General features: G+C 40.3%; 5 protein-coding genes across 10 annotated transcripts; 2 read left to right on the forward strand and 3 right to left on the reverse strand.

Annotated features, from left to right (window-relative positions):
- Positions 1-551: 551 nt before the first annotated feature.
- asph (aspartate beta-hydroxylase) lies at positions 552-27,251 on the reverse strand. 4 transcript variants are annotated; one of them, XM_061083730.1, is made up of 12 exons: positions 27,070-27,251; positions 19,942-20,097; positions 18,507-18,551; positions 17,567-17,635; positions 8,057-8,146; positions 7,397-7,477; positions 7,166-7,245; positions 6,796-6,987; positions 4,920-5,634; positions 4,097-4,141; positions 3,908-3,952; positions 552-3,115 (listed from the first exon to the last, which is right to left on the reverse strand). In XM_061083730.1, exons 1-12 carry the CDS (start codon positions 27,113-27,115, stop codon positions 3,108-3,110), a joined length of 1,572 nt encoding a protein of 523 aa, XP_060939713.1. In that variant the 5' UTR covers positions 27,116-27,251; the 3' UTR covers positions 552-3,107. The 4 variants fall into 4 exon arrangements, with proteins under 4 accessions (XP_060939713.1, XP_060939712.1, XP_060939714.1 ...); XM_061083729.1 differs by having other exon boundaries at positions 3,908-3,955; positions 27,070-27,250; XM_061083731.1 differs by lacking the exon at positions 18,507-18,551 and having other exon boundaries at positions 3,908-3,955; positions 27,070-27,250.
- A 5,873-nt stretch (positions 27,252-33,124) lies between these two features.
- ttpa (tocopherol (alpha) transfer protein) lies at positions 33,125-45,087 on the reverse strand. Its single transcript, XM_061084430.1, has 5 exons — positions 44,807-45,087; positions 42,235-42,388; positions 36,317-36,510; positions 35,837-35,947; positions 33,125-34,667 (listed from the first exon to the last, which is right to left on the reverse strand). The coding sequence occupies exons 1-5, from the start codon at positions 44,984-44,986 to the stop codon at positions 34,440-34,442; spliced, it is 867 nt and encodes a 288-aa protein (XP_060940413.1). The 5' UTR covers positions 44,987-45,087; the 3' UTR covers positions 33,125-34,439.
- Positions 45,088-50,503: 5,416 nt separating this feature from the next.
- On the forward strand, positions 50,504-58,500 carry LOC133018119 (quinone oxidoreductase-like). Of its 2 annotated transcripts, none has more exons than XM_061084432.1 (8): positions 50,504-50,695; positions 51,407-51,559; positions 51,711-51,874; positions 52,649-52,700; positions 52,770-52,919; positions 54,387-54,488; positions 57,717-57,812; positions 57,974-58,276. In XM_061084432.1, exons 1-8 carry the CDS (start codon positions 50,588-50,590, stop codon positions 58,037-58,039), a joined length of 891 nt encoding a protein of 296 aa, XP_060940415.1. In that variant the 5' UTR covers positions 50,504-50,587; the 3' UTR covers positions 58,040-58,276. The 2 variants fall into 2 exon arrangements, with proteins under 2 accessions (XP_060940415.1, XP_060940414.1); XM_061084431.1 differs by having other exon boundaries at positions 50,506-50,695; positions 58,196-58,500.
- Positions 58,501-63,211: 4,711 nt separating this feature from the next.
- On the forward strand, positions 63,212-69,446 carry LOC133017928 (quinone oxidoreductase-like). 2 transcript variants are annotated; one of them, XM_061084183.1, is made up of 8 exons: positions 63,212-63,412; positions 64,524-64,676; positions 64,951-65,114; positions 65,858-65,909; positions 66,002-66,151; positions 66,443-66,544; positions 68,648-68,743; positions 69,141-69,446. In XM_061084183.1, the coding sequence occupies exons 1-8, from the start codon at positions 63,305-63,307 to the stop codon at positions 69,300-69,302; spliced, it is 987 nt and encodes a 328-aa protein (XP_060940166.1). In that variant the 5' UTR covers positions 63,212-63,304; the 3' UTR covers positions 69,303-69,446. The 2 variants fall into 2 exon arrangements, with proteins under 2 accessions (XP_060940166.1, XP_060940167.1); XM_061084184.1 differs by lacking the exons at positions 63,212-63,412; positions 64,524-64,676 and adding an exon at positions 64,699-64,782.
- A 12,218-nt stretch (positions 69,447-81,664) lies between these two features.
- tox (thymocyte selection-associated high mobility group box) lies at positions 81,665-131,274 on the reverse strand. Its single transcript, XM_061084350.1, has 10 exons — positions 130,727-131,274; positions 113,832-113,897; positions 109,086-109,196; positions 101,915-102,199; positions 94,834-95,079; positions 92,075-92,308; positions 91,111-91,191; positions 89,817-90,341; positions 84,119-84,279; positions 81,665-82,948 (listed from the first exon to the last, which is right to left on the reverse strand). The coding sequence occupies exons 1-10, from the start codon at positions 130,829-130,831 to the stop codon at positions 82,912-82,914; spliced, it is 1,851 nt and encodes a 616-aa protein (XP_060940333.1). The 5' UTR covers positions 130,832-131,274; the 3' UTR covers positions 81,665-82,911.
- Between the last annotated feature and the right edge of the window lie 960 nt (positions 131,275-132,234).

A 132,234-nucleotide genomic window follows, 5' to 3' on the forward strand; every position in this document is an offset into this window, starting at 1 on the left:
TGTTTGCCACTCCACTCTCAACCTTTGCAAAGAGCAAATTACAAGGCAAGACCTTTAATATGAAAGGATGTACGTGTGATAGACAAGCATTTAAATGGTTGCGTAATTGCTGAATGTGCACTGTAAAGCATTGTTGGTAGTTAAGAGAAAATGATGAATACCATCACTTTTCAATTTAAACATTATCAGGAGATTGGAGTATGCAAGTCTGTCATTCCCATTATAATATCAAATGTTGCAAACCTGACTGAGGGCTATGGGATTTGTATGTGTATCCTCAGTGATGGCAAGTATTAAGCTAGAAGGCAGTTGTATGTAGAATTATGACTAGATATTAGTGAAAACCATGACTTTAATAAGAAATGATCTTCACAGTTAACCCTCTTTCCAACCCCTGCTAGCTTTGGTTGTGTGATTGCAGTTTCTATGTTCGAACTAAAATTACATCATTAGCGTTTTACCTCAATGAAACCAGTAAAGCTGACCTTAAGGAATAAAACTGGACTTCCTGTCTGCAGAATACTGTACAAGTGAAAAGGCTGGAGTCATAGTTGTGTTGTCCCAAACCTTTTATTTCAGCTCGCATAACAGATCATTTACAGAAAACCGTAATACTTCAAAACTCCATGAACAGCCCATCATTGTCAGTACATCACAATAATTTAATCACCATGGTCATCGTCTACAGGACAGTATCAGATCCACACACTGAAGGTCACGATCTATGGACAAAACTTTGAGAGAGATGGAGCCGTTTTTATAAACCAGACAGTAATATTTCCCCACAACACCCCTGAGCTCACTAAACCCAGACACTGTATGCTGGAAACAAAGCATTGCAGCCCATTGCAGCATGTACATGACCAAAGATTAGGAATGACACACTTTCACCGGGGAGCTGCAGTGTGGCCTCTCTGCTGTTTGACTTTTATTGCTTTTCCTTGTGAACAAGAATAACATTTTTGAGTTGAAGTAGTACTGCCCCTTAGACCTGCCTGACAAACAGCTTATGGCTTTGTAAAAAAAAGCTTTTAAAGCATTTTCGGAAAATTAAGTTCTTTATTTCTCCAAGTTCTTTTTAAAAATGTTCCTTTTAAAAATCTAGAAGCTCTCTTGGTAAAGATTGCAATCTTCAATGTTAAAAAGATTTGACAATTCACATTGACTTACAAAGTGGTAGGAAGTAGAAAAGACCAGCTAGTGTTACAGACAAACGGGACAAATCATCCTACAGAAACAGCTACTGCTCACCACTAGGGTGCGCTACATCCCTAAAAACAGCCTGCTAGTTACAGTATGTGAGGACTACACACACACCATGGGACAAAAAGTGAGGAATGTTTTTCTAAAGTTGCTCTCCTCCCACTGTAATTTTATGTTGCAATAATTCCTACAATGTCAGCTCTACAAAGAGTTCACTGTCAGTATCCAAAGGAAAATGTGCTGCACAAGGTGCTGCAGCCACTGTCCCAACACCACCTCAGTCACAGTAATTCATCCTATCCAGAGCAAGGTGATGCACACTTAGAACAGGGGCTAAAAGAACGATAGCCAAAACATCATATCGCCTTCACTCCAAAATATAGACAGAGAAAGATCTCATTTGGCTATTTTGTTCTGTGATTTTATGGAATAATTCATAAAATGATGTTTTGGGCTCTGATCTTTTCGGCCTGCATCAATGTTCTAAAAAGCTCGTACAGACAAACTGATGTTTCAGAGGAAAAGGAAACAGTAAATAAGTTTCCCTCAAACCAACAAACCAGTCAAGTTACATTGAGGAGAAAAAATAAGGATGTTGGTTCAATTTACTGGCATCAGTTGGTTAGTAATGACTGCTCGTCCACAGGAACATGGCTCCTGATCCATTTAACCCTTTATGAGCCAGAAAGAACTTTTTACACTGAAGCTACGATTACAGAAATGGATTCTGTCTCACACAGGGTTAAGCGCTTCAGCCCAACTATCCATGTTGCTGGTGTGTTCTGAGAAAGAATCTTGACACCACCACGTGACGGTTTCGCACCACCAACAGTGGCCTACGTTACATCACAGTTCAAACTCAAAGAGCTGAAGTAACATGTTGCAACTTCAGTTGAAACCTGTTTGATAGCCTGGTTAGATGCTCTTAGTATTCATGTCTGAAATATGAAAAAAAAGATTATACAGACCACACATACACACTGGTACATGTTATTAGGAGACAAACTGAAGGAGAAAAAAAAATCTTCAAAACGACATCATGACACTTGATTCTCACAGAAAAGATAGATTAGCAAGAGATTTGTCAACACACTCATGAGTAAAACATACACAGACATTCACGTACACACTCTCTCCAAGTTCACATGCTAGCATATGGCTCATCCTGGAATCGACACATACTGAGTGGTAAATAAACTTGATGGGTGAGGAGGGGTGAGGAGGCTGAAGAGGGAAGGCAGGTGACAGACTGTACGACAGCTTTGCATAGAATCTACAACAGAGGCCAAAGAAAACTGCTGAGTGGAGCTGAGCTGCTTCATTCTGAATTTCCACAGCTACAGAGGGGGAGCTAAGCAAACTTCCTGATTAAGTGAAAAAGATTGGTCTTCAGTTATGGCCTCATTTTGCTTGGAAATTGTATTAAAATACAAAACGCCAATCTCACAGAGAAATTTTAAAGTACAGTTCAAGATACTATGCTGTCACAGCTCAAGACTCTGGTAGACCTGCTGCAAGGAGAGCACAAAGATGTCACATTGCCTAGACATTTGGCCACTCACACACACGCACGCACACTAAACCACCCTGCACAAAACTGGAAATGGGTGCTCAACTGAAAAAAAGATAGTGAAAAAAAACTAAGAAGGAAAAAAAACAAGAATGGTCAAAACAGGACTACCAGATTAGTGAACAGTTTCAGCCATCATGTCACACTAAAAGGGAATTTTGTGAAAACCGAGGGGGAAAAGATGGGTGGGAGGGTTGAGGGGTGGGGTGTTGTCAAAACGACTCATTCGTTCCCCGGAGGTGGAAAAATGCACCATTGTTCTGAGCGCACTCAGATGGTGCTGATGCAACGTCAGTGGGTCCCTGCTCCGTCACCACGACGACCGCTGCAGCCTCTACGTTTCTATGGAAGCACAAACATGATGATGTTAACCTTCACACTAGTTTTGTGATTACTTTGCGTTAGATGGTAATTATATTGTTCCAGTAAATATTTCCCATTTCATAGCTTGTATATGTGTGAAACGGTGTTAGACTCGGTGACATACACTGAATTAATAATTCATGGTAGATCACAGATTTTTTGTTAAGGGTTATTTTTTTTATAGTGCTGTGTGTAATTCATACAATTCTGTTTACAGTGCTTTTTTTTTAATACTACTGACACAGCTGTAGCAGGAGAAGGGGGATTCTTCCTCCACACAGCTGGCATCCTCCTGTAAACAACTACTCTGGCCTCATGTCATTCCTTATGTAATAGGAGAAGTCTCACATGGTTCCACTGCTAAGCTAAGATAAGAGAAGGAACAGATCTCGCCCAGTTATTCAAATATACTGTACATCCAAACCACACCTGGAGCATGGCTGGTTACATTCTGGGCTTCAGAGCAGCTAACATTTAGTAAGGCCTCACCAGACAAAACACTACCTGCCACTGCAGCATCTGTGTGATCATCCTTTAAGATGTAGTAGGTGACAGAGCACAAATCTTTAATGACATCACAGCTCCCGACAGGGCTTCATTGTTATTTTCCCTAAATTCCATTTTCCCCAATCCCCAAGTCAAAGTGTTTCAGTCTCTCTGAACTATTTATGTAAAATGTGGAAAAGACTTAAACAATGTGAACCGATGATAAGGTCATAAACTGTATAAACATTACTAATGAGCATCATGCTAGTGGAAGACAATGTTTACCTGTGGGCTCATCCAGAATCTGTTCCTCTGTCTCGAAAAACTCAGCTGCTGCAAAGACAAATATATATTGTAAATTATAATCATATGAAATCCAAAATAATAATGTTTCCTCATAAAGCATTTACCTCAAACAAATACATCACACCTCTCTCCCCAACTTGCTGTGTGTGTGTGTGTGCATGTACCTACCTTCTTCTTTTGTCTCCTCTACCTCTTGGGCTACTTCTTCTGTCTCTGTAAAACAAATACACCAAAAATCATACCTGGATCATCAGCTCCAGTTCTCTATGCTAACAGCTCAGCAGATGTCATATTAAATAATAGTACACTTCAGTTTCAGAATCAGAATTCAGAATCAGAATTCTTTTAATTGCCAAGTATATTTGTACATACAGGAAATTGCCTTGGTGTAGTTGATAGCAGAGTCTATATCTCATAATAAAGCTACTGGACCTAAAGTGGGTACTTATTTTCATGGTCTCTTGAAATAAGTGAACTTTATTCCTTCTGATGGTTCAGTAGTCAGTGCTGAGTCACTACTTGCTCATAAAGCTACTTTATGCTTCAGATAGTAATGGAAATCTGTTAGTAAGAACCTCAGATACTTGTTGACCAATGAATGGTTTCTTCTCAACTCTTTAATCCAAATTAAAAAAAAACTGTCTCTGACAGACACCATCTTTGAAAAATAGGTTTCATGGAATATATTTGTATTTTGACTTTTTAGGTCGTCCCATCTGCTAACATGGAGGTAATGTATACTGCACCACCAGGAGATGATCCAATTTTGTTTGCTTCACTTTTGGGAGCCCTCAGGTAGTATACAGTCATGGTGTCCACATTAAAAAGGCCAAGACACTTTTTTACACACATGCAGTGTAACAATTTGCAGTGTTTCCCTCTTGTTCTCAACTAATATGAGTGAATATACATCCCAAAATTGTTGAACTATTCATATAAGAGTGATACAGTATTTGATCAAAGTCAAAATACACCTCCCTTTCCTTCTTACCTGGGACTGTTTGCTCCTCCACTTCTTCTGGAGTATCCTCTGGGGCTGCTGCCTCCTCTGCAACCTCCTCCACTGCTTCTTCTGGAGCTTCCTCCTCTTCCACAGGCTCCTCAACAGCTTCTTCTGAAGGAGAGGCCTCCTCCACAGGCTCCTCTGAATGTGCTACTTCCTCCTCTGAAGGTGCTTCTTCCTCCTCTGGTTCCTCTGAAGGTGCTTCTTCCTCCACCACAGGCTCCTCTGACAGTGCTGCCTCCTCTTCTACTGCTACCTCTTCTACTGCTACCTCTTCAACAGCTTCCTCAGCAGCCTCTTCTTCTTCCAATACCTCCTCAACAGTTTCTTCTGAAGGAGCTACCTCTTCTTCAAATTGCTCCTCAGCAGCCTCCTCTGCCTCGGCCTCCTCTTCTACTTCCTCAGCAGCCTCCTCTGCCTCGGCCTCCTCTTCTACTGCCTCGGCCTCCTCTTCTACTGCCTCGGCCTCCTCTTCTACTGCCTCGGCCTCCTCTTCTACTGCCTCCACCTCTACAGCCTCCACCTCTACAGCCTCGGCCTCCATGGTTTCCTCCTCTACAGCCTCTGCTTCAGGTTCGTCCACAGCCTCCTCAACAGCCTGCTCTGTAGCCATTTCCTCTACTGGCTCCTCAGCTGCAGGCTCTTCTGCCATCATCTCCTCTTCAACCTCTTCAGCTACTGACTCCTCCTCAGCTGGAGCAGCCTGAAATAGGCAATATCATCAGAAAAAGGTTATTAAGATATGGACATATTGGATTAAATCACACACACACAACCCATCCTTTTGAAGGGTCAGGAAGAACATGTGTTTTTTACTCTTAAGATCAGGAAAATACAAATGATTCATTGTGTAAGGCCTCCTTTCTGGCATCTTCCCTGCTAATGAGCCACTCCTCTGACTGGCAGTCACACTGGAGTACAGTCAAGTTACAGTTGATTGATATCTGCTCACAGACAGCCTCGAGAAATACAGCACAGACTGTTTACAGGGGATGTTATTTGTAATCTGCTAACTTAGAAAAAGTGTTCTTAAATATCTAGGAACTATAGTCTGCAGAAACACATGATCTGAAGGCTCCTGCAGTGTTCTGTGGGCCTGAAACAAGTTAGGTGTTAGCAACAGAATCATAAAACAGCACACAAACAAGAATTTACTGTATGTGCAAAACAGTACTTCTGATGTTGAAGTTGTGAAATATTGTTTTTATCTGTGAGCCACTTTTCGATTTTCATTGCATTATTAATAATATACCACATTTTATTAATTGCAAAACAGCCAAAAATGTTCTAAGTGAATAAACATGTGAGCAGTTCACAGAATAGCCTGCTCTGGGTGCCCCCCCCCTCCCCCACAGTTTTTGACAAAGCTGTGTTGTAAGTAGCTTGTAAATGATCAGAGAACTGCAGCAGTAAAGAGAAAAACATGCAGGTTTACAACTTTATAGAACCACTGCAACTAAATTCATGTGATTATCAGTTTGTGTGAACAGCGACAGAGACCAGCAGATGAACACACACTCCTGCAGACAGGTGAGAAGTGTTTCACTGCTTACTTGGTGGTGTAGATACTCTTATCTGTTAACATGGGCATCAACATTTTCAAATTTCATTTAAAGTTAAATAAATATATAGTTTCCAAGTCGATGACAAAATGATTGTGATTACAATATTGCCCAAGATAATCGTGATTATGATTTCTGCAAAAATCCAGCAGCCATGGCTTCTAGGACAAGAACTGACTGGAAATATAGACCCATATGCTCAGTATTCACGTTTGATGCTGCAGAGAAGATGACACTTCTCTAGAAATCTGTGAATGGAACAGTATGCAATTATGATGCAACAATAACAAAAGGTCATATACCTCCTCTGTGGCCTCCTCGACTGGGGCCTCCTCTGCAGGGGCCTCTTCTGCAGGGGCCTCTTCTGCAGGGGCCTCTTCTGCAGGGGCCTCTTCTGCAGGGGCCTCTTCTGCAGGGGCCTCTTCTGCAGGGGCCTCCTCCTCTACAACAGGAGCCTCCTCCTCCTCCAGCACCTCTGGATCCTCCTCAATCACCTGGAAAGAAATACACCAGACATATTTCAGGGACAGCTTCACATTTATATTTGTGTAGTTGTAAAGTTAATGATCCTAGTGACAAAAAGAAAATCAACCTTCAGCGGGAATATGTTTGAAAGCATTCAATAGTGTTGGCATCTGAAGCTTTTCTAATATTAACCGGGCCTGTACAAACCTCAGGAATCTCCACAGGCTCTGGTTCAGGTTCTGGTTCAGGCTCCTCCTCAGGTTCTGCTTCAGGTTCTGGTTCAGGCTCTGGAAGCAGAGAGTTGTACAGATTGTACTCCACATAATCTTGAATTGCTTGCTGCCTCCATCCCACCTATACTTCTGTACTGTACCAAGTACACACATTTTTGTGTCCATCTAGGAATTTTCAATGATTAAGGCATTCCCACTCAGTTACCTGATGGTGGAGCAGAAGTGTCCTCTGCTACAGCAGCTTCAATTATCTCCTCCACGAGAACAGGGTCGGGCTCAACGACAGCTGAGGGGAGAGAAGACGACAAGGGAAACATTAGCATTTTTTACATTGAGAGGCACATCTGTGTTATATGGTCTACAAGCAAAGATGATGATTCACTTAGAGTCGAATAAGCCAAAACGTGTAATTTATTGATTTTATTTAGATATTTGAAATCTCAAATTAAAAAAACATAACTATTAAAAACTAGTCCTGGCTAACTAATGACACTATTAACTGCCAAATTACATTAAGGTATTACAAGAACCAATACAGTAAGTCGATATAAACATTCTGAATATTCTTACAGTATCATGTCATAAGTGCTGCATATGAACTTCTTTCACAACTGATGAGTGCAGCAGAAATAGTTTTCACAACTTTATCCGTGCATTGACAATTGTCAGCACTAACAGAACCTCTGAATGACAGCTCAGTGTGGGCTGCTGGTGTCTGCCTGGTTACAGCCGTATTCCCATCAGCTGATGAAGATCTGTCACCTGACTACACCTGCGCTCCCCCTGCCCTCATTATCTACTACCACCATGTTCCTGAGACGGCACTGGAGAGGAAGTATTTGTATAATGAACGTGTGTTTGTTACCCTCTGGTGTCGCTTCGACTTCAGGAGTCTCCACTGGGGCAGCAGCGTGTTCGCTTCGGGAAGTGATGACAACAGCTTTCTCTTTCAGTCCTACATGAGATGATGCACATGTTGGCAAGGAAGTAGTACAGACAGAATATAATTAACATACTGTATGTGTGGGTCCATCATGTGAATATTCAGTGATTGTGGTGTTAATTATACATCTGATTTGTGGCTGTTGCAGAAGAAACTGAACAAAAATTGTAGGTGGTATTGTTGCACAATGGTGTGAGTATCTGTTGTAAAATGACTTGTGCAGGACCTTGTGACAGCTTTGTGTAATATCACAGAACATCATTCACATAAAACATTACTTTTAACAGACCATGTGTAAGAGAGGCATTGGTTTTCTTTTGCAGACTGAAATTTACATCATTAACATAGTATAGTTTGTTGTATATTATGAAGGGAAATCATTTGTGTAACATTTATACACAGGGAACATTTTGTGAACTGTCATTTAACAGTGTACTGAAAAGTTATCCGTGTTATCCCAGGACAGGGAACTATTCTGAAGAGCAGGTCTAGACTGGATGTCAGTCTGAAAACAGAAAATGTATTAGCGTGATCTCCATTACTGAACCTCGAAACACTGCGACTAATGACTTATCACTTTATGTGTCAAGAACAAAAAACACGAGAAAGAATGGATCCAGACACTTTATTGGCAAGACAAAAACTTTAGGGTGGAACACAAATCTCCGTAAATTAAGAAAAAAAACTCACATTGTAATGTTCTCTAATGATTTCAATCTATTCAAATCCAACCATGATTACAGATACTTAAGTGTCTCATACTTGATATCAATACCATTTTGGACCCCTGTAGTTTGAGTCCCACCCCCCCCCCACCACCCCAATCTTCCCTTATGCTCTTAGAAAATGGAAGCCAACGAATTGCCTACAGCACAGCTTTGTTTCTGAACATTGACTAGGCTAGGCTACGCTCATTACAGCTGTTCTCAAATATGGACTTGAAACGATGTCTAGAGAATTGGGTATGGACACAACTGGAGACTGTGTTAGACGTGTTCTCAACCACTGGACAAGCTCTGGTTTAGAGAGCACTGGATAAAGCAGCCAGAAGAAATTGCATTGTCAGCACATCTTTTCTCCAGACACTGTCCTTCTTTGTTCACAGTCATTTTACAGACTTCGTCCCAGAGAGCCCATGACTCTTTTCAGGTAGCATGGACAGCAAAGGTGGCTAGCAAAATCCAGAAGATGGACGGAAGCAATTATGACACATAATATATTAAGTTGGCCGAGCTGGAAAGAGAGCAAGCATGCTACGGTCTTGTTGTTGGGGAGGCCACATAACTTGTACTGCAAAACTAAACTGTTTGCTTTGTTGCATTTGACTGCAAATTTATTTCTTTCCATATTCTAAAATCATATTCAACATGTGAAATATCTTATTCATGCACCATGATGGTCATAGTGGTGATTAATGTGGACCAGCTGACAACCACTGATCTATACATCGACCAAATGAGGGAGGTATCATAGAAATAATACAAGATATTGGTAAAGTACCAAAACAATGATTTTGAAGCATCACTGTGACCAATACAACAATGACAAGGCAAAGATTCTTCTTTACCGTCATTGGTTAAAAAAATAGGCCAACCTTTAAAAATGTTAGTTGTCTAAACATGAGTGGATGTACAAACATTTTGTAAAGAATTACTAAGTTTATTTCAGAATTGAAGTAGAACAAGGGACAAGTATATATGAATCTGACAAGATTTGATTCTGAAGAGACAATGAGTGAATAATACTGGTTTCCTATGGGATCAATAAAGACCATAACCTCTGTTATCACTTCTTGCCTGCACCGTCTTTAGTTTGCTTCCTTTTTTCTTTGCCAGATTTCCTCCCTCTACCCTTCTCCCCCTGTGCTTTCCTTCCTTCCCTCTCTTCATTCTCTACCCCGTTCTTTGACTTCTCTCCCTCCTTCTTGTCCTTGACCTCCTCTGTCTTTATCTCATCCTGTTGTATTGCCTTTTCCTTTCTTAGTTTCTCCAGAGAATTCTCCAGCTCTTCTTTCTCCATCTTCTCCTCCTCCTCCTTCAGCCTGGCAGAGACTCTTTCCTTCACCCTGGCTGTCATTTCCTTCCTACCCAGATCCATCTTCTCCTCCTCCTCCTCTTTGGCCAGGAGCTGTCTGACTTCAGCCAGGGCCAGCTTGGCGAGCTTCTTGGCCTCCACACGTTCGTGGATGATTGCCAGCTGCTGCTTTAGAGCATCCCGCAGCTTCCGGCCCACATCCTTTATTGGAGGGGTCTCTGGGATGAATGATCAATGACAGTATTTGGTGTTTCACCACTCAAATTATTTGTTATGGGATGAAGACCATGCTTAAATGTTACTGGACATCTACACACACCAGACGGGCATGTCCATGTCTAGGAATCAATTAGGACCCAGCAAGACCAGGTCCATTTTTATTATTATCAAGACAGTGTTGACGCTGTACACACCACCAGGATGTTACACTCGTTTGAGAAACAGGTATAAATTATGTTCCATTATGGTTAACACCATGAGCTAAATATGTCAAGCACAGGCAAAGAATGAGGCCAAAAATCTTTACAAATAACCAAGATTCATTTAATAAAATGGATCCAGAATATTAGTTTAATAAACACTCACTAAAACGAGATTATGGATTATGAATAGCTGACACTTTGTCCACTAGACCACACTGTAGCACAGCTTCATGCATGTGGCTGCCTGATAATACCTGTCTTAGCTCCTCTTCTGTCTGTGTCACCTGGTTTTTCATCTGACATTACACAAGATCAATTTCAGTTAAATCACTGGAACACTTTTCATCCAATACCAGTGTTAATGTTAGACACACCATGGGTCAATCTGTGTTATTCAACAGCAACTGACGTTTTGTATGAGATACAGTGTTGCTGAAAAAAAACCTAACAGTTACTTTACTAGGCATCAACAAGAGATGAAATTCTGCTTGGCTGAATCTAAATTGAACCTTTTTACAGTCAACAATGTCACTAGAGGAGCTAGTAAACCGAGAAGACCCTAGCACTGCCTGACCTGAATGGACTATATGATATATTCTCAAAATAGGGTTTATATGAAAGTTTCATAATTTTAAATGTTATTGTGACCAAGTAATATGTATATTGGCATAGGTCAAGGCAAAGCCAAGGTGTTTAATGCACCATCTGAGTGAATGGATTATCGGTTTCAATAACAACCTAATCTGATCTAAAACAAGTGAGGCCATTAAAATAAAAAAAGTAATAAACTGGTTCTCTGTTTGCTCATGTCAGCAAAAAAGGGGATTTGATTGAGCATAGATTTTTTGATTTAAAAGTCCAGTTACTGCTACACTGAGAAACACATAAAAGCTGCACATAAAAAGGCTGCACATGAGGCGAAAGGTTGTAATTTACTCAATTTAGAGAATTACACAGTAATAAATATTTGTGCTTCAACAGCAGCATGTATATTCATTCTCTTTACAAGTTAAAGCAGGAGTTATGTCACACAAAGCAGGGCTGGCCTGTTTCAAATCAGGTATCCTCTGTGAAATAGCTATTGGGTTGACACACAAACACACACCCTCTGTCACGTATTCAGGGGAATACATCTGGTGCTTGTTCCAATCTTCAGGCAGCAATTATTAGATTTGAACGTGATGAATCAAACACACCTCTCAGCATTATCTGTCTCAGCCCACTGCTACCAATTCACCACACCCTTCTATTGCAGCACACTCCTCTAAACTGACACACAACACACATAAACTGGAATGACGACAATTCTATCAGAGCACACCCATAAACCTGAACCTTGAACTTTACATCTCATGGCTGAGAACTACTGTCAGTGTATGATATTTGTATTTGTTCAGGTATGTTAATATTCATAATTTGCTAAGCAGACAGATGGTAAAAGATAAACAATATGAAGCTCAATTCATGAATGGAAAATAACTTGAAGGATAGGAAACAATCCTACAAAGCTTGTTTGCCACCTGATACTGATGTCATAACCCAATATATCCCAATACATTAAATTGAATCTGCATCCACATGTGTAAGCTGGTTAATGTCAAGAGAAGACAGGGCTCAACTTTCACTCCTACAACTGTGGTTTTATTGTGTAAAGTGGGCAGATTTATCCAACATGGTGGAGCTAAAATGAACGAAAACACTCAAATAGTGCCTATGACCACATGCTGTACACAGACCTGAGTACTACCTGAATGACCGAGCCAGAAACTGACCTCATGTGATCATGCAAAGCACAATTTGTTTTGAGACGTGTACCCAGCTGAACTACTGAGTATCCAAGAGACAAATTGTATCACTCGTCCGAGGAACTGTACACGGCAGTAAACAAGCAAAATCTATGTTTTTAGACATAGCTTTTTTGACATGGAGGATAGACATCAGAAAGACGTTGGCCAGATTTATAATTCTTAGGAGTATGACTTCACTTACAGATGTTTAGATGATGTGGCTGAGATCCGGTCACAATGCAAACAAGTCCATCTCCAGATTTGGTCTAGATGTTCCAATTACAATGGATTTTGGATATGCATTTAACACTTTTTTCCTAATCCAGATACTAACTATGTTACTACCAGATAAAAATAAGATCCAAGACTAAAAGCCTTTTACTTGATAGTTTGAAGTAAAAAAATAGTTAAAATTCATGCACATAAAAGGCTGAACATGACGCGAAAGGTTGTACTGAATTAACAGAATTACACAGTAATAATTCTATTTTTAGTTTTTCTTTTTTAACTAAATAGTTAAAATTCATTCTCTCAGTCCAGAGCAAATGTTGTCAGGATCAGCTTTATGGCATGCAGCAGTAGGAAAAGACTGCAGGAAAAGTCTTAAAAGAGACAATTTAGCAGCTGTGCAAATCACCTGCAAACATGTTTGTACAGAAAATAATGTATTTATAGAATCTTAAAAAAGGTTTAAGAGATGACTTATAAAAGTGTTCCTGAGTATCATGTCCACTTCACAGCAGAGGAACCGACATCTATAAAAACTCCTTCAACAGGATTTTACTTTCACAAAACTCTGCTGGAACAATTAAGCAAGTTTTTCTAGTGTAACAATACTTGGGGATTACAGTTGGTGAAACCTGGGATAGGTAGTGCCTACAGCAATAAACAAGACTGGAGATATCTATACCCAAAGCTACTGGCTGGGTTCATTTGCAACACCTGCAAAGGTATGAAAATAAAACCCTTTTCCAGAGCGAGTAGCTTAGCCTGTGGGATGCTGAGGCATTTAAGTTGAAAACTGCATGGGGGCGGAATTGTGCTGCTGCAGTAGGCCTGACGCTATTGATTGTGGAGTCCGACTATAATGATCTTCTGCCCCTGTTTTTCATCATCTTTTGCTCCTCTTCTTCGGATTCCGCTCTCATCATCGTCCTCCTCATCCTCGTCATTGGCTTCCAGAGCTTCCCCTGAGGCACTAAGTTCCTCCTCATCCGTGGGCTCCAGGGGATTTATCAGACCGTACAGGAAAGTGAAGAAACTGTTTAACCAATCAGAGCCGCCCTCTTCCACTTCTTCTAACCAATCCAGAACCTTGGATGTACCCTGACCATCGCCCTCACTGGTCAAGCCTATGCAAACAAGAGCGGGATTGGGGCATGGGTGGATGGAGGAGAAGTTCGGGAGCACGGTGTGGGAAAAGAAATGGAGGAACAAGGACAGCGTAAGGAATAAACTAATAAAAAGGTCAAAGGAAAGAGAAGTGGAAAAACATGGAGCAAAATAATGCAAAATGGAACAATATTAAGGGCAGAGGAGAAAAGAGAGGGAGGGAAAGAAACAAGGAGAAGGTAAGAGAAGTTTAAGCGTAGGTTAGGCAGCAAGGGATCTACTTAGTCTCTATTTAAAACCTGTTGGCGTTGGGCTGTCTACTCATGACCAACAAAATTAAAAAGAAGACAGTGATGACCCTGCACCATGTCACAGCAAATCAGCTTCGACCTGAACTCTCTGCACTGACTCAGTTCAAACTGAGAATTCAGTTCAACCTGCTCATCATGTGTAGACAGCCTTAAATCACAGAACAGGAATTACACAGACTAAAGAGGAGATGCTGCAGAAGAGTTTTCCATCAAATGTAAATGTCCCACTTGGTGTTTGCATGAGGGGAGCTGGAAACCGCATAATATGCACAAGAATCATTAGATTTGCAGCCATTACCACAAATGGAGATTAATCAGGTTGCTAATGTGGTCACTGTCGATGTAAATTGACATTTAATATGGGAATTAAAATATTGAATTAAAACCTTACACTGCATTCCTTTTTTTTCATCTCCAGATAGTACTACACTAGAACAGCTACTTTGAAAAGATAGCTGTTACTCTGATATTTAATCTGAAAATGTGATTGATGCCCAGTAAACATTGAGATAGATACAGAGGGATCAATTACTAGAGGGAATGACTGAACATAAAACGGGTCAAACAAACTTGTAGGTAGTGATAGGATAGTTTCAAATGTACATCATGTTTAGAATGTAAGAATTGCAGTAATCAATATTGTAACTACAACAATGTGGATGCGGAATATGGAGGATGCTCTCCCATCAACGTGGGAGGTGGAGAATGCAGCAGTTTGCCAGCAGACACAAGACTCACTGAGCTAGATCCGCTGATAAAAAGGTGCTTTGCTACATACACTGGATGCTGCAGATCCTCCGTACTTTCTCCGTAGGAGGTGCATGTGTGAACGCAAGTGTTTTTGACGGTCCACAGTTTCTAAGTACTTTATTGGCTTGTTCTGTAATGAACGCGTCTGCGCAGAGAAACTCCTGCTGCATTGGGCATGTGTGAAAGGCAAACTGGGTAAACTCCGTAGCAAATTCTCCGGATTTACCCTGAGGTCCTGTCTGAAAATGGCCACAGAGTGCTCAGTTAAAGGTCAAAATATTCGCACTGTAATGAACGAGACAAATACTTTCTTCTTTCTACTTTTTCCTATAGAAGAGCTTCTATGGGTCTAAACAAAGAGCAAAGACACAGAGCTACCCAGAGGAGACAAAAAAGGAGAAAAAAAAAGGATAAATCGTAAAGAATACGCATGGGATCATTCACTGCAGTGCCAAAGCTTAACCATAAGGTTGCTGCTTAAGATAATTTGGGTAAATGAATGTTAAGTGAGGGAGGTCACAGAGACGTGGAAAAACAGAACCACTTGACAGATTGGGGAGCCTGGAGTCTGATCAAACTTACTGAGCATACAACAGAGTGAGAAACCATCATGTACCTGAGGACTTCAGGGCAGAAAGTGTTACGCGAAGTTTGCTCAGTGTAAGGACATATCATTCAATAGCCTTAAGGCTGCTCACTGCTTAATATCTTAAACACTGCAAAAGTTGGGACATATTTAACTTTGAACTCTACTGCCTGTAAGAGTTTAAAGCCAGATGAAGTTCCACTGCTTTAATGGACTCCAACTATAACAAATTTAAAAATGTTCCGGTTCTCTGAGGTGGGACACACATCATCTCGTTGAGCCTGTTATTAAACAGACTCTTCTGTTTGAGTTTGGCAATTTGATTACAGCTGTGGTCCAACATGTCAAAACTAGTGTCATGAATTGCCAAAGTTACATTAACATGATTAAAAAGAAAAAAAGAAGCAGAAGCTGGCCCTGTATAAAACCATGCAACATGCAGCAGACTTCACAGGGACAAAAAGATAACAGGGTGCTGGAAAATTTTTATCCAGATCCCAAATATCTAAAAAATGTACCACTACAACGTGATCTGGTAAAAAAGGCTTGTCGATTCAACTTTTAAATTGCCTCATTATTCCCATTACTTGGGTTTAATTTTGATTTGGTTGTTTACACCAACGTCGAGGGGTAAGGCTGGCGCATGCTTCTGCAACGGGGTCTGCGGCTTTTCACGCAGTTGTGACGCAGGACTCGTTTTCATTCATGGTTTTCCAAGCGTGGATCGTGTTGCAAAGCAATTCCCCGCCAGAACACTAGGCGGGGTAATGATTTTTGTCGAAGTCGGCTCTTTTTCGTGCCTGACACGAAGAAGAGACGTTTATTTACATCGCCACGGCGGCTCCTCAGAGCCTTATTCTGGCTGACAAATCCACCAGTCAGTGACGGGTTATACCAGTGGTCATAGTTTCAGATGTTTTCTGCCAAGTTCTCTTCTATTTGGTCCATATTCGTTCTTCTAAATCTTCCCGGGTTTCCGCCGGTTCCGGGCACTAAACCGGAAATGCGGCTCCGAAAAGGATGTAGTTAGCAGACCAATTACAGCCTTGCCAGCAACGTGAGGCTTGCGGAGCTTTGCCGTCTAATCAGAAAAATTGGGCGACGCATGTAAGCACGTAAGAAGGGATACGTAAGCACTTAAGGGGCCCGGAAGGGCTCTTAAGGCCGGCGCATGCTTCTGCGTTTTCACGGGCCCGAAGACGCAGGAGCCCTTCCGGGCCCCTCACGCCCCTTCGTACGTTGGCCAATTTTTCTAACTAGACGGCAAAGCCCCGCAAGCGTCACCCGGCCGCAAGGGCTGTGATTGGTCTGCTGACTACATAATTTCCGGAGTCGCATTTCCGGTTCATGCCCGGAAACCACGGAAGATTTAGAAGAACGAATATGGACCAAATAGAAGAGCACTTGGCAGAAGAGATCCGAAACTATGACCACTAGTATAACCCGTCACTAACCGGCGGATTTTTCCGCCAGAAAAAGGCTCTGAGGAGCCGCCGTGGCGATGTATATAAATCGCTCTTCTTCGTGCCACACGAAGAAGAGCCGACTTCAACAAAAAACATTACTCCGCCTGTGTTCTGGCGAGGAATTGCATGGCAACCCGTGCAACAGTTGGAAAACCATGAATGAGAACGAGTCCTGCGTTACAGCTGCGTGCCTGCGGGCCCCTGACAACGCAGAAGCATGCTCCGCCCTTAAGTTATAGTTCTTACAAAGACAGAGGACCTACTGTACTTTCTTAACCTGGAGCCTATTGGCTCAAGAGTTTAAGGTATGAGAATAATAAAAAGCTTTTTAAGGTGGAGAAATTCAAAGAGATGCATTTAGTTATTTAAAATTACAAAACTGTTAAGAAAGCTCACCAAACCTCCAAGAGGTACTTCAGTCCACTAAGTGTTATGGAGGAGTTATGCTTTTTTTATGTGGTTATCATTGATTGTATTGTCTCTATGGAAACTGTATTATTATCAGTCATGCAAAAGAAACCCAAATGCCATTTCATGATTTCAAACATAAATTACACATCAGTGGTCTGCAGAAACTGTCAGACTCAGAATAAATATTTTCCAACTGTATCACGAAAGAGAAAGTAATAATCGATAAAAAAATTTAAACGTTTGTCAGTAGAGAAGAAAATATGTTCCATCTTTTTACTTTCTGCAGGACACTGATAGTGTTATTGGCTGTAGATTAGAGATAAATTAACTTGCCTAAAAGAACTTTAGCGTCTTCGACATCAAAATCACCATCGCCATCTGTATCGTATGCCACCAGTTTACCTACAGCATTGACAAACACAGTGGTCTTAAGGTTTATCCTCACAGGAATCATGACAACACATTATTGTACATTTGCATGCATCATTAAAGTACACACAAAAAGATGGACCTCACATCCCAATTCTATGTCCTTATCTAAATTGTAAAAAATTATGTTCCTCATGATTATCGTTCCTGTTCAATCTTTTCCAGATAAAACTCAATACTTGCTCTGCTTAATTGAGGATACCGGCTTCAGTATCCTCAATTAGTCAAATAAAATCTAGCAAACAATAGAAGCCAATTTTATTTAGTTCTGCATTAAGTATATTGCATACAATGGTTTTCAGCCAGAAATGTGGTCATATCCTTTAAAAGGGAAATACCAAGCTCGAGAGACTGTCTTTTTATCATCCATCACTATTGGAAGGAGTTAAGTGGCGATATTGATTTCACCAACTTAATCCGCTAACAGCTTGGTTAATTTTTTTTTATGTGGGAGAACATGGGGGACAGTAAGAGTAGATGGATGAAAGTGAAATAGAAGGGGCCAGCAATAAATAAGGAGCAATTCAACACAGTAGCGTGATTATTCTGATTTTGTAAAAACTTGGAGGTTTGTCCAATAATAGGACGGAGGAAGGCCAGAAACAAGTCTGAGATGTTAAACTATAGCTGCTCCGGGGAATAGGCCTTACTATTACTGCAGTCGATTTTTCAGACATTGCATTTTAGCAGCTAACGGGGATGATGATGGTCTCTGGCCAAAGTTAGCCTGACAAATGGATAATTTAATCTATTAGACTATTACTCTTAGAAGAGTAAAGTGAGTTAGGGAACTATCTTGACAGCACAACTATAAAAGACATGACAACAATCATGTGATTTTTACCTTGCAAGGCCTCTGACAGGTTAATTTGTAAGCCTTTAGCCTTGTCTGCATGCAAAACACAAAACATATACATTGGAATAACGGCAAGATTACAGAACAGATTTGTAATTCATAGATTAAGAGCAGATAAAGAAGAGAACATTCAACATTAATAATTAGGAATGCAGATTAGTGGCAGACAATACAGGGTGAACAAACATGACACAGACATGCACCTAATAGGACAATTCAGTGAAGCAGATCAGTTAATGGGTAGATTACGTGGTCCACGTGCAACGGACCACTGAGACAGCACTGACAAATGTATGTTGAACAATGCATGGCACTTGTGATATTAGACATCTTAATGTCACAAAAAAAAGTGCATTTTCTAAACGTGACAAAGGTGATATAGACTACTTATAAACTTTATATGCTCAACTATATAAAAGTATGATATAACCTGGATGCTGAACGGCACAAGATTGGCGATATTCAAATTGATTGAGATTTGTTTACCTTTTTAAGATTTAACTGAAGCAGTTATCTAGAAATGTTTTCACTCCCTTTTCAAGTTTATTTTGTTTAAAGCAAGTGTTGGTGCATCAACACATCGTACGGAAGGTGGCTGCGCACTGTCAAAGCATGGACTCACCTGAGAAAAAAATAAAAAATTGCCCACGAGCATTTAGCATGTGTCCCCAATAGATGAAGCGCGGCCTGGACCTGACCAAAATGCTGTTCTATACAGACCCAGAACTATTAGTTTGATTTGGGCCCCTTCTATTTTAACCTGCGCAACCCTTGCATAGTTACGGTAGTCATGGCAGCACATGCTAGACTTTATTTCTCTCACTGAACAAGAGAAAGTGGCAACAAACTTTAAAGCTGTTTAGTTGTTGAGATTGTTTATATATGTAATGTAGTTATATATCATTTTTGTTGTGGAATAATGTCTTAAAGTGCATACTTTTTATTATGTCGTATTTGTATTCAAGAGAAGATGATTAAATTATATCACGGACCAAAGCTTTTTTAATTTTATTTTTGAAAAATGTATTATTATATTAATCAAGTCATAAAGACCTATCGTAAGATTAATTGAAAATAATAATCGTTAGGTGCAGCCTTAGTTGATGAGAACAGAAGGACAGTGGATGGAAGCAGACATCAGGTTAGTAATGAATGCTGAAGGTCTGACTAAAATGCTCTGACAATGGTAAAAATCATGGTTTGACTGGTTCATATTCAGGGTTGGGGTTTACTTAAGGAACAGATGACAGTAGTAGCTGAGGAAGGGTAATGTGGGAGAACGTTGAAATGATGACAAAACCCACAAAAGTTGTTTCCATACATTTTCAGCAAGGTGTATGAGATGAAAAACACTGTAGAAAGCAAGTGCACAATAATCTGCTTTTTAAAGCCAAAACAGATGCGTGTTGCACAGTGAACTCACCAAGGACTCCCTGATAGTCAACCAGGTCAAAGTAGACCACGGCTACAGAAGTCCAGACACCGAGCAGGGCCAGGACGATGAACCAGGTGAAGAAGCTGCCGCTGGATCCAGAGTCGGCCTTCTTCCCATTCTTACTGCCAGCTGGATTTTTCCCATCTGCAACGTTACAACAGTATATGGTGTCAGATTCATATATTTGGATTTGACACTGAGAATTCCTTTTTACTCTAATATCAAATCATTAAGTCATGTTGAGAAGCAGGAAGATTGTATTACCACTTTAAGTATTTGCAAAGACTGTTTCATCCAAGCTTAGTATTAAAAACAGCGATACCAATCATACGGTCTTGATTAAGAAGTTGTCTTTTAGTTTAACCACGCTATTTAAGTTAGCAGAATGGGGAGGGAGGTCAGCCAGTATAGAGAAAAGTAATAACAAGAACTGATAGATTCCACCTTGTAAATTACAGTAGATGTAGCTTGATGAACAATTAGTATGGTTTTCCATTAAGTGCCAGAATCATCTGAATACAACTTTGGCAGGTGAACTTTATCTGCTCATATCCCTGATCACTCCCACACCGTCACTTGGTCAGATTTAACCTTAGATTTAACCTTTTAACCTTAGACCCAGCCAAACCTTCTAAACATGACTTTAAGGAAGGAGTCATAGAAGAGAGTAGGGTGGGCAGAAAGTTCGGAAAGAAGAAAACCATCTGAAAGAATCTGCGCGTCATTGGTTTCCTCAGAACTTGACCTGGGGAAAAGAGCCATGCGATGGAAATGGAAAAATAAACCACATCCCAGAAGCTATTCCGGGGGTGTCGACGATATCCAACAATGCATGATGGGAGAAAATAGTGGGAGGGAGAATGAACAGGTGTTGTAGGTCAAATCTCACACAGACACACACTCAAAGAGCATAGTTCAAAGTACTTACATAGATGATATACATTTCAAATAGTTTGCACTGATAAATATAGTGTTAACTTTGAACACAAGGTTTTTCTATCACTGTATCAAATCCTGAGCTTCATAATGAGTTTGAGCCATTTTGGGGAGATAAAGACTAAGTTCAGTTTACAATTAAACTAACATATACTTAAGTCTGTTAAATTCTCTAAATTTGATGAATCCACATCATCTGACATAGAAGACAGCAAAGGACATTAATATCCGTTTTGTTTCTATGTTTCTCAGACAGTTCAATGTTTGTGTCTAGATTAGCACAAATTCTTTAGCCAGGGGGAGACTGCCAGTTGCATTAACCCCGTTCGGGATCTACATGTGGCAATGACAAAGTCAAACAGACTAGGACCTTCTATGTTATAAGTACTTAAATATTCCATCAAAAATACTATAGTGATGCAAAAATCTATTTGTGTTGTTTAGTACGTGTTAATGCTCAACAGCCACTGACCAACTGGGCGAAAAACAAAAAAACAGATCACACAAGTTTAAATCTGATTCAGCACACAGTTCCCTAACACATAACCCAACAATCCCCATACATCCCCAGATGATTTGTCCATGTCAGCTCACTGGTTAGTAGTCCTTGACCGCACACCTTCCTCACCTTGCATTTCCCCAGCAATGACAGTGGGGATCGCTGTGATAACAGGAGTGGCGGCAGACTCAACCAGGGTTACTGGATCACCCATCCCTGCCGACTGGCAGCCGGGTTCACTTACTAATCAAACAGGTTTACTGGCCACAGAGACAGCATGCAGTCCCAGCTCAGAATGAAGAGCAGCTATGTCTACTATCCTCAAGTCCTCTTTGTCTGACTCTGTCCCGCCCCTCTACCTATTATGACTGCCTTCCTACTCTTACTCAACTGTAAGTCATCCTTGCTTGCTGTCCCTTTTGTCTGTAAGCCTAATATAGCTCTGGGGGTCAAGAACAGCTATATATAGTATGTTGGCCCAGCTGGCACTGACACAGACAGAGCGAAGAAAACAGGCATCAACATCACTGACAGTAGTTGTGACTTTACACAACTACTGTCTTTCCAACACCTGATCTGGAGTATTATTTTCAATATTCTCTGCAGCATTTAGAGACCAACCAAGCATATAACTATAAGCACCTGGCCAGGTGTGACAAACAGCCCTGAAGGCAAACTTCTACAATGTGCACTTATACTCAGTGCAGCAGTCTTTGTGACCAACTGCCTTTTAAAAGTTCCATTCTTCTTTTTTTTTACATTTCTCATAACCACCTGACAAATAACCATGCCATCAATACTCACTTCTTCACATTCTTACCAGCACTTTCCATGTTTGACTCTGAACAAAAGACTGGTTGTTGAGAATGTTGAAGTACAGTCACACAGAAATGTCTTTTATTTATACTAACAACCAACATAAGTCGCAGGTTATGATGTTTATATGTGTATGGTTAGCATGACCATCAATTGCATAAGTGGAATAACAGAAGTGCTGAAATGAAGATAAATAAGTGGTTAATTGGCTTAAACTTAAATCAGCCAACAACCAAATTATAGGTATTTTTAATCAAGAAAATAGGCTAGTCAATTTTTGACAATTCCCTGCTGCTTATTTCAGTTCTGTATCAGGGTTAATAATCTTTCGCAAAGATAAAATCAACTTAAAAGAATTGTTTGTATTTTATGCAATGCAAGCCCTCCATAGCCTCATAGTTCAGCTACATCAGTCATTTAAATGAAAGTTCTTGTGGCCTAAGGCTGTGACAGCCACACAAAGCTTCTCTCACTAAACGCAGCAGAGTTTTGGGGGAAGCGACTGAACATTCCTGTGATCTACAGGTGATATGCACAGCTTACACAAACATGCTATAAAATAGTTTCAATTTAAAGAGAAAAGTAAAAGCAAAAGATTCCTTCCTCTAACACACCAACTCTGTCATTCTTAAACCGTGGTTTTAAGAAAGTAAATGTTACACAGACTAGGGCACTCGGGGATTGTAAATGTCAATATGATTACATGAGTCACATTCAAACTAAATCCTAGTTTAATTTGAATCAGTCAACGGGGGGGGGGGGGGGGGTTTCAAAGTTCTGTCTACTTCTTGGCAAACAAACAGCTCACAAACATGATAGTAAAAGTTCCAGTGTCTACAATGTCTATTGTATCATCATGAAGCGGTTTGGTTCCTGAATTTACAGCACCTTAATCCATCTCATGATGATGTCTGTCACACTAAAGACCAGTAAACGCAAACAAAGCAGAGGTATTTTAGCCCTAAACTAAGCCACAGGGCCGATCCTACACTTACAGGCAGTGCCTGTATGCCGACATTTGACTCAGCAGGAAATTCAGGTTTGTCCATTGGGGTTAATGTTAATTGCATTTGAAATATTTACCATGAATAGGATTGAGAATAGGGTGATCGTAGAAGACTGCTCTTGTTCTTCTCCCAACACATAAAAACTGTGCTAGATTAAAAGCAATTGACACATAAATGCATTAAACTATATTAACTCAAAGGGGACCATTATCATTTGTTTTGGAGGATCAACTATCAAGAGAGCTCCACCCAAAAGGACCAAAACACATCAGTGGTCAAAAATAGAATAAAACTGTTGAGTTACTCTGAGAAACCCTGAAAAGGGTTAGGGTTAGGCCCTAACCCTTGAATTCCGCAGTCTAAGTTGAATACGTCTCACATACGAACTAACAAAGAGTTAAAACTAGCTACATGCACACACAAACAAAACCCATTGCAGAACCTTAAAGACCAAACAATACCATACCAAGTTGTTCTTTTGCATACTCCATGCTCAGAGGACAACAGCAGCTGGCTCACACAGGAGGTATATGCAGGCCACACCGTTTCTCTCTCTCTGCTCAGTGTCTTCTGTGACACTGCCAACACAGTGCTCCTCTCTTATGTAAGGGCTGAAGTGTACCGCCTTCAAACCTACTCCTCCTGAGGCATTTTAACATGCGTTTGTGGCTGAAAGATCACTTTAAGAGCCAACGACATACACTGCTGAAGTGTAGCACTTTACTGGCAGGGGACCTTTCTTACTGGTGGCACCGGGATCTGTGATGGTGCAGATTAAATGCCATCACTGGAGATTGTTATCCACACACAACAAGTGAGAAATCTCAAAAAAGCATGTGCATTAACCCAAGCCGTTTGTTGAGCTAGCGTCAAGCTAACATGATTATAATCACAGGCTAACTGCACACAAACAGTTCAAACACAGCACAGCAGTATATATACGTATATGCATGCTCTGGGGAAATTCCATTCCACAATTCATGGAATTGTGGAATTACAGCAGTGCTGCCGTGCGCTCTTTATTTCAAGCTACCTGAATTATTGCTGTCGACCCGTACAGGGTATTTAAACTTGCAACACCAGGAAAAAACTTGGAACATTGTGATTTCATGCAAGGTTAAATGGCAATGTTTCATCTAAAGGATTTAGTTTGCTGATGAACACAATGCAAATACAGAGGGCACAACGCAGCATCACACATCAGTCCCACTAAAACAGGCAAGGCTGTTACCCTTCTATCTCTGCATACTGCAGCGACTGGCCGCCCTGTGGGGGGTAGATAAAACGACACATGATGTAGAATGGTAGAAAAAACACATGGAAGTTAAGACAATCTTCAAAAAAACATATGAAGCCAATATTAAAATTGGCTTTAAATAACCCAAATACAGCAACAATATGAAAGTGATCAACACATCTCATGTTCATCTCATACTCAGAGATGAATGATTCAGATCAACCATATGACCAGCTAGAGATGAAATGGTGTGAAAATTGTATTGTGATTATAGTGACCAAAATTATTACATCTATCAACATCAATGTGGTATTGTTAAAACCATGTTTTAGATTGACATAATATATATTTCCAATAAAAAATTATGATAGTATTTTCATAAATTATCGAAGTTCAACAACTCGTTACCTTAAGTGCAATCGCCATGTTTTTATCTCACACAACAAATGCTAAGCTTGTTGTCGACTTTGGTTGATCCTGGCCTCCCCAAAATAAAACAAATAATAAAATCAAAAGATGGTGTCAACAAGCGATTATTCTACTCTTTAGACTGCATGCCTGTGAAACACTGGGTATACAACTCAGTGTGTAGCACTTTACTGTCAGGCCTAAAATCAATATTTGATAAACCACCACGAGTGTTTGATCATGTGGTGTAACTCAAATAAATACAGAGAAGGTGCAGAGACTCGGGGTAACCACCCATAGTAGCTCAGTCTGCCTTTTGAGAATGCAAATGGCAACAAGTCAGAACCTGACATTTCCTTGAGTCATTAGCTGAAACATAAATTAACATTTTTATACACACATCTTTCAAAGCTGCACTCAGTTATGATCTCCTGTGCTCAAACAACTTGGCTGTCTTTTCAGATAGAACAGCCCTGGAAAAGTTTCTGTGGTCTCCCATTCAAGTGTTTGCTGTGTTTTCATCTGACAATGTCATTGATAATAAGAAGTCTTCGATGACTTGTGAAAACACATTTAACAATTTTTTATAGTTTTTCTATCCTGTGATTGTTAAAAAGGGTTTCAGCGGACTACAGCAATGAAAATTGTGTTATGCTTCCTTGTAAATATAGAGGTCAAATATGGACTGAATGCGTAGTTTTCATTTAAAGAATATAATTTCAAGGAGGTCAAATAAATGTAATAGCAGTTATCTCCAGCTGGAACCTAATCATCCTTCAAAGCCAGTCTTCCTTACCAGATCCACTGTACTGGGTTTCATTGTAATCACCAGTGTGGACTGTTGCACCATACATTCATCCATAGGGGCTGTGGTGGGCGGGGTCATGAGAAAACCGGAAAAAACCGGAACATTTTGTTCCCTACACTTTTCGAAGCCAGTAACTGCCCTTTGATCCCCTACAACATGGGACACTATAGACTCCACACAGATAAAGACACGGTCGCTGGAATATACTAGACACGTCATGTTCTAACGCTGAGCTTCTGCAGAAAGACAGTTTATGCAACATTTTAAAGTATTTAATATCCTCCTATGGAGACTTTGCAGCTCTATGTAGTCTGGTTATGGTATTAAGTAATTTCCCAGTCCCAGACTGTTCCGTGAACGTGCTGTGCGGACGGGAGAGGACAAGGTGTTCTCTAAAGTTTCAGGACACACGCCTCCTCCCAGAGTTTCTCTCCACATACACACACGTGTGCTAGCACTCATCGAGCCGCACTACAGCGTGGGGTGAAAGTTAATCAGATACGTCCCGTAAACGAATAACTTTACATTTTAAGTAAATGTTACTTAATGCAGATAGTGCTCAATGCTTATCACCAGCAGCTTGAGACTGATTTATGGGGGGGGGGGGTGTTTTGTGAGCCAAGTGGAGAAGGGTCGCGCGTTGGGGGTTTGCCACGTCATGCCATCTTTACACGACAATAGAGTCGGTGGGCTCCAGTGTGTGTGTGCGTAGTCTGGGTACAGACTGAGACCCCGGGGTCCACGTCTAAACCCCACCCACTGCCTCTCGTACTGACACGTGAACATTTGGTGGATGAACCGGGGGGCGGGGTGCCCACATGCACAAAGCTGGAGGAGCAGGCCTGCTGCTGATCCCTGCAGCCGGGCCTGCACACACGGCTCCGGGGAAAGATTTACAGCCGCACGAAAGGAGACTACGCGTTATATCTAGCGTGCCATCCAGTGTTCCAGCGTAATCCCGGGAGCCGCCATGGTCCACAGGCCGGGCTCCAGCTGCTGGCTCCATGGGCCGGTGGAGCACCAGCACAATTACCATCGAGCATCGATACAAACAGCGAGATATAACGCGACGTGCGTGACCATATATACCTGCATTATAGGAGCACAGAGCTGACGACAGTGTGTGCGTGAGAGACCGTCAGAGAGCTGCAGTGTTGACGTGTTAGCACAATGTCCCAGGCTGTGCTACAGCAAAAGTGTACAAGTGCTCCACGAACCAGCTGAGGAGCAAACTCACGAACACACTGGCAAATAGCTGCCCGCATTTCGACAACGTTTTCTGAAGTTACATTAAGCTAGCTGTCCCGGAGCAGGGCCCACGATGAAACAACAGCTTGACAAACGATTAACTTTGAAAGGCCGGACAGTGAAAGCTGCAGCGTGAGGGAGGGAGGCAGCTACGCACCTTTGAGTTTCATGGCGCCTTTGGGTCCTTTCCTTTCTTTTGCCATGACGGAGCTCTGGAAGTTAAGGAGCAGGGAAGCAGGAGCAGTCGAAGGCTGAGTTTCTGTGGATGAAAAGGAATCTCAATTTTTCCTCCTGCCTCATAAAACTCAAGAGAATGGAAACCACGTCCCCTTTCTTATCGACGTGTCTTTTGGCCAATAGCAGGCATGCGCCACCGACGAGGCGGGGCAGAGAAGCACATATGACCAATGACATTCGAGAGGCGTCGGGCTTATTGAACTGTGTGGATAGTCTTCTCTCTGGTCTCCGCCCCCCTCGCGCCTCTGGAACGTGGCAAGATGGTAGAGCCGCGAGGTTTCCCTCCCCCCAGCGCCACTCATCCTTATTATTTCAACATGGTACAACCACGGGTAAAAGAGATAAGACAGTAGACTATATAGTATGCATGACCTTATGTAGGGTTGTAAGTCATTTTTATTTTATTTTGAAACGTTGTTGTGGGAAATGAATGAGACCAGCCCAATTATAACATATGCACTTTCCCATACTCATGCAGAGGTCCACTCACAAACGGGTTCAGTCTTCAGTATTTTGCGTTTGTGAATGTGGCCAGAGACCTTCAACACATGGGATTAAGACCCGTCTTTTTGTAATGATAAGCCTGTGGCCAAAATATACATGCAATTGGCTTCAATAATCTCCAATTAGGTGATTTGCTAATCAGATTCATAATTTCTCCCTATATTACTGCTTATGTTTGCAGAGATGAGGCACAGGCATTTTTCTTTTACGGAGACATAAGAAAAAAATTTCTTTGATCACATATGATCAGTGTCTGTCAGTGTTAACTAGCTCCAGACGACAGTGAGGTGTTAGCTGGGCTTCAGTTGATTTGAAACGGAACCCCCATTTGAGTAGCTCAATGGATTTTCCATTACTTGTCTTGTTCAGTCACAAAAATGATTCCTGAACGTATCCAACCAAAGCTAATACCCAAATGCATGTATTTCTAACCTTGTACACTACTATTTGATGGGAACAGCCTGTAACAGTCGTGCATCCCCACTCCGGACCATTGGTTGGTATGAGTTAACACCACATTGTCTGGGTGGATTTCTAAACAGATCATGTTTATCCTGTTGTAAGAATGGTGACTATCCAGGTCACAGTACTCACATCTTTTAGCATTTTATAAAAATGTGTGTGTTGAAGGCCCTGCCCTCCTGTAACCACTGCAACACTATCCACACAGTCTCATGCAGAGAACCTACCATTTGGTCTCCTCCCAATTGTTGAGTTCATAGAGTAACTCGGGGGAGGGGGACCATTTGAGTACAGTTGTTCTCACCTACTGTGTATGTTGACCCAATCATTGCGTATAGCAAAAGCTTGGGTGTGAGCAGTGATCTAATCACCTGAATAGAATGGAATTTGCATGATGAATGTGTGTTTGCTGGGTTTGTGTGTGCCCCCCCCCCCCCCGCTCTTTTCTTTGTTTTGAAGCTGGGAGGGAAAAAAGGGTGTTTTCACATACCCCTGTGTACCAATCAGCATTTAACACCTGAATTACTTGTATCATAATCTGATAACAGTTGTTGGGTTGTTTGGTGGCTTTCTGTGAGTTTGTTAAAATGACAAATCACGACTAAAGGTACAGTATTTTAGTTTATCAAGTCTTGAATATCAGTGTTATAGAAATATATATTTTTCCATTCGTTTCAACCATCTTCGAAGTTGAAATTAATGAAAAATCTTCACAGTAAAGGTGGCTGTGGTATGTTTAGCAAATGCAAATTAACAATACATATAATGGTGAAGAAAACAGGTTGGACAATTGGCTCAGTGTTTCCAACATAATTGGCTACTTGTGGAGAGGAGAATAGCAGGGGCCACAGTTGTTTCCATACAGATTTTGATTTTTCCACTGCAAATAAATACAGATATTCTGAGTGAACACTTTGACGGATGATTTTGTCATGAGTTAGACAGAGCCGTTCACCGCCATCAAAATACCAGACAAACATTTTCTTTTGGAAGAATGTTGTTTATCTCTCACTGGCAAAGTTCAGGGGCTAAAGGAGGCTCATGATGAAACAGCACTTTGAATTACATCCTTATCATGATGGGGGTGTTAATGCACATCAGTCTGACTCAGAGTCTCAGTCTTCAGTTGGCACTCAAAGCAAGACGAGCTAACACGAGGGCCCTATGAGTGATGATATAATACCTAAGATATTCACACAACCTGTACAGTACACTATCTGCTGGGTTAAAGATAAGGCCTGGGTACAGTGTCTGGAGAGCAAAGGGCAGAGTGACAACTTTCCACAGTGATATGGAGGGTGAGGGGGAAATGTTTCTGGGTTTATGTCTTATGGGGATAAGTAAATGCTCTGAATTACAATAACAGGGATACACCCCCTGTCACACCCCCTGTTAAATAAGTGTGCTTGTGGGCCATTGTATTTATCAAATGGAGATTTATGGCTATGTGTTTTCATCTGTGCAAAGCGTTGAGTGAAAGTAACTGATACATTTTAGTTTGTTTTATCAGTGAGAAAATATTTGGGATGTGATCTGCACATGTGTACTCCGGGTTAGATTTCTGATGTGCTGACTTTGCAGCCAAGACTGAGTCACGTCATTCACTTTTTTCCGGCAGCTCTCTATTGTCCTCTGCTGGCAGAGCTTCTCTTTCATAATTACCTGTTCTCTTACCCAATTAATCCTCAGACTGTAGTTTCAGCAGCAGCTCCAGTACCAGGGTAACTATATCCTCTGGCTTTTCTCTGGTCAACAGAGGGGGGGAAATACCATCTATATATTGCACTTTGTATGATACAGTGATGGCATTAGTTCAGTACTTTACATTATATGTAAAATTGACCAGTTAAGATCTCTGCTTTCAGCTTTACTGTAATGAATGCAGCTATACTGACAGAGAGGGTGCGGCCAGCAGGGAGATGGATGTGGACAGCTTCTCATAGTGGGCCTCAAACACCTGCTGCCTTCACGTACAGAACCCTGCCTTCATCTGGACGCTGTGGGAAAATGATAGCAAACAACAGCCTAAGGGCACCTGATGTCGTTCTCAGTCTTGTCACTGGGGACAAACCTGGAACAGACAGTTCAACAAGGTGTAAATGTTCTCGCAAATGTGATTACACTGTATTAAACAAGTTAAGCTAAAAATGTCAAAGCCGATAAAAATTATTTTTGGAGATACACTTTGACGTTATTCAACTTAGAACTTATTTGTTCTGTTAACTGCAAGTAACATTATTTTACATGACCGTAACAAATTTCACTTAGCAACTTACAAATTAGTTAAACCTGTATGCTGTACCTGCTTGGAATCTTCAGTTCATACATGACCATATGGTTTATTCATGCTTTTTATGGTCAAGCTGCATGTTTATACCTTATTGTGCAGTTTCAGCTGCACTGTTACAGAAACATAGGGCCTCATTCAGGGTCATGTTAATTCTCCAAATCTACAGCAGATGGTGTTAAAGTGCATGTGTTGCTCTCACATGTTCCATCTGCAGTGAGGATCATGTGAAATTTCTTATTCTATGGCGAATGATTAACAGCTCAAAAAGCAGCACATTGAAACAGACACTCGGTGCTTGAATCATGTGTCAGTATATCTTATAATTAATTTCTGGGACCCTTGCATTAAAATCCATGAATATGGTAAGCCCACATCATGTCTTGCTTATGTTTGAAGGTCTCTCTGAACCTGCTATCACATACTGAATAAAGATGAACTGCTTTGAAATGATTCCTGATCTACGCCTTTAAAAGCTACAAAAGACTATGGGAGATAAGGTAAGGAATACTTTATGTACCGATAGGGAAACTTGCCTTGGGCTCCAGGCCAATGCGTCATAGAACAAGTATCAGAATACACATACATACAAATACATAGAACCTACATGTATCACAATACACATAGTCACACACACATACACAAGTACATGCAACCTAACTGTATCACCCTACACATGCATCCTACATTCAGAAGTGTGTAGTAAACACGCTAACATTCACCTGCTGGGTGTAAACCAGTGGTAGGCAGTGGTGTTATTGATAAGACACACACTTATAAATACTTAGGTGTGCACCCTGACCACAAACTGGACTGGTGTGGTAATACAAATGCCCTCTACCGAAGGGGGCAGAGCAGGCTCTTCTTCCTAAGGAGGCTGAGGTCATTTGATGTCTGTACTGAGTCAGTGTTGGCAAGTGTCCTGTTTGACACGGCTGTCTGGTGGGGAGGGAAAACAACAGACAGGGAAACCAAGGAGCTGGACAGACTGATAAGAACGGCTCGGACCAGGGATTGTGGGGGAGAAATACACAAAGAATAAAGTGCAAGTCAGAGGAGCAGCCACAACATACGGCTCATCTTGCTGCAGTGTTTTTTTTAGGGCTTTTATCATTGCAACCTTCTTAGTATTGATTTATTTGATAAATTATCATCTTTGCCTCATTTGTGTGCCTCTGTGTGAGCTATGGGATGTTTGACCTTTTTTACCATTGGGAAATCTATCTATCTATCAATCTATCCATCCATAAAATGTACCATGTCTGGTTTTGAGTGAACAGTGTGTGTGTGTGTGTGCATCACTTGTGTGTTTCTTAAAGAGGAACAGCTTTGGAAATAATTCAGGAAACTGTTGATCAACCTGTAGATTTCATCAAGTCAGTTTGCCTCACAACAGACAACTGTTGACAAATCAAACATCTTAAATAACTTAAATGTACACAACAACCAAAACACACAGGCTATTGACAATGTGAAATGTATATAAAAACACACAAGACTGCTATCCCAAATTCACACTGGAATGGTATATATTATATATATATTATATATGATATATTATATCTTTAACTTCATGCATGTGAAGATCACGTGCTTCAGGTCCAAAGGTCATATCGGGATATTTCCTGAGATTGTGAATAATCAGTGAATAAGTTTGCACAGGTCAGTATAGTGAGTAAAATAAAAAATGGACCATATAAAAATATATATATTCAGCACGAAGGAAGATGTGTTTCTACAGCTGACACCTGATGGAGTCAAATTGGGTTTGCATTAGTGCATGTGTCATTATTTTTTTAATTCATAGTATTGTTAAAGGAACCCTCTGTAAGTAAGACATTACCAGTCTTTATCAGTGACGTCACACTGCACACAAACTATAACTTCCTTTTGTGGCAGTTACAACAGGGTGTCCACAGAGTTGACCAATAAACCAAGTGACAACAGCCAAAGGCTCGAAGGCTCAAGTGCATGGCCTGCAATACGGCCTGCAATACAGCACAATTAAAGAGATATTTAGCTGTTTATAAGAGATCTGTCATCATGTGAACAGAAAAAGGCTTGTACTGTGCATTTCTCTTCAGTTAAAAGTGAAATGTTCTTCCATTGTGGATTTTTGCCAGGAGGAGGAGGGGTTCTGCAGTGTTGTGGAGTAGATAATGTTTAATAGACTGAGGAAGCCAATGGACATGTTTACCGACCTGCTGACACTGATCAAAGGTCTGTACAGACTTCAACGGGTCAGAAAAGTAAACTAAAAAGTGCATTAGCTTTTTTCATATTGATTACTTCATATTATATTTTACTCATCTAAGTAGCAATATAAAAATATAAAAAGAAAATGGTGTGAGCATTACTAGAAAAACAGTAAAAGTCCTATGTAGCCAAAATGGGTGATGTCAGAGTTCCATTATTAATATAATTTTTGAGGAGAAATATATAGGATGTATTTGAATGTTGTAGCTAGCTGCAGTAAAGCCAATTCCTTCATTTGTAAATTGCTGTTGTTAATAAAGCGGAATAAAACATTGTCATTCCCATGAAAAAAGGTTAAGTAGGAGTAAAAATAAAATGACAAGTACAAGTAACAATTTACATAAAATATATATCAAATTATGACTGAAGTGATATTTGAAATTTAAACTCTTAATATATTAACCTATTTTAGTTCATTGTTTTGGCAGGCCACTGTTTTCAGGAAACAAATGCTTGCAGCTTTACATCTGATACACACAGGGACATTTTTATTAAAAAAATAGTAAAATACCTAATTTCAAGAATACAAATATATAAAATGGAAAAGAACAGCACCACCTTGTTAATGACAATAAGGCACAAACACATGTGTATTTACTAAGTTAAACTATCTCGTGGCATTATAAAGTAATGTACAACAACTCTGAAACGCTTTGTAGTTTCTTCCCCATCCACAACCGACATAAACTTAGCATAGGCTGAAAGTAGCAAGCGAACATTAACTGTGAGGGCTGCTAAAGTAACTTGGGTTTAATTGTTTGCTAGAACAATGCGCATATTTGATTTAGACACTGAAGCAAACACCAAACCATAGGAACTGTTAAGAATCGTAACAATTTATGCTAACAATCGATGGAGAGGTATCAACCAACGCATTTCTGTCCTTATGGGTCTTATTCAATTTTCTAAACCTCAATTTTCTGATCTCAGTAAGGCCTGGGCAAATACCTGAGTAGACACCAATTAGAGGCTGCATGCTTTGATTTTCATTTTTATGATGTCATCGCACACACATCTCACAGAAAGTATTTTTAAACTAAAAAAATGCATAACAGTATTTAGATACAAAATATGATTCAATTTTCATCAAACCTATCACATACAAATTACAAAATACTATTTTGTATTTCAAATACGTATTTTAAATACCTGTATCATAAATACTGCCCATAATTGTGTACAATGAATAAAGATACCTACAATCACCTACTCCTAATGAATATATTACTGATAAAATTCTTCAATTACAGAATTGTTTCATAAAAAGGCCAGAATATCATGTCATAAATGACTAAAAAACGTACTTAAAAAAATAAGCAATGTTTGAATTGTTAAATAGTACATCCACACAGTAACATCTAGCAACACTCATGTACGGTTGGAGAATCTTTTTGGATGGCTGCCACACACATCATGTGTTTGTTTGGAGCATTGGCTACGCATGTGTTTAGAAATTATTGCTATGCATGTCCAAAATAGAGTATGTACAATAACAGTGGGTGTAGTATGGTGGAACGTTTTGATGACAAGATAAAAGACCAAAACTATATCCCAATTCAGGGGCTGAATCCTTCAGAGGATTCAATCTATGACGATGTCAACCCCTTTTCGGTTTGGCCCTTGTAGACTGCGAAGGATTTAAATTCCATCTGATCGACATCTTTCCAGCTCTCTAAACAGAGCAAACAAATTACATAGTTTGTACTTGAGACTTAAGCACCTCAAAAATGTCTTCCAGTGGTCTTCCAACAACCATGGTCGAGAGGACTTAACTCCAAAGGTCATCCCTCTGACAATTGTTCATTCAAGTCTTCTTGATTCATGGCGATATCAGCTGTTGGATGGGCGGCAATCTGCTGCAGGAGCTCCTCTGATTGAAGCAGATGATTGGTCCAGTCTCGACACACCTCCTCTATTTCAGGCCCCTCCCCTCCGTATTCTGGAGGTAGGACGGCCGGTGAGAAGAAGTCACTTAAACTGTCTTGGAAATTGGCACCATGCATATGGATCTAGAGAGAGACGTTAGTTGGCTTTAAGACATTTTTACTGTATATGTATGTTAAATGGAGTCTAAGGTCAGAGTCTGAGGCTACATCCCTACTACTACATTTTTGTTTGAGAATGCATAATCTCTGCTTCAGATACGCGTTGTCGAGCCGAGAAGTTTGAAAACGCTGCTGGCCACAAAAACTGAACAGCTTGCTGATTGGTTCATTTCAGGCACAGCATAGCCTTCCCTAATTTATCAGGCTACAAAAAAATTACCCTGTCCAGGAAGGTAATGTTAGGATTTCAAATGTTTAACTGTAGTCTGTGCTGACAGAATTCTAAACAAATAAAGATAGAAGCATTTCAAATTATATTTGTACTCTTAACAATAAATTTATGAGTAGTTTTAGCTAGATATTATGCCTTGTACAAATTATTTAATAATAACCTTTTCCTTCCTAATGTTTAATCTACAAATTAGAAATGTGTGTGTGTCACAACGATGGTCTGATAAGTTCTGGAGGTCGGACAGAGTGACTTTGTTGACTTCATTTTGTGACATTGTTTAGTTTCGAGGATCCGAATGTTTACACAGTCAGATTTGTTTTGATATAGCTGAAACATAATATTCTTCGCTTTGCTGGACAACAGTTTTGCCCGTCATGGCATCTGCTGAGTCAAGGCCTTTCATGAAGTAAACCGGTTGCCGAGCAACTATAGAGTCATTGGGAGTGACTCCCTGTCTACTTCCGTATTCCAAAAGCCAGGAGGATGGATTACGCCTTCGCACTTCCGAGGAGGGAGGAACGAAGATCTACTGTTATAAAATGGACAGACGCCGGATGTTCGGGGCGCTCTAATACGACTAACGTACTGGAAGCCCATTGCTTTGCTGATCCATAACCTGTTCATTGCCTCCTAAATAAATACTAGATTGATCAAACCGAGTTCGGCTCCTCTTCTCTTAAAGGATAAACGAACACGCCTTAACAGTAACAACCAAAGTATTAGTCTCAGCTACCAGTGTAGAACACAACAATGCTAATCAAATACAAGACAGGGGATTAAAACTGTTACTGAGCCAAAAGACTTGCATGGACAGAGATTGTTTTAGAGTGAAAACACCTTTTTTGTAGTGGTATGGATATAGCCTGAGAAAAGAAACAGATATTAGAATAATAGGGCTAACCCTTTGTTTGATCTTATCTGGCAGGAAGGGACGAATAATGGCAAAGACCGTCCAAAAGAACATTGGCTCATTGACCAGATGAATTCCTCTGACTTTCAATGGAAACGATTCCTGATGACAAACAACCCCCACCCCCACACACACATACAAACAAAGATGTAAAAACAATGTTAAGCAATCTGACAACTTGATCAAATCAGTCAATCAGTTAAATTGTAAAACAACATGAAATGATGAATAATGTTTTTTCAGATTAATCACACAAGACAATGAAAGACAATAACTCAAACTGCCTGATGATCTTAAGCAGACATATTAAGTTAAGCAAATTGGCCAATCAATTTATCATTGAAATATCCTGTGGTGCAACATATCAAAATGTAATTGTCCAAGGGCTGAAGATCTTCAATTTAGTCCTTTAATTGGTCAAAGACACATGTGACGCAAAGTATTAAAGCAGGTGAGGAGTTAGAGGCCTACCGATAGGACAGAGGATATCTTTTTGGCGATGGAAGGGTTAATCTGCATGGCATGGCCTAAACACCACCCCTGTAGGTCAAATATAACCTTCAGACCCCGCCTCTGCGTCTGTGTCTCCATGCAGATGATCTCTGATGTCATCAGGCTGACCTGGAACACCTGGAAGGCCGACCAGTCTTTGGGGTTCCACTGCCCTGCAGACAGACAGACAGACAGGCATACAGAGACAGAGAAGCAGACGGACAGACGGAACAAGATTATTTGTGAAATTACTCTAGCTTATCATACTGTAGCTTTAAGCTGTTAGCTAAAGACAGAGTCTCACAACTGTCATTGTCCACAGCACCTACACAAGATATATAGGATTTGTGGGGTAAAACAATCATCTTGGTATGTTTGCATATTGCTAATCAGCACTACACAGAATGCTTCTGAGGATGGGGGTGATGCCATTAGTTTTAATTAATTAATTAAATTTTGATCTAATGATGGTGTTAAATGGTAAATTGTCTTTATTTATACAGTACTTATCTGGTCTTGATGATGAGAAAAAGCACTTTACAGGACAGTTTTTGTCATTCACCTATTCCCATAACATTCATACAGTGCAAATACTGTATGTGCAGCACTTTCTTTATCACACACGCCGGCCAAGCCATCACAGGGCAATTTAGGGTTCAGTGTCTTACCCGGGATCGGACCGACGACCCTATGGTTTGTGGACAACCGGCTTTACCTTCTAGCCACAGCTGCCCTTAATGGCCTTAGGTGTGAGGTCAGAAGACAAAACATTTGATCATTTCTCCTGGATGTCTATGAAATTCATGTCAATCCAGAAGCATTTTGGACTCTACCCCCTCCCGAGGGAAATACTCTTCAGCTGCTTAATCCTCCATCATGCTCACCAGCTCCTTGCTAACTATGTTGTGTGCTGTTTGGAACTGAGCAGCTAACAGAATTAATCAGCAAGCTTTTTCACCTTTCCTAAAAATGAGATTGATGAGTGCTAAGGTCTGGGGATATGAAAGTAAAATAATGACCAATTACATATCCACTTAGTAGTTTGAGCCATTGCAAATATACAAAAATACTAAGTAAATTTTTCACAGTACACAAATGGAGATTTGGTGGGAAACTTGAATTGAAACAAAACTGTGTGTGTTTTGCATTAGATAATACAGTTGAGTTGTTTTGTATTTAAAAACTGACTGAAACTGAATGAGGTGAGTGGCACAGACACGTGAGGCCTTGACGAATACGATTCTGAGGGATGGCCTGAACAAATTGATAAACTTGAAATCAGTTCCTATTCAACTTTCAAGGAGAGAAGGGAGATGCAGCATGTGGGGAGGGGGGGGGGTAATATTAAATACAGAGTTCAGCTAAGAGAAAGCTATTTAGAAGAGAGCTGCAGACTGGGACTGTTAAATTGAAAACTGTAATGAATTGGGCAACAAAACACATGAATCACGCCCATAGATGCACAGTTTTGAGTGTGATGGTGAATTTAAAATGTGGGTGTGACTCACTTGTATCTGTCACTGTAGTATGGAATTGCATTGATGTGATAGTTAACATTGCATACAGTACACAAATGAACTAGAATTGCCACAATGCTTTGTATGTCTCCATCGACCTGTGCAGTTTCTGTGTACATATTTCTACATACTTTGTTGTACCATTGTACCACACTGATTCTTGAGACATTGGACATAAGGTTTCAAAGTTGTGTCCCCACTTTTTTTTGAAACCGTCAGACATTCAAAAAAATATACTAAAATCGTGCAATATTAGGGGCAGCAGTCACTCTGAAGGAAGTTTATAGTTTTAGAAGATTTCAAATCTTAATGTAAATATTTCCTGTGTCACAACCATGATATCTCAACACCGTCTTCCAGTTTCAGAGGACATTGTTTAGAAGTAGGTTCTGTTAGTATCTAGCATCAAGCTGAAAGAAAATGGCTTCTACATGAACTCCATTTGATTTGTGGGGCTTAAACACACATAATGTTGAAGGCACATTGACACATGTAATCTGTCTCACGGAAATCTTTATAATTTAAAAATATACACATATTGAAAGTAGTTTTCTTCTGTCATTCCTGGTGAAAGTTTGTTTTTGTTATACCTTTGCTAAGTATAATGAGAGTGAAAATGTATTTGGTGTCTGATGGTGTTGATGACACAAAATAAGTGATGGCAAGGCAAAAAGCAAAAAAGCAAAAAGTTGGGAGGTTGTATCAAAGCATAGCTCAGTAGCCTTGTATACAGTTTAATCTGTCTGAGCATAAGGTTTTATTTTTTTCAATATTGGATCCTGTTTTGTCAAGAATCCGTGACCAGATGTCATGAAATTCCCCCCAAGCAATGTTGATATATCACATTCACAGGGACGTGAGGTGCATCTTTGAGTCCAAGTGAAAGTTTGTGCCAAATTTGAAGACATTCCCTTAAGCTGACCTTAAAATATCATGTTCAAGAATAACAGAAACATGCCTTGACCTTTGGCTACCGAATTGAAAACCAAGTTCAAATGAATGCTTGTGCCAAATGTGAAAGAATTCCCTCAAGGCATTGCGCAGATATCACATTTAAAAGGCAAAACTCCTTGAGTCTAAGTAAAGGGTTGTGCCACATGTAATGATTTCCCTTTTGGCATTGATGAAATATTTTGTTCAAAACAACACAAGGCCATGTGACCTTGATCGTTGACTATGATTGCACCAAGACTGCTAGTTATACAATGTGCCTTCTCACATATTCTACTATTTTTTAAAATTATTTTAACATTAAAATTGTCAGTGCTGCTCCCTTCATCTCTATCACACATTTTCTTATGTGTAAGGCAAGGCAGGTTTATTGGTATTGCACATTTCAACAACAAGCAATTTAAAGGGCTTTACATAAAATATAAAAAGGCTTCATGTGAAATTGTAAAAGCAACACAGGACACTCTCAAACCTGGAGTGATATGATCCACTCTCTTGGTGTTAGTGAGGACTAGAGCAACATGATTTTCAATTGGCTGCAGCTTTCTAATGTTTTTTTTTTAGAGAGACCTGTAAACACAGCTTCACTCTGGTCAAGTCAGCTGAAGATAAATGCATGGCCAAGTTCTTCAATATTCTGCTAATACATACAGTAAGTCATATAATCCATGATATGTTCTTAAGGTGGTTATACGATGACTCTGTAATTGTATTAACATGGCTGTTAAAGTTAAGGTCTAAGTCAATGACTACACCAAGATCTCTGGCTTGGTTTGTGGTTTTTAACTTCACAGATTCAAGCTGACTTTGATTTGTGGGCCTGTGCCAGATAGTCCTACCCAGTTTTTCAGTCGGTCTAGACTGGGGTCCACTGGGATGAATGCAGCACTGAGATCCAGTAATACTGAGACTGAGACAATGTTCATATCTGTGTTTATGCGGTTGTCATTTAAGACCTTGACAATAGCAGTCTCAGTGCTGTGGTGTGATCGAAGACCTGACAGGACAATTATTTACCTTGCACTTTGATATGGAGGCACTGACTGCTTGTCTAATTTTCTGCATTTTGTCAATGAACAAGGAGGCAAAATCATTGCAGGTTCTGGTGGATAGAAGTTCAGAAGTAACTGACACAGGAGGGTTTGTTAGCCGGTCAACGGTAGCAAACAAGGCACCAGCATTATAATTGTTTTTGGTGATGATGTCAGAGAAGAAAGCCTACCTTGCGTTTCTAAGTTTATGATGATAAATGTGAAGTTTCATAGATTTCATAATGAGCATGGAGGCCACCAATGTTCATCTCTCTTTTTTCTCTTCTGAGCAACGTGGCAATTCTCCATTGAGATCTATTCTTACCAGAAATGACCTTCATATTTTTAGGAGCAATCGCACAAATAACTTTTTTTATTTTAGAAGTGATCTACAAGGCACAGTATCATTGTCACAGAGTAGGGACACCATATTAATCTGAGTCATCCACAAACTAAGTGACATGTCTGCCTTCATTCTGGCTCTGACATTTGTAAGTGTATAATTCCTCAAATAGGAACCCTGTGAAGGTCTTGTGGTTTTTCTCTGCATGTTACCGCATATGTGCAGAGTTGCAAAGGGAACTGCCTCTGTGTTTGTCACTACATGCACCATAAAGGCCGGCGCATGCTTCTGCGTTTTCACGGGAACGGAGACGCAAGAGCCCTTCCGGGCCCCTCATGGCCCTTCCTACGTCCTTACGTGCGTCGGCCAATTTTTCTAACTAGACGGCAAAGCCCCGCAAGCGTCACCCGGCCGCGAGGGCTGTGATTGGTCTGCTGACTACATCATTTCCGGAGTCGCATTTCCGGTTCATGCCCGGAAACCACGGAAGATTTAGAAGAACGAATATGGACCAGATAGAAGAGCACTTGGCAGAAGAGATCCGACACTATGTCCACTAGTATAACCCGTCACTAACCGGCGGATTTTTCCGCCAGAAAAAGGCTCTGAGGAGCCGCCGTGGCGATGTAAATAAATCGCTCTTCTTCGTGCAACACACGAAGAAGAGCCGACTTCGACAAAAAACATTACTGCGCCTAGTGTTCTGGCGGGGAATTGCATGGCAACACGCGCAACGGTTGGAGAACCATGAATGACAACGAGTCCTGCGTTACAGCTGCGTGCCTGCGGGCCCCTGACGACGCAGAAGCATGCGCCGGCCTTAAGACATGACTACATGGAGAAGTTATTTTTACTCCTTTAGTTTACACCATTTGGTTTTATGGTTTTGTTGCTTCCACCAATCCCTCCCCTGTGACATACAAATGCTAAACTACACCATTTAAAAACAGCTGAATACATCTTTCATGTAATACCTTATTTTGAGATAACTTGTTATTAAATGATACATTCAACCAAATTGAATGGTTCATTATAGTAACCTGCACAGCAAGCAAATCAAATTTGATAGATTGATTGATTTCTGGGCTGCATTTTTTCAGCAATGATGTTTGTACTTGTGTTTGACAGACATGGGATTTTCAACATAACTTTACAACACAAATGTCTTAACTATATTTCCAGATCAGTGGTTATTTTCGTGTCCAGTGCTCATATTGTATGAATTGCAATTGCACCCATCTGAGCAGCCAGGGATGTTTTGGTCTTAAGGTAAGGTGTGGTCAGGTGCATTGTTGGTGCAGTGCTATCTTGAAGCAGCAGAAAGCGTTGACGCAACAAACACCTGGTCTTAGTTCAGTGCTGCATGTATTCCAGAAGTATATGATTCATCATATCGCAGAAACACTCTGCTTGTACAAATTAACTGACAGCGCTTCCTCTTCATGTTACACCCAAAACAAGTGACTCACAGAGGCACTAAACTCAACCTCTTTGGACCATGCTCTAGTGGAGACGCTTTTTACTGACGTTGAACTGACAAGATTTGAACTTCACCTAAACAAACTTGTACCATCTTCTTCAACCCTTGAGCTTATTACCTTTTTCCCATCTAAGAAAAAAAAGTGCTGCTAATAGATGTACTGTATGAGTGTGTGTTTTAATGGGTAAATTGCAAACTGTACTATAAAGTGCTTTGAGTGGTCATCAAGACTAGAAAAGTACTTTAAAAATACAAACCGTTTACCATTTATTTGTGTAAATAAATCCTCCAACTGCTGTTGCTTCAAATCAAAAGAATTTAACAGAAAAAACACAGGGATTATTTTATTGTGAAGCAGCCACAATAAACATAATGTATTTGTCATATTGCAAATATTTTTGAAAACCAGGACAGACATTTAACAGATTAAAAATGTAAATGATTCTTTCATTTCTGTCTCATGTTACGAAGATATTTAATGTGTTGTTATACCTAAGTATTTAGCTAAAAAAAAACAAAGTTAAAAAGACAAATTTGCTCGATACAGTAATAGCATAACTGCTTTGTGTACTGACCGATCCTATAGATGAGCACCCTGCTGCCTGCATGGTCCCGCTGTGGAAGGACGGCGTGATATGATGTGCTGAGGAGGCCCAGCACAGAGGAGGGAGACAGACAGCCGCTGATCTCAGGACTCTCCCTCCGCCACCGCTGATAGTTCAGTAACAGCTGCACAGGACACATGCAATGTACAGGGACATGAGGGAAACCACAGGAGTCTACTGTGCCTACATGACCTGTGACTGCAACTGAAGCAGTGCCTTAAAGAAGACATGTGCTGTGTGCTTCTGAGACAAACCCTCAGAGGAAATGTCCCTGCCACTGAGGAACCCAGGGAAAGAAAACTACCAGCTCAAAGGGATAGTTCACCCAAAACAAGAATTTTCATTTTGGGGTGAACTATTCCTTCAAAATGTTCAGTTGGAATGAAGGCAAAGGGAAAGAGCTGTTTGTTTCACTCTGTGTATGTTTACTACAGCCACAGAGCTTTGACCCACATGGCTGAGCTCCAGCTGCTTTCAAATGCAGACGAGCGCCTCACCCTCTCTGCTGAGCTCCCAACTGAACACTCTGCATGGAGCACCGCTTTAACAAAACTGTTTACACACAGCACTTTAGGAATATGTTCAGACTGTAAATACACCCCTGGATCACTGGTTTTTTTTAGAGACATATTTGTTTTCCACAGTCACACTTCTTTTACCAGAGAATAGTTACTCACCTGCTGGCTGCCTGCTAATTCAAGTACTGGACTGTGTGTCTCAGCTGTGCACTTTTGCACAAATAAACACACCATTTGTTTTTAGAGTAGCTGATAGTCAATGAGAGTACACAGAGGCAATAAACAACTTACAATTGAGTTATTGTTTGCATGTATGACTGTTGTGTGTTGGATGACTGGTGAGGAATGGGTTGAAAGAAAAATGCTCAGAGTTAGGGGTTCGACAAAATATTAATACGGCAATATATCCTCGCTCTGACTCATGAGATGTTATTATCGATATGCAGGTGCAATATATCTATATTATGAAGTTATATTTATATACCATTTGGTCTTTAGCTAGTTTATGGCCATTTTACAATGGAATGATGCACATGTAGACATTGACAAGTCACAGTGTGTTTGACTAAAGTGGTAAGATAAGACTTTAAGCACTTTTTGTAAATTTCTTTATCTCTGTGTCTGTGAAACTGACCAAATTGAAGTGAATAAATACACAAATCCTGTACTTCACCTCTTTAAGGGCGTTAACTTGTGCCTAGCTACCCTCACAAAATAGTCACGTGACACATATAGGTCAAAGACGATTTTACAGATATAATCTTTACATCACTAAGAGCAAACATTTTCAGTGAAAATTATTTTTTTCTAAATTTTCAAACATAAAAAGCTACCACTGATAAACGAATGCATTGCAACTGTAAGGGCAGTCCACCTCAGTCAAATTATAGAGGAAACTGTTTGCCATCATTTGCACCATCATTTAGTCATTTACAGAAGATAAGCAGCGCCCTGGATTCTGAACTCACCACAGCACCAAAGTTGTTCTCATTTAGGTTGTCAGTGACTTGAGGATCCATACTGATGCCAAGCAGGCTACAATACTGGTTGATAGTTCAGTGTTCAACACTGTAGACTTCATTTAACAGGGTTGAGAGCTGGGTACGTCTGTGTGACTCAGGGTTTCAGATCAAATCAACGTGATGATGTCATGGTTATACTTGATATGATGTACTGAGTCTCTCCTGTTCAGTCCTCACATGCTTCAGCAAACAGACGGCCACTCCACATTTCACTGTTATAACTAAAACATCAGCACTTTAAATCCACTGCTCTACTGCCTGAAGGACATGAATCTCTGGATGTTACAAAACTTCCAGCAACTCAACAAAGAAAATACCACGGCGCTAAAGCCGGTGCATCTGATGTAAAGGCTCACAGGCAGCTTTGTGCATATATGGAGTCCCAGTCTCTTATCTAACAGCTGACCAAGTCAAGATCTGGGAGATATCGTTGTTGCTGACCTAAACCTCTGTCTAATAACATCACCAACTTAGCATTCTATCACCTTAGAAATATTTCCATCTTAGACATTTCTGTTTTATTTTCACATTGAGTCACAGTGAACTTTGCATGCACAGAACTTTTAACCAGTTCTGTGCATGTATGAATGTGTTTGAGTGTTCATGGGCTCTCTCTTTTTATTTATGTTATCATCTCTACTCTAAGGTTCAGTCATTCTGTAAAGCAGTATGGATGTTACACAGACACACGCACACACACACATTACTAATATTTGAGATTTACAGTATTTGAGACATTGTGTGAAGTGTAAACTGTCCAGCCTGCAGAAGATGAGTTGTCATGTGTGTCTTGGGGTTATTACATTAAAATGTGAGCACATAACTGCTGCTCTGTGATTGATCATCCACACAGCACACACACAGTGGACTGTGGTCCGCTTCCCTGAACAGTGAACAACAGCCCAAACTGTCATCAAGTTACACTCAAGTTCTTGTTTAACGTCTCAGACTCTCTACGGTCACATAGTGTTCTTTCTCCTGAGGAAGATGAAGATGTGGTACCTTCAGACAGCGCTCCACGTCGAAGTCTCTGGCCCGCAGGAACTTGAGGAGGAAGCCGCGGGAGAAGCTCCTGACGGCGGACAGCTCGCTGCTCTGCAGGGCTCTCTGCCTCAGGCCGCTCACATGCGGGTCCAGCTGCTCCGAGGCGTCCGGGAGATCACTGAGCTGAGGCCCGTTCATGTCGCTACCTGGTCCGGTCACATTTCACTGCTGCCGATGGGCAGCTGCTGGATGACGAGGGGTGCGGGGGCTGCAACTGGAGAGTGGGTGTGTGTGTGTTTCTGTGAGAGAGAGAAAGAGAGAGGGAGGGAGAGAGAGAGAGAGAGAGAGATAGAGAGAGAGAGAGAGAGAGAGAGAGAGAGAGAGAGAGAGAGAGACGTCTCTCAATCAAGTAGGTTACCATGAAAGTACTCACTCAAATACACTGAACTTAAGTACAAATGTGTGTAACCTGTTCTTCACTGGAGTATTGAGTATAATGTGTCTATCAGGAGGATGCACATGTTGTTTTCCTAACGGTTTCTCCCAGCAGCTGTACAGATGTGAAGCTGTGATCCAATGACCCACTGAGCCCCCAGGAGAGCAGTCACTTGACCAATCACAATGGTTTCTCTCCCCCACAAACATTTCCTGTAGACGAATACAAATGTCAGATATACAAACAAATCTAACGTCTATGACAAATGGATGCATAACAATATTAATTTATTTTGTACAATGTTAGTACTTTGGTTCACTAACACTGCTCTCATGCTCCAAATATTTTCAGTGAAAAAGCTCCAATAAACCCACACTCTACTTCCTGTTTACTTCCCGGTCTGGCTGCTGATGAAGCACTGAAGGTTATGGGTTCCTTAACAGAGTGAGGAGTTTCATTATGGGAATCGCCTCTGTGACCAACTAGGGAAGCTCCGATGACACCGCGTCCGTCATTGACAGACAGGTCGACCATATTACCACTGTTGGCCAGACCCTCATTGATCTTTCTGAGCCGGTTTCTTTCCGTGTCCATGCAAGGAGGGATGTGATGGTGAAACACTTCACTCACATTTATGTGAGTTTGAGCCAGCCACTGAAAATCTCTCATCATCAGAAGCCCCAGGTGTACAACAGACATCACTGATGCCATCAGGCCGAGCAGGCGCAGGCATAATCTGACGAAGGCGGCTTTTCCCAGTAGAAAGAGGGAGAGACATTGTGTGAGACGCGCTGACTTCCCCTCCGTAGCGTGACGTGATATGAGAGCGAGTTTATTTTGGGGCCCAGATATTATGTGCATTGTAGGGTTGCACTCGGCTCTTTGCCCAGTTCATGCTGAACCCGAGAACCCTGAGATGATTGATCACCAAAGCGGAGTCCCTGACTGCCTGTTTGTAGGAGTGAGAGTGTAACGGATGTGGACTTGGAGAAGGACAAGTGACTCAGGGGTTGATTTCCAACTCTTTTATTATTGTAGAAAACATTGATTTGCTGTGCTTATTATTTCTTTCTTTGCTGTACCTCCGTTCTTAAGCCCTCAGCAATGTAAAACAACCCTGATGGGGGAAGGGGTCGACAGGAAGTATAAGCTTTCGGGGGAACAGAAAAGGTGTCGCACAGCAAGGTCATTTCCGCAGGTAGTGTGTATAAAGTAAAATAACTAGTAAAATTCACAAATAATATTAAATTATAACTCTGACACAAGAGCATATCAGTTAGTCGTCTATGTTTGAAAATGTTCTGATCCCTTTGTTCATCAACAGAGAAATAGCTGCCTCCACACACTTACTGAACACCCTCATTGTCACATGGTCTTAAAAACTTGGAAAAACTCTCAACACTAAATCCACTGTGTGAAAACTTATAATTATATATATATATATTGTATAAAACAGTCAAGGTGCCGTTATTCATCATGACTGTAGTGAGACAGTTCATGTAGAAGCTCACATCTGTTTTGACGTCTCTTCTGCAGATTAAAACACAGTGTTAGAAAATATTTTACACAATAAGTATCAATGTTATCTTAAACATGCTAACTCATGTTACTCCTCTGTGGTGTAATAAACGGTGGTGGATCATGATCGTGTTGGCAGCTGATGTTGGACCCTGATGGCGGTAGTGGATCTCGACGATGGAATGTGGATTATGGTGGCATCTGATCGTGTTGACAGCTGATGGTGGATACTCAGACTTCTTGATACTCACATACTCTGCCCTTACTGACACTAATTCCTCAATTCATTTACTTTCCATTATGTTACAAATTGTTTATTCTAATCAATGCTGTAAATACTCTTATTTTACTGATGTTATTTGTTACACGTGGCATCTATTGCACCTCTGTCCGTACTGGGAGAGGGATCCCTCACATGTGGTCAACACTGTCAACACCATAATAACGTAACAACAATTTTATATGTTTACAATTTATATATGTTGTATTTGAAGCCAGACCTAGCTCAGTCATATTCACAACTTTTTTCGTAGAAGTAATTTTAAAGGTTTCAGCTGTGTGCTTTATTTTATTTGAATTAAAACAACATAACTTTAACTTGCCTCATAAAGGGAATAATTAAAACAATTTTATACATATAATTATGCATTTTACAAATAAATTAGTTTTATTGAAAGCAGTAAGCCAAGAGCTAAGAATCAGCATCAGAGGAAAGTCATGAGAAGGAGAGAACATGAAGGTTCAAGCCCTTTGGCAGGGTGATGAGAAGCAATGAGTGGTGCTCGCTGGTTATCTTATCAGAGACACTTCCTTCTGTTTGTTTGCAGTCTGATTATTTTTTACTTTCCCTGAATTTCTTCCCTGTCTTCACCATGAAATAATATAATATAAAATAGGTTAATTGGCATTTGGCTGAGAAAATTATTGAATAAAGAAAGAAATTTGAAAACAAGGATAAACACTGACTAAAATGAAAAGTGACTGACATGATCATGGACCGATAAATAACCCCAAATTATAGATGTAGGATATCCTCACTGTAAGTTAGGCATAATAGATGAATTCACAATGGTCTCAATCAAGTACATGGAATATTGATCATAACTTACATGTTTGGATTGTTGATCAGGTATGATGATGAAGTATGATGACTTTGGGTTTTAAAAGCTACTAGCAGTCAGTGTAGGTCACACTCTTATAATCGGAGACCAAACGCAGCCATTTCAGGTCTAACTCTTATAAGGCTTGGATCCTAATCAACAAGCTCTAGTATGTTTACTTCAGTCAGTAGCAGATTGCCCAATATACCCAACTCGTGTTATTATTGTGACTTGAGACTGTCATGTCTTGTGTGGAAATTAATTTAAACCGTATTTTTTTCAGTGAAGATGTAAGTTGATGATATAACTGAAAAAAATTAATAGGAATCTGAATAAAGAATTTATATATCTTATAAACATACACTGCTCAAAAAAATTAAAGGAAAACTTTGAAAACACATCAGATCTCATTGTGAAAAAAAATTATGTTGGATATTTATACTGATATGGACAGTTTAATGTCTTAGGAACAAAAGGATGCCCCATCTTTGATGGAAATAAAAGTTTTCAGCCTACAGAGGGCTCAATTTTATAGACACCCCGAAAATCATAGTGAAAAAGTGATGTGGCAGGCTTGTCCATTTTGCCAAAATTCAATTTCTGCAACTCAAAATGCTTCTCAATATCTTGTGTGGCCCCCACGTGCTAGTATGCATGCTTGACAACGTCGCGGCATGCTCCTAATGAGACAACGGATGGTGTCTTGTGGGATGTCCTCCCAGATCTGTCTAAGGGCATTAGTGAGCTCCTGTAAAGTCTGACTAGCAACCTGGCGGCGTCTGATGGACCGAAACATAATGTCCCAGAGGTGTTCTATCGGGTTTAGGTCAGGTGATCGTGAGGGCCATTCAATTGCATAAATTTCTTCATCCTCCAGGTACTGCCTGCATACCCTTGCCACATGAGGCCGGGCATTATCGTGCATCAGGAGAAACTCAGGACTTACTGCACCAGCGTAGGGTCTGACCATGGGTTCAAGGATTTCATCCCGATACCTAATAGCAGTAAGACTGCCGTTCTCTAGCCTGTAGAGGTCTGTGCGTCCCTCCATGGATATGCCTCCCCAGACCATCACTGACCCACCACCAAACCGGTCATGCTGAACGATGTTGCAGGCAGCAGAGCGTTCTCCTTGGCTTCTCCAGACCCTTTCACGTCTATCACAGGTGCTCAGGGTGAACCTGCTCTCATCTGTGAAAAGCACAGGGTGACTTCTGTAGGGTTAAGAAATCGCCTCATGCTCCCAGTAGAGATAATGACTCTAGCTAAAGCCAACACTAATGGAAAACCAGTCGAAGTGATCAAGAGGGAAAAATTTGAAATGGCCTCCATATGCAAAACCACTCCTATTTTGGGGGTCGTCTCATTGTTGCCCCTCTAGTGCACCTGTTGTTAATTCCATTAACACCAATGCAGCTGAAACTGATTAACAACCCCCTCTGCTACTTAACTGACCAGATAATTATCAAAAAAGTGCAATTGAATTCATGCCATACCCTGATAAAAAAGTGTTCCTTTAATTTTTTTGAGCAGTGTATTAACAGGAAAGGCGATTGACTGTCATAACCAAGATTTGCCTCAACTCTTCTCTATCACATCTGCGCAGTAAACAAAAAGTTGATCAAGTCAACTTATGGTTCACAATATTATAGTCAAATCGAAATACACATATAAATACAACATTTTATATTTAGAACTAAATACACATCATCATCGGGTTACAATACCAAAATGAAATTAAAATTATTATTAAAAAAGCAATAAAAGATTTAAAAATATATGATCAGGCCTGTCCTACAGCATGTCTTTATATTCTATTATAAATAAAGTTGTTTTATATATTTATTTAGCTCTGTATTAACAAATATAAATAAAGTTTATTAATTAATGTATCTATTTATTTAGAGTGTAAGAGTGTCTGGGTCCATGTGTGTCTCTGCCACAGTAGAGGTCCTCACATGTATGTTTACAAGACATCTCAATCCACTCAGTATTTAGGTGTTTAAATTAATTTCTATATACACTGTACATTCGTTTGCAGTATTTTCTATAGAGTATGAGGGGGAGAAAGAAGTAACGAAGAACAAATACTTCGCTACTGTACTTAATTAGATTTTTCAGAGGATTGATTACTTTCAATTCAGCAAGACTAGACTGCATGTGTCCATTGATTTGTCTTCTTCTCAGTACCAGCCCTGTGCAGGTTGGTAACAAAAGAGGAAAACTATCCTAGTTTGTGTGCCTACAACTTTTTTCGTTTTACTAAGTTATCAACAGGGTCAACGTGTATCGTTGAAGTTAAAATTCCTACTTTTTTACTCAAGTACATTTCGGAGCCTGTAGTAAAGGAGTTGAATCAGTACTTCTACTATTAGTACTATTTTTTTCCACTAGTATCTGTACAATAACTTTAAATCTACAGAGCCATATAGACGCAGTGAAAAGGAATAAATACCTAATTGTGTGTTTAGGAAGCAAATGAATCCAAAATAAACACTCGACAAGCTCACACATGAAGACGTGCAGAGCCAGGACCGGTGATGGTGGCCTGGAAACCACTGGACAGAAGTAAGTGGCAGCTTGACTTACTCCAGTCCAGACGGTGGCGCTAACGCACTTCTAACCGACATGTTTAAGACCGCGGAAGGAGTGAGTGTTCACGGGTCCACTCCTATGGTCCACTCGCGAAGAGTTCACCAGTGCGACCAGAGACTGTGTGTTAGGTCCCGCTTGTTGGTGTGAGACATGTCGGGCAGCAGAGTGATGAGAGCCATCAGAGTGAGTGAGTTTGGAGGCCCGTCAGTTCTCAGCCTGTGTTCCCAGGTGACCGTCCCAAAGCCCGGACCCAGACAGGTGAGACTAATGATTGATTCATTGCTTTTATTGGTTCTTTAAGAAGAAATGTCAAATATTCACAGGTACCAGCTCCTCATGTGAACTTCTGCTTCAGGGTAGTTTAAATATTTTTCTTGGATAACAAACACTTTCCAGTCAGTACATTATTAAAGACAAAAGTTATCAGATGTATTGATAATGAGCGTTTTTATTTGTTGTGTTTGTAAGTTTCAGCCTCGCAGGTCTCATATGGTGGAACAACACAACCTTGTTAAAGTTTTACTGTGTTCATCACGTGACAACCACAGCAGCTTTATAAAGAACAACAAACATGTTTAATATTAAGAGTTTGAAACAGTTTAGGTGTTAAAAAAACGACAGGATGATGAGTCAACCTGGCTGATAGTGTCCTTTAGTGGCACACATTTCTAACCACGTATTTAGTATGAACCTTTGAACTGTTGATCCAGCCTTGTCTCTATGACTAAACGTCATAATGCATGAATACAGTCATTATATTAGCCAATACAATAGTTAATAACTAATAAGACAACACAGTGTGTTATGAATAGGACAGTAGTAGTATTTTTTTCTGTTGTGCTTGGCCTTGGTTTTCTTGGATGTCTTATATGTCCATAAAAACCTCAGCATGTTTATTTGTCTGTTTTGAAATAGAACATGTTGATTTCGAACTGTTGGGCCTCTGGCTCTTCCGTGTCTCCTCTGTAGGTGTTGATCCGTGTCCAGGCCTGTGGCGTGAACCCTGTGGAAACTTACATCCGTGCTGGGACTTTCAGCATGAAACCCACCCTGCCGTACACACCGGGCACCGATGTAGCTGGAGTGGTGGAAACAGCTGGTGAAGGAGTAGTTGCATTTAAGGTCTGAATGAAAAACACTGCACATTAAAACAGAATTATTGGTGGATACAGTTGAAATGAATGAGATATCGTTTAGTAAAAACGACAAGTCCATTTAAAGCATGTATGTAAGTTCATATTCAATTGCGTGTGCGACTGCGTGTGTGTTGCAGGCAGGAGATCGGGTCTTCACCACAGCCACAGTGTCTGGAGCTTATGCAGAGTTCACTGTAGCAGCTGACGACTGTGTCCACAAACTGCCTGATGCTTTAGATTTCACACAGGGAGCAGCCATAGGGATTCCTTACTTCACTGCCTACAGAGCTCTGATTCACAAGTAAGACCATGTCACTATTAGAGGCTGCAGCTGCATCGTGGTGGTGAACGAACAGATGCATATGAGGCTTCACAGGCCAAGAGCCTTTTTTTTCCCAATTTTCAATATATCCCTCTGTACATTGCACAACAATAAGATTGTTATGCAAATTGTTGTTTATATGCTCACAAAAGACATTTAGCTGTTGGTAAAAAATGTCCCAAATACGCTCAGAGTATAAAGAAAATAAAGTTCGTCACAGGCTCACACACACATCCCAGTGTCATTGAAGTGTTGCTGGTGTATCTTCATATTATATCATTGTCAATCCCAGTGTCAGGCTAAATACATGCTTAAATGATATGAGAGCAGTTTGATTGCACAGAACATTTTCTGTATTAACTTTAAACTTCTTTCCTCCACGAACACCATCAGGACAATTCATGAATAAAGATTAAAGCAGTGACAGTTACATTTGGTACCCATAGATGTAATCATGGTAATATTAACAGCTGCAATGAACCTTGTTGTAATGGCAATAAAAAAATAGAGCTTCAGGAATAAAATAACCAAGAGAATAGTACTTTATCCTATTTAAATATTTGAACATCTTGTTTTTAATCTATTTCCATTCCTCTTAAAAGTAATGGAAATGTTTCCTTGTCTTGGGACTGATGTTAGTGGGGAAGTCAGCATGAATTAAAAAAAGAGCAGAGCACATTGATCTGTTCAGGTTTTTTATACAGAAAATACAGAGTGATGTTTATTGATATGAAAGAATGTGTTGTGTTACAGAGCCCATTCAAAGGCTGGAGAGACTGTCCTCATCCATGGAGCCAGTGGAGGGGTGAGAGTTTTTTTCTATTATACAGTTAAAATTATTTCTACATGCTAATTCTCGCGTTCATGTGTGTAGGTGGGTGTGGCTGCGTGTCAGTTGTCCCGTGCTCTGGGTCTCAGGGTGTTGGGAACAGCAGGGACACCAGAGGGAATGAAGCTGGTCCTCAACAATGGAGCTCACATGGCCTTTAATCACAGAGAACAGGGCTACACAGATAAAATCATGGTAAAAGCACAAGTACACAAACACCAGGAAGAAAACTCCTTTTAAACGATGAAGCATTTGAGTCACTGTTGCCTGAATATCTTCAGCTCACAGCATCACGTGTAGTTTTCTCCATTCACATTTCCAGACAGGTTCTTTTTAAGTGATGTTTGGATTGAATATCTCAGTGGCAGTGAACATGCCATGTGTCAGGATACTGTAGAATGATGACTCTGATTGGCAGTGTTGGGGAGTAACGGAATACATGTAACGGCGTTACGTATTTAGAATACAAATTATGAGTAACTGTATTCCGTTACAGTTACAAATTAAATAGATGGTATTCAGAATACAGTTACATTGTTGAAATCAGTGGATTACATGACGGTACTTCTCTGTTTCACGAGTTTAATCACTGTCTCGTAAATCCACCGGAGGCAAAGCCCCCAGGAAGCAGCTGGAGACCAGGGCTGCCGTAAGAGCGCCCGGCCCCCGGCGGCGTGAAGAAGCCTCACCGCTACCCGCTCGGGACCGTTACAGGCCCCGGGACCTTGGCTCTGAGAGAGTTCCGTCGCTACCAGAAATCTACGGAGCTGCTGATCCGCAAGCTGCCCTCCCAGCGCCTGGTGAGAGAAGACCGACCTGCGCTCCCAGAGCTCCGCTGTCATGGCTCTGCAGGAGACCAGCGAGGCACGCAGGGTTCACACCGGACGCTGAAGCGACGCTAAAATAATATCACCCGTTGACCCAGTAGTATAAAAGCATATGGTCACTTGTTGCTCCAACATTAACTGCAACAGCGTCCCAATTTAATGTCATCCATCTTCAAGAACTTCTCCGCTGTTTGCTCCGTTCAATGTCGGGTGTCGAGGGTAAATTACGTATTCTCCGCCCCCCCCCCCCCCTCTCTTTATTTAAAACTCCAGGACAACAGAAGGGGAATACAAACTATGGGATGCATGCTTTATCATTTATATCATATAAAATATGTCATCAATATCGTTTAAAATCCTTTTTCAGTGTGTTTCCTGGAGCGATATGCTCGCGTCAAGCGCAAAAAATAGACCCGACGCCGAAACGATCGCTGCACGGCGCGAGGCAGCCTTGGCGCAGGGGGGGGTTCAGCCTCCGGTGAGACCCGCACAGAGGTGGGAGTGGATGGGAGCCGGACATCCAGCGGGCCCGCAGCATCGGTGGAGAGAGAGTTTAAACTGCTGCTGCTCCACTGATTATAACAACGCCAATCATACACTTAAAAAATGCAATACAAACCGGAAGTATTCCAAGTATTCAGAATACGTTACTCAGATTAGTTAATGTAATGGAATACGTTACAGATTACATTTTTGTGCATGTATTCTGTATTCTGTAACGGAATACGTTTTGAAAGTATCCTTCCCAACACTGCTGATTGGTCAGTTGTTATGATGGTGAATTAACCTGGTGAGAAGTGAATCAGCTTCATAACACTGAAACCCCTTGTTCCAGGAAGCCACAGACGGCAGGGGCGTAGATGTGATAGTGGAGATGCTGTCAAATGTCAACCTGAGCAAAGACCTGGAGATGTTGGCCTACGGAGGACGTGTCACGGTCAGTAGCTGTACAATCTGTAGTTCTACCACAGCCAACATCTGGTTCAGTTCCTTCTCAACTTAATAAAAGGTACCACCAGACATCACACAAGGGTTTAGGGTCCAAAGATTTAACCCACCTGTCTTCATCTATCAGATCCACAAATTATATTTTCAGGAATATTCAGGAATTGATCATCACACAAAATGCTCTGCAGTTACTTTTTCTAAAATGTCAGTTAACGTGAATGAGGAGGCATTGGTTTAGGTAAAATATTGCAATAATAAAGGGATTGTGGTGGGAATTCATCACTAGCTTTACGGTAGTTATAACAACAATAAACTGTATTTAAACCACATTTTTCTAAAAAACTTAAAATGTACAAGCAGAAATTTGAGGTGAAAGGGACAAGTCCTTAATTATTAGCTCTACCTCTCAGACTCATCTCTCACTGACATGGTAAACATATCTTTTGGTTTAGCACGACTTTCCAAGGAAGTCATTATCTCCATCTCCAATGCTAGTCTGGTTTTTGATGGACCAGGTCCTAAAAGTAGGGGTCAAGGTTAGATGTCTGGTTCTCATCTTTAGGGAGGATTTCTGTGAAGATGACGATGTGCTGTAAACTGTATGTACAGTAACATGTTGGCTAGCCTGTTAAGCAGCACCGGCTCACGGGCGGGCCGGTGCTGCCGATAAGCCTCAAACATTGTTATTTTCAGAACTGCCTCGTACCGCTAGATACTGATGCAACATATCATTAGAAAGCTAAGATTCTTCCGATTCAACTGATGTAAACCATTTCAAGATCCGATCAACACAGCCGGTACAATTAACGTCTCAGTCAAGTCACTAACACAAAAAAAACAATCACAAAGTCGACGTCACTCACCTAAGAAGCATCAGATTAATCCACAGATCGATAACATTCCAACGAAAACAGTCTTGGTACATTGCCATAGGTCCAGACGATCCAATCCAGTAAGATAATCAGTCCAAAACACACTATTACATCAAAGAATAGCCACAGTCAGCTGTTGCGTAATCTCAGCGCAGCCAGCATCAAGATGTAAACAACATGAAAGATGTTTATTTGTATACATTTTAAACCATATGACCGGTTTTGCCTCCTTTATATAAAAGTATGATTTTGAGTGTAAAAGAAGCCTTTTTAGCCAAGGTGGTTACCATAATTCCAAATGGCCTTTGTGGAAAACGCCTAGACATGCCCTTAGGAAAAAATCTGTGAAATATTCATTTTCTGTGGTATTGTTATCAAATTTGAACCACGGCTAGTCAAGGCTTCATGCTAGGGTCCCAGTGTGTTTTCCAGCTCGTAAGTCCCAGCTAGAGTCTTCTGCAGGCATCTGTTTAACAAAAATTATTCAGGCGGAAATAAAAACCTTCTACTTCACTGTGTTCCAACTGCTATTACTCAATGTCAGTAGCACTTAGACTGATTCTGACTGTTGGGGGGGAAAGTTACCTTTCAAAGAGACCAAGCTCATGCATGTACTCCAAATGGTTCAAGAACAGCTTTCAATTTACTTTCGGTACTCCTCAGACAGGCATTTTAGGTGAATCTCACCCGCTGCTTAAGAGGCTAGCATGTTGCCTGTGTACAGATGATGTTAGGATAACACTTTTTTCTGAGCTTAGTGTGTTCTCCACTTAACACGGCACACTTGAGGTGCAGCTGCAACAGAAATAAAGCTTCAGGTGGCAAACAGTGATGCATTCAGAATTTTGCTGAAACGTCCAAGATGGAATAGTACAAGCCACATGCTTTATGTCTACATTTGTGAATCAATTAACTGACTCTAAAAAGTTGATTATAAGGGCCTTAATTGAGACTACACTACTTATCTCGTTTTATGAAATGCTTGAACAAATGTCTTTGTTTAATCTCTGTGGATTTTTAAAGTGTGATGATTGTATTTCTATATTTTTGTCTTATTTTGTCATTTTTGATATGGACCTATGACTCTGAAATATAGCTAAACAAATAAATCCACATGTAAATCATAGAAGAGATTCTCTTTATAAATGCAGAACTTGCTGGGGTACATTGTAATCAGTAACTGCTAATGGATAATTCATTATTTGTGAATAGTGCCAAAATACTTGCAGTTAACTCACTAATCCCATGGCACCAGTATACTTCCTGTTTACATCACCCAGACTTTGAATAACCCTGGTTGACATCAATGTTGACTTGTCTGTCACTTATCAAGATGACGCAGATTCCACTGAGGAGAAGTGACCAAGTGAACAACAAATTCACCACTAATACTCAAATACACATCAGCATCACTCTCATAGACAGTAAATACAAATGTATGTAGACTGAAGGTACAGAAACTGAAGCCAATTATTAATTTCCTATAGTAATCTATGAGAAAACAACTCTACTAAACATTTTCCAAAGGAGTTTATGGTCTCAATCTCTAGTTTCATGTCTTCTTCAACACAGCATGATCCTCATTTTATAAATGATGGTCCCATTTAGAGTAATAGACAACAATGCACAGTATGCATTGGGGCCTGCATACAGTATGATTGATAGCTAATTCCATCCAATGGGTGCTAGGTTGCAGTTGTAGGTGGGTATGCAGTGTCTCAAACTCTTAATCAGGCTCCACCCCACTCCTCCCATTATGCTTACTTTTAAGCTGTGTCTCAATTTGGGAGCTGCATTCTTCTGAGGCTGCATTTGAAGATCGATTGCTTCACAGCAGACTGTCCCAATTTGAAAGCTCTTCCAAATATGGACGGCACATGCTTTTTTCCAACTCCAACCAGCATATCCCATGATTCATTGTGCTTCTGTGACAAACTGAGGTAATGTCGGCAGCAAGCGAGGCGAAACTGCAGAACAATCTATTTTAAAATGTTGGTACTCAACCGAACACCTAATGGTACAAATGTTTAAAAAAGCTCATCTTTTCAATGTGTACATGAACCAAATAGCTTTTTCAGCAGCTCTGTTGCTAGGCAACAGCTGTAAGGGCGGGACAAGCTGTTGATGCAATATCAGGACAGACCGTTTTAGTTCCTAAAACCAAACCTATTCTTGACTCCTTGTAACACACAATGTCTTTTTCTGTTTATTTAGCCAGCTAATGACCTGATTTTGGTAGAAATTTGGTAGAGTTTGGTAGAAGCATCACAGTAGTATCACAGCTGGGTCAATTGCTTGCACACTCCTTCATCTCTCTCACCTTTGCTCTCCTCTTCCTCCGTTAGGTTATTGGCTCCAGGGGCCCCATAGAGATCAACCCAAGTGACACCATGGCTAAAGAAAGCAGCATCATTGGAGTGGTTCTTTTCTTTGCTACACCGGTACGAAAATCTCACTTGATGGTTTGATTAGGTCTGATTTGTTTCATTGGATTCTGTTATGGTTTTTTTTAAGGCTTCACTTACTATGTGTGAGATTTATGGCAGATGTTTTATCCATGAGCCAACACAATTAAGTGTAATGCTGTTTACTCTTTGGACAGGTTACTTCTACCTTCTTACCCCAGCAAATCGGAAAATTCTGTTGTCTCCTCACGAGTCTTGGCTGAAGCAAGAATTTGACCACAATCACATAATAACATAACCACAAATAATGGATAGCAAACAGCTTTTTACATGGAGGCAAGAAAAGCTGATCCTGCTACAATGCTCTGTTTTTTACTACATATCTCTTCCCTCGCTCCTCCTCCCTCTTCTGTTCTCAGGAAGAGATGAAAGAGTGTGCAGCGCTTCTCTACGCAGGAATGGAAGCTGGTTGGCTGCGTCCAGTCGTCGGTTCCCAGTATCCACTCGACAAAGCTGCCCAGGCCCACCATGACATCATCGAGTCCCCTGGGGCAGCTGGGAAGATAGTCTTAACCATGTGATGCCATGACGATACCACAGATCAAAGGTCATTACCTAGGGTTCGGGCTGTTGATAAAGTAGAGACTACAACAGCAACTAAATATGAATAAAAAGAACTATCTGTATTTTTTCACAAATTTTAATAAATCATGCTCACAAGTGATGATGTGACAGTCGCTGTTGTATTCCTTCCATGGTAACATTAGTGCCATTTGCTGCAGTGGGTACGAATGGTGAAAAGTGGTGCTCATAGTTATCAACCTAGGAAATTATCATGTTGATCTGCGGCTGGATGCCTTTGGCTTTACAGAGTTTTATAGTGAGTTCCAGCTCATTATTTAGCTCATCTGGTCGACAGCTTCACTGTCACCACTTATACATTTTATTTCACCAGAATCTCACCAGTGCGGTGCCAGTTGAGAACTGATCGTTACATAGTCCACTCTCCTTATCAGTGTGGACTATTCCAATGAACCAATTTGCTGTTTGCGGACCGCAAAACCTCAAAGGAACCAATGATTAACCGTAATCATTAAATAATAAACATGTTTTTCTACTGTACAGCTTCTAATTTGATCATCAGTCACTGAAATATTTTCAAGTTAATACAAGCCTGTGAGATGTGAAATGAGAGTAAGGAATTAGACAGCTGCTATCAAATTTTGAGAATTATTGACAAAAACATGAATACCCTTTTTCCATTAACAAGTCTAATATTGTCCACAGTTGCTCACGCAGTCATTAAGGGGCCAACATCCCAAAGACACTTGAGAAAATGGGAGCTTTGTATATGTACAATATCCTTACCTTACATGCAAATGAATGAAAAACCATTTCCCAATTAAATACCAAATAAAAATACTTAAATTTTTGTGACAGTTCCATCATAACTATTGATATTAAGCGGAAATAATTCGATCAAAAGAGCTACATTCAAGGAAAGTGGAAAGTGAGTCAGAGCTGACATCTGTTCCTCTCAGGTGACAGTCGGCTCTACTGAGCATGCCCCATACACAGCCAGGTCACCTTAGCTCAGGGGTGGGCAAACTTTTTGACTCGCGGGCCACAATGGGTTTCAAAATTTGACAGACGGGCCGGGCCAGGAACAGATGGATGGAGTGTTTTTGTGAACTAATATAAAAGACATGGAAAAATCATTACATGAAAGGATTTGGCCTTTTCCAAGTAGCAAAGCACTTATTTGCAAGGCCATTTAACAAAAAGCCGCCTTCAGAAAAAGACTTGCTAGCCTTTGCTATTTCGAATACCCCCCCAAAAATATGCCTTGGTATATGACTTTAATTGCAGTTTGTCTGTGAAAAAAATGTTGCTGAGTCTGTAAATTAGTCGCCAACCTCTGAGCTGCAGCCACACGTTCTTGCGTTGACTGCTTGCCAGCGTAGTTAGCATGCTTCGTAGCAAAGTGACGGCTGATGTTGTACTCCATGAAATCGGCATTTCAGGCATACAGCCTTCGATTGGACATCAGTTAAAAAGTATTTTGTTGTCGACTCCGTGTTAAACACTCACACTCATTGTCCACTTTTCGTTTCCTTGATCCTCTCATTTTACAGAAGGGCTCACAGGGCAAAGGGAAAAAGTGAAGGGAGATCAGGTGCCCTTTCGAGCCCTATACACCACACTCCCGGGCAAATTTAATTTAGCTGATGCTTTTATCCAAAGCGACTTACAATAAGTGCATTCAACCCCGAGGGTTCAAACCCAGAACAACAAGAATCAAGTAGGTACTATTTCTTCAAAAATAAAGCAAAACTACAAAGTTCTATAAGTACGTGCCATTAAGTACGTGTACGTATACGGCCCGCGGGCCGTACTTTGCCCATGTCTGCCTTAGCTACACACACTCATATACACAGTAGCTGCTACACCACTGTAGCAACCAGTCAGTGATGAAGCAGTGAGTTTAAATCCCCTGACAACAGACATCCAACAGAGCTACAGTTCATTCATATGGATTAATATGGGAGTGGAGTGTACCATGTCCTCAGGAGGGGTAGTTGCTTGGGTTCCAATCAACAGGTAAGCAGTTTATAGGGTTTTTATATGGTATTGGACTCAGCCATTATTTGTTTATTTTAGGAGGATGTGTTTGATTGACAAAAATTAGGCAACTGGTATAAGAAAATATGACATTTAAAAAACAATCTGTCACAAGTTTAGTTATCCCTGGTATAGGTAGACATACTAAGAGAGAAGTTGTTACTCAGATATGGTTACCATGGAAACCATGGCTGCGTAGGTGCGCATACTGGGCGGCTGTCGGCGGTTCGATCCCCAGTCTGAACCATCTGCATGCCGAAGTGTCCTTGGGCAAGATGCTGAACCCTCAATAGCCCCCCATAGAATAACAAAGTGCTGCAAGTAGATGCACTGTATGAATGTGTGTGTGAATGGGTGAATGTGTAACTGTACTGTAAAGCGCTTTGAGTGGTCATCATCAGACTAGAAAAGCGCTATATAAATACAAATCCATTTACCAAATCCATTTACTTCTAGGAGGCATAGCAACGTTTGTCTTTGCATTGAATGCACTGTTCCGAATGAGCATGACTTCTCCTACTGAAATAATTGAATTTTCTCCACGCAAGCTAGTATGGAGGGAGAAGATATTCTGTCTACAGCTAACTTTTCTTTTTCCACTAAAGTCTTTTATGGATTATTCAAAACAAACCTACAATAAAAGGAGAACATATCTAACAAAAAATCCAACAGGGAAAAAAATACAAATGTAGAGAGTGTTTACGTTGAACATTTTACCGTTTCTAGTGTAATTCGCCCTTAATCAGTTTTTCATCCAATCATTTTTATAGATACAAGTGTTGTGACAGAGCTGATGTCTCTTAACCTTAACATTTGTTCCCTATTTTCTGGTAAATGCATCTTCTGTCTCTCTTGAACAATAAGTCATAATTTCAATCACATATATTTCCTGTACTCTATCTAACCATTGTCCATGTCTGGGTTTGTTCCTATCAAGCCAGTATCAAGCTTCTTGCGGTGGCCTGTCTTCCAGCTGTGAGTAGAATTTTGACCAGATACTTTTCTTCCTCCAGAACCATCACTATCATTTATAGGCAGCTAGTGAACAGTGTGTTTATCAGAGCTTTTTGTCTGGGAGAGATGATAATCTGTCATAGTCTGTCATGGGAAACTTCTGCAGTTGCTCATGTTCACTAATCAGCCACGCTAATCTGTTAATAATATGAAACCTTGCTGTTGTTTGGTAACTCATAATATTTCATCAGAGGGGAGGGCACACTAAAGAGAAGTCTATCAGGGGAAGAGCTTGAGCAGACACAGCCGCGTCATGGCTGTCATCCATCAGTGTTCTCTTTGGATGACCTAAGTCTCCTCTGATGATACCACACACACATATATATTCTCTCTCTTCACTTAATTCATTTTAATGTTTTAAGGTCCCAGTAGATGACGATGGTGATAATGATGAAGCTCTGCTTGGTAACAGCCCTATGGAAGAAATGCTACCTTATCACCATGTTACCTGTACTCTGACACAATATCACCTGTTAGTATAATACTTTTCATTATCAGTATAATTGAATCATTGAAATTTGTTCCAATGCAGTTATTGCAAGTCGATTGTCACACTGACTATTAATAAAGTAATAAAGTCTTCAGCCCACCAACCTTAGGTGTTTTGCGGATGTTGCTGCTGTCAGTTATCAGAGCCCTGCATGTGTCCCATCATGCTTTGCTTCCGCCGTGGTCACAGACTGGCTCATAGGTAACACACATTCTGTGTGTGCACAGTCCATAACTATAAGATTTAATTCAATTCAATTTTATTTGTATAGTGAAGACCTTAAAAATGAAATGATGTGTTTACATAAATACAAATGCACATGCATACACACACAGGCACAAATGTGTTCGCAGGTGGAGGAAAACCTGTGATGACACAGGTATAATAACTCAACAGTTGTTGATGAGATAGTACTGAGCAGTAAAACAGCCTTTGAGAAGTAGTTATTTTCCGTTATACCATCTTATGTCACCAGTTTATTTCAACATTCTTACATTTGCGTCATAATTGCAAAATAAATTAAAACGAGATCTCATCCCTGCTGCCTCTCAGAGCCTCATAACAATCATAGGATGGGATGTGATCAGGGTTACAACTGCAGCTGGCCACCTGTGACTCCTCCAACCAGGACATGGCAGTGTTATGTCACTACCGTACACTCAAGACCAGCCATCACTGCAGTTATCTGCTTTATTGGTTAGAATGATTCACAACAGAAAGAAAGTAGGTTTAGCTGTGTCACTTCACAAAGTCATGTGTCTTTTCTGAAAGTTATTGAGTCAGTCTGTATCATGGTTTAGAAAAAGCATTAGATGCAGAGATGATATGACTGGTTAAAATGTCATAGCATTTTAAAAAGAGGAAAACTATCCTATTTTGTGTGCCTACAACTTTTTTCGTTTTGCTCATTTATCAACAGGGTCATCGTGTATCGTTGAAGTTAACATTTTTACTTTTGTACTCAAGTACATTTCAGAGCCTGTAGTAGAGGAGTTGAATCAGTCCTTCTACTACTAGTAGCCTACTATTACTTGTATTTTTTTAACACTAGTATCTGCACAATAACTTTAAATCTACAGAGCCATATAGACGCAGTGAAAAGGAATACATATCTAATTGTGTGTTTAGGAAGCAAATGAATCCAAAATGAAAACTCGACAAACTCACACATGAAGACGTGCAGAGCCAGGACCGGTGATGGTGGCCTGGAAACCACTGGACAGAAGTAAGTGACAGCTTGACTTACTCCAGTCCAGACGGTGGCGCTAACGCACTTCTAACCGACATGTTTAAGACCGCGGAAGGAGTGAGTGTTCACGGGTCCACTCCTATGGTCCACTCGCGAAGAGTTCACCAGTGCGACCAGAGACTGTGTGTAAGTTTCCGCTTGTTGGTGTGAGACATGTCGGGAAGCAGAGTGATGAGAGCCATCAGAGTGAGTGAGTTTGGAGGCCCGTCAGTTCTCAGCCTGTGTTCCCAGGTGACCGTCCCAAAGCCCGGACCCAGACAGGTGAGACTCCCAGCTGATCCCAGCTGATCACCAGGTCCAGTCAGTACACACTCCTGCAGTCACATCACGACACCAGTCCAGTGAAGCTGCTGAAGGCCAAGTCATTGTGTCAGTAGCACCTTTTAAACAATAGAGTGTGTCTCTTGTCTTTACAGTTGCATCACCTGACTTTACTGTTAAGTTTGGTCTCTATTTGCCTGGTGGGAATAATGTCAGCTCACAGCGGCACACAGGTTCAACTCCAGCCCTGCTCATGGGAATGGCTGCATGGCCGGACTTTACTCCCGAGGGGCCCCTCTGGACCCACAGCACATGTGTCCGTTTAGTTAGTTCCACAGGCGCTGTGAAACCAGTATGTGTGTTGTAGCTGGAATTGCTGATTAATAAACAAGTCAACTAGCAGAAAATAGCAAATGCTATTAATGATTGATTCATTGCTTTTATTGGTTCTTTAAGAAGAAATGTCAAATATTCACTGGTACCAGCTCCTCATGTGAACTTCTGCTTCAGGGTAGATTTAACAATTTTCTTGGATAAACACTTTCCAGTCAGTATATTATTAAAGACAAAAGTTATCAGATGTATTGATAATGAGCGTTTTTATTTGTTGTGTTTGTAAGTTTCAGCCTCGCAGTTCTCATATGGTGGAACAACACAACCTTGTTAAAGTTTTACTGTGTTCATCACGTGACAATCACAGCAACTTGATAAAGAACAACAAACATGTTAAATATAAAGAGTTTGAAACAGTTTAGGTGTTAAAACGACAGGATGATGAGTCAACATGGCTGATAGTGTCCTTTAGTGGCACACATTTCTAACCATGTATGTAATATGAACCTTTGAACTGTTGATCCAGCCTTGTCTCTATGAATAAACGTCATAATGCATTAATACAGTCATTATATTAGCCAATAAAATAGTAAATAACTAATAAGACAACACAGTGTGTTATGAATAGGACAGTAGTAAATAAAACTTATTCTAATTGAAAGGATAAGCTGTGCTGTTACAGTTGAGATTTGACACTTTTTAGGACTGTTTTGAAATAGAACATGTTGATTTTTAACTGTCTGGCCTCTGGCTCTTCCATGATGTGTCTCCTCTGTAGGTGTTGATCCGTGTCCAGGCCTGTGGCGTGAACCCTGTGGAAACTTACATCCGTGCTGGGACTTACAGTAAGAAACCCACCCTGCCGTACACACCGGGCAACGATGTAGCTGGAGTGGTGGAAACAGCTGGTGAAGGAGTCGTTGCATTTAAGGTCTGAAAGAAAAAAACTGCACATCAAAACAGAATTATTGGTGGATACAGTTGAAATGAATGAGATATCGTATAGTAAAAACGACAAGTCCATTTAAAGCATGTATGTAAGTACATATTCAATTGCACCTTATCCATTTTGCTGGTTTTAAGCACTAGATACCAATACAAAAACACGTATTGGAAAATAAAAACGTATTTGAAAAGTATTTGTGTGTGTGTGCGTGTGTGTGTGTGTGCGTGTGTGTGTGCGTGTGTGTGTGTGTGTGTTGCAGGCAGGAGATCGGGTCTTCACCACAGCCACAGTGTCTGGAGCTTATGCAGAGTTCACTGTAGCAGCTGACGACTGTGTCCACAAACTGCCTGATGCTTTAGATTTCACACAGGGAGCAGCCATAGGGATTCCTTACTTCACTGCCTACAGAGCTCTGATTCACAAGTAAGACCATGTCACTATTTCCAATTTTGTTTACATATTCATATATTTTCACTATATCCCTCTGTACATTGCACAACAATTATATTGTTATGCAAATTGTTGATTATATGCTCACAAAATACATTTAGCTGTTGGTAAAAACTGTCCCAAATATGCTCAGAGTATAAAGAAAGTAAAAGTCATCACAGGCTCACACACACATCCCAGTGTCATTGAAGTGTTGCTGGTGTATCTTAATATTATATCATTGTCAATCCCAGTGTCAGGCTAAATGGATGCTTAACTGATATTAGAGAGCAGTTTGATTGCACAGAACATTTTCTGTATTAACTTTAAACTTCTTTCCTCCACGAACACCATCAGGACAATTCATGAATAAAGATTAAAGCAGTGACAGTTACATTTGGTACCCATAGATGTAATCATGGTAATATTAACAGCTGCAATGAACCTTGTTGTAATGGCAATAAAAAAATAGAGCTTCAGGAATAAAATAACCAAGAGAATAGTACTTTATCCTATTTAAATATTTGAACATCTTATTTTATTTTTTATTTATTCCATTCCTCTTGAAAGTAATGGAAATGTTGCCTTGTCTTGGGACTGATGTTAGTGGGGAAGTCAGCATGAATTAAAAAAGAGCAGAGCACATTGATCTGTTCAGGTTTTTTAAACCGAAAATACAGAGTGATGTTTATTGATATGACAGAATGTGTTTTATTCTGCTATGTGTTGTGTTACAGAGCCCATTCAAAGGCTGGAGAGACTGTCCTCATCCATGGAGCCAGTGGAGGGGTGAGAGTTTTTTTCTATTTTACTGTTAAAATAATTTCTACATCCTAATTCTCTCTCTTTGTGCGTGCGTGTGTGTGCGTTCATGTGTGTAGGTGGGTGTGGCCGCGTGTCAGTTGTCCCGTGCTCTGGGTCTCAGGGTGTTGGGAACAGCAGGGACACCAGAGGGAATGAAGCTGGTCCTCAACAATGGAGCTCACATGGCCTTTAATCACAGAGAACAGGGCTACACAGATAAAATCATGGTAAAAGCACAAGTACACAAACACCAGGAAGAAAACTCCTTTTACACGATGAAGCATTTGAGTCATTGTTTCCTGAATATCTTCAGCTCACAGCATCACGTGTTGTTTTTTCCCTTCACATTTCCAGGTTCTTTTTAAGTGATGTTTGGATTGAATAGCTCTGGTAGTGATCATGCCATGTGTCAGGATCCTGTAGATAGAATGATGACTGTGATTGGTCAGTTGTTATGATAGTGAATTAACCTGGTGAGAAGTGAATCAGCTTCATAACACTGAAACCCCTTGTTCCAGGAAGCCACAGACGGCAGGGGCGTAGATGTGATAGTGGAGATGCTGTCAAATGTCAACCTGAGCAGAGACCTGGAGATGTTGGCCTACGGAGGACGTGTCACGGTCAGTAGCTGTACAATCTGTAGTTCTACCACAGCCAACATCTGGTTCAGTTCTTTCTCAACTTAATAAAAGGTACCACCAGACATCACACAAGGGTTTAGAGTCCAAAGATTTAACCCACCTGTCTTCATCTATCAGATCCACAAACTATATTTTCAGAAATATTCAGGAATTGATCATCACACAAAATGCTCTGCAGTTACTTTTTCTCAAATGTCAGTTAACGTGAATGAGGAGGCAGTGGTTTAGGTAAAATATTGCAATAATCAAGGGATTGTGGTGGGAATTCATCACTAGCTTTAATAATTACACCAATAAACTGTTTTTAAACCACATTATTCTGAAAAACTCAGAATGGACAAGCAGAAATTTGAGGTGAAAGGGACAAATCCTTAATTATTAGCTCTACCTCTCAGACTCATCTCTCACTGACATGGTAAACATATCTTTTGGTTTAGCAAGACTTTCCAAGGAAGTCATTATCTCCATCTCCAATGCTTGTCTGTTTTTTGATGGACCAGGTCCTAAAAGTAGTGGACAAGGTAAGATGTCTGGTTCACATCATTAGGGAGGATTTCTGTGAAGATGACGATGTGCTGTAAACTGTATGTACAGTAACATGTTGGCTAGCATGTTGCCTGTGTACAGATGATGTTAGGATAACACTTTTTTCTGAGCTTAGTGTGTTCTCCACTTAACACGGCACACTTGAGGTGCAGCTGTTGTCATGCAACAGTAATAAAGCTTCAGGCGGCCAACAGAACTGGACTGAAATGTCCAAGATGGAATAGTACAAGCCACATGCTTTATGTCTACATTTGTGCATCAATTAACTGACTCTAAAAAGTTGATTATAAGGGCCTTAATTGAGACTACACTACTTATCTCGTTTTATGAAACGCTGGAACAAATGTCTTTGTTTAATCTCTGTGGATTTTTAAAGTGTGATGATTGTATTTCTATATTTTTGTCTAGTATTTTTTCATTTTTGATATGGACCTATGACTCTGAAATATAGCTAAACAAATAAATCCACATGTAAATCATAGAAGAGATTCTCTTTATAAATGCAGAACTTGCTGGGGTACATTGTAATCAGTAACTGCTAATGGATAATTCATTATTTGTGAATAGTGCCAAAAGACCTGCAGTTAACTCACTAATCCCATGGCACCAGTATACTTCCTGTTTACATCACCCAGACTTTGAATAACCCTGGTTGACATCAATGTTGACTTGTCTGTCACTTATCAAGATGACGCAGATTCCACTGAGGAGAAGTGACCAAGTGAACAACAAATTCACCACTAATACTCAAATACACATCAGCATCACTCTCATAGACAGTAAATACAAATGTATGTAGACTGAAGGTACAGAAACTGAAGCCAATTATTAATTTTTTATAATAATCTATGAGAAAACAACTCTACTAAACATTTTCCAAAGGAGTTTATGATCTCAATCTCTAGTTTCATGTCTTCTTCAACACAGCATGATCCTCATTTTATAAATGATGGTCCCATTTAGAGTAAAAGACAACAATGCACAGTATGCATTGGGCCCTGCATACAGTATGATTGATAGCTAATTCCATCCAATGGGTGCTAGGTTGCAGTTGTAGGTGGGTAAGCAGTGTCTCAAACTCTTAATCAGGCTCCACCCCACTCCTCCCATTATGCTTACTTTTAAGCTGTGTCTCAATTTAGGAGCTGCATTCTTCTGAGGCTGCATTTGAAGATCGATTGCTTCACAGCAGACTGTCCCAATTTGAAAGCTCTTCCAAATATGGACGACAAATGCTTTTTTCCAACTCCAACCAGCATATCCCATGATTCATTGTGCTTGTGACAGCTGCGTAGACCGGGTCCTCCGAAGGTTGTGGCCCCTGAATTGAGACACAGCTTTAGTCATAGGTTTGGTTTTTAGTTCCCACAACCAAACCTATTCTTGACTCCTTGTAACACACAATGTCTTTTTCTTTTTATTTAGCCAGCTAATGACCTGATGTTTGGTAGAAGCATCACAGTAGTATCACAGCTGGGTCAATTGCTTGCACACTCTTTCATCTCTCTCACCTTTGCTCTCCTCTTCATCCCTTAGGTTGTTGGCTCCAGGGGCCCCATAGAGATCAACCCCAGAGACACCATGGCTAAAGAAAGCAGCATCATTGGAGTGGTTCTTTTCTTTGCTACACCGGTACGAAAATGACACTTGATGGTTTGATTAGGTCTGATCTGTTTCATTTGATTCTGTTATGGGTTTTTTTAAGGCTTCACATACTGAATGTGTCTGAGATTAATGGCAGATGTTCTATCCATGAGCCAACACAATTAAGTGTAATGCTGTTTACACTTTGGACAGGTTACTTCTACCTTCTTACCCCAGCAAATCGGAAAATTCTGTTGTCCTCTAACGCGTCTTGCCTGAAGCAAGAATTTGACCACAATCACATTATAACATAACCACAAATAATGGATAGCAAACAGCTTTTTACATGGCGGCAAGAAAAGCTGATCCTGCTACAATGCTCTGTTTTTTCAAAACATTTTCTTCATATCTCTTCCCTCGCTCCTCCTCCCTCTTCTGTTCTCAGGAGGAGATGAAAGAGTGTGTAGCGCTTCTCTACGCAGGAATGGAAGCTGGTTGGCTGCGTCCAGTTGTCGGTTCCCAGTATCCACTCGACAAAGCTGCCCAGGCCCACCATGACATCATCGAGTCCCCTGGGGCAGCTGGGAAGATAGTCTTAACCATGTGATGCCATGACGATACCACAGGTCAAAGGTCATTACCTAGGGTTCGGGCTGTTGATAAAGTAGAGACTACAACAGCAACTAAATATGAATAAAAAGAACTATCTGTATTTTTTCACAAATTTTAATAAATGATGATGTGACAGTCACTGTTGTATTCCTTCCATGGTAACATTAGTGTGCATTTGCTGCAGTGGGTACGAATGGTGAAAAGTGGTGCTCATAGTTATCAACCTAGGAAATTATCATGTTGATCTGCGGCTGGATGCCTTTGGCTTTACAGAGTTTTATAATGAGTTCCAGCTCATTATTTAGCTCATCTGGTCGACAGCTTCACTGTCACCACTCATACATTTTTTTTTCACCAGAATCTCACCAGTGCGGTGCCAGTTGAGAACTGATCGTTACATAGTCCACTCTCCTTATCAGTGTGGAATAATCTAATGAACCAATTTGCTGTTTGCAGACCGCAAAACCTCAAAGGAACCAATGTTTTACCATGATTAACAGTAATCATTAAATAATAAACATGTTTTTCTACTGTACAGCTTCTAATTTGATCATCAGTCGCCAAAATCTTTTCAAGCTGACTCATACAAGCCTGTGAGATGTGAAATGAGAGGAAGGAAATAGACCGCTGCTATAAAATGTTGAGAATTATTGACAAAAACATGACTACCCTTGTCCCATTACCAAGTCTAATATTGTCCACAGTTGCTCACGCAGTCATTTAGGGGCCAACATCCCAAAGACACTTGAGAAGATGGGAGCTATGTATAAGTACAATATCCTCACCTTACAAGCAAATTAATGAAAAACCTTTTCCCAATTAAATACCTAATAAAAATACTCAAATTTTTGTGACAGTTTCATCAAAACTATTGATATTAAGCTGAAATAATTAGAACAAAAGAGCTAAATTCAAGGTTAATTTGTGGAAAGTGAGTCAGAGCTGACATCTGTTCCTCTCAGGTGACAGTCGGCTCTACTGAGCATGCTCCATACACAGCCAGGTCACCTTAGCTACACACACTCGTATACACAGTAGCTGCTACACCACTGTAGCAACCAGTCAGTGATGAAGCAGTGAGTTTAAATCCCCTGACAACAGACATCCAACAGAGCTACAGTTCATTCATATGGATTAATATGGGAGTGGAGTGTACCATGTCCTCAGGAGGGGTGGTTGTTTGGGTTCCGATCAACAGGTAAGCAGTTTATAGGGTTTTTATATGGTATTGGACTCAGCCATTATTTGTTTATTTTAGGAGGATGTGTTTGATTGACTAAAATTAGGCAACTGATATAAGAAAATCTATGACATTTAAAAAACAATCTGTCACAAGTTTAGTTATCCCTGGTATAGGTAGACATACTAAGAGAGAAGTTGTATCTCAGCTACTGTTACCGTAGAAACCATGGCTGCGTATGTGCATACTTCTGGGAGGCAGAGCAACATTTGTCTTTGCATTGAATGCACTGTTCCGAATGAGCATGACTGATAATAGAGTTAAAGTTAATGTTGATCAGCTGTATTGTTATCTCCTGCTGAAATAATTGAATTTTCTCATCGCAAGCTAGTATGGAGGGAGAAGATATTCTGTCTACAGCTAACTTTCCTTTTTCCACTAAAGTCTTTGTTGATTTTATGGATTATTCAAAACAAACCTACAATAAAAGGAAAACAAATCTAACAAAAAATCCAACAGGGAAAAAAATACAAATGTAGAGAGTGTTTACGTTTCTAGTGTAATTCGCCCTTAATCAGTTTTGTCTGGGAGAGATGATAATGATTTTATGTTGAGGGTTGATGAGAACATTGAGATTCAACCGTATACTCACGGATTGATAACTGAATGGGCAGACGAGGCAAGGCATCTGGTTATCACTTGCAATAGAAACAAAAACACACAGTACAATGAAAAGATGCACAAAGAACACTGACACTATTATTATTATTATTGAATATTTATATTAAATCAAATAAAGTGTGATGTTTTGGTTAGTGGTGCTATCTGTACTAGGTTGACACAAAATACACCCTAACCCTAACCCTAACCCTAACCCTAACCCTAACCCTAACCCTAACACCCTAACCCTAACCCTAACCCTAACCCTACTAACCCTAACCCTAACCCTAACCCTAACCCTAACCCTTTGAGGTGGAACTGCAAACTGTCATAGTCTGTCATGGGAAACTTCTGCAGTTGCTCATGTTCAGTAATCAGCCACGCTAATCTGTTAATAATATAAAACCTTGCTGTTGATTGGTAACTCGTATTTCATCAGAGGGGAGGGCACACTACAGAGAAGTCTATCAGGGGAAGAGCTTGAGCAGACACAGCAGCGTCATGGCTGTCATCCATCAGTGTCCACTTTGGATGACCTAAGTTTCCTCTGATGATACCACACACACATATATATTCTCTCTCTTCACTTAATTCATTTAACTTGTTTTAAGGTCCCAGTAGATGACGATGGTGATAATGATGAAGCTCTGCTTGGTAACAGCCCTATGGAAGAGATGCTACCTTATCACCATGTTACCTGTACTCTACACACAATATCACCTGTAAGTATAATACTTTTCATTATCAGTATAATTGAGTCATTGAAATTTGTTCCAATGCAGTTATTGCAAGTCGATTGTCACACTGACTATTAATAAAGTAATAAAGTCTTCAGCCCACCAACCTTAGGTGTTTTGCGGATGTTGCTGCTGTCAGTAATCAGAGCCCTGCATGTGTCCCATCATGCTTTGCTTCTGCTGTGGTCACAGACTGGCTCATAGGTAACACACATTCTGTGTGTGCACAGTCCATAACTATAAGATTTAATTCAATTCAATTTTATTTGTATAGTGAAGACCTTAAAAATGAAATGATGTGTTTACATAAATACAAATGCACATGCATACACACACAGGCACAAATGTGTTCGCAGGTGGAGGAAAACCTGTGATGACACAGGTATAATAACTCAACAGTTGTTGATGAGATAGTACTGAGCAGTAAGACAGCCTTTGAAAAGTAGTGATTTTCCGTTATACCATCTTATGTCACCAGTTTATTTCAACATTCTTACATTTGCGTCATAATTGCAAAATAAATTAAAACGAGATCTCATCCCTGCTGCCTCTCAGAGCCTCATAACAATCATAGGATGGGATGTGATCAGGGTTACAACTGCAGCTGGCCACCTGTGACTCCTCCAACCAGGACATGGCAGTGTTATGTCACTACCGTACACTCAAGACCAGCCATCACTGCAGTTATCTGCTTTATTGGTTAGAATGATTCACAACAGAATGAAAGTAGGTTTAGCTGTCTCACTTCACAAAGTCATATGTCTTTTCTGAAAGTTATTCAGTCTGTCTCATGATTTACAAAAAGCATTAGATGCAGAGATGCTATGACAATGGTTAAAATGACCATAATGAGTTTCAAAAGCTTGTTATCTACTTGTATAAATTATGTATACATTTTGTAAAAGATTAACCATAATCATTATTCTTTATAAGTATAGTTCATTAATATACAGAACTATGCATTGACACCAGAACCACAGTTTGTTTCATCTTACATTTTGTTATATTAGTTGCATTAAGATTAGCTATGCCACCTTTACTTTATGTCACATTTTTCAAAAATTTAAATGACGGCCTGTTTACGTCAAAAGTAGTCAAAGCCAAATTAGTTTGTGTCCATGGGAAAGAAGGATGTACAGAAAAACTATAAAAAAACACATGCTCTACATTAATTGCACTTTGTACCTTGTGTAAAAAAACACCAAGTGTAAGTGGAGTCAGATCGTCTCTGCATCGTGGTTCTCATTTTCAAACTCCTTACAGCTTCTACTTTTGATATTTCCTTGACCCTGTCACGTGTTTCATCAGGGTCAAAGAATAGTGGTTAGGAAAGGAGATTTTTTGGACTTTCCGAAAGCAGCCCTTGTCTTTTCACTTTCAAATTTCAGGTTATGTGGAATTATATGTTTTGACTCAGTTTACGTTATCCATTAGTTCGAATTTTTCTTTCTCAAACTCATACACTCCCAAAGATGAACACTGCCAAGGTTTTTTAATTGTGAAAAATTGCGTTCAGCATGTACTTCGTGAACAAATCATTCCAACAATATTCCTAATTCTTTGTGATCAATTTGTTTCTTAAATGAACTGAATTTGTGAAAAAATGAAATAAAATTGTGGAGATAAATTTGGATACCTATTAGAGACAATGCAATTCAACCCACTCCTCTCTTTCTGTGCTTCAGGTGGAGTTGGCTTGACTCTGCTGGTAGTCCTGATTTACTATCAAGTGTCTCGCCAGAAGAAACTGAAAGAAAGTAAAAGACAGGAGGAGGAAGAGGAGGGAAGCACCTCAGTCATCAGTAACCATGTCAACCACATGGATGTTAGTCAGAAGAGGAGGGATGTGTTCATGCAAAGCAGTAGCGGTCAAACATTGGACAGGAACGCCATGATGTTAGAAAACCATGGCGGCCAATTTCGGTCCGGAGGAGATGAAGACAGAAGCCATGTTAGGTGCCTGGACTCCACCAAAGGACAGAGGGGTGTGTGGCCAAATCAGATGACATATAACAACAGGATAAACAGAGAAATGGAGGCAGAGGAGGAAAGAGAGGAGAATGAGAGATGATGACAGAGGAGGATGGGAGAAAGCCTGGGACTCAGCAGGGAATCCTGAGCAGGGACGGTCCTAACAAGCTTCTTTCTCTTGGCAACTCCAACTCTCTCTCATCCATGGAAAGAAAAAACCTTCCATGAGAGGCCTGAGACCCTGACAGCTTATTAAACAGACAGAAACATGGACATCCACAGGACTGGGGTGGAAGGTAGGAGTAATGGAAATGAGGCTTTACACTGCGAGAGCTGCCACAGGACCTACAAATCACCAGAGCACACGATGAGACCCGGTCGGACTCACAGCACCATGAGAGACTCTGCTCTATTTGATGGCTTCCCTCCACAACACAGACTGATGGACATGGGTAGGAATGTTAACTACAACCAGTTTGACATGATGAAATCAAGGGAAATCAAGGGAAATCAAAGTCAGGCAGGAAAACAAAAGAGGGCAGCGAGAAAGTGAAGAAATCCACCAAGAGTACAGGCTTGTCTGAGGAAGAGAAGGAAACCAAAGAGGACGGAGAAGGACAGAGCAAAACTACCTCTAAACAGAAAAAAACAGAAGATATGGCAGCTGACAAGGAGGAGAATACAAACCCTGACATCCCCCAACCTGATGAGAGCACCAGTACTGCTGACTAGTCAGCCTCTGCTCGTACCATTGGACTGGGTCAAAACTTGCAGGGTCTGAGTACTCAGTATCAAGAAGCTGGATTGCTTCTTTCAAATGCTCAGCTTTCCGATGCACTGTTCCCCAAAGGACAAGCTAATACTGTTGCATCAATCCTTGGGCCAAGCTCAGCTTCCAGTGGCGTAAACAGCTTTAACAGGTAAACTGGGGTCGGCCTCATGTCTCCAGCTTCTGCTCTTCTGGTTAACTCTATTCATGCTAACACTTTGCAAGCAAGTGTCCTACAAACCATAACTCTTTATAACTTCCAAGCTGGAGGACTTTCCACAAACATGATAACAAATCCAGTTATAAATCCTGTGCCCAAACAGGCTCCATCTCCGAGCCAGCTGCCTCCAGACAGTTCTCCTCCTGTAGCTGGACAGCAGAACGATGCAGCCCAGGGACCAGGCCCTCAGACTGTGGAAGGACAACATCAACTGCCCCTGGAAACTCAAGCAGCCCAGTCCAAGGAGAGGCTCCCAGTCCAGGCTCAGCCAGCTCCAGGTACAGATGGTTTGTCTGGGGTAACCCCTCAGGCACCGGGATCAGTGACCCCAGTGGAGTGTTTTGGTCAGGCAGGGACTGAGCATGTACCTGGTGGGTCAACAGACAAAATGTTAGCTGGGGGTGTGGTTCTACCTGGAGGAGCAGCAGTGGGGATGTCTGGAGACAGCATGGAGGCAGCTAATGTGTCTGTATCAGGTGTCTGTGTGCCTGGTGTATCAACACACAGTGGATCCTCTACAGCCGCTGATGGAGCTGCTGCACTGCTGCTGCAGGAGTATGTGTCAGAGGAGGGAGGCTCCTCCCCGAGGAGGAAGCTGAGGCTGGTGCTTCCTGAGAAGACATCCAGCCGACCCCCCACTGCACTGGAGAGGAAAATACGCTAGTATTACAAATGAGTTGGGTAGATATATTCAATTAAGAAAATATCCAGAGCTGTTCACTCTGAATTAATAAAAATTATTTTATGCTCCCTGCAGGATAATTTCCCCACAGCACCAGGTCAATGTCTCTGCTGCATTGGGAGCTCTAGTATCTGAGTATTAAATGAGTGCTGAGGGAAGCGGAGACAAGAAGAAGTTAAATATAATAACTGATCAGTTGTGGCTACAGTCTCTGGGCTCAGGTTCAGATGCGGGCTGAGCAGGAGATCCACCTTGCCTTACTGACGATCTGACCGAGGCGAACCAGTCTTATACTGCAGAGGTTGTTGACTGCTGAATGCAGCTCTGATGTGCAGGTGAGTTCGAAGCTGTGACATCACACTCAGTTAGTCCTAAACGCAGACACAAAGGACATGGACATACAACACACAGGGGGATGACCGGGGAGATAAACAAAAGGAAAGGGCAGGCAGTAGGTGGGTCCAACAATGAGAAACTTCATTGTTAGATTTCTGTTTATATCTGTGTGAAGATGAGCAATTGTCAGTATAGTGTACAGAAAGTGAAGGGGTCTGAATATTTTCTGAAGACACTATATTTTATGGATTGTTGTAACAGAGGTCAGACAAAGCAAGTCTACATGTCAACTTAAAATATCATAAAGTTTTACTGAAAGGGGGATTCAGGTCATCTGGGACATCGGGTAATGTGGGACACCTAAGCTTCAGTCTGTTTATTTCCTGTTCTAATGAAATCTAGTCATCAGGTCTTTTACTATAGGTTTAGCATGGACATCATGTGACTGACATCACATGACTTAATGTGAGTGATGTCAAACAGAAGCTCCCCAGGTTGAAATTGCATGACAAGGTCAGTGAAGTAGGATTCTGAAACGGTAATGTTAAGGATATAAACCTGTCATAATATAGACAATGTTCCTTATTGTTATCAAATTATGTTTATGATCCATTTCAAATAATAAAATACTGTAGAACAGTTTTTAGTTTATCAAACTAAAAACTTGAGTTTAACCCACTTTATCAAACAGGATCAAACAGGATTGATAATGTGGGACACCATGTGACAGTCAAACTACTTCTCTGAATGAGGGAAATAGGCATTAAGGGACTGAAGTAAAAAAGAAAGATAAACTTTAGAGATGTAACATATGGTCTGAAGTTGTCAGACAGGAGTTAATGGTAAATCCATGGGTAAATCCAGTCTGTCCCTGTCTGTTTAAACTGATCTGGTCTGGTTAGTTAACTAGCACATAATCAGTTTGCTCTCTAAACAACAGAGATGATCCAAAAAGCACAGAAGAAGTCCTGTGGTCTGCAGCCACTGATTTCACCAAACATGTGGAGACGGCAATGGGTGCTCGAGGATGATGATGGTCTCTAGCCCCAATAGAAAGAATAATCAGTTTTTGCTATTGTGGATGGCTGTTGAGTGATTTTATTTTGAATGTGAAAGACCTTTAATAGAATGTTTTAAATTAATCTTTAAGTTTAGAATAATAGTTGATTTAAGTTATGGTTCTTTGTGAATTATTTTTTTCATAACGCTTTTCAAAAATTGGTAATATTGAGCTTGGCATGCATAAAGCAAGGTGATTAAAGCTTTTTTTAAAGCATAATGCAAGTCTCCTTGATTACCAAGTGTCCCAGATTTCAAATTTCGGGCAGAATTTTCTCTTTTGGCACAAGAACACTAAAAGCTGTGTTTTCTTCTGGTGTGGTAAGAAAACATTGAAAGGATTACAGAAAGGTGTAATTTGGTTTTGGTTTTGTATTTATATAGCGCTTTTCTAGTCTTGATGACCACTCAAAGATCTTTACAGTACAGTTTGTTGATCTAATGTGTAAAACAGATATTGGAATAAATCGTAGAAGTCAAAATTGCCGGAATTCACCCCCTACATGTTGTTGACTAATGCCCTTATACTATGTTCTTGAAGTGATTTTGTATACTACATGAACATGTCATTTGTAATTTTCAGCTGTTTGATGGGGTTCTGCTTTTATATTTTATTATTATATACAGCCGTGGCCAAAAGTTTTGAGAATGACACCAATATACATTTTCACAAAGTCTGCTGCCTCAGTTTTTATAATGGCAATTTGCATATACTCAAGAATGTTATGAAGAGTGATCAGATGAATTGCAATTAATTGCAAAGTCCCTCTTTGCCACGAAAATGAACTTAATCCCCAAAAAACCATTTCCACTGCATTTCAGCCCTGCCACAGAAGGACCAGCTGACATCATGTCAGTGATTCTTTTGTTAACACAGGGGAGAGTGTTGATTGGGGACAAGTCTTGTGATCACTCTGTCATGCTGATTTAGACAGAATAGCTGACTGGAAGCTTTAAAAGGAGGGTGATGCTTGAAATCATTGTTATTCCTCTGTTAACCATGGTTACCTGCAAGGAAACACCTGCAGTCATCATTGCTTTGCACAAAAAGGGCTTCAGAGGCCAGGATATTGCTGCCAGTAAGATTGCACCTGAATTTACCATTTATCGGATCATCAAGAACTTCAAGGAGAGAGGTTCAATTATTGTTAAAAAGGCTTCAGGGCGCCCAAGGAAGTCCAGCAGGCGCCAGGACCATCTCCTAAAGTTGATCCAGCTGCAGGATCGGGGTACCACTAGTGCAGAGGTTGCTTAGGAATGGCAGCAGGCAGGTGTGAGCGCATCTGCACGCACAGTGAGGCAAAGACGTTTGGAGGATGGCCTGGTGTCAAGAAGGGCAGCAAGGAAGCCATTTATCTCCAGAAGAAACATCAAGGACAGACTGATATTCTGTCAAAGGAACAGGGATTGGACTGCTGAGGACTGGGGTAAAGTCATTTTTTCTGATGAATCCCCTAAGCGATTGTTTAGGGCATCTGGAAAAAAGCTTATCTGGAGAAGAAAAGGTGAGCGCTACCATCACTTCTGTGTCGTGCCGACAGTAAAGCATCCTGAGACCATTTATGTGTGGGGTTGCTTGTCAGCCAAGGGAGTGGGCTCACTAACAATTTTGCCAAAGAACACAGCCATGAATAAAGAATGGTACCAAAACATCCTCCGAGAGCCACTTCTCCCAACCATCCAAGAACAGTTTGGTGAGGAACAAGGCCTTTTCCAGCATGATGGAGCACCTTGCCTTAAGGCAAAAGTGATAACTAAGTGGCTCGGGGAACAAAACATCAAAATTTTGGGTCCATGGCTAGGAAACTTCCCAGACCTCTCAGATATCTTTTTGTCAATTAACAAGATTTTTTTCTGTTTTCAGCCCCCAACAAAATCCTGCTATTTTTTAGGGACAGCCTACCTCACATTCCAAAGATAATCTCTTATTGAGCATGGAGAGCATTAAAGCCAACAATATCCCAACTGTGTTTTGAGACACTTCAGTGACTTCTCATTAATTCAGAAAAACTGAGCAGTTTTCAAAAAGCTTCCAAACCCAACTGCAAGAATGACCTCTCTCACACAGTTCAATATTTAACTATGTTCATCAGCTAGTTGCTGACCTGGTCTGTGTGTTGCGTGATGCTTGTCAGGTAGAGTACCATGGATTCATCAGAACCTGCTCCTGTGAACAGCTGCCCATTCACCACCGGAAACAGCTGGATAAGAGCAATAGAAATACAGGCTATAAAGAGGCTAAAATGCTACAATGCTGCTAACTGCAGAGTAAGTTATTCCCTGTGGGTTCATCACTACATATAATCAATTGTTATGTTACACATGGTCATTTTGTCTATTTTCAAAATTGATTTTTACTCAAATCCTTTTGTTAATTTGTCTCTTAGTGTTGTGTGGTATTTACATAGGTGAGCCAGCTCCTCAAACTCCCAGCCACTGAACATATGTTGGGAATGTTGTTGACTCCAGATGATCCTCAGTGAGCTGGATTTGAGAACAAGACACCTAGAGGAAGTAGGTGCAACCCCCATTTTTGCCATCAGGGGGCAGTGTGTGCCTGCTAAGAGAAACAGCTTATTGAAATAAGATGTGAATATATGCGATAAAAAACATATATTTTACTCTTCAACAGTCTTTATGAGTTTTTTTTTTTTTTTTGCTGTCTGTACAATATGTGTTTGTTCATGAACACTTGTTCAATGTGTCTTTTTTCTGTCACAATATGCTTGTTGCCTGTTTTATATATTGAAAATGTATAAATAAAATATTGAAGAAAGAAAAAGAAAAAAAAAAAAACAGTCTTAATGAAAACCAGCTGATAAAACTCAAAAAAATCACTTCATGATAAATGGCATTGTCTTAAAAATATAACATGTAAACAGTTCCATAACTCATCATGTGGAGAGTTCAGAATTATGCTACTAATGGTGGTTATAAAAAGTAAATAAAAAGCAATATTGAAAAGAAAGGCATTCTCTCAAATTTTTCATCTTATCAAATCCAGTCCCAGCCTGCACCAACCACCAACACTTGTTATCACTAGTGTAGCTGTGTCCCCAGGCTTGTCTGTGTGAAATGCAAATGTTGCAGAAGTGCCTGCTGGGTGTGTGATGGAGCTGCCTTGCCCCTTACCCCACTCTAGACTTGTTTCTACTGAAGAATGAAAATATGCACCGATATCCTGTGATTTACATGTCAAATCCATTAGTATCTGCTCACCTCCGGCTCAACTGATTATTAATCACACCTATTATTAATCTTGTGTGTATCAGACCAATAACTAACATGATGAGGATACCTGAGGTCCAACACTTCTCTACTTCACACGGGCCCTTAATCTTTTCAATATTGAGGGAAAACTGTTTTTATAATATCAGCTTATCTGACATTTAAAATTCTTATATTTGACTCTTGAATCACCCGTTTGCATAACTCAATAGTAAGAACAAATGATTGTGTCTCATATAGTCACAAACCCAAGTGTTGCTTTGTATGAAATGAATCAAAATGTAAAGATCTTATCACCATTAATTTTCCATAATAAACGGACAGCTTCTTTCTCTGGCACTCAAAGTTCTGCAAACTAGTGTCAGTGTTTGAGAAATTACATATCACCAACCCTCTGCTGAGCAGACAACCTGCTCTACCTAGCTGTGTGTGTCTGGTGTGTGGTGATGGGCAGTGAGTAAACGATGGGTTTATCAGAGCTTTTCCACAGAAAACCACATCTTGTTGTTACAGGAAATGACAAATGTCACAACTGGGAGGGATCCAAACTTGGCTGTACTTTTAATTAATGCTGATGTCTGAATGCAAGGATACTTAAAATAACTGTTTCACAGGTACGGCAGCTTTGGAAAGTACTTCAGCCTCGGGGAAAGGGTTCACCTTTCAGCACAACAATGACCACAGGCCAAGACACTGGAACAGCCTCAGGATGAGTCTCTCTGTTCTTGAGTGCCTCAGACACAAAGCCCAGACTTGAAGGTGGCAGTTCAGAGAAATTTCCATCCAATCTGATGGAACATGAGAGGATCTGATGTGCAAAACTAAAAGGGATTTAACCACCAATGCTGTAAGCTTTAATTGCTGCCAGAGGGGCTTCTACAAAAATACTCAGTTAAGGGTTTGTATAGCTTTGTGTTTGTGGTTCCTGGTTCAAATCCCGATTTTGGCAGGGCTCTTTCTGTGTGGAGTTTGCATGTTCTCCCCATGTCAGCGTGGATTGTCTCAGAAAACTCCTTCACACATTCAGATTGGGTTTAGGTTTAACTGAACACTCCTAACTGTCCCCAGTTGTGAATGGTTGTTTGTCTCTATATGCTGGTGATGCCTGTGACACTATGTCCAGGCTGCGACCCACCACGTGGCTCCTGATCTATGTGAAAGATCAGTGAAGACAGTAGGTTTCTTGATGTAAAGTTCACATATTAGTACAAAATGAATTTATCAAAAGGTGTTTTAGTCTGGACCAGTGGCCCGGCTGAGAAAGGGCTGAAAACAATCGAGGCTCGGTTGAAACTATTTTTACAAGAAATTATTAGAGCTAACAAATACATATTTGACAAGACTTCAAAGGCTTTTGTTTTGCAATTACAGTTCCCCCGCTCTGAGTGAATGCAAAGGCCAAGGTGCAAACAGTGAACTGTGTCACAACAGAGCTAAAGAAGTACATTATTATGTGCGCATGATTAAAGCAGCTGCCAAAAATAGTTGGGAAATCAACATCATAAAAGAGGCAGGTTTTGGAGTAATGACTGCACATCAATGCAGCACTGACTTTATTCTCAAACACATAAGAATCTAAAAATAAAAAAATCTTCATGGTAGTTGTTGCCCAGAGTTCCTTCATCTGCCAAAAAAAACACAGTAATACAAAGAGATACAGAGTGAGAGATATGTCTCTCATCAATCATCATCATTAACACTAAAACAAACCTTGAATTGATTAAAAAACAACATTAAAACACAGCCAACCCAGCAATAGTTATAGTTTTTTAAATAGCTTCTCAGCACAGAGGGACAGAGATGACAAGAGACCATGCAAACCCAATCAACTGCTCGCTCTCATTAACACTTCACACACTCACACATGCAGGTTGGATCCAGATCAATATTATCAACAGACATATGCCAGTAGGAGGAGCTGTCATTGTACAAAGGAGTATTTTTGTTTATTTTCTTTTAACAAAGAATTCTTTGACATTTCATTATTTCAAAAGACTAAAATACATTGGATTTCTACACCGGCACATGTGAGCCTCACTGCGAGAGAACAATTAACATTTCTTTTAAAAGCTACATAATTCAGTCACGACTGTGTTCAGCACTGCTTCAGAATCACATGCTTTTTTTGTCTCTATAGACATTTTATTGGACGTCAGTCCATACTACATCAAGCCGAAGGCTGATATTCATATAATAAGAGACACAATTTGTGAGAATCTGTGGTATTGGGTTATTAACCCTTCATTTGCGTACTGTGCTCCTCTGGCTTTGGTTGTAGAAGGATACAGCATTTATAAGGGGAAAGGGAAAAATAATCGACAGCTCACAAAATTATGTTACAGCAATTTACACTCTTTGAAATGATGTTAACACCATTTTTACAAAATGAGAAAGTAGATATGAAATTTTGAGGGCTAACTGGAAATTGAACAGAAGTATATACATTTATCAGCATGGTTCACAGCACAGTACCTGCCCACCTCTTCTTGCTGGTGTACACATTTTCTTTTCTGCAGAGAAAATATCTGACGGTGATCTTGTCAGTTTGTAACACTGTCCTTGTCCCTCAAAGGAGAATTAACACATAGAAATGCTCTTTTTTTTGGAGTGTTGACCTCAGGTTTGGTTCAGGTTCAGGTGGTCTCTGTGTGGGTTGTGCCCCCTTGGGTTAAGATCGGACGAGGCTTGTGTTGGTGTAGAGGTGAGGCTGGAGGTTTCCGTGGTGTGGCAGTTCAAGGGCTTGGCGGAGGTTTGTCCCGAGATTAGCTCAGATACAGAGTTTTGTCTCTCTGAACAGCTCTGTGAGGAGAGGAGAAACAGAATGAGCTTAAAGATGGAACAAAACAGTCAGCGACAGTGACCCATACAGTAGATATGTTTGACATTGGAGGGGGCTGATATTAATGTTTATGGCTGGAATGCAAACAAAAGGGCCGGGCCTATAAACACAAATGGATGACTGAATCATTGGTAAGTCTGTGAAAGGATTCTATAAATGGACTTATGTGAGACCGTATGATGGAGCAATTATCTTCAACACATAAAAAACATTTGCCACTTGCCATTTTTCTCCTTTTTATATTCCCCTTATAAATTCCACACTCCCATAATCCCCTTTCTCCCTCCTCCATTTTGCATATTCTCAGCAAAGAAGTAAAGAACAGACAAAAAAAGAGAGGTCACAGTGAGAGTTTCCTCATTGGCCGTTGCTCATGCTGGCGCCAACATTTTCTATTGCGTCATATGGGGGAGGGTGCGCACAGGGACTGTTGCCAACTCAGTGTCTTTGTTGTTAGATTCTCAGACTTTTCAGGATCTCTACCAAAACTTTTTTTCAATAAAGCAACAAATCCAGCGACTTTCTGGACAAACATTCTGTTCTGTCAGTAAAACAAGGTCACTAGTTCAGCCACACAAGTACGAGATGCTTGACATTATTAACATGCTAATTAGCAGGGTTGGTTGTGGCTGAGGGGTAGAGTGGTCGTCCTCCAACCTGAAGGTCGGCAGTTCGATCCCCAGTCTTCCCCATCTGCATGCCGAAGTGTCTTTGGGCAAGATGCTGAACCCTGAATTGCTGAACCCTGAATTGCCCCTCATAGAACAACAAAGTGCTGCTAATAGATGCACTGTATGAATATGTTTGTGAATGGGTGAATTTCAAACTGTACTGTAAAGAGCTTTGAGTGGTCATCAAGACTAGAAAAGCGCTTTATAAATACAAAACCATATTACATCATGCAGCAGTATTTAGCGACTTTTCCAGATGGATTGAACTAATTTCCACAGAAACTCATTGTTTACAATTTTCATCTACATTCTCAATTTCACATATTGACCACACACAATCCACACATACATTAGATTGGATCAGACCTGGTCCTGTTTGGATACCAGGATGCAGGACTGTATCAAATTCAACACAAGAGTAAGTGACTCTTTAAAAAAACGTCATTGTCAATGACCTACCCGTTGCCGTGATAATCCGTGCTCCAGTCCAGAGAGGGGTGGTGATTTGGTGTGTGTCGACCGAGATGGTGATAGTCCACTGATGATGGCATCACCGCTCCACCATTAAGCATACCTCCTCCTAGTTGCTGGTAGTCAGACCGGAGAGAGGGATGGTAGCCCTGAAATAAAAATCAAACATTTCATGTTAAAGATCTATATTAATATAGCACTTTTCTAGTCTTGATGACCACTCAAAACGCTTTACAGGACAGTTTTGCCATCCACCCATTCACATACAATTCATACACTGCACAGCCTGAAGGGGCAATCTGGGGCTCAGTATTTGAGTCTGGACACAGACTCCGTGAGCAAAATGAGAACAGAGGATGGCTGCTCAGCCTTGTGCGGATTCAGTGTATTTTCCTATAACATGATGCAAATAATATTTGAGTTGCTGATACAGAGATGTGTGTAATACCAGATGAGCTAAGCTGATGCAACAACAAGATATATTTGTATGTTCCAGCAACAGGGGAGGTGCTAGATAAAGGTTGCTAGATAAAGGTTGGTGGGTTCTAATTTCTGATCTTTCTAAAGCTGACTGTGATGAGTCTGATAACAGCCATGGAAGTGTGGTTTTAGTTTGCAGGGAAGAGACGAGTAGCTGTCTATCACAACCAGACAGACTGTGAGGCGAACCTCACCCAGATGAAGAGATGCATCCAGAAGTTACTTTTAGTGGTTCTAATCACTGATTTGGCAAAACACTGCTATTAACTTATTGAGTTGCCACATGCGGTTGCATTACTAGATATGTCTAGTATCAACCACGCAGTGATCTCACACACACAACTCTCAGCAGCAGGAGTGGGGGTTTTACTCCTGCTTTGGAAACCACGCACCTAGTCGATGTTAGATTTGGGAGTGTGTCCAAAAAGTCTGTAACTTCACAAAACCAACTATTCAAAATCATTCTCACTTCATACTGTGATTGGCCAACTGTGTGTCTCTTTTTCACTAAATGGGACACTTTTAAGTTGAACAACCGAGTATTACACTATGAATGTCTCCCCGGAGAGTCAGTTATCCTTAGGCTTCGATTCTACGACCTTGCAGACACAAGCTGAGGACACCAGTCGTTCTGATTAAAGCTTTTGTCTAGTCCACTAGAGGGGTGCATGAGCAGTTGGGGCCCTTGTGGCTTAAGGCCAATTTATGCCTCTCCGTTTTTTCTATTACGGACAGATAAGACCGCCCTATCCGTCGTGAAACGCCCTCTCCGAATGCTTCGGACAGCTTTTCGTACACGTCTGATTTTTCTAACTATCCGTCTTCATGTTGGAGACCCGACGGACCGCTATTGGCTGTGATTGGTCCGCGAACGACATCATTTCCTTATGACGTCATTTCCGTATTTCCGGACCTCAAACTTCCTGTTTACTTTTAGCAACAAACACCAACACAACTATGATTCTACGATTAATGTGACGTGTGTGTTAAGCCAGCGGAGTTGTCCGGCTGACGGTGGCTTGTTAGAGCACTGAGGGCATGTGTGCACGGTCACATACGGTTATAACGAGCTTTCAAAACGGCGCTAGCAGGCTAGGCTAGCGGGCTAGGCTAGCCACCATGCTAACTGCGGTGGTAACTGTGCAAGAACCCGCCGTCACGACTTTAATTCCACTTCTATCATGACACTGTTTCTATAATACCGTCAGGTTAGAAGCAAACACTGGATAGTAGTTGTTAGTGCCGGGAGTCCCTGCTGACTGTGTGTGGAAGCTGGGGGGGAGCTAGCTCCGGGTAGCTTCTAGCTACATGTAGCCTCAAGCAGATTCAAGCTGTGGAATCAGCAACACAGTTCGGAAACAAGACCGGGGAACCGCTGCGCTAAGAAACGATTACATCAGCATCTTGACACGCTGGGTGTCACTTTATTTAGTTCTGTTAGTTGCCATGGTTCAGTGTGTGGGAGGCAGGCTAACATGTAAACAGAGACACGTGGACTTCTTCTTCCCAAATGGGGTAGGCTTCTCTGAGCTCGTCTTCCGTTGCGCCACCTATGGGTTTGGCGATGAATTTTTTCCGACGGACTGTGTCGGAGAAGTAAATATCAAAAAGACTCTTTGCCCTCCGCTGAGACCTCTCCGAGAAACGGACACGTAGTAGTATATAAGAGCCTTTAGTGGCTGTGCAGACTGGTGAGGACAAGTCAGCCTGGACACAACAAATTGGAGGGTACATGACATCCCCTGATCACAAACTTCATGTCACCATCATGTACTTGTGAATGGGGAAAGTGTAACCTTAGCTTTAGCACTAAAATTTGCTTATAAAATTGCACTCTTTCTTTAGAGTCATAACTAAAGCCTTTTTCAGACATGAGCTATGTAGAAATCTGCACACCGGGGTCCGAACAGTCAGACATGTTCACAACAACAGAAAAATCTAGGGAGAGTTCATCCGGAGATCTTTGTTTTTTTCATTGTTGCGTCCATAGCATTTTAGAAACGTCATCAACGTGCTGTCACTGAATCCTCCAGAGAATCTCCTGCTGTTTTCTAACCTGGGCTCATTCAAACATTATCCGGGTGAGTTTTGGGGTTGGTTGGAGGAACTCCGAAGAATGCGCTTCTCAAATACTGTATTCAGCAGTTCATTGCAGACCTTAAAGCAGCTGACGTCAAATTTATACACAGAGGGATGTCAAATCAAATCAACTATACTTTTACTGTCCCAAAGGGACATTTGTCTTGGGCCAAAGTGCTACAGCAGCTGCTGTCAGACATATTTATACACTTTCCAAGGATATAATTGCCTCCAATGTTGGTCAAACGAAACGTCCGTTAATCCACTAAGAAACAATAGAAGCAAAGATGCTCCTTATAACTCCAGCGATTGAGACAAACTAAGTAATCCATTGATAGTTGACAATCAGGAGCTATTAGACAATTCTGGAAACTTGTAATGATGCCAACATTTTATCAGAGCGGAGTAAGAAAGTTAAATCCTCATGTGTTTAAAGGTTGATGTGTCTTATTCATAGCCTCTTACTATGTATATAAGTCTTTGGGCAGCTGAGGTCACTTCTTCTGTAAAATGGTTTCTGATGAACATGGACACAAACCCAACTTAAGTGGAATGGAAACAGAGCCATTACAGGTTCATCAGCAGTAATAACTAAGTAATTTGCCAGAAGGGAGGAGGGAAGCTGAGGAAAAATTAGGATGGAAAGGTAAGAGGAGAGGAAGAGGAGGAGGTGAAGAGAGGAAATGTAGTCTCAGACCGTAAGATATGGGAAAAATAAGTGAGTGCAGTGAGAAAACATGCAGGGGTGTGTGTGCATGGGAGTGAGAGAGAGAGAGAGACAGAGCCTGAAAGGGAAGTTAATCTGAGTGTTGTGAGTGAAAGAGGAGGACAGCAGGTGGTTGGGTTCTCCCCCCTCGCCTCCCCCTCTCCTCCTCTACCTCACCTATTCATCCATTGTTTAGTAAATTCTTCTCCTTCACTCCTTCACAAAGACCCCATCTGCCTCTTTTGTCTCTCTCTCTCTCTCTCTCTCTCTCTCTCTCTCTCTCTCTCTCTCTCTCTCTCTCTCTCCCCTCTCTCTCTCTCTCCCCTTCTCTCTCTCCCCTCTCTCTTTCCCCCTTCCCCCATTATTTCCCACTCTTCACTTGGAAAATAAAAAAGTTAGAAGCTCTGTCACTGTGTCCTCTTTTTTTTTTGTTTATTCTTTCCATCTTTGCTAAGAATATGCAAAAATGGAGGATTAAGGGAGTGTGGGATTTAAAAGAGCTCCATAAAAAGGGGGCAGGAATGGGACGTGAGACTCGGTGGCAATCCATCCCCTAATTTTTTAAACTACTTGGAAGAGTTCATATTTATTATCCAATACAGCCACTCGGCTTCCTCTTGTTTCGGTTAAGGTTCAACAGAGTGTTTGACTGACTGAGGCTACATGCACAACACTACGTTTTTGTTTGAAAATGGTGTTTTTCAAACTAAAACGATCTCTGTCCAAACATACATTCAGAAAGAGCAAGGTTAGAAACTAGAAGCAGCAACTGGGAAAAGAAGGTAGCAATTGGATCATTACATAATGCAGAATTTAACTGCACAGCAGCTGTTAGCGAAGACAACAGAGTCAGCAATGCTTGTAATTGATTATCCATGTTGCATTCGACACTGGTAGCACATGTCGGTTATTTTCTTCCAGAGAAGGGTCATGTGTGAAAGCAGCCACGAGATTACAAACATTAACAGGGCCAGCAGCTTTTCCAAACTACTCAGGTTTAGTGGCTCTAAAACTTAAACTCTCTAAGTAAGAAAAAGGAGTTGGTCAACATGCTCAGATGTTAAAGTGCTTCTCTGGGCCGTTACTATATCTCCTGCAGTGGAGAACATCCTTTCAGCAGGCAAACTAGTGCCTGGAATGCTCAGGTATCCATTAAACTCTGAAACTCTCCTCGTCATGCTTTGCCAGCCAGGGGCTGTTACATATATAATCAAATATTGCAAAAATTGTAAATAAAGTATTAAAATAAAATAATAAATAAATAAAAAATTGTAATACTTTGTGCTACTGTATCGATATAATCGCGTGCGCAAAATATAGCGATACTGAACAGAATCGATTTTTTCCCACACCACTATTGTACTATGGCCGTAGCTTCACTGATTAACTACACGAGAGATGGGTAGAAAGAGAGAGACAGAAGCAAAGAAAACAGATCCAAAATTGAAGTCTAATTAAAATTGTTTTCCACAAGTTTTAGAAATTTGATAATTAACAACTATTTACAACTTTACATCTTCCTAAGTATTTCAACTTGTCTGTATAACATTATCTGTACTGTCTGTATTCTTTCAGGTCAGCTAATTCAGCACCAAATGTCATAACGACTCAATAATGAACATGATTAATAATTAGGATCGGCGGAAATTAATCCCAACCACATCAATTTATTCAACTTCCACAAGGAAATGCAGATGTATTTTCTTCCACTGTGTGTGTATGTGTGTGTGTGTGGTCTCCTCTACTGATATATTCATCTACTTCTGCATCTGTGCAGATTCTCCAGGATATATGCATACTGAGTGTGATTGTGAAAAATAGTTTGATGACCAAAAGCACAAATTGAACAGTATAGATGAAAACCCTGTGTGGGTCCCCATTCCATATTCAAGGACAGTGAAGTGAAAATGAAATCTGTATACACATGAGAAAATAAATAGATTATTGGTCTGTATTGTCCCACAATGTAGTGGGCAAGGAACGTGTGTGTGTGTTTTAAAAATAAAATACATAGAAGATTCTAGTGTACAGTTTACAAATAGTTTGTAGCATTAAATTACGACAAAGTATTTATACTTCTGATGCAATCTTCACATCTGCCAATTCAGGCTGAGCTGTACACATCCATGATTTGAATCATTAGTATAGATGTCACCAAAGCAGGAACCTTATGCAACATCAGTGAATCAATGTACTACGCATTGAAAAACCAAAGAGGGCAATCTATGGATGGTCAACTAAAATGTTATGGTAAAAACTCAAAAAAATTATATGGCATAATTATTTTTCCACAGGTTTGCTGGAGAAAGAGGGATTGATATATAACACTATAGTAAATATGATTGGTAGCAAGTCTTATCCAAATCTCATCAGACACCATTAACGAACAAGCAAGTAAAACAACATGTCATAGTGACTGACCTGTGGCATGGCAGGTGAGTGTGTCATTCCCAGTGAGTGTCCACTGAGCTGCTGGTGCTGGTGCTGGTGCTGGTGTTGGTGTTGGTGCTGGTGCTGGTGCTGGTGCTGTTGCTGGTGGTGTGGACTATGTAGTCCTCCCAGGTGTGCCTGGCTATGGAGGGGAGGGGTGGATGCTGCCACCACATTGCCGAGTGAGAGACCTCCCTGGTGCGGGACACTGGCCCGTGGCACAGTCCCTCTGGAGGACAGAGCCTGGAGTTGGGGGTGGATCTGGGTGTGAGGAGGAGACAGGTGAGGGCCGAGGCCGGGGCTTGAGGCGTGGGAAGGATGGGACGGATGAGGGTATGTCATGTACATGCCCGGGTGCTGATGGGGAGGGAGAGGGTGAGGGTGGGAGAGTGAGCTGGAGGAAGGGTGCTGGCCTGGGTGACCGGTGTAGACTGAAGGTTTGGGTGTAAACATTGAGGTAGAGGAAGAGGAAGACGAGGAGTGGGGCAGCTTCATTTCAGATGGGTCATTGTAACTCTGGGGAAGGAAAAAAAGTTTAAAACAGAATCAGTTTTACAACTCTCTGGACGGACCTGTTTATTCATTTAACACACTATGACCTCAGACGTCCTCTGACAACCCCCTAAAACCTTTATTTCCCATGATGCATGACACTTTCCTATTTGATTTTAGCAAAGTATTCCACATCTCTCATCCAGCTCTGAATCAGGGGGAGCGGCAGCTTCTTTTTTTATATGATGTCCGATGGTACTGATGATGATGCTACTCAACAAACACTTAACTATGGTGTTTCCACACCTGGCTTAAATGACAGTAATTCCTCCCTCATGTCAAACTCTGTACTTGTCTCACACACAAATATCTCGGACAGTGTTTTTTATGTCTGTCTTTTCATAACAATGAAAAAATACTTCTTGCGATTCAGTTTTCTTTTATTATCTTGTACGACAGCAGTAATCTGCTCTGTGATGGTTCATTAAGAAAAAGTGTCAATACTTAGTAGAACTGGCTTGGAGCCAGAAAGGACCACCCTAAAGGATGTGTTGTTCTTATATGTTATTCTCTCTTGGCCCGAAGGCAGGATGTTCCCCATCCCTGGCTTAAAGGAGAATTGTGCATATGTTGCATTTGAATTGTGTGTGTGTGTACTTGCATTTATATGTCTGTGAGGGCCATTTTGAGTATTAATCTTACTGAGTGAGGCCATTTTTGGAAAGTGAGGCCATTTGGGCCATTCCTCACATATGTGTGTGTGTGTGTGTGCGCGTGCATGTGTGTGTAGTACCTGTGAGACCAGGCTAGCTCTGTAGGCAGCCAGTTGTTTCAGATACTCCTTCTTTGCTGTCTCTGTCTTCTTCTTGTACAACTGAAACACAAAAAGAATTAATCAAAAAATAATTTCTACAAATGAATTTTACTAGAAGTAACTCAATAGTTAATTAACAGTTTTTATCAATGTAAACAATCCTCAGTATTTCAGGTATAATCTTCATAAGGCTAATATTTCCTCCCATCTGACTCATTTATCCAATGACACACAACCATAATAATGAATTTCCAAAGCACCAACTACAACTCTTCTCCGAATGAGTCGCCTGTTATTGGCTATTATGCCAAGTCAGTAATAACAAATATTCTCAATTGTAATGTTAGACCTGATGTATCCTGTCACAAAGACAATGTAGCTCCACCTTGACATCAGTCCACTGCATTTGTTTCCTTTATCATTTAACACGTTATCCTCCCACTAGACTTTTTATCCACGATCCATCAAAACTGAGAAAACCTGACAGCCATGCTCAGGCACAGATTTGCTTTAAGGAAAAAACTTTATTCAGTATTGGTCAGTAAGCTAACATGTGCACAATGACAATGTTAAAGGGATAGTTCGCCCAAAAAATTAAAAAACACTATGCAGATGGATGGGTGGGTGTTTGAGTCCACAAAATACTTTCCAAGTTCTAGAGGTAAACAGCATTGCAGCCAAATCCGATACAAGTAAAGTAAATGACAGTTCACACGAGACCTTGTGAGTATCGCGTGAACGTGCGATAGTTGCAGTTACTATAGGAGGATCAGAGAGGACATTAGAGCTAAAAACATGGTGTCTATTGGTCTAACTGATGCTGCTGTGCCACAAGTGTTGTGATATGACTATAGATTGCTTCCATAATTCTATTTAAGATGATAATATGATCAACAGCGCTGATTTGCTGATGGAGACTCTAAATCAAAGAAGGTGGATCTACCTGTTTCTGCTCCTCTCCCAGGCCGTCCCACATGGAGGCTACAATCTTTGACACTTCTCCAAATGTGGCGTTGGGGTTCTGGGCCTTGATGTTGGCTTGGGTGTCCCTGAAGAACAAGGCATAGGCAGACACTGGTTTCACTGGCTCATTGGGGTCCTTTCGCTTCTTCTTCTTTGGCGTTTTCGGTTTCTTGATGTCCACTGTTGCTGGCCGCTTCTCTGCTACGCTCCCATGCTGAGAGGAGAAGGAGGAGTTTGAGAACAAGCTAAGATTTAGATTTAATATACACTCTGAACCAAAACACTGGTAGGAAAATGACATGGTTGGTTGTGTAAATGTTGTGTAGCAATGACTGTATCAATGAAAAATATGCTATAATGATTATTCTTTGTTTTTGTAATTTTCCCTTCTTTCACCCTGGCCTTTGTTAGACAAATATAATTAGAATAACATTTCCAAAAAAATATAAAAGATTAATATATATTCAATGCTCAACATAACAAATATAATTTTGTCACAATGTTAACCTGTAATTAGCTACAAACTATGTAGTTTTAAATGGGACACTTTAATCACATGATCAGAAAATAGCAGATCTGTAAAATAAAGAATTACTGTCAAACTAATACATTTCAAGTATATCGGTTCTGTCAGATGCAGTATGAAAGAGGCCTCAGAAATGTCTGCCTTTGTCCAGGTAACTCAGATGCGCACATTACATACAGACCATACAGTATCTCTAATGTATTTTCCACCATTTTTACCAATGTACTGTACTCATGTTGTGGGCTGTATCAACTTAGATTACTTCTCCCACCTGCTAATGTCAGTCTATTATTGAGCTTCTTTCTCAGTATATGTCTATGATAACATCATGGATATCTTGAAAACATATCGACCACATCACAGTGGAAGAAGTTACTGCTGAACAAATGCAACGGTGTTTCTACAGCTTTAGTCAGGGAGCATCACTGACAGCTACAATAAAGACAATAAAGAGCTTTGCAAATTTTCTATTTATTTAAATCAAGAGAAACTAATTTTAAAAAAGAAAACCAGAGCAAAAATCGATTATTTTACCAGTGAAAAGCATTAATGCAGAAATCTTTCATGTATACTAACCAAAGCTCTTCTTACTAACCTGTGCTCATATATGAACCTATCACTTGAAGGGAGGCACTAATTAAATATGAACAAATATAGTTTATATCATTTTTTTTGCCTAGTTGTGTACAGTTGAAACAACTAGTCTCTAAAACAGCTTCAACCCAAATTCAGCACTGAAATCTTAAGGAAGATAGGCTGTATTGCAGTGCTGCTCATTTAGACCACATTAATTCAATTCAATTTTATTTGTAAAGCCCCAAATCATATTATATATTATCTCAAGGCACTTTTATCTAGGTGTTCCTAATAACACAACAACAGAGTGTGTTATTCAACAGTATGGTTTCGTTTCCCCAGAATTTGAGCAGTCAGTTGGTGCAGGGTGCTTGTTTTAGTGTGAGACACAGAACGAGGGAGCTGATTTCCATCTAGTTGATATGCAGGGAGAATGGGTCTATTATGACACATTACATTAACATAACAACTCTTCACTGTCTACATGCACGCACACACACACACACACACACCCACACACATACACACACACACACACACACACACACACACACACACACGCACGCACGCATACACACACACACGCACACACACACACACACACAGAGAAATGGTTGCGACAGCTTAGTGTGATATGACTCACTAACTGAAAGAAAGAGAGGATTGTTTGTGTTTGTGTATACACACATTCAGCCACAACATAAAAACCAGTAACTGGTTATATATACAAATCCCCTCCAGAACTATCGGAGGGTCAGAGCTTATTCTTTTGACATCTTGGTGTAAAACATTTTTATGAGACGAGAGTGGAAAATTTCTGCTTTTATTTCCTGGTATTTGCATCTAGATATGTTGAATGCCCTTTTGTTTGAACACACCCAATTTTTCAACTGATAGATGATACTGGAACATGTGCCTGACTGCGAGACAGGTGTTTATTGTCGCCCAGGTGTTGTCTTTCAGTTTCAGTGAATGTTTCCTGATTTGATGACTGAGAAATAAACATCTAACAGATCGACCAAGGACAACAACGACTGATGACAGGGCCTGTGAAGAAAAACTAAAACCTCAGAGCCAGTGAGATCAGCATCAAATCTATCCTTTCTCTTCAATTTGCTGGCCTGTCCATGCTTGTATTTTTCATGACTAGATTCTTGTAATGCCCTCTTTGCAGTCTCTGCCCTCTGCTGCTGCAAGAACCACTGATTCAAGAAAACAGGACCATACACCAACTCTGGCCTCCATCTTTGGCTTCCTGCTTGTTTTTGTATTGATTGTAAAAGATAATTGATTTTTTATGATCTATATCATGGATTTACTAACTTCCTGTGAGCCTGAGTGCCATCTTAGAACAGCTGATAGTGGCCATCTGTTTTTTGCAGTACAGGCCCCCAAACTCTGCAATGACTTACCTGCTGAGATCAGAAATGCTATATCTGTTACCACTTTTAAATCCTTTCCCAAACACACAATTTAAAAAAGCCTAAATGTGTGTATTAAAATGCATTTTTTATGTAACTTGATGACTGATCTTTTGTAGAACTTTTTAGCTTTGTTAATAATTTTTACAGAAATAAAGCTCATTATTGTTATCAGTAATATTAATAAAACCATGTGTGTGCGTGTGTGCTTTTTACCCTGAGTCCATCATCATTATCATCCTCATGTGCTGAACTGGAGGGAGATGGTGTGGCAGATTTACTCTCTGGAGGTGAGGGAGAATTATGGGTGACAGAGTTGCCGCTGAGCCCCAGTTGGGATTGGTTGATGGTGGACAGCTGACTCTGTTGAGACATGCCTGATTGGTTCCTGGGTCCAAGAGCTGCTTCAATTGGCTGTTGGCTGCTGGTAAACCGAGAATCGGAGTTCACCATCTGCTGCATCTGTGCAAAGACAGCAAGCGATCATTGCAGTGAATGATTCTGACGACTGGATGGAAGATCAACCAACGTCTACACAACATTCCTGTCTGCCACTTCATTGTTTGTTTTTTGCGCCTCTAAAATTATCTCTGTCCACTCAAAGGTTTTTGGCACAAAATCAGGTTTAATAACCATCCCTACTAACAAACTGAAAATGCAGGCCATATCGAATGATCACATGAACACTCAAATACACTGATACTCATGTAAGGAGTTGGATCATTGTAAAATGCAGAGTTTAACTGCACAACAGGGTCAATAACACTTGTAATTTATCCTCTATGTTGTGTTCTACACTGGTGGCTGAAGTTAATCCGGTTGTTTTTTAAAGACAGGTTAATATGGAAACATGGATCAAACTGATACTGCAATGCTGCTCTGTGTCTGCTAGCGTGAACAGAAACAGAAACAGAAGAAAAAAACACATTCACTACAACTTTATAAGGCTTCTAGCTGGTGAACATAGTGAAGCATTTATCAGCTAAAACGCCTGTGCATTTTCAATAGGGGTTGCTGGAATCCATCAGGTGACTAGAAAAACAACAAATAAAAAATACAGTGTTTAGGCATATGCTTGTCCTAAATAGTCAAAAAGCAATTTAATTCAGCTTAAAACATCAGTGAGTCAGGTCATGTTTATTTCTTTTATATAAGGTTTGTCTCTAAGATTCCATGATGGAGTGAACAGAAGGTGTGCTGAAACAGTATCTGAGCGACATAACATGTTCATGTAACAGACCTACTTATGCTTGGAGACGGGCTCTGCCTTTGCCTGATAGGATTTGTACAGTGAGCAGCCGTCCAGGATTCACTTATAATGAAGTCTGATAGTAACCATGGCAACCGGCAATACAGGTCAGACAGAAGATGGGATCAGGAGTCATTTAAAACGTCAATTCCAACTCGTCTGTAAATATATCAATATAGATTTTAAACTCCATTTGCTACACTCCACAGAAGCGGCTACAAAACTCGACTGGGAGCAAATGTTATGATGTCCACAGATGCAGATTGGACAGATAAAAGCACAAGTGTTTCACCTTGTCCACTCGGATCTTCAATAATTTGAGACCTGTTTGCTTCGAGATTTAAAGTGAGGAGACATCATTTAAGACTTATATTTTGTACAATAACATAAATAAATGAAAAGAAAATTATAACGTATCGGCTTAAATATGAGACAATTAAAAAAAGTGGTGGTCCTCTTACATTTGAAGATGAGATGTTTATTAAAAGCCCACCTACACACACATGTGCCATTACAGCACACAATACCAAGGGAAAACCTGGAAGAATGCATAATATTTCCTTTAAAATACATGTCCCCCAAATAGACAAAGAAGGCAATCTTGAATAAATAAAGGGCATCTTACATTTTTTTCCATTAATCTTGAAATTTAAATGTCACATCAAAATACATCTTAGTAAAGACTGTAGCTCGAGAGCCATGAGGTAAACGACAACAAAGCAGTCTTAAGCAGTTTTGGACAAATGGATTGAATATTATTTCGTGGCATATTCTTTCTTTGTGCTCCAACTGTCAACCATTGTGTGGTGTAGCTTAGTCAACTGACATTGCCAAAATGTGAAAATCTCTTAGGGAGTTAGTCATCAGTGGTATTCTGTTCATTTCTCAGGAAAACAAAAGTTATCACTGCTAAGACCCGCAGCGTGGGGACTTTGACACCTATTATAGCAAAATATGAAGATGGGACTCGGTTGATGCCGTGTATTGAGAGTTTCCTTTTAGTAAGCATTGAATAATAACGGATGTGGTCTTCTACGCACTGCCCCTCTTGGGAAAGCATTACCTGAACTTGGTTACTGGCAGCAGGCTCTGAATACAGCTGCGGTATTTAGACGGAATGCACAGTGACATTTTTCTAACTTTGGAACAGGTTTCACATTGATGTGCGTACCAGAAAGACGTGCAGAAAATCAGCTGCGGTTTGGTACTGGTTGGGGTAGGACTTCGATAAATGTCATCGTAGTGAACAGTCAAAATATTCCACTGTCATATGCTCTGGAAAGCTTTTCACTATGATCTCACGTACAAGCTGAGATATTAATGACGCATTGAGAAATAAATAAAAATACATGGATTTAAATGAAGCAATAAACATTCTTTACTGGTATATTTGGTTGCTGGAAATATGTTTGGGCAGGTTGGGTTTAATGATTAAAATGTTTTGTTTTATTTGTATTAAACTGCGAGGATCAGGAAGAGCGATTCAATATTTATGAAACTGAAAACACAAGAGATGAAATTTATGGGAGGGGATGGAGGTACTGTATTTTACCTCTGATTTTAATAGTTTGCATGGCAACATCACTTTCAGTTGACTGGAATAAGAGGTGACACAGCACCATGAAGAGCCCACATCATTATCAAAATTAAACCACATATGTTAAATAAAACAATGCATGGAGTTAAAAGAATCCTAATCAAACCTCTTAATGGAAAACATATAGTTTTCAGAAACATTTTTGGCAAGTTTGGATTTAATTACTAAAAAGTATCATATTAATGTTCTTTTATAATGACTATGTATTCTTAAAAATATCTGCAAGGCAAAGGATGACAGATTGAAACTTTAAAAATTTAAATGGTTACAAATTGAAAACACAAGAGAAGAAATTTAAAGAACGGGAGAGAGCTACTGTATTTAAGCTCTAATTTGAGTGGTTTTGTGTGCATTTAATGAGAATAGAACTGTCACAAGGTCACAAAACACAACATAGATCACCTAACCTAAACACTGTTGAACCACACATGGAAATTTAACAACGGATAAAGTAAAACCTAATTTTCCTTCTGGCGTTCACAAAATCATGTCTTTTGATAAATGAAGAGAGTAAGAGAGGGGGGAACCCCTGAAGGTTGAGTAATGACTGACTCATGTCATGAGGGAGGGAAATGTTGATTAATCATAAACCAGGGGCACATCTTTACATAAGTCTCATTTATGATGTATTTCAAAATGAAAGTACAGCAACAAAATCCCAACAATATTGGCTATTGCTTTTAGCAAAATCAGAACTTGAAATTGTTTGATTAATTTACTATTATTGTTGCACCAAGACATATGATTGAAAACAAAACTATGAATCTTTGGTCTGAATTACTAAAATATGCAAAATACTGTTGTTTCTCCTTAATATATAGGGTTAATATTAGGGTTGGGCCATCCATCACTGATGCAGTCAGTAATCATGATGTTGAACCCAACATAATGACCCAACCCCCACACTCATCACACACACATCAATTCTAGTGTCTCCTCTATTGTGTAGAAAAAATACATGTATTACTTATTTCTTATTTCTTACTTTTTATCTATCTGGAGGGATTTCCCCTGGGGAACTCAAGTTGAGTTGCAGAACGATTGAATATACTGTACAGAGCTGGCCAGAGAAGAGTGAAGGAAAATGAAAATTAAGGATTCTAATTATAACAATAGATCCTTGTACTCAAGAAACAGCTTATTTAAATCACACAATATATACGACCCAGTGAATGCAATTTCTAACAAAATGTTTATTAATGAGCACTGTCCCTTTAAATCTATACCTGGTGCTTAATTTCCTCAGTTAATGAGAATAAGTAGTCCTAAATTGTTTTGCAAAACCAGAGCTCCTAGGGTTTTTATGTCTTTCCATTAAGATGATACTGATGATGTTAATACGTTTTTTATGAAATCAGTACTATTAGTACTTTTTTTGAGTATTTTACTTTGCTACATTTATAGCTCAGAACGAGCAGAGAAGTTGTGGAGGACTTTGCAATGGAGAAGACTCACAGACTGATGCTCAGACAGGTGAGTGTCTGACTGACTGATCGGTGTAAGTCACTGTACAGAGGAGAGCATCATTATATATCTTGGCCTTTTTCTGCTACTTATTTCTGTATAAGTGGAAGATATTCTATTGAAGTGGCTATATATCACTACTTAATGTCTTTGGACACCTTCTTTGGAATTCCTAGACTTGTAATTATCAATTATCAATTGTCAGTTTTATTCAAAGTGCATCACCAAAATGTATTGGCTAGTATGGTGTGTGTATATATTCGTAGCCAAGGATTTTCTTTAATTTGACAGTTATGTGATTTAGCATAATTTCAGTATTTGATATTTCTTACCTTTAAAGAAGAGAAGCTTCTTTTAAATTGGAACTCAGTAGTATTTACTCAGATTACACGATTACTGATGAACTTTGTCCTTATATTTGAGTAAATTCTCCTTGAGAAAGGGTTAGGGTTAGGGTTATCTTTTAAGCAACAGTATTTTACTTTAGAGCAGTTTTTCAGTTATCTTTCCAACCCTGGATGTCAACAATAACTGCTACTGAGTAGTTGTCTCCTCTAGGAACACACACACGCACGTACACACATGCACACACCCCATCCACCCTGTTTAGACTGAGCCAGGCATGGTTGCTAGGCAACCATAATTCATGGACCGGCACTAAATGTATGTCGTATGAGAAAATAACAGCGAGAGAGAGAGAAAGAGAGAGAGAGAGAGAGCGAGAGAGAGAGAGAGAGAGAGAGAGAGAGAGAGAGAGAGAGAGAGAGAGAGAGAGAGAGAGAGAGAGATGGGGAAAAGGACCTTCTTTTCACATTACTAAAATCATTATCTCCAATGCTACACACATAACAGACAGGTAAGTCACAATGAAATGAATAAGAAAGTTAATAAAAGCAGGCTGCAGTGTTATTTTAGTCTAATTCTAATTCGAGGCCATCATGAGGTTTCATACTGACACTTATTATAACAGGCAGCTTTAATATGAAGACCGAGACAACCGACAGACAGACTGACAGATGAAACTGTGGGAGGGGAAAAGGTTTAATTGACAATAAACTGATCTTTATTACAGACACTGACACATACACCTGCTGAAAAACCAAGTTTCTGTGACAGTTGAAGTAAATGTAAGTCTCAGGCCTTTTTTTTTTACTGTATGACACAGTTAGATGTTCTAAATGTCACAGTTAAAGCAAGATTTTCAATTCACTGTGAAATGAGGAATTAAAATATGAGGCAAATGTCAAATCAACCAGCTGCCATGATTGGCTTTCAAATAACACTGCCCCCGGCAATATCCTATTTCACATAGTTGAACTGAATAAAATATGAAAGAGTATAGTTAAAATATATCTGCTGATTGTCGGTTCAAATCTCAAGGCTCACCAAGATCCTTAATTTTATCCAAATAATTAAAGTCAAAGTTTTTTTGTGCAAGACCTTTAGTAATAATTCATCTTGCATCACCACAATTAAAGTGAGATTTGTAAAGCATGGATTTGGTTAGCTTCAGTGCCAGGTATTTGAATGTTTTTTACCGTGACAAAAATATTCAAACCTTTCTAGAAATGTTTTGGACTCCTACAATATAAAAAATGTTTCCATAGCAGGAGCTTTGCCCAGGCACTACGAACCCATTTTTATTTATTGAATTTTGAATTTATTGTATTTTTAAATGTTGTTCTAAAACTGTTAAGAAGCTCTGCATTTGGAAGGCTCTATACAATTTAAACTGCACTGGCCTCTGATTTTTAACTTAAGAGAACTTAAGTGGAGATCATTGACCCAAGCCAAAGTCACAGAGAACTCTCATTTAGACATCATTCACAGGATCGACATGAATGATGTGGTAAATGTAAAATGTTTTGAGCGTATATTACACAAAACAGGAATGGTTCCGCGCAGACCTCCACTGAGGCTCAACATCCCTTTATGAAACCACATTCAAATTTACTTGATCCGGATATTTATTTGGATTTGCACAAACAAAAAAATTTTAGTACGCTCTACATGTTAGATTTTATCATCAAAATCCATGAATTGAATATTAATTCCTTTCACTAGGTTGAGAAAGGCTGGCACTATTCACTAAACTCTAAAGCCGATAAACTGACATGGTCAGCGTGTGACCATGTACAAGACTCTGCTTGAGTCTGAAGAAAGGACAAGACAACTTTACTTTTAATCGTTCTTCTAAAGTCTCCTTCCACTCAAATGGTTACTTTTATGTTATGTTGCTTAATTGTAATGTATTACTGTCACTGTGTAGAATGATGTACACATTTGTTTGACACTATAAGACTCATTTCATATTCCTCTGCTGAAAGTGGAAAAATGTCTCTGTGCTCACCTCAATTGACACAAGTAGGAGTTGTGAAATCAAAACTACTGTGGAAGTAGGAGGCAGCAGTTCAGTTTTTGAAATAAAACACTTCAATGAAGGAAAGGGAGCAGATGTAAATTCCAGATTTAAAAAATAGTTCTGGGAAAACCATATCAGATACAAACTACAAGGGCCCAATCTTGCCATGTTCAAGAAAAAAATAAATAATCTTGGATCCACTCTAATATTTAATTTGTTATTCCTGGGGTAAGCCGTACCCAATAACGAAATTATAGTTTAGATTTGACCAAATCCTGCTAAACAAATACACAAACAAACAGATGAAATCATAACTTCACTGTTCAAAATTATTATTATTCCAAGCTGAGAATTGTTATAGTTCATAAAATATACAATATGGGTAGTTTAATGTACACAGCTCTCTTTCATGTCAGAGTAAAAATATCTCATCAGTGAATACTAATGAAAAAGCTGATTGATTTGCAGTTCCTGTAAGCATCTGTAAGTTTTGATTTAGGAGACTAAAGGTCACATTCGCTTACGTCATTTACATGTCACTGCCATTTTACATGTCATGTTGATAAAAATACATTTCCATTCATTTTCATGTAGTATGTATGGGATTTGTTTTTTGACTACTTACCACAGATAGTGTGCTGGTCATCGGGCCGCTATCTGGGCTGAACGTGCCGCCATCTTGGTTCAACATAGCAGCTCCATCTTGGCCACCGGACATGCCAGGCAGGTCCATACCCTGCAGCTGGTAGAGGTGGTGTGGAGCGGAGCTGGACGGAGGCTCAAGGGAGTGGTATGGTCCAGAGGGGGAATTGTGTGAGATGTGGTGGGGCATCATGTGGTCTGGCAGGTTCTGGGGGGTGATAGGAGGGATGTTGAAGTCCTCATCACCCAAACCACCAACTGAGTATGACTGAAAAAAAAGAAAGACACAATTAAAGACGCATACAATGCATTCTTTTTACATCCTGTCACTGTGTTGTGAATCAACAAAAATGACCTATGGGAGACCAAAGGCTCATGTGAAAAAAATGTCTTGACGACATCCATGATCCACAACTGCAACATTTACACTGCCAGAGATCCAACATTTTCCTCCCAATAAGTAAAGACAAAGTATGTTTGTGCAAGACATACAGCAATAATCCATCCTGTAATAAACCTTTTGAGTATCAACACAATTCTAGTTGGATTTTTAGAGAATGTAGTTGGTCAGCTTAAGTTCACTTCAGTGTCAGGTACCACTCACGCACACTGGGCATTCATGTGCCGGTGTACACAGTGACAATGGAAATTATATTTATATAGCACTTTACATTTGAAGAAACTCAACGTGCTTCACTTTGAGAGAATACATTTAAACAAAACAAAACAAAAATATATAGAAACAGATATAAAGGTGTATACTATCATAACTAATACAATGAAAATGAAATGTAATACAAGAATATGATCAAATAAAGCATACATCAAATGCACCACACAATAAGACATACATTATAGCAATCAAATGATACGATTTAACAGCAGCTGAACAGGAAACATGCATTATATATGGACAGACTAGATACAGAAAATCAGGCAAAGGCCTGAGAGAAAAGAAATTTTATAAGTTTGCTTTTGAAAGTAGACAATGTTGTGACGGACCTCAGGTCAGCAGGCAGCTTGACTGATCTGAGAGGCCTGACCTGGTTCTATCCAGTAAGCAAGTCAGAAATGTTCTGTGGAGCTAAGCCATTAAGTGCTTTGAAAACTACCAACAGGATTTTTAAGTTGAATCTGTGTTGTACTGGAAGCTATTGGGGAGATTTTAGTACCCAGGAAGCATTTGGTTGTTGGTTGCAGAAAAAGCTAGGCCACAAAAGAGAGGCAGCAATGGCTAAAAGTAAGAGCAGGGAGAGCAGTGTAAAATGCAGAGTTGAACTTTATCCATGTTGCATTCTACACTGGTAGCCGAGACTAATACCAGTTGTTTGCTTCTGGAAGGGGTTCATGTGATAGGAGCCTGACTAATCAGCGAAGGCTATGTCGTGAAGTAAAAGACCCAAAAAAGCAAGCTGTGGTGAGGGTCAACGTCATTGTTTCCAAACGTCTCTATTTATGCCTGTCCGCACTGAAAAGCAGCCTCAGAGTTTTCAAACTAAAACAGGGTCTCCATTTTAGCAGCTCTAAAATGACATATTAGTGTGGATAGCGGTTGTATCCATAGCAGAGTCGATGCATTTAAAGTGTAGAAGCATGGATGTAACACAAAGCGATCACATTCTATCTAACTAAGGACGGTGCTGTTCAAAGATGTGGACAACGTGGGATTTTACATGCTTATGCAGGTGACCATTTTGAAAACCTGCACAGAAAATGTATGATTCAAATCATTAATTGTGATTGTGTGATAATAAGATTGCAGTATGATTGTTGGGGAATTTCGCCCACTTCTACATGAAACATTAGTTTCAGAGATAATAGGATGGAAGAAACAGAAACCCTGCTTATCATCATTATTTTGGAATGTTAAATTCCTAAACATCTCTGTGTTGAGTCATGTAGTCATTCTTCCTCAGCCTGAGCTCCTATCACAGATTAATTATCACTAATGATACTCCCGGCCTGAAAGAAAGCCTCATGAACAAAGTCTCAGTCATTCAGCAGCAGCATTACAACACAGTACTTTATATTTACAAGTCCCATTTGCTTGAGAGAATATGCAGAGGTGGCTCTTTGTGTGTTAAAATACCACTGTGCTAATCTGACATGCAAAAAGAAAACCAGGAGCAGTCCTGTGTATGATAATGAATTGTTCTGAAAGCAAAGACAAATGAGAGGAAGACATGAAGAGGGAAATGGAGTGAGAGAATCATGAGAGAGAAAAGTGAGAGACCCGAGGGCAAAGAGAGAGGCAGTGTTGGAGAAGCCCTCTCATACTAATCTGACAGAGGAGATCTTTTATAGAGAATGACAGCCTTTTCTGCTTGGCTAGCCACACTCCTTTGCTCTTCATTTCTCTCCAGCCTTCTTCCTCCACCTCTTTTTTGCTTGCTCACTCCTATGATCTCATCATCACTTTCTCTTTTATCTCGCTCACTCCACCATTCTCTCTTTCTGTCTTTCTGTCTCTCTCTCTTTTCTAATCTGTCTCAAACCCTGACGCAGTGTTGCGTTATGGGTTGCATGACTTGTGTTGTATGATGTATATGCTCTCAATGTAATGAGCAGCCACTGTGGAAAAGCGTGATTTGAGTTAATACATTCACCATTTTAAAGAGAAATGTAGGGAACAGAAATGTGCAATAGGAGAGGTAGAAAATGATAAAACATCATCTCAACTGCTCATCTCCCCACTACAAAAACAAAGTCACAGATAGAATCTGAGCACCTCTTAAAAGTAATTTAATTTTGTTCAGGCAGACATTTTTCAGTTTATAGATACCTGGCATGGTCAAAGGATTTCTACCTCCTTCAGTTGATCTGTAATTTTGTGGGTCATCATCGTATCACTGTCACCAAAAATCTCACAACACCAAGAAACAGTACAACCTGAGTTGCTGTTCTAAACCTGCCTGTTTGGAAGGGCCTGTTAGTTTTGCCCATAGTAATGCTGGTTTCACATTTCTTTCTGAAACTGTGAAAGTGACCTGCAGTAATAGAGCCGCCAGAGCAAATAAAGACCTGCAGCAGGATCAGTCTGCAGAACCCTGAAGCTGTAACTGCTGCTTCAAAGTTCATTGAAGCTTAACTCAGTCCGCACAACCCCAAACTAGACAATTAATTGTCGTTTCTGTTGTTGTGATCAACACTGAGTCCCAATCACTGCTGCCACCAGTCGTCAGTTAAGTAATTTTGAATAATTAAAATCACCAAATTCAACACTGCACCTCCATGAGCCCTTGACATTACACATGCTAAGTGTGAGCCGATAACATGAATGGTTTTTCGAGATATAATTTCAACATGACAGAGACAGATTTTGGGAACGAGACAGATACAAAACACATGTTTTAGACTATATTTGGTGTTTGAATGTTTAGTTGTCACAAGGTAAATCTGTCTACTATCTTCCGTTCCAAATAAATACTTCATTTCATAGGATAAACCTACTTAAAGGGAAGGTTAAAGACATAAAACTATGTCTAGTTATCCCAACGCTAACACACCAACTACATCTCAATCTCTTCCTGTTTCCAGATGAGCCACCTGTCACCAGCATCCCGAATGCGCAGAGTCACTCTCTGGACATTTAACTGGACAGGGCACAGCCTATTGTCTAGTTCCCATGCATTATTATTTCATGGCCACGTAGAAATCTTTTCCCAAAATGTCAAAGGCTCAGTAGCTTTCCACACAGGCATTGTGTACAGTGTGAGCAGTCGTATTGTGGCTGATGATCGGACCATACAGTCTGAGCACATACATCATTAGCTTCGGCTTCACATCGCAGACAATCTACTCAAACAATATGAGCTGGAATTTAACAACACCATTTCTTACATTGTATAGTGTATGCCCAGCTTTAGACATTTCAATATATATCTGAAAACACAATCCATGTCATGAATCAAGAATTATACAACCATACACAAAGCAATTTGACACAAGTGAATTTGTGTATTTTCAATAGATCCAATTGGGTGCATATATCCCTGTAATGTTAACATCACATGGCATAAGTAACCTCACAAAAGGTTTGACTCACATATTTTATGAGACCCCTGTCACCTCGAAGATGAAGGCAAATGCAATCTTTTCAGGCACCATGGCATATGGACAGATATTAATCCCATAGGGAAATTGCACTTTTGACATATCTTTCAATGCAGGAATGTTGTGACTGATTGTGTATCCATGTAGTCACATCTGTGACTCTTGGTTTTCTAACTCATATCAGTTCATCTTTATACCCCTACACTGTGGTTTATTTTCAGTGTATTCCACAGACACTGTCCTGCTGCTGCTGCTGCTGCAAACACTCACTAAAGCATCATATGTGAATTATTCTGTAGCAAAAAGTAATCCAACAAATGCACTTCAGTTTTAAGCAAATGTTGCTTAAACAGGAGGAAAAAAACTTGGATGATAAAACACAGTATACAATATATAATAATAAGCATCCTTTAGACTCTCATACTAATAGAAAAGTTGTTACATATTCCAGTGATTGTAAATTGTTATTCCAAAAAAATAGGACGGTAAATTGGTGCAACATAGACAAAGAGACCAGACATAGTTCCTAGTGTGGGTGAAGCTCCAAAATCCTTGAATCCAGCAATTCACATAATGCAGCTCAATTACATCTTTTATAATCTTTGTGACTAGTAAATTGACTTTGACATGTGAGATTGGTGGCTCTCCCCTTTAATTACAGTTAAGTGGATCAACAGTTAACACCCACTGGGACATATAACTTTTGCCTCTAATTTAAGGAACGTACCACTTTCCCTGCTGTCCTAATCCACAAGTAGAATTCAAATAGCACTGCACAGCTTCCACACACGGCATACATACTGTAGTGGATTCCCACTGTCATTATCAGGGTAACAAAACAATTATTGTGCATCCTGAAGATGCTAGTGAAGTCGTAGCTCTCAAAGATACTCTGAAGTTCTCTTCTTCAGTTACCTGGGCCAGTGGTTAATTGTCATCAAACACAATTAGTAGTAACTTTAATCGCAAATTCAGAAAAAAACAATGACTTCATTATAACTGTGGAGCTTCCACTCATCCATCCAATGATTGGATAAAATATTGTACTTGTTCTACAGGAAAGTTCCAGAGGAGTGTTTCCTCCCCAATAGCCAACATAGGTCAAAGCCTATCCTCCTATAATTGTTGGGGATGCAGCTGTTATTGCAGGAAAGCTGCATGTGCTCTAGCCAGGACTAGCTTCCACTCCAGTGTTTGTCCATGTTTGGATTTAGGGGGATTTGTAACATTTGTTGGGAAATTCTGAATTAATGTAAGGATTTATCTACCCGTCTCTCCTCTGCTCCGTGTGTAAGGATGTGACCAAATTGTCATGAAAGACAGGATAGAAACGTGAGAAATGTCACACTTAGCTGAAATGGATCCAGTGCAGGTACATAAGGTCAATGATATAAATATATGATACTTTGATATTTTGTGTTTGTCTAGTTGACTGGGGCAGTGGTAGGGGATATTCACTGAATATCACAATAGCGCTGTATCATATAGCATAAAAAATCAGGTGTAACATAAGCCTTTGTTTGTTTTTGCCTTGTTAGTCACACACAAAGTTCTCTCTCCTTGCTCTGCAATCAAGAATCTAGAAATCCAGTTCTTTTGTAGCGTCACAAAAAGTGGGTTCTCTTGTATTTGACCATTTTCTCTAACTGCATGTGTTTTTCAGCCTGGACATCTAGTCGTTTGCTCAACTTCATACTCACTAGCCTGTGTGTTTCAGGCAAGACAGTGTTTCATGTCCTACTTTCTGACACCATGTCCTGTTGAAGAGCTCTGCATAAATAACACTGCCTGCCTGTTTTCTCTCGGTCTCTCTCCCTCCCCTATACTCTCTCCATAATTTATTCAACTTCTGCATATATTACTCCCTTCTCTCTCCCTCTCCGTCCGCTCTCCCATTCATATCAGTACAATGGTCCATTCCCTAAGAACTGGGAGCTTATCGAAAAACGAATGCAGTCAGCATCAAGCTCTCTCACACATGTTGTGTTAACAAGATAAACACACTTCTCACAACTTAACGTTCATGACAATTTTGTGACAATGTGTGTTAGACATGAACTCAGACAGACAAAAGGTAGATAAGCACATTCTACCCATTTAAAAAAAAAGAGTAATGCAACCAAATCTCCAAGATGCATACATAGTTTCGGGAACCTGTGAAAACAGCCACTCGCTGTTAGATTTATTAATACATCTAGGGTCTGTCTTGGACGGCAGCTTAAGTTTTAATAACATCTAAGTTAAGATAATATTAAAATAATTTATATGCATTCAAACACAAGGCCCACTGAGCTGCTGAAATGTGTCTATGGTCCCTAATCAGCTCAACCACTGATGATCCAATTTGGGTGAGAGAGCACTTGAATGGTTGAAGTAACAAGAATAAATAGGGCACTATCTGTCAAGTGCAAAACAATGAATAAAGAACAACAAATGGCTTAGATTTGAATGAGGCATTTGTGCATTGTAATGCCTTCTACTGAAAAGTTGTAAGCTAAGGTTAGTGCACCTGCATGGAAAAGCTAGCAAGAGCAGGCAATACTTTGAAAAAAATGCCACTGATACATCCCGACCCCTTCCATCAGCCCTCTCATCGAAGCTTCGCCCTTATAAATGTTCACTGCCTGACAACTGCGAGAAGCCAATTTTTCTGTGACTGGCTCACTAACTTCTAGCAGGTCCGTTAGAGGTAACCACCCAATAATTTCATTCAGTCCATATACAATGATAGGTCGTGTTTATTACAGCCACAGCCACTCTAAGATAAGATTGATAAGACAGACCATGTTCAGAATTTAAAACACGGTGTCTCTAATTCTGCTCTTTCAATTTTGACCTGTTTTTTATGTTAATCTGTTCATTTTTAATCCAACAATGTAACAGCAGTGTAACCAGCTGGTTTAAGAGAAACGCTTTTGCTGCAACACTCTTTTCCAGCATGGTGGCAGAGTAAAATTCACAGGATCCCGTTGCCTGTAGATGGCATGCATGAATGTCTACATCTGTATGTCTAAGCGTGACCGTGAAACGAGAGTTTTACCATTTTAAAACCACCTGAAAGAGCTGTCTGTGTGTGTGTCTGAGGTGTCTGTGTAGTTTACCCATGGCAGACGGTGTGAGTCAGGCATGTGTGTGTCCCTCCTCCAGTGCTGTGTGGGTTGGTTTGTTGGCGACACCTTGCAGAGAGGCTGAGGGGGCTGTGGCACACGAAACTGTGCAAGGAATCAGAGAGACAAACAAAGGTTCAATCAGGCCCATAGGTCAGGAAAAGTCAGAGGTCAAATAAAAAGGTCATGAAGAGGGGTGTGAAGAAAACAACAGAGAGAGAGAGAGAGACAAAGAGTGACAAAGATTATCCACAAGCGCTTGCTCACACACACACACACAGTCATCAATGCAAAAAACTGTTAAACTTGCCATTGAGCATCTCTAACCAGCAAAATTACATTTGGACTTATGCACAATATACACAACGGTGTGTCTTGGATACAATTCTCCACTGTGACAGTACCTTTAAACTAACCTAATGTACCTTTTAGTTGCTTTTCATTCCAACTCACACTGTCAAGCAAAGTGCACATAATTAGCAGCAAGGTCCAACCTCATACCTGCTTTGCATCTCCTTAGGCTGAACTGCCAAAGCTGGCTTGAGTTGATAGACAGCATCTGTTCATTAGACCAGCTGGCATCATTACTAACCTAGCTCCACTAGTCCTACTTAAAGTAACTAGTAACATTAGAAGTTTTTATCACACTCTGACCTAGTGCATCTTCAAAATATTCTTATTCCTCAATAAAGCAAAAAGCTGATATGTGATGACATGACCAGGCATCAAATCTGCATTGTTATTAATTAGGCTTATAATCATATAATAGTAATAAAAACCTCTATTTATAAAGCACTTGTTTAAAAACAGTTTCTAAATATTACAAATATATTTAAACACTATAAAAAAGAGAAAAACTAAGACAAAAAAGAAAGTAAAAACCAGGGATAAAAGCTTTGGAGTCAAGAATCAAAAGCAGCTTTGTGAATGTATGTTTTGAGCAGTGATTTGACCTCAGGTATCACATCAGCCTGACTCCTTGAGCAGAGCCTTTCAAAGTCTGGGGGCTCAAAATGTCAAACTTTTGGTTTTTAACTCAGACTTACGGATAGATAACGAAGATCTGACCGAGGACGGAGAGAGCAGCTCTACATATAAGGAGGTGGCAAACCAGTATTTAAAAAATATATATAGTTAGCCGCTATAGGGAAGCTAAAATCAATGTAGCAACATTTTTCTCAAATGATTTCAGAGACCGACTGCAGCATTTAGTATAAGTTGCAGAGAAACAAGAGGTTTTTAGGAGACATGTGTATAGGACATTGTAGCAGTTGAGTCATGATGATATAAATGCTTGAATAACCTTCTCCAGATCAGTGAAGGACAGAAATGATTCTGGTGATATAGCTGATAAAAACATGATTGGACAAGCTTTTTTACATGCAAATATTACTCTCAAATATCTGTCAGTGCCTGCATGAATATAGTCTTAACAAAACCACGAGAAAATGTATCAAATGAATGTGTGTGAGCATGAGATTATAGGTAAATACTTTAACGTACAAGTGGTCCAGACTCTGTCCACAGTTTACCTTTCACATATGAAGAACGCAGCAGGAGATTCTCTGCTCAATGCATTCACAAGACAGTAATCTCTAGAACGTGCAGGCGGCGGGGTTCAATCCCTGCCTGCTACAAATTCCACTGCGGAGAGCATGTTTTTGTTTACAGCACATCACACCGGCCTCAGCCATTATAGTCAAAAGCTTTCCAATGTCATAATCTTTCCAAATTGACATCTCTTATTTGTTTTCTTATTTTTTTCAGTTTTGTGTCCGTCACGTATTAGAAACGTCATCAACATGCCCACTCACTCAGGCGATCTTCTATTTTCTCATATGGCTCACCCTGACATTTTCTGGAATTTTGACTAGGGGGCTGATGAGAGAACTCCGGAGAATGTCTCCAGAAACTGATTTGGATAATTGAGTGCTCTCATGCAGCCCCAAGAATAATGTCAGGAGATTATCCAGAGTTCAGTGCATGTCTGAAAGCAGCTCTACATTCTCTATTCATCGTCATACATTAGAGAAGGGACGAACACCCTCTTTATTTGCACCCACACACATGTAGTTTGAGGTGGTTATGTTTTGTTGATTATATATACTCTTTTAGGCTTGGAAATGTGTGTTGATTTTTTTCCCCGTCATTCTCCACATTTATTAAGGTACAGTTATTATTCGACTGACCCATTCAACTTTTCAAAGTATAACTTCACCTCCCTTTCAGACAACAGCCTCCCCGTTTCAGCTTTAACACTGTAACTGCTGCTCCATTAGCGACACAAGAAATGACAAGGACAAGGGTCAGATTGGATTAGAACCCATTCATCACAACCACCTCAGACTGTATAGAAGCAATGATACTAATAACAAAACCCTAAATTCTTATTCCACACAACATCCCCACCCCCATCTTTGTATGGCACAACACTATGAATAAAACATCAAACTAGAGATTCCTATGCCGCACAATATTCTCTATATTGTACTCTATGAATAATGTATCTCTTGTGCTGTTTCTTATTAATATTGGCTTTGCTTGGCAGTGAGGTAATTCTGTACTAACAAACACACATCTTACTCTCAAGAGATTTCATTTGGCCTCTGGAAACTAAATACTAAATACAGTTCTATCCACATATATAGGTAAAACTGTGTTCACTGCATTGTGCAGTTCTATGGCTATTAACTAATCCAATAACAGCTGATCGTTTATATGTTGTTCATTGCACTGAGGCATTGCAACAGGACAGCAGTACATACAATATTCCTACACCTATATTAATTTATTATTCAGCACAATAAATCTGATTATTAATTACTGTGCAGTATTTGGTAAATTTTTGCCAATGAATATTGTTGTTCGTGCCATGTCAAAAAATTTTGGAAAAAGTCAATCACAGTTTTTTGTGGGCTAAAATTGACTTCTTCATAACCAACATAAAAGACAAACTTAATGTAGAAAAACATACTAAATAGAGAAACTACTGTCAATGTCACAATTTCATTTAATGAGCAACTCCTGTATACTCTACACACAACATCACAGCTGCTCATTATTTTGGATGAAGAGAAGAGATCTGGAGATAGAAAATCATTGTAATGCTTAATGTGTTTGTTGTTGTAAGTGCAGTAAGTGATATTGATTAGTGGGAAAGGATGGGAGGAAAAGTTTGTTTGATGCAACTGGAAATAACTGTGAAGATTGAAATAGCAAGAAGGTCAGTTCAAAGAGACAGTGGGCCACGAGCTAATGATCTTAAAGTAAGCATTAACAAAAATCTCATATGGAAATTAGATCTTTTATCCATTACAATGTAAACTAATCTGAGCATGGGCATCACGAACACCATGCAGAGTACAGTGTAGATGAATAACTCTTCTTTAAGCAGGTCTCTACATCAGGGCATTACTAGACAGAACAGATTTGAATGGGATTCCTGACTACAAAGTATAATAAAGCCTATGAAAGCAGAATGAGTCCATTAAAGCTCCACAGTTCATGTCTAATATGTTTACTGACAGGTGTTACAGCATGGTGTGTCTGATGGTTTTTCTGTGACCTGCAGTAAGCAAGAGATATGTCAATAGAGATATTTTGGGATACCATTCCCTTCTAATTGAATAATTTCCCTGTCATTCACAAGTATTAGTACAGTGGCCATTCTAAACCATCCCGTTAGCAAATTAGCTGTTTGCTAAGTTGTCTTTGTAGGTTTATTTGTAAATGCTTTCTTCAGAAAGGATCACACAGGCAAGGTGGAGGTTGCATGTAAGATAAAAAGTAAAGGTTCTGTGCAGATACTTAAGTGTCTCTGTGTTGGTTACCTGCAGCCCAAAAACACAAGGCCAACCCCTGGATGTGAATGTATTCTTCTGTGTCTTATCTGGAACATGTAGTCTGTACAGGTGTGACTTACAGGCTGCATCCTAAATGTGTTGGAGAGGAAATAGTATCATGTATGGTGAGGGTGTTTGTCAGTCAGCTGAGTTCCTGGAACAAAGCACCAACACAGTCCAACCACAGCAAAGGTCAATTTGGAATTCAGGTGACCTCACATGCTAGACAATGGGTGCACCATAAAGTTTATGTCGAGCTGTACCCTAGATGGAAATGTCTGCTGTAAGCATAAACTAAGAAGTTATTAAGTAAATTTCCATTACATTTCTACAATATATTTCACCTTTTTAACGTTAGTGAGCTGGACGTTGAGTGTAGAGCTTTTCTTTGGTACTGAGTGAAGTTAGAAACCTTTATTTTCATCCTAACTGGTTGATCTGCAATCTGCAAAGATTTTACAGTCCACCTTTTCATAAAAGGAAACTGAATTCAATTTATTAGTGTTCACATATGTAGCTTCTATATATTTGAATGATTTGCTTAACGGCTGTTATTTTTCCATTTATTGCATGTCAGCTATTTCAAAGGTCTGTTTAGGCATCGCCATAATCTTCAGACCCAAGTTTACAGATAAAAATAAATAAAAGCTCTGTAATTTAGCTCAATATAAAGCCTTGCAGAAACAAAATAAATGTGCTTTACCTTGAAAACTGATGTGTTTGCAAGATGTGGAACATCTAATGTTACAGTGGAAACACAAACTTTTTATTCCATTTAGAAAGCAGCTCAATGCAATTACAAGCAATGAAATGCCAGGGAAACAACTTCACTTCGCACACTGTCCCTGACAAACACACACACACAGACACACACGCGCACACACACGTAAACACTAACCTGATTGGTGGAGGCGAAGTCAAGGCCCGCTTCTTGCATACCCAGGAACATGGTGTCCCCGTCCAGCTGGAGGGAACAAAAACCAACAGCAACAATGTCAATAAACTATAAAACACGGCAAACACAGAACAGTCAGCAAGGAGACAATAAGTGGAGATGGAGATAACAGACCGCTGCCAGTCACTTGTGTGTGTGTGTGTGTGTGTGTGTGTGTGTGTGTGTGTGTGTGTGTGTGTGTGTGTGTGTGTGTGTGTGTGTGTGTGTGTGTGTGTGTGTGTATGTGTTTGTATGCATCTCCCTCAGACACCAATCAATAGAGTGGTTGTCCAAAAACCTACTGGTGGTTAAAGGTTATGAACAGACTCACAATGACCACTGTTTGTAGAGCCAGTAGAGGCTCTAAATATTTTAATAAATAATTGATGGGCAATAATTAAAATCTACAAAACAAATAATGAAGGGCTCTGTATACTTTCTGAAGCCTTTTAGTGAAATGACGGCTAACAGTATTTATTATCTCAGACGTCACAATCCACTGTTGCTTCATTGTGTGGTATTCCTGTGTTGCATTTCCTATATTTGATACAGTAGAAGTGTGGGGGCCATAAGTAATTCATAAATGACTGCCCTCAATCAGGGTAATAAAACGCTGACAGATTGGATGGATATTTTACAGCATAAACTAATTCCAGCTGAACTAACAGAGAGATCATCACAGTTCTTTGTTCACATGGGATAACACTTATTAAAATCCCTGTGAAAAAATGTTTGATGTTAAGTGAGAGACAAATGTAATGTAACAACTGATTAGCTCAATTTCTGTTGTGGCCATCTTTCTCTCCTAATCTGACCTGACATAATGTCATGTAACTGAAATAACACTTGCCTGATGGTTAACAGCTTTCAACAGGTTTCAGCTTTTTGATCTTTGCTTTTCTAGGTATTTATATTGTGTATATTGTTATTTGACACATGCTTACATACAGCCCATTAGATACAGTCATGACAGATGATGTTCACTTCACTGCACACTTCTGAGTAAAGTCAGTCTCAAGTAGAAACTACAGTAATCATTGTTGACTTGTTCATACTTTCCACTAAATCATGTCTGGTTCTTGGACCAGTTTCATTTAGGATTGCCTGGACCGGATATGTCGTTATTCGGAGAAATAACTGTATTGTATGGTGGATTGCATTCTTTACCTGCAAGGGTTTGTACTGTTATTATTACTGATCCTGTATATATGGGCTGACCACTGTACTTTTCTTTAGTGATACTTGTCTCAGTTTCACCATTTGTAGCACTAGGGCTTTGTGAAGTATATATTTTTGATATAAAGCATGGCATAACAGTAGTTAAATTTGATTCGTATTAGCAAAGTGAATTTAACATGGTGTGGCAAAATATCAGAACACCTTTTGATTGGTGACACTCGTATTATCTTAAATCTGAAAACAGTTATATCAGCTGCTATAACCTTTACAAGTCAAGCCTCAGAACCGACAGGAGGAAAACAAAAATATGTGCGTCCATAAAACATATTCAAGTAACAATGGTGACCTGGGGACATAATCACCATCCTGACAAACAACTCACACAAGAACGTTTGAACAGGTGGGTACACACACACACAGGTGGACAGACAGGTGTACCTGCCCTATCCATTTGCCAGCTGCTGGGGTAATATGCAAATGAGGTGTAGGTTTACAGAGTCAACAGAAAGCCAAAACACTGTCGCAATCGACTTAACACACACACACATATTGTACTTCTATCTCAGTGAGGACACTCATCGACATTATACATTCACTAGCCCCTTACCCTAACCTTCCAACCATCCAAACTAAATGTCTAACCCAACCCTAACCCTTACACTAACTTAAACCTAATTCTAACCCTAACCCTAATACAAAATCATAACCCTTAAACACCCAATTGAAAAAGAAAGGACAGATCAAAATGTCTTACGTTCTAAAAAAGTCATCACTCTGTAGGGTCTGTGCTTAAAATGGTCCTCACAAAGATGTAAGCACAGAGACAAACAGACACAGACACACAGACACACAATTTGTTGTTAACTTATTTATTATTCTCTGAAATATCCCCACAAGGAAGGTGAACTAGTTTAAACAAGTCTGTACAGATGCAGTGTCATCTGGATAAGACACACCAAATACTCTCTACTTAAAAAGTTGTACCAGGAAAATGTATGGTCCCAGTTTTCTGAGCAGACCATAGCAAGTACAACCTGCACTAGTTTACTCATTAAAAGCAGTTTGTCAGCATGTGATCAGGTGAGCAATTGTTGATAAGCTATTGAGCATGGTTTAATTTATCCCTGGCTTGATTTTTTGGGATCCAAATCTATTTTAAAAGCTTTTCAACACCTTTCAGATAAAATTTGTTCTGATATCCTACCATAACTAAATACTGACCACTATAATTCAAACTGCAGAGTAACTAAAGCTGTCTTACCACAAACTCATGTGTCCCACATTACACAATGTCCCAGATTTCCCCATTTGACCCTTAGTGTGATGTGTGCCTGTTTGATATTCTGTCATGTTGTTTAGGAGGCATTTTTTTTACAGCTGAGGTAGTGTGTAAATATTTTCTTTGTAATACTTACTGTTCCACCTTTAAACAGCCGCTTCAAAAAATGTATATAAACGCTGCACACACTATTAAAAACTCATGACATATTTTACATAGAACATGATCTCGGTCTTAATACAGGCATGATGATGCAGGTGGAACCGCCATCATTCTGTTTGGACTATAGCTTTATTGACATTTATTTCCCATTTGATAAATGAGTCAAGATTCAGTGGCCACACTTTAGCTTCATTCTGAGACAGGAGGGAGCACCTATGGTCTAGATGTTGAGGCTTTTATGTATAAAAGTGTTGTTTTTTTGGGGTCAATCAGTGCAACTATTGTACAAGACAATAATAGAAAAATAACAGTTTGCGTCAGTGTGCATGTCAAACCTTACAGTAAGATAACTTGACCGGACCAAATTATCCCCTCTCTGACTTCATGGCCTGTCTCTCTCTCCCTCCCTGGCTGCTTTATCTATATGTGTGTGCGTGTGTGTGCGTGTGCGTGTGCGTGTGCATGTGTGTGGGCAAAGCAAAGGTTTGAATAACAAGCAGGCAGCTAAGTGGATCAGGGTGGAGGAAGGGGGAAGAAAGGGGGAGAGAGACTATTAGGATGAAGGACAAAGGAAAATAGAGAAATACAGTGTATTGAGGAAAGAAAAGGGAACAGAGATAGAGAAAGGAGAGGTAGAGAGAAATTACATGTGCAGTTGACAATAGGATGGAGAAGACACTCCAAAAGGAATTAAAAAGGAGAGAGAGAGTGATACTATAGCTGCATTCAGACATCCATGTATTTTCCCCGGAGAAGGTGCATGTGTGACCACAAATGTCCTAGTGAGGCGCTCTGCAGTTTCTACGGACTTTATACTAGGAGGTCAGACGGATAAAGATAAAATCCAGGAGAAGTCGATGTGTGAATACAGCACATGCCCTGCTGGATTCACAGCAACTATTCATTGAGGAGAAGCAGAAGGCAAGAGCTGTGATTGGTCTCCTTGGTAGCATCGCATTTCCGGCAGACTTGCCGCCATTTTTTAATTGAGTTGAAGAAACACAAACACGGACGACGTCATTTTTTTCTTCATTGCAGTTCTTTAAGAAAAAGTGATTGCTGTGAAACATCTATCCATTCCAACTTCAACATGATCAGCTTAGTAACACTCAGCAGAGAATTTGTAGATAATGGACCATAAACCGGAGGACATTCAACACCAGCATTGAAACTTTACCACCACTAGCGTTTCAGCGGTGTAATGGCAGCTGGACTCACACACATCCACGCACAACTACGAATACGGAAATCAGTCTGTGCGTAGGCTACGTGCGTACCTACGCCGTAGCTTCGACGCAGAGGCATGAATTGGGCTTAACACGTGACAGACGCAAAAATTAAAAAACAAAAAGAAAACAAATATCTTCCAGTGATAAGGCGATAAGACACACGTAGAAGACACCGGCAAAAATGTTAAGAGAGTTTGTGATGATAGAGGCTCAAGCCGGTGTCAAGGGGCTGTAAACAAATTCACGTGATCCAAGCAGCAGAGTTATTAATATGTCATTCTTGCCTCTGTCTGCTGCACCCGGCTGCTCCACCTCTCGCGGAGGATTTACTGCTGTTGTGAATGCGTCTGTGCAGAAAATCTCCCACTGTGTTGTACATGTGTGAAAGGCGGGAGGTCATGTCTGAAAACGGCTTAAGATACAGCTCCTTCACACATGAATCTGGGCTAATTTCCCCTTCAACTAAATTCAAGGCTTTTAAGAAAGCCTGAATTCCCCAAAAGTGAATCACTTGCATTAATTTTGGACATTTTTATCTTAATATGCAATCTCAAAATATTTTCATTACTCGATGGACCAAAGAAAAAAGAAGATTTAAAACTAGAACTCTGACTTGCAGATGCTTCAAAGAAAAATAAAATGTTTTATAGTAAACGTTCTAAAGTCAAAAACTCTCAAGTAAAGCCTATGTTACAAATGGAAACATGAAGTCTCATCAAGTTGCTGTGTTTGAGTAAATGTGTCAAGACACCTACCTATTGTAATTTATAATGGTTTTGGTTGGTGTGTGAAACTAGTTGTGTAGAACTGGAATGAATGGATTTCTATTGACTCAGTGTCAGGGACATAATTCAACTTAATAGCTTTAATTCAACAAGCAATTGTTTTGTCTGTCTTATCTCTGTCACAATGAGAACAACATAAACCACTGTAAATAATTTTAAGTTTCTTCAACTTCGGAACATCTCCCTGCTATGTCAAGTTTCGCTATAATTTTTACGTTTTATGAGTTTTGAATACTTAAAATATATGTAGTTTTAATTAATGCATGCTGGGAATTCAATGACATCAAGTAAAAAAAACAAGCTGATGCCAATAATCAATCTTTCATTTTGATATCTTCAATCAAATAATTTGCGTAATTATGTGTACTAGTGGTACCAAAAACACTTCAGGGAGAGGAAAGCTTTTGTGTCTGTGCACACTGCCATTGTCATGGCCTCTACATCATATCAATAAATTAAGCATACAGACTTAATATTTTTGATTCATGACCTTCATTATTTGAACAAGAAGCTTAAAACAAAACTTTTGTGAGACCGACTAGCTGATATATTAATGTTAATCATGAAATGACAGGTACACATCATTTTTGTGTGTTATTAGTTGGTCGAGTAAAGATACACACATAACTATCTAAAATCTCTCTGAGTGTCCCTGAGGTAGCTCAGCTGCTGCCTTTTAAACCTGAGGACCAATCAGCTAACAGCTCTTACAGTTTAAGGTGTTCTCTCAGCCCCTCACCTCCACAGACATATTCAATTGTGAGTTGCAACTCAGGACCCTGCTATGCTGCTACCCAATGTTAAGCTAACTCCTGGCAACTACTTTTCAGCACAAAACTACTGCGCGCTCAGATAATTTTGTCAAGATGATCAAATAAGCCGTATGCTGACTTTACATGGGTGGACAGCAGACTCAGAGCCTAGCAGAATAAATTGTACCCACTTTAACTCACTCAGACATTTGATAGTTTCTAACTTCATGCGAAACTATTAGCTCTTTATGCTCCTGTCACAGCACAGAGATGATCTGTTTAAATGTCATTGGCAGATAGAAGTGTTTTGGGTCCCCTCTCTGACGACAGACACTGTTAATTTTCATCATGCGGCTCCGGAGTAGCTAGCCTTATATGGCAATGATATTCTAATGATCATGCAGGTGAGAGAAGAAGAATCCCGCATACTGTCCTGTACTTGCAAAAAAACATTATCAAGTGTACAACATTTGTACAACCTGCATGTACTTTTTCTCCTGAGCACCTGTCCACTGTTTTTTAGACGGTGTGCGTTGGCCTTTTCAGCATTGTTTTATGCTAATGATCACAAATTCACAGCTCCAAATAAACTGGTTTAAATCAGTATTCAAATGTAAAACGTAAGAGAGGCATGAAATAAAAATACCAAAATGTTCTTGCATGAGGCTCATTTTTGTAGGCTATGAAAGCAGTAAAAGTTTGACAGCTTCTACTGTATACACAGGACAAAAGTAGCAGATAGATCACAGATAAGCAGAAAACTCCAAGTCATTGTCTATGATGGCAGAAAGAACAGTTTCAGCAGAAACAAGTTTAAACCTTTCAATATTGGCAATTTTTTTTTCAATTTACATCATTTATAATGTAGGATCGTTAACAAAAGCAGTGCGTTCAAAAATTGCGACAACTCCCAAATAAGGCCTCAGGACCTGATCCCATCTCTTCCACCACAAGTTAATTGATCCGAGCCATTGTCACTAATAAAGTACACACGGAACAATGCAGCAATGATTGCAGTATGTGATTTGACTGCAATATGTTTGTTTTGGAAACGAAATCCTGATAATTAGTCTCTTCTGGCAGGAATCTACTTCTGCCCATCTGTTCCATTTGGCAACCCCATCACCACCAACTAGGGGGTCCCTCGGTGCCTCGTCCCCTCAATTCAACCAAATGAAACACCTTCAGCCACATCGGCACACGTGCAGCAGTACTGTACGTTACCCAATCGACAGTGTACGTTGGGCAGTGGGTGGTGTTGTGGGGAGTCTGGCTTGATGTTCTGCAACGGGAATGACAGCCAACACAGACAGACGGACGGACAGATTGACTGGTTGTTGTTCTCATAGATAATTAGATGAGATGCCGACACTTTGGCCGTTAAGAAAACTGTATGAGGAGACAATAGCAGTATGTGATACTCCAAAAAACCACTGGAGGGGGAACAAAGGATAAGATAATAACTTATATGTAGTCGATTGGAAATCCTTTTAAATAATTATGTCTGAATTACATTAATACTGAAAGGCCATTTTAATTATACTGACAAAACCATGCTGATTAACACCTAACCCTAACTCTAGATCTTACTGAATGAAACTGTTACAATGTTTTGGTGGGTTTGGTGTAGAGGGGATTATTCTGCACAGTAGAATGGACCATCCTGCTTATTCCGTGGCTAGTCGCCAGCAATCATCATAAGTTAACTCAGCCAACTCACGTGGAGCAGATTTATTACTACTACAACATAAAGTATGTGCCGTGCACATACACACGAGCAGCGATGAGTAGAGGGTGTGATGATAATAAACTGTCCCCCAAGGTGACTCTGAATCACAGCTTTGGGTTGGAGGCGGGCTTTATGAAGGCCTGTATGAGCAGTGGAGGCCTAAAGCATCTGCAGATTTTTTTGTGCATTTATCTAATGAGTCCTAATTAAAGTTTGGAGTAATACATCATTTAAATGTAAACTTTGTGTTGTCTTTTTGTCCAACTTGAGATACATTTCCTTCGGGGAGAGGCGGAGGACTAGTGGCAGAAACTTGGACTACTGGCAGAAAAAGGTCTCTGGTTCGATGCTGGTTCAACTCCACGGTTCAACTCCACGGTTCGAAAAATCTTACCTGGATGGAATAACAACAAAAGACGAACCTGGATCTGTACAAAAAATCAAAAGACTATTCTCCCTACCCTGTCTAGTGCCCCTGAGCAAGGCACCTTACTCCCCCAACATCTGCTCCCCGGGCGCCGTACATGGCTGCCCACTGCTATATGTGTCCTGCACAAGATGGGATAAAAGCAGAGGACAAATTTCCCTCAATTGCATGAGTGTGTCTGTGCATGTTTGTGCATGTGTGTGGGATAAATAAATAAAAATGTATCTTATGTATCTTATCAGAAGTAATGATAACGTTGGAAGGTGGCTGCAGTCAAAGCCTGGATTCACCCAAAGAGCAAGCTAAAGCGAAAAAAAATCGCCCACGATCATATTTAGTATAGGTCACCAATAGGTGGACCGCGGTCCAGGTCCAGACCCTGCTGCTGTTTATGTGGACGCAGACCTATAATTCGATTTTGATGGAGCGTTCTTATTGTAACCTGCGCAACTTTTCACGCATTTATGGTAGTCTTATTTTAACCTGCGCAGCTTTTTACAGTTGTAAATTCTGGCATCACATGGTAGACGTTATTTCTCTCACTTCCGACTGGGCTGGTTTTGGTTGGGGAATATGCCCTGCAGTGCATACTTTGTTTTATGCTATATTTGTTTGTATTTAAGAGAAGATGTTTAAATAAATATAAATAACATAAGTTTTACCTATTCATTTTTGATCAATTCTTTATAATATTGATCGAGTAATAGAAACTAATCGTTAGATTAATTGATAAAAAAATTATTGATTATTTGCTCTCTGCTAATTTGCAGCGCTCCGTTCTCTTTCTCTATGGTCCATAATGTTTTTACTATCCACACAGACCGTCAGACCTCATATTTTCAGCTTCAGTTGTGATATGCAATGCAGTTCTTTCCCTCTCGTAACATCTGTTTCACTCTTTAATCTGTATGCCTGTCGCTTGGAATCTGTTGCTTATGAGAGGGACCTTGGTGCACTCGCATGTACACCCCTGTTACCACCATAGATTGAATTAATTCTGTGAGCTGGAAGCTTTATTTTGGTTTGTAGCTGTAATTTTGAAGGCAGGATACCATGTATGAAATTGGAATCCAGAAAATGAAAGGCATTTTTCCCACAGCAGACATTTTGACAGGTCACAGTAGTGTAAATGCACGTGCAACAAACATTGACAATGGCTTTGTCCTATTTCCTACAATGGCATGTCAAAAATGCCTCTGTGACAAAGGCATCTCATAATTTTCTACTTGGAAAGAAAACAAACTTCTCGTCTCCCAGCTACATTTTATTTTATTTGTCAGTTTGTTATCACACAGGTTAATATAGCATAGGGCTGTGCAATTAATTGAATATTAATCGTGATTTCGATTTATGGGTCAAACGAACTCCAAACTACTATAATCAAGTTGAAACGATTATTTTGGCATTTTTTTAGAAATGGCAAAAAAATGCCATTCAGTCCTTCCCCCAATGCATTCAACGCAGCCCTGCTGACTGGCCCTCAGGCACCCGCAAAGTGAAGGAAGCGGGTTGTGTGTGTGGTGACGGCGGTATTTAAAAAACAGCGCTAGTGGAAAATGGCAGAGGGAGAGCAGCCCTGTTTGATCGACAAAAAGGGTAGAAAAAGTTCTATTGAATGGGGACACTTCGGATTCAAAGAATCAGACGAGGAGCAGCACCACACAATGTGCAAGATTTGCTACAAGGCGATATCTGCGCCACTTGGCAACACAACAAATCTATTCAACCATCTGAAACTAAGAGTTTATTGATGATACTCAGCTCAGTGAACCAGATAACTCTGGGTTTACCCCTGGTGCTGCGCACCGCGCAGCGTTCATTCTCAAGCGTGCAGCCGCCTGGCTGTTCACACCGGACCCGCATTTCTCCGCGCCGCTCAGCCCGCGATTCTCCGCTTGTTGTTGTATGTAACCAGTTCAATGAAGGGGTTCGGGGGCAGATAGGGACATTTAATAATGACAGGAAAATCTGGGGAAATTGAAACTCCAGGACAACAGAAGAGAAATGGGATGAGTATGGGATGAATATTTGATCATTTATATGATATAAAATATGTCATTTATATTGTTTAAAGTCATTTTTCAGTGTTTCCTGGCGCAATTCTCAGTTAAAACGTGTTTTTTTGGAGAGAAATACTGAATAAATGCATCATGTTTTCAAACTCAAAAATAATCATTTGAATAATTGTGATTTAAATATTGTCCAAAATAATCGTGATTATGATTTTTTCCATAATTGAGCAGCCCTAATATAGCATTAATTTTAAAGTGTCCCAGCTTTAAACCATTCCCTTTTTACTTTTCACTAAGTACTTCAGTTTTGTTTGCAATCCCACAATACTTTGAGAAGCAAATTTAAAAGCATGCCAGAGTAAATGAAGAAGACTTTGCTCTTGCTGGTGCACCATGCTCAGTGGGTTTCTCCATAAAACTGAAACCATGGGTCCAACAGTCTGAGGCCACAAATGGAAAACTGGGCTCAGACTTTCAAGCTATCAATTTAAAATGATGATGATACCACACCAGAACTGTGCACATATCTGAGTCCAGTTTAAACAGCATACCCACTAAAGGCCGGCGCATGCTTCTGCGTTGTCAGGGGCCCGCAGGCACGCAGCTGTAACGCAGGACTCGTTGTCATTCATGGTTCTCCAACCGTTGCGCGTGTTGCCATGCAATTCCCCTCCAGAACACTAGGCGCAGTAATGTTTTTTGTCGAAGTCGGCTCTTCTTCGTGTGTTGCACGAAGAAGAGCGATTTATTTACATCGTCACGGCGGCTCCTCAGAGCCTTTTTCTGGCGGAAAAATCCGCCGGTTAGTGACGGGTTATACTAGTGGACATAGTGTCGGATCTCTTCTGCCAAGTGCTCTTCTATCTGGTCCATATTCGTTCTTCTAAATCTTCCGTGGTTTCCGGGCATGAACCGGAAATGCGACTCCGGAAATGATGTAGTCAGCAGACCAATCACAGCCCTCGCGGCCGGGTGACGCTTGCGGGGCTTTGCCGTCTAGTTAGAAAAATTGGCCGACGCACGTAAGGACGTAGGAAGGGCCGTGAGGGGCCCGGAAGGGCTCTTGCGTCTCCGTTCCCGTGAAAACGCAGAAGCATGCGCCGGCCTTAAGCTTATCCTATGATTTGCATGATTTGAAAACAAGTCATGACTTCAGATGAAGTGACCTCTTGACTCATCACAGCACTGGTTTAGAGCGCCAGATCACAAGATTATGGCTTCTAATTCTTGTTGGTCTAGATTTTATTTCCCTACATGTTCTCATCCTGTTCACTCGTGCAATTTATTTGCTTTTTTTAATTTCTACACTCGGTATTCTGCTTTTATTCACTAAGGCTAGATCAAATGAAAAAAAATGAAAACGATCTCTAACCATATTAACGCACCTGAATCACAGCAAATTAACATTCACAAAAACTCTGGGCAGTGTAAATTGTCTATTCTGCAGTTGCTTGCTTAGTTGTATAAAATGCTACGAACGAGGAAGATCAATGGTATTTTCTTATCTTGGAGCGGCTGCTGAAAGTTAGGATTAGGAGGACTTTTGATTCGTACGAACATGGATGTTAGAGAACATGGCTGTTTATGTCATTGTTTCCAAAAAAACGTTGTTTCTGTCCATTCAGACTAAAACATGTCGAGCTGTATTTCCAAAAGTTTCCATTTTAGTGGTTTGGAAGCTCCATAGTAGTATGAATGCCAGGTGACAGCAAAACTGATGCGTTTTAAAACAAAAAGGTGGTAGTGTGGACGTAGCCTACGGCCTACTTCTGTGCTGCCTGTTCTCTTTCCCATTCTATTTGCTTTAGAAATACCTCACCCAGCTTTCACAGTCATCATGTTTACATTAGGCGCTCTCTCCCTCTACCCGTCCCTCTTGCACCCGACCCTTCCTCTCCCGCTCTCCCAGATTCATCCTCCCCATTCTTATCCCTCTCTATTCTTGTCTACTTTCTGTACGGCTGCAAGTTCAGTAAATAGTTGATGTATTTAAATGGCTACACCATAAATACGTGTAACATTTCATAGAGATGCCAAAGTCGCCTCACAAGATTGCAGCAGGTGACATCTTATTCACTTCTGGTATTAAGTGAATTGCTCATATTCGTGTCTGTGGACACTCATTGTGAGCACCGTCATCCAAACAGGGCTCAGCATGGCTCATCCATCCTGCCGTTCACGAGTATCACAAACTGTGACATTGTGCTGAGACACAGAGACACCTCCTCTGACACTTCAGTCATGAGGAGTTTCATTGTTGATGGTAGTATTAACAAGAAAAGAGACAGAAAGAGTGGATGTGTCCTGCAGTACAAACTGTTGGAGCAATAAAAATATGCAGAGCCATCTGATATTTAAGGTACAATTTAACTTATGTCACATCCTGTTACCAATAAAACGAAAGGTGGCTGCCTTAAAAGTACATACATATACGTTACATGGATCTTAAAGGGCCACTCAGTGATCCATTTGCTTTAAAGAAATGAATGTATATCAAATCTATAACCAAGTGCACCAACTCAACAGCTGTGACTATGGGCAGTACAAAGAGAGAAGGAGAGGATATGCTGGCTCTGGGACGGTCTCTGCCACAAAAAAAGAAAAAGATTTTTGATAGTAATGATGTTCATGATCTGCATCGTCCTTTACAGTTTAAATTCTGAAGAAAAGACTTGTGTGACACTTACTTTGAAAGTGTCCTGTTTAACTAATTAGTAGGAACTTATTTTCATTACCGATTCATCTGCTTATTAATCAAGTAATTGGTTCTAATTCATTTTGTCTGTCTATAAGCGATCAGAACACTATTGCGGTTACAATACTGTAATGTATTTATTGCAGCCCAATGTGACGTTATCTCATGTTGTGAATTGTGCGACCGACAAAATCTTCAGTTTTTATACAGTTAAGATCAAACAAAGCAAGAAATTATTAAAAGGCTGGAATCATAATATGTTTTTGCTCAACTTTATTATGATTAATGGATTATCAACGGTTTCTGTTGATAATCAGTAGCTGACCGACGCTATGTTTTTCCACTCATGGTTCGAAAGGGCAAACATCACTGTTTCCTACATGATGTGTCAGTACAATGGTTGGTATAGTTACTGCCATGTTTTGTTCCACACACAATACAAGGGAGGAGGTCAGGGTGGATGGTCGATGTACAAAGTGCTCAGCACCAGATTTATGTAATTGTAATAAGAATAATATAAAAGGCTTGAGTAAAGGCCAATTTATGCTTCTACGTCTTTTCTATTACGGACAGATAAGACCGCCCTATCCGTCGTGGAACACCCTCTCCGAGCGCCTCGGAGAGCATTTCGTACACGTCTGATTTTTCTAACTGTACGTGTTTATGTCGGAGAGCCCACGGACAGCTCTTGGCTGTGATTGGTCCGCGAACACGTCATTTCCCTACAACGTCATTTCCGGATATCACATTTCCGGTCCTCTAACTTCCTGCTTGACAATAAACACAAACACAACTACGATTCTACGATTAATGTGACGTGTGTGTTAAGCCAGCGGAGTTGTCCGACTGACGGTGGCTCGTTAGAGCACTGACGGCATGTGTGCACGGTCACATACGGTTATAACGAGCTTTCAAAACGGCGCTAGCGGGCTAGCAACCATGCTAACTGCGGTGGTAACGGTGCAAAAACCCGCCGTCACGACTTTAATTCCACTTCTATCATGACACTGTTTCTATAATACCGTCAAGTTAGAAGCAAACACTGGGTAGTAGTTAGTGTCGGGAGTCCCTGCTGACTGTGTGTGGAAGCTGGGGGGGAGCTAGCTAGGTCCGTGTAGCCTCAAGCAGATTCAAGCTGTGGAATCAGCAACACAGTTCGGAAACAAGACCGGGGAACCGCTGCGCTAAGAAACGATAACATCAGCATTTTGACCTGCTGGGTGTCACTTTATTTAGTTCTGTTAGTTGCCATGGTTCAGTGTGTGGGAGACCAGCAGACAGGGATAAACAAACACACGTGGACTTCCTCTTCCCAAATGGGGTAGGCTTCTCTGAGCTCGTCTTCCGTTGCGCCACCTATGGGTTTGGCGGTGAATTGTTTTCAAACGTACAGTGGACGGAGAAGTAAAAATCAAAAAGACTCTTCGTCCCCCGTGGAGCCCTCTCCGAGAAACGGAGAACGCAGAAGCATACTGGAGCCTTAAGTAGTTAGCCCTCACTTCCCTCACCCTCCATAACTTTATGGCGTTGTCAATTTGATTTTAAATTGGTCCAGAAGTTATAGCAGAGGCCAAAATAAAACATTCTGTTATCTTGGGCATAATTGGAGATTTCTCTGGTTTTGAATAATGTTGGAAACATTTTGGATAGTGTAAGTACACAGGTCAACAAAATATATAACATAGGTCTAGTTGGTTTTAAATATTTTAATGAATAATTATCTTCTATCTTTAAATGAAGTGTGCATACACTGGTGGGATCTGAGAATTTTCTGAGAGCAATGGAATTTCTTTGTTTAGGTGAAATGGAAAATGTAGACCACTACAGGCATTACATCTTTACATTAACACATCTGTCAGACATGCCTCTCTCTCTCTCTCTCTCTCTCTCTCTCTCTCTCTCTCTCTCTCTCTCTCTCTCAAACACACTCCCTTTAATATAAACCCCCTGTCTCTATTTTCCCCCTCTCTCTGTTCCCCGACACAGTAATATGATCAGGCCGACAGAGCCGTGAATCTAAAGACACCGAAATATAGCGCAAACCAGCCCCACCCCCACTACTCTCTCTCTTTCTCTCTCTCTCTCTCTCTCTCTCTCTCTTTCATTCTCACTCTTTCCCTCCCTCTCTCTCTCTCATCTACATCATCCCTACCCCCAACAACCGTCCTACTACCTCTCTCCAGTCCCTACCCCCAACTACAGAGCTCTCTTAGTCTCTCTCCCACACTCTACATCTCCGGCCTCTCTCTCTTTCTCTCTCTGTAACAAATACGCTCCCTTACGAAACTCATGATTCTGAGGGTAGAGCATTTCTATGCTTCATGTTAGATTCACAGCTAAAAATCATCAGATCGATATATATAGTACAGATAGTTCAGTCTTTCACTGTTTTATAAAAAGAGGTCATGAAAATAAAACACAAAAAACTATGATCATAATGTTAATGTGATATTTGTGTTAATGCTCAACCAGCATGTAGTGAGGTCAAACTCCAAACTACATACTGCCTGTATGCAGTATTTATTACTAGCGCATACCTCTGCCAAGGCCAACCAATCCAACACATCTGTCCAGTTCTTATAATAGAGAGATAAACACAAAAGGTAGTCTTTTCATAATTTGCACCAAACTGTAAAAACTCGTAGATCTCAACACCATACATTTTATATCAAGATCCAAACATTAGGACTTCCAGGGAGGTTATATTTTCAGCCCTGTCTAATTGTCAGCAGGACTTCACAAAAACAATTACGGATTTCCCCCAAACTTGGGAAGGAGGAACCCATTTCATCAGGGTTCCAGACAAAGATCCAGAATTTATTTTCACTTTCTTAACCATTGTGACATAGGGCCTTTTTTTTAAAAATATTTTCACATATTCTCAGGGCATAATAGATGGATTTGATGAAAAAATTATTCGGGCATATTAAGGGGACCCATATTTATGAGTGCATGACATTTGGTGCAGATCCATATAAAAATCCAGATCATGTGAATTTTATGACGAGACTGTTGAGCCTGGGAGGAGGCATGCACTCTATTAAGTGCCTCGTTTCAGTAGAATTTTGAAGAAGAAAATCTGGAAAAATGCCAAAGAAATCCACATTTGTGCCCCGTCGTAGAGATTCCTCTACACAAGTTATTTTCCTTCTTTTGTTTTTTTTTGTTTTTACAGTGGTAGCATCTCAATTTTCTATGTATATGGACTTTTCTTTATTCCACTAAAAAAAAGAGGTTACATGTATAGGGGGAGAAAACTGTCCAACAACAGGACATTAAAACATACTACACTCCCAAGAACCTGTTTAAAAGTAGATCTCAGTTGGAACTTTGATGGAATAAAAGTCAGAGTAAGATGTCTGGGTACCTTAGACACGCGATGGCAGACAGTTTAGCACCCAGGGTTTTGGGTAAAACTAAGTGTCCATGCTTCTGTAATTGCACGGCAGCAACTGTTGACAGTTATTCTGAGACTCCGTTCATTCGAACAGTGACAAAGATGGTTTAAGATTTTAAGCAGCTAGTAAAAGAACAGAAGTGGAAGAGGAAATTATACCAACACAAGTCAAAGTAGAGCCCCTGGTTCACCAGGTAGTTTACATTTAATTAACCCTCCGGGCATGATGAGAAGTACAACATATCTATACAGTCAGATTTATATAAATATGATCCAATCCTCTTTAATTTTGCATCCCTGCTTCTTGTACAAATGTATAACTCGCTGTCTGTTTAATATTCTTATGATTTTCCTTTACAGGCCTTAGCAGCTAAATAAATGTACATACAACTGATGACCGAGCATGATTACTGTTAGCTAAGAACTTTTTTTTTTGCAATATTTTTAAAAGTGAAAAGATGCAACGTGTCTGTTCCATTTAATTGTGTTAAGATTGAAGAGGGGTTAATTATCTATCTCTAACTCTGCTCGCTGCACTCATCATCTGGACCTACTGAAATAATGAAGTCATTCATCACTGTCAAATGTGCAGGGTCTGCCACATGTGTAAGTTCCTCACGTATCCAGACATCTTACTCTGATAACAATATAACAAACAAACCTGGGCATACAGACTTCTCTGACCTGTTTGCATCCTACTCTATGTTTCTGAATTGACTCTGACCCTGACCTTGCTTTCTGGAGGCAGAGAGACAGCAGAGCATCCCATACACCAATGGAAGTATAACAGAGCAGGTATGATGTGCTGCTGCTGGGAATTCTAGTAAACATCAACTTATTCATATATCATAACTCCTTTATTAGTACTTACAACGTGGAGCATATTTAAACCACTAGTATTACGTTTTAATTACAGCTGTTGTTCATGTATCATGAATGGAATTAGATCATGTGTATCATCTAGTGAGTGAGTGGCTCTGGTGCGAATAAAGCCACTGGGGGGGGGGGGGGGGGGGGGTTCAGTTACCTTCATTAGCTGCTTTAATTAACTGTAGCCTAATAAAGCAATTAATTACCACTTAATCTGACTGAGCAGAACAGATGAATGCACAGCGAGGCTGGTTAAAGTAGCACAAAGGTGACTTTCATCACAGCACAATGGGAAACAGACGAGCTTTCAGCAGAATATTTTCTTGTGTCGTTCCGGTCTTACCTTGTTGTTGCCATAGGCCGGGTCCGGGTAGGAGAGCTGCCCGAGCCTGGTGTGGTTTGACACGGCCAGGGGCTGAGGAGGAGGTGGGTAAACTGTCACATCCATGGCTGACAATACATCCACTTCTCCACCGCTGAACTCTGCTTCCGAGTTTCTTTCTTCTCTGTCGGCAAAAAATGAGCTACTATCTATTTTATTTGTTCATAAAGTTATAGGGAAGCTTTTCAGCGAGTCCTGCAGCAACTACCACGTAATAAAAATGCGGGTTTCACGGGGATGTAAAGCCGGTATAAAGCGAGCTCAAAAAGTCGCTGAAGTTTAGGCTGATGCTCTTCTCTCCACGCCGGCTATCATGCTCCGGTGGCCGCTGCTCTGGGGAGTAAACTTCCCGTTAAAAACACGTCTTTGATACGGACGCTGCGCTGTGGAACCCGCCGGTTTCCGCTGCTTTGTTACCGACTCTCTGTGTTCACTAGCCGGTGCGTGCTTCGGTTCGGACCCTGTCTGTGCTGCTGTGCCGCTCGGTGCTGCTCCACTGCCGCTGCGCGTCTGCTCCGTGCCGCGGCTGCTCCGGACCAGCAGGTATACAAAGAGCTGCTTCGTCAAGCCAGCGGCACATAGCGAACGGCAGGGCCGGATGTGTGTGTTCTCGCAAAATAAAAGCCCGAGTTATGTCGGGAGGGAAAATAAGAGCAGGGGAAGAACAAAGCAACTCATACAAACACGGTGAAGGCATCTTTTCATTAATAACATAAGAAGCACGACTTTCAAAAATATATTTCTGGAGCCATGCACAGTGGATGAGAGTAGTTGTGACACTAAACTATCTTTTAATTCCTGGAAGAGGTCAATAGCATAATGTGCTCCATCTAGAGGTCTAGTTAGGTGTGAATGTTTCAACTCGATTTATTGTTTATTTTTTTGCATTATTCATATTATTTATTTCATCTGTCTTTCTTAATATTTGGTTGTAGTTATGTGTTCATTCACAACTATGAACACATTTGAGCCAATATAGGCATCTCAATTTTCAATTGAGATGCCTATATTGGCTCAGTTGTACAATACGGCTTTGACCTTTTGATCATCAGTCAATGTTTTTATGGGTCAAAAGTCAAAATGTAATAGTAAGCGTATTGATGTGTATAAGTGTGTATCAAAAGTGTACTGATGTGTCTAAATCCTCAGTGACCATAAAAGTCCTTGTGTGTCACAAACTCTTTTGTTAAAAGGGTTATGTACAGTGTAGTGGTCTGTACTATGGTACTCGATCGGGACTTATAGGTTCCGATTTTTCTCTCCATCTGTACAGTGCTGTATCTCCTCTCTTTTATGCTGTTAAGCCACAACCTTCTGCTCCTCAGTAACTTTCTGTGAATCCAGGAAATTGTTGACAGTTGTATGTATAATCCATCAAACTAGCATTACATTTCCAGCCCAAGAGATTCATTACCCATAGAGCCAAGCTTGACTACATTTGAGGAATGGCACTGTAAAGGTAAAAAGAG

The sequence above is a fragment of the Limanda limanda genome, chromosome 13 (genome assembly GCF_963576545.1).
Source record: "Limanda limanda chromosome 13, fLimLim1.1, whole genome shotgun sequence".
Lineage (NCBI taxonomy): Eukaryota > Metazoa > Chordata > Actinopteri > Pleuronectiformes > Pleuronectidae > Limanda > Limanda limanda.

Bases quoted from the DNA above. Each gene is read 5' to 3' on its own strand.
- ttpa (XM_061084430.1), bottom strand. From the start codon at position 44,986: ATGAACGGGCCTCAGCTCAGTGATCTCCCGGACGCCTCGGAGCAGCTG. The intron at 42,389-44,806 runs GTACCACATCTT...TGTCCTGTGCAG, and splicing joins ACGTGGAGCGCTGTCTGAAG to CTGTTACTGAACTATCAGCG. The intron at 36,511-42,234 runs GTCAGTACACAA...GTCTGTCTGCAG, and splicing joins GGTGCTCATCTATAGGATCG to GGCAGTGGAACCCCAAAGAC.
- LOC133018119 (XM_061084431.1), top strand. From the start codon at position 50,588: ATGTCGGGCAGCAGAGTGATGAGAGCCATCAGAGTGAGTGAGTTTGGA. The intron at 51,560-51,710 runs GTCTGAATGAAA...TGTGTGTTGCAG, and splicing joins AAGGAGTAGTTGCATTTAAG to GCAGGAGATCGGGTCTTCAC. The intron at 51,875-52,648 runs GTAAGACCATGT...GTTGTGTTACAG, and splicing joins TACAGAGCTCTGATTCACAA to AGCCCATTCAAAGGCTGGAG.
- LOC133017928 (XM_061084183.1), top strand. From the start codon at position 63,305: ATGTCGGGAAGCAGAGTGATGAGAGCCATCAGAGTGAGTGAGTTTGGA. The intron at 64,677-64,950 runs GTCTGAAAGAAA...TGTGTGTTGCAG, and splicing joins AAGGAGTCGTTGCATTTAAG to GCAGGAGATCGGGTCTTCAC. The intron at 68,744-69,140 runs GTACGAAAATGA...TTCTGTTCTCAG, and splicing joins TTCTTTTCTTTGCTACACCG to GAGGAGATGAAAGAGTGTGT.
- tox (XM_061084350.1), bottom strand. From the start codon at position 130,831: ATGGATGTGACAGTTTACCCACCTCCTCCTCAGCCCCTGGCCGTGTCA. The intron at 95,080-101,914 runs GTAAGTAGTCAA...GTCTTTGCACAG, and splicing joins TGACCAGCACACTATCTGTG to ATGCAGCAGATGGTGAACTC. The intron at 91,192-92,074 runs GTAGATCCACCT...TTTGTGTTTCAG, and splicing joins TGGGAGAGGAGCAGAAACAG to TTGTACAAGAAGAAGACAGA.
- asph (XM_061083729.1), bottom strand. From the start codon at position 27,115: ATGGCAAAAGAAAGGAAAGGACCCAAAGGCGCCATGAAACTCAAAG. The intron at 7,246-7,396 runs GTAACTGAGTGG...CTCTGCTTCCAG, and splicing joins CACTTCTGCTCCACCATCAG to AGCCTGAACCAGAACCTGAA. The intron at 3,956-4,096 runs GTAGGTACATGC...TTGTCTTTGCAG, and splicing joins AGAGGAGACAAAAGAAGAAG to CAGCTGAGTTTTTCGAGACA.